Source organism: Pristis pectinata, chromosome 4 (assembly GCF_009764475.1).
Source record: "Pristis pectinata isolate sPriPec2 chromosome 4, sPriPec2.1.pri, whole genome shotgun sequence".
Taxonomy (NCBI): domain Eukaryota; kingdom Metazoa; phylum Chordata; class Chondrichthyes; order Rhinopristiformes; family Pristidae; genus Pristis; species Pristis pectinata.
Genome location: NC_067408.1, coordinates 26,613,896 through 26,758,074, shown reverse-complemented (window position 1 = coordinate 26,758,074; position 144,179 = coordinate 26,613,896). Strand labels below are relative to the sequence as shown.

General features: G+C 39.7%; 1 protein-coding gene across 1 annotated transcript; it reads right to left on the bottom strand.

Annotated features, from left to right (window-relative positions):
- Nucleotides 1–58,004: 58,004 nt before the first annotated feature.
- On the bottom strand, nt 58,005–120,004 carry tgfbi (transforming growth factor, beta-induced). The gene is made up of 17 exons (XM_052013971.1): nt 119,853–120,004; nt 119,287–119,385; nt 90,539–90,603; nt 89,618–89,775; nt 88,128–88,292; nt 84,522–84,668; nt 82,075–82,216; nt 79,995–80,207; nt 73,620–73,757; nt 66,219–66,364; nt 63,961–64,097; nt 63,475–63,605; nt 61,193–61,308; nt 61,000–61,102; nt 59,584–59,666; nt 59,007–59,031; nt 58,005–58,882 (listed from the first exon to the last, which is right to left on the bottom strand). Exons 1-17 carry the CDS (start codon nt 119,969–119,971, stop codon nt 58,848–58,850), a joined length of 2,022 nt encoding a protein of 673 aa, XP_051869931.1. The 5' UTR covers nt 119,972–120,004; the 3' UTR covers nt 58,005–58,847.
- Nucleotides 120,005–144,179: the final 24,175 nt, after the last annotated feature.

Genomic DNA, 144,179 nt, shown 5'->3' with positions numbered 1-144,179 from the left:
TAGCTTCACTCATATTCATCATGTCTGTGCTCGAGCTGCTTTGCAGAATGTTGGCAGGATGGGCACTGGTGTGCAGCTGTTCTGCTTCCTCTCATGAGAAATCTTGTTGCCAGAGGTACACTGAGACTGGACACTTGCTCCATAACAGAGACAACTCCATGATGCTACACTTACAGTTTCATCATTCCAAGACACAGTGCCACCCAGCTCTTTAGTTTAGGTACACAATAGATCTAACACTGAGTCTGATTCTAAACATGATGAATGTCATTACACCTTTCGGGAAAAGTTTTTACTTCTGGATGGCTGCCTGGTGAAAGATGCCAGCCTCCCATTTGTCAAGTGCCCAGGGAAAACTAATACCATTTGCAGCTTGCAATTCATTTAAATTTTGCTTGCATATTGCATGCATGGTCTGGACAGCCGGCTGCAGTCTGATGCTCTGGACATTTGACATTTTGCCCTCTTCCTCTTTGATTAATTTCATTGGGTAAAAATAAGGGTAGATTTAACTTTCATTAGTTTCAGAAAACTGGATCCAGTGGACCGGAGGACTGGTGTAGGTTGTAATGAATTGATGGGTTCCTGTTCTACAGGATGTAGCGAGAATCACTAGGCAATATTTAAAACAGCTAAAGCATATCCATTTTGCTTATTCCTTACTCTGGACACATCATCCATATGTCATACATATACAAACATTGTCTGCATCTGCCTGATTTTATAACTGAGGTGTTTTTCACCCACACACAAAATAAAAGAAATATACCTTAGAGGGCCTGTCAGCATGAAGAGTTTGGGAATGAGGAAAACATGAGGAAAATCAACAACTGGTCAGAATTGTTTGCTGGATATTAAAGAGAAGAAAGGAGGATTGCACTAGATTCAGTTCTGATGAAAAGTCTTCAATCTGAAATGCTAACTCTGTTTCTCTTTCTGCATATGCTGCCTGACCTGCTGGGTCTTTCCAGCATTTCCTGTTTTTATTACAAATTTCTATCATCTGCAGTTTTTAGATTTTTCACAAGCATGGTGACAATCTTTCGTTAAAAGCAAAAGCTGCATTCCAGAAACAGGACAACAAGTGGTGTAAATTCTTGCAACAGATATAATTGCAGTCATTCAACACAAGCCTGTTCTTTTAAGGAGACAAAACGCTATGCATGCCAGAAGAAAGGGCATATGACAACAGTGTTCAAAAAGAATAGCATTTGTGAGTAGTAATTATGAAGTCTATTGCCAGAAGCTTTGAATATCAGAGAGGTATGGATATAGAATTAAAAATTTTGTGTCAATGTGTATAGTTCGTCAAGAATGCAGAACGAAACCACTGAAGAATAATTACAGACAGAAAAGTCTGCAGAAAGGTCCATACTGTCCAAATGCTCACAAAAGAGACACAAACCAGAACACTAGCAGGAATATGTGATGAGCAATTTATTCCAGAAATGGATATAGAACCAATTCCTGAAGAGGAAACAACAGATCTGCAGTTGGCCGTCAGTGATCAGGAGATGCAGTAGAATCCTCACGTGTCTTGGTATTGGTATTGGTATTGGTTTATTATTGTCACTTGTACCGAGGTACAGTGAAAACCTTGTCTTACAAACCCATCGTACAGGTCAATTCTTTACACAGTGTAGTTACATTGAGTTAGTACAGAGTGCATTGATGTAGTACAGGTAAAAACAATAACAGTACAAAGTGTCACAGCTACAGAGAAAGTGCAGTGCAATAAGGTGCAAGGTCACAATAAGGTAAATCGTGAGGTCATAGTCCATCTCATTGTATAAGGGAACTGTTCAATAGTCTTATCACAGTGGGGTAGAAGCTGTCCTTAAGTCTGGTGGTACGTGCCTTCAGGCTCCTGTATCTTCTACCCGATGGAAGAGGAGAGAAGAGAGAATGCCCCAAGTGAGTGGGGTCTTTGATTATGCTGGCTGCTTCACCAAGACAAAGAGAGGTAAAGACAGAGTCCAAGGAGAGGAGGCTGGTGTCTATAATGCGCTGGTCTGTGTCAGTTAATGTCATCTGGATCAAACCTGGCTAGTTCCCAGGTATTTAGGCAGTGGCAGTCACAAGTTCAGTCCCTCATCAGTGCTGAGATTACTAGTCTTTGAGCAGGAGACTTTCAAATGGTTTCAAGTGTTTTTTTTGAGTAAAATTGGCAGGATTTTCTTTTGTGTTAAATGTTCAACAAAACCTGCTTGAAAGTATATATTTAGCCGTCAAGTAAGGACAGGATTGCATTCCAATGTGGTATTCACCCATGATCAAACAATCTCATCCTACTCACTACCTCAGATCAAATGAAGAGTGCCTGCCTTGATCTAGTAGTGTAGGTCTTTTCCATCAAACCTCAGCATGAATCAAAAGCTTGAGGTAAAGACAACTTTCCGGGATTAAGTACACTTATCAGTTCAGTGCTGAGCAATCCAACAGTGGAATTAATACCAGAATTCTGGATATGATCCCCATTCAGCGTGATGGTAACTGGTCAGAGAAACATCAACTGTGTAGGCTATTTAGGGCCATGTATTTTCCCAAGGCTACGTATTTCATGAATGATAATTTCTTTTCATCACAAAATTTCTTAAGGAATATTTTTAAAAATCTCTTTGGAGAAGTTTCTTTTGCCATAATGGCATATTCCAAGTTAAAATTAAATGTTTTGTCTGTAAGCAATGGTCAGGGGTTTCTGTTTTACTTTACCTTACAACAGAAGATGCTTTGTTTTAGACTGATGTGCCTCCACAAAAAAAGATAAAAGGTAAATTAACAAGGCTTAATGAAATAAAAGCAGAAAATGCTGATATACTCAGTTGATTAGGATCTATGTAGAGGGAAACTGCATTAATAATAAATGTAGTCCTAATGGTGCCAAGGAACCCTGTTGTTACAATGACCTTTCCTCAAAATGTTTACCGTCTTTTACTCTCCACCAATGTCGCCTGGCCTGCTGAGTTTTTACAACAGTTTTGCTCAGAAATTGGATTGAGCAGTGTCAAAATTTTGTGCACTGCATGATCTAAATTCGATGAAAAATAGAATATTGATGAATATAGTGGACTTCACAGGTAAAATGTAAAGTCAATGATTTTCATTCTCGAGTCCTTCATGCATCTGGCATGTAAAACATAGAGGACCCAGAAATACATTTTGGGGTCCAACGATATGCACGGCGTGCCTAGAGGCAGCTTTGACAATTTTTATTGGCCATGCATGGCCCTTGCTTCAGCTGTCCACTTATGTACAAATTGGAAAGTTCAGTGCCTGAAGAGCCAGGTCCTGCACAATTTAAGGGACCCGTCCATTTGGGGTTTGGGAACACAATTCAGGTTAGTCCTTTATTTCATCTTACCCACCTGTCGCTCAGGCCACCAGCCTTCCATTACCCCCACTAGTCCATCTTGTCCAACACTCCCGAAACCCCCAGTGATCTCTTGACCTGACTTTTCCACACCTACCAATCACCCAATGCCTAACATCAACTATCAATTACATGATAAAATGGGAGCAGGCTTATGGCACCTGGCCACTCAAACTTGCCCGAACATTCCACATGATCATGGTTGATCTACCCAGGGCCTCAACTTCTCTTCTGTGCCAGTTCCTTTGCCCTCAATTCACCATTCTTTTAAAAATGTATCTATCTCCACTTTAAACATGTCTGATGATCTGGCCTCCACAACCCTCTTAAGTAGAGAATTCCAAAATTCCAAATACTCGCTGCCACCCTCTGTCAGGATGGTTTTAAATGTGACTGGCCCCTCATCTTGTAACTATGTCCCCTTGTTTGAAATTCTCCCACTATTGAAAACATCTCAACATCTACTCTGTCATGCTCCCTCAGGATCTTCTGTGTTTCAATATGATGACCACTCATTCCTCTTAACTCCCAAGAATATAGACCCAACCTAGTTAACCTCTCTGAATAGGATGAACTTCTCACCCCAGGAATTATCCTGGTGAATCTCCTTTGTGTTATGGACTCAGTGAAAGTCCCTTTAAGATAGAGAGTGTGTGTGTATGTGTGTGTGGGGCGTGCTTACGTCAATAGAAGATAAAGGACGTAATGACGTTGTTGAAGAAGTCAGAAGAAGAAGAAGGAGAGAGAGAGAAGGGAGAGAGACACCAGCCTGCTTGTTTTCTCTATCGATGGATGAGAAACAATAACTGTGTTTGCCACTGAAATCCATGTATGGAAGTTGGAAGTAATCCGGTGGAGTTCACTTTGTTGCTGACCTGTAGAAGGAAACAGGTATTTGTGTGTGGACGACCACTGTTCGGATGCTTTTCGGGGTGAGGAAGTCACTACCGAGTAAACACTGGAGTGTCGTTTGGGTTCCATCGTGGAACATTTGGATTTCGTATGTACTCTCTCTATGTTTTTCTACATCTACATCTTATCTTCAGACAACGGTGGTTGTTGAAGAAGCCCTTGCTCACGTTTCACCTTATGGCTTGCGGAACTGAACTTTAAGAACCATTCAGGAACTTGGAGTTTTGGACTTTGTCACACACACACACGACGAGTTTAGTTTTGGGGTTAACGTTCAAGGTTTAACATTTTTGAATTCTAACATACTAACATTTTTACTTTTATTTTACGTATTATCATAAGTAGTGATTAATAAAATAGTTTTTAACACTAAATCATGCTCAGTGTGTTTCTTTTGTTGCTGGTTCGTGACATTTGGAATGCCACTAACACCACACTCCCTTCAACCAATGATCCCCCCTCTCCAGTAACCAGCCGTCATCTAACAAGAGACAGCCACTAGCCCCAATCCCCAGTTGACAATGACTATTCTTCCTTCTCCCTCCACTCCTCACCATGCACCATCAGACTCCAGCTGCAGACCCTCACCCTCTTACCTATACCTACAAGCCTGATCTCCAGCTATCACCTGTACACTAGAGCCACTCTCCCCTGCAACCCTCTGTTCCACCAATCTGGACCAAAATTTACCTCATTCCCTTTGCAAACTGCACAGTGGTGTTGCGTTAGCAGGAAAGATTGGATGTTGTGTAAGGTTGATTCAGCAGTGCATGTGACTTCTGGTACTATTGAATTTCTTAGTGGGAGACATGAAACAAAATGTTTACTCACACAGTGACTGGTGTGTGCACTCTCACAGGCACTGATGAACTTCAAGGCCTTTTTATCTTTATTTTAAATATCCAACAACATAGTGTTTTATCTCTGGTTAAACAAGATAAATCACAGCTTATGTTATTCATTGGATGAGATTTTCTTCTTATAGTCAAATGGATTTGGTTAATTTTGACCAACTAATTTAATTCTTGTTTGGAAGTGATTAATACCAAAACTCTGGTCCATGAAGAAATTCACATGAATCTGCGGTGTGCTGGTTTTACCTGTTAATCAAAATCTACTTTGACCTTCTAGGCCCACAGTCATTTTCTTAAGATTAGAGGAATAATTCAGATAGTTTGAGCCATCTGAAATGTTTTTATTGTTCCATTGAAAAATATGAAATCTATATTTGCATAGGGCAGTGTGACAAAAACATAGTATGTTCTATCTTGCTGGGGCTAGATGTCTTTTACTTCAAACATATCATGATACATAAGAGGGTAATTCAGTCAGTGGGTGGAGGCATTCTATTGTCCAGCTGATGGTACTATGGGCCACTTTATTGTTGGACTGCATCTCAGTATCTTTGACAAGTTACCAATTATTAAACAAGCACTGACAAGCGGCTTCCTGATCGGAGGAGATGAAGAAAACACTAATTGCTTCATAAAACTGAACTGAAATTTGACCCTTAAAGGGAGAAGTGGAATCGGGCAAAAGAATTACACAGCGGATAGCCAGATTTTGTGAAAATTGTCCCCCTTCCCCCACAAAAACAATGTTTCTGGGTCAGTCTACGGAATTTGTAACTAGTCACTTAGTTGGAAATTAACAACATTCTAAATTTTGAGTCTCAGCTAGTTATGGGGACCGGTGAAAAATTTGCTTAGTCCTTGGCCTGAATTCAAACAAAACCAGAAATGCTGAAAGAACTCAGTCAGTCAAGCAGCATCTGTGGAAAGAGAAACCACTCAGTTGTTTCAAGTCGAAGAACATCTAAATCTCTCAAAACATTATAGTGCTGAAGTATTGAATTAGACCTTTATACCAGAAGGGGGTGCAAGTAGTCTTATTTACTTATTCCCTTATTATTCTATTATGTATTAACTGATAGTCACTCTCCAATTCTTCTCTAAGTGATAATTCCTTCGTGGTTGACATCAGTTAACATCACTTTGACATCACTTGTTAGTGTGCATTGTGGTGTAGACTTAATATTGAATTTGTATTGGGATGCTTGGCTTGACATGAATTAATTGCTCAGACTTCTTTTAGTGATTGGACAATATAAAACCACGACTAAAACAGTACCAGTGCTAGTATTCTTGTGCTGCGAGCACAACCAATAATTCATTGGATGTGAAGGAAGGGAGTCACTGCTCCAAATCATCAAAATAAAACAAGATAGATAGAAACAAGAATAGGTCATTCAGCACAAAAGCAGAAAATGCAGGAAGAACTCAGCCAGTCAAGCAGCATCTGTAGGAAGAGAAACCTTATCTCAAGCCTGCTTTGCCACTCAAAACAAGTCAAAGCTCTTTTTCTATTACAACACCACTTCTCTGCCAATGTCCTTCTGACGCATGGGAATTCCAAATATTCACAACCCTCTGAGACTCAGTTCTAGTTCCAGATTTTCCAGGTGGGGGAAGCCACCTTTCAGCATCTACCTGTAACTCTCCGTCAGAATCCTGTATGTGTCAATACAATCACCTCTCATTTTTCTAAACTCCCACCTCATTCAATTTCTTTTCTTGGACAAATCAATTGTTAAAGGAACCAAGCTCAGGTAATCTCTAGATAACTGTTGGGATCACCAAAGAAGGTGATTGGATAGCCTGCCAAGTAGGTCACTTGCTTAATGCAACTGCTTTCTTTAGATACTTCTTGCAGAGGACTGACAACAGCCACTTGCAAGGAAAATAGGGAACAGTAATAGCAATGACAAACTCTTATAAAGTGTAGATTCCTGGTCTAACAGACAACAGATCTTATTGCAAGAGGCTGCAGAGATTTACAACAGTTTACTTGATAGTTCAGATAAACCCAAGAACGTGGCTATTGGCTTGGATACCTGTGTGCAAGAAGCAGCCTTTCAGAGTATCTCCATCCAATTCTGTTACCTGTTCTCTTCTAATAAGCTTGGCTGCTGCTTGTGCTTGTTCCCGTTGCTGCTTTTCCTGTTCCTCCTTTCAAATAAAATTGCAAGTCATAGAGCTTGTGCTGCATATCTAGGGTTCATTGAGTATTAGTGAGAAAATCCAAAACCTGTCTGGAAACCAAAAGAATACGAAGTTGGTAAGTGGCCATTCAAATACTGCACTGATTCTCAGAAATCAGTCCTACTAAGTTTTGACGGAGTGTTGAAAACTATTTGAAATAACAGCTTCAAGTTACAATGGTGTTGGAATCCTAATGCTGTCAAAGAACCCAACATAGACAACTTGGTGGCTCTGAAAGTTGCACAGTTAAAATGTGAGTAATGAGACCAAATCAGAGACTGTAGGTACTTTGCAGCAATGTTAACTTTCATGTTCATGACAGACAAGAAAGGTTAAAATCTCTTTACCCTCAACAGTATTTTTGCATTCTTAGTAATTTGAGTTATCATAAATGGTAAAAAATATGCACATGTGTAATCAGTATTTTCTCTCCTTCAAAGTGCTTTGTATACACATGATATAGACAGGATGCAGAGTTGGACAGATAAATAGCAGATGGAGTTCAATCCAGAAAAGTGTGAAGTGATACACTTTGGAAGATCGAACTTGAAGGCGAAGTACAAGGTTAATGGCAGGATTCTTAAAGTGTGGAGGAACAGAGGGATCTTGAGGTTCAAGTCCATAGATCCCTCAAAGGTGCCGCGCAAGTTGATAGGGTGGTTAAGAAGGTGTATGGTGTGCTGTCCTTCATTAGTCGAGGGATTGAGTTCAAGAGCCACGAGATAATGTTGCGGCTCTATAAAACTCTGGTTAGACCACACTTGGAATATTGTGTTCAGTTCTGGTTGCCTCATTATAGGAAGGATGTGGAAGCTTTGGAGAGGGTGTAGAGGAGATTTACCAGGATTCTGCCTAAATTAGGGAACATGTCTCATGCGGAAAGGTTGAGCAAGTTAGGGCTTTTCTCTTTAGAGCGACGGAGGATGAGAGGTGACTTGATAGAGGTGTATAAGATTATGAGGGGCATAGATAGAGTGGATAGCCAGCACCTTTTCCCCAGGGCAGCAATGGCCAATACCAGAGGACATCAGTTTAAGGTGAGAGGGGGAAAGTTTAGGGGAGATGTCAGAGGTAGGTTTTTCACACAGAGATTGGTGGGTACCTGAAACACACTGTTGGGGGTGGTGGTAGAGGCTGATATAACAGGAACTTTTAAATAGACACATGGATGTAAGAAAAATGGAGGGTTATGGGTTGTGTAGGAAGGAAGGGTTAGATTGATCATGGAGTAGGTTTATATAGGTCAGCACAGCATCATGGGCCGAAGGGCCTGTACTGTGTGTACTGTTCTATATCCTATGCTCTGTGATGGAAGTTAGCTTATTTACTGCTGAAGTGTTTTATGGTACTGTTCATTTCAGTACTTAGTCAGATAAGAACATAGCAAGAACAAATCCTGAATGACCTATGGTGCTGAGCTAGTTTAGTTTGTGTGCTGACTACAAAAGAAGGGTAAATTTTTAAACATTTTTGTATGAAATTTTAAAAGATCATGGTGCCAATTTTACTCTGGAGGAATTAAAATTTTTGATTTGTTTTTAAACCATGTCAGTGTCAAATCAAATGATTTGGTCTCTGGAGATAGAAGTAGGAAGCTACTGATGAAGGGACAGATTAGAACAACTGAGGCAATGCAGAGCAGATGTTGACCCAGAAACTGATTTTTCCTTTTATGAAATGGTGGTAAAGAGGAAAACAGCTGGAAGTTGACCTGTGTGATGAATCTTTAAGCATGGAATGCTGTTCCCTGGGTATCTATGTGTGTGTTTATACTGTAATCATGGTTGTACAAGAGAGTCATTTGTAGTGCCTGTTTTGTAACAATGTTGCAGACAGTTGGTATCAGCAGCCAAAAGACATAAAAAGTTGAAGTGTCTTGCCTTGCAAATAAACCAAAACTTATTTCAAAATACCTATCTATCCCTATGGTGTATAATAAATGTGCCAAGTGCATTTATGAAGATGTTGCAGCAGGACTGGAATTCAGATAGAGCGTCATCTCACTGTCACGGTAATGGATTCCTGCTGCAGTCATAATATGCATTTGACACACATTTAGATCAGAGAAACTGAAAAAAAACCTTATTGTATGTCTCCACCTTCCACTCCTGTAAAACTCTTGTTCTCGGCTGAAGTAGCCTCAAATAGATTACCACATTGGACCTCAGAGGCCAGTTATCTACAAATTCTCCAATTTGTAGTTAACCGCAGTAATGAAAATTCATAGCAACATTTGAAACAGAATACCAACCATGGAATGCCAAATCCAGATCATAGTTTTAAACAGTACATATTTTGTTAATTACATTTTTTTGTTCACTTCATTTTCATGCAGTCCTTTCAGTGGTTTATTTTAGCCATTGTGGACCAACAATGTATTTCTAACTTTGTCTTCTTTTATCAAGTCTGCACCTGGTTGTAAAGCGGATCAGGAAATCTGATGAATTCATTTAACGTGGTAGCACTGTCGTCTGAAATGCCCTATTCTCAATGTGCCTGTACAAAGGAAATATTTACCATTATTTTCATGGACTTCATTGAGTTAAAAAAAACTCAGAGGAAGTATGCTACAGTTACTAGACATCAAAATGAGTACCTGCTATTAAGTCTTGCTCTTCTTAATAAGCAAATCTTTATTTCTCCTCTTGATTAAAGTTGTTATCATCAAAGCCATTTGGGATTCATGTTTGCCACATTCTCATCTGACTGAATACAGAAATTGACTGAATACTAAAAGCAGCTGTAATCTCAAAGCTCCTGTTAGCTGGTCCCTTTTAGCATAATCTCACTCAGTGGAGACGCTAATTAGCAAAATCAACTTGTTTGATTCACTTGTTCCAATGATAGTTATACACCAAAAGTCTTACTCATTCTTCTTCAGTACAGCATTGGAAATGACCACCTTATCAGGAGACCCATCCTCTCCCTAATCGACTTTACAATGCATTACCTAATATGAGCCACAAGAGACTGAAGATGCTGGAATCTGAAGGAACAAACTGCTGGAGGAACTCAGCAGGTCAAGTAGCATCTGTGGAGGCAAAGGGATGGTCAATGTTTTGGGTCAAGAACCTGTATCAGGTACCCTGTAGCTGCAAGCACCAAGATAGGCCAGAAAAATAGACATGACAGCAAGAACATGCAAAAGGCACCTAGATATACCCATAGAGCTTTTAAGCCCTTTTCTGGGCATTTAACTGAAGAGACAACAGTGGCAGAATTTCAGGGTTGGCAAAGGGATATAAAGAATCCCTGAGCTGCCAAAAACAATGGGAAGAAATTCCTGTAGAAGTGATTCAAAAGGGTTTATCTGCCACGACCTGGGCAAAAGACTTATCAAACTAAGAGTTTGTGCTCTCAGCTCAAATATCCACTGATTATACTTGTTCTGCTTATTATCTACTACACTTTACTTGCCAATTCTCTTCACTTGCCTCCAATTATTGCCCGTATTTCACCTCACCTCCTTGCTTTCCTATTCACTCACACTGGATCACTTATTTTCAGCACCACTGGAACCCTTACTTCCCACCAACTGATACCATGTATACAATATCCATAGCAAACACATTCACAAAACACTACCACTATCACAGTGCTTTCTTTTATACAAGAAGTTGTGTGCAATGTGAAATGGCAACTGGAAGAAGCCATTTCCTTACACAACGCTTTTCCCATTAAAGGTGGCAACTTCTTTCTGTGAAGGACATTCATGAACCAATAATTTACGGTGGCAAACTAACAGCTTCATGGCCAGATTACTGATTTCAACCTTTTTTCCCAGATTTCTTGAGGTGACTAGAGTACATCAATTTGCATCCCAGTTACTTGCCTTTACTGTGGGATCTACTTGTCTAAATTCTGGCACATTAACTATAAAAGAACTATGAGTGCACTTCAAAAAGTAATTGAAGATCTGTGGGGCATTTTGCAAAATCCCAAACATATTAAAGACTTAATGTAAATGCAAGGTCTCGCAAGCCTGTTTCAGCATTCCAAGCAGACATTTAGGTTGCTTGTTTTAAGTCTAATTCAATCTTACATTAAGATATGATGAAGATTTGGCTTGTGTTCTTTAACTTATATACTATTGGTTGCAGACAATAATTGTTACTTCAAGAATTATATCAATTGACTCACTATACATTGGGCTGCTACAATGTTTTCAGAAAATTTTAGGTACAATTTGTGAAAAGCCCTGAACAACTCCATGCACTTTGTTTGAACTCCTCCTGTATCATCTGTAGAACTCTTTACGCCAGACAATGGACTTTGTTAAATGTTCACAACCTAATAAACACACATACTTTACACTTGCCATTGGTTTCAACAAATGCAATCTACCATGAAGTGAAGGATGTTATACTTGCTTTCTGACAGACTCAGATGAAGAATTCTTGGACCATTGAGGCACCAGTTACCAGACAAAGATAAATACATGTCAGCTAATGGGAATAGAGTTTTTAGAACATTTCAGCCATGAGCAGAGTTTAACATTTTTTCCTGAGCTGTTTTTTAATTTTTTCCTTGTATGTTGTTCAGAACTATATTTTCAGTTTCTGGTTTTACAGTTGAAAATGCAATTGTTCATTATCATGGGTACAATAACAGAGAGAAAAGGTGCTTCTGTTTTCTGGTTGGGCCTGAGGAACACTAAAATGCTCGAACATGTTTTGAAATTACATGTTTCTCCAAGACCCTTCTGGGAAAACACTCTTCCTGATCTCGAAGAAGAGCTACTGCTTCCTGTAAATATATTCAAGCCTGAAACTGATAGATTATTAGATACTGAGGGAATTAAAGGAAATGGGATGGTGCAGAAAGGTGTGGCTATGGTAGAGAATCAGTCTTAATCCTCTTGAATGAAGACGCAGACTTTAAGGGCTGAATAGGTTGTTTCTGCTCCTGATTTTTTAGAATTTTACATTCTGAGTTTTGTTGCACCGGTGTGGCAATGGGAGCTGCACAGTCTGCGAACCCATGACTTTCAACCATCGGTGGCCTACCTCTGAGAAAAATCCTATTATGATAGTTTTGTCAGCTGATAAAATCACTCCTAGTAATTCCCACACCCACTACATCCAATCAAAACACCTTCCCAGTGTTCCCATACACTGCTACCAACATCCCACTGATGTCACACTCTAACACACACACAGCACATACCTCCCATTGCCTCCATTTTCAAAAACCCATCCCTCACATCCAGACCATTATTCCTATACTACTGTGCTATAACAGCTTTTCCATTACATTTACCAATCTTTGGTCCACACTACCCACTCATTACAAACAACAACACTATTCTTTCCATTGTACAAGCTCCCACAAACTCTCTCACAATCCTTGACTTTGTAGCCTACCTGAGTATTTTCACACCCTGTGTTCTAGTTCTAAACTTCAGAATTACTATCCAACTTGAATAACACACAAAATCCTCTCCACACTCCGACATGCACCCACATCCCTCACCAGCTCCCAACTACTACTACATGCATTTCCGACAGTAACAACTTGTGCACTGGAGCATATTCCCCCAGCAATATCTTCCGTTTCCTCAGCTTTAAAAATTATAAGAAATTAGATAAATTAAACAGTTAAACTAACTTTTGATAGCAGACGTGATTGATTTATAACTTCCACATATACATGAACAGAAAGAGCTTGAGATAAAAAAATAAGTGATTTTATGCAATATTTAAAAGATAAATTTGACTTATTTAATAACAATAATCACCCTCATAATCTAATATATATTCTCAAATAATGTATTTTGTAATTACTGGAAGCAACACCAGTAACCAGGATTACATGAGAAATAGGGAATTTGGAATTTTCGGATGCTTTGTGTCTGTAAGAAAAATGGGGTGACTGGCTAAATGTGGATAAAGTCTTGGGCAGAAGTCTTGGGTGATGTCAAACCTGTTTTATATCCTACATGATGTTGGTATAAACTTCTGAATTTCCAAGGTATTATTATTCTTGAACAGAAAATGGGACATAGCTCTTATTCTTCAGGCTGTTTAGGCATATCACTGTGAAAATATAGTCAAACATTAGCATTCCAGAAATGTATAAAGAAATTTGGGTGTCAAAGTTTTTAATGAAAGAACTGATCTGAGATCATCAAAATAAAGCAATGGTATTATGTATAAACCTTTGGGAAATAAATATTTCAAAAATATTTTTGACAATCACTTTAAAATTTTTATACTTTGTAAACTTGCTTTTGACAATCTGGTTTGCATAAGATAACCAACATCCTTGCAAGTGGCAATATTTTTTGATAATGATGCAGAGTAGATTCAACTTATCTTAAAATTCAAATAATGTTGAAATATCTTAGCTCAATCTTTCCCTGAGACCATGCTTATTATCTGTGACTTTACAACTGCTCTATTTTGTACCACTATTGCACTTTAGCCTCCTAGCACTTGACAACCATCCAAAAGTAATGTTTCTGTTCCATTAAATCAAGCTCAAGTTTTATGGAATTGGCCATAAAACTGCAAACATTTTCTTTTCTTTACATTTTTAAATATTTTACAGTATTCCAGAAACAGAAAATGAACTGTCAAATGAACAATGCTTATTGCACAGCCATATACTATAAATCAGTCATTTATATTTTGGTGGGTCAGGCAGTAAGTGTGGAAAGAGAACTGGAGTTAACATTACAGGTTGAAGAATCTCTTAAATTTTCATTTATATTTTGATACTTCTAATAGCAATAGATAAAAGAAATTTTTTTTTCAGTTTTAAGTAATTTATCTTGCCCCACCTTCTTATTTCTTCCATCAAGGCAAATCAATAATTTCCTTTCAGGTTTGTTCACAATTTTTGAATTTACCACAGGTGTGAGGACTACTCCTGGGACTGATTTTGCAGATCATTTCTTTTAGTTTTCATGGAGGACTTTCTGGCTTCCTTTTTATGCCTCTCTACAGTTGCACATGCGAGAGGCACCACTCTGATGCAGGTGTTTGGAACTCCTTTCGAAGCTCTTGAAGGTGTTGTGCATTTGAAGTTGAGTTCAGACTCCAAAACACAATGATACAATTGCAAATTAGATTTTGTTTTCATGCACATGGAAAATGAAACCAAACTGCATTTTTCTCTGATATTGCACATTCCTTCTTTTCTCCTTTTTGTTCATCAAAGATAGCCAATATGTTCATTCCTTTCCAGCAAAGGAGATCCTCAATGAGTGAAAGGACAGATGCAATGTAAGGCAGATAAATGTGAAGTTATCCATTGAGTAGGAAAAGCAGACAGGCTGGATTTTGTTTAAATGGTGATGGATTGGGAAATGTTGATGCACAAAGTAATCTGGGTGTCCACATGCAATGGCCACTGAAAGCAAACACGGAGGTGTAGCAAACAGTTAAGAAGACAAATGGTATGTTGGTTTTCATAGCAAGAGTTGTTGCGTTCAGGGGCAACAATGTCTTACTACAATTATACAAGCTCTTGGTGAGACCACACCTCAGATATTATGTGTAGTTTTGGTCTCTACCTAAGAAAGGATATACTTACCATAGATGCAGTGCAGTGAAGGTTCAACAAACTAATTCCTGGGTTTGTAGGACAGTTGTATGAGGAGGTATTGAGTCAACTATACCTGAATTCACCAAGATTTTGAAAAATGAGTGGGGATCTCATTGAAATGTACAAAATTCTGATAGTTCTAGACAGACTGGACATGGGGAAAATGATTTCCCTGGCTGGGGTGTCTCAAATGAGCAATCATAGACTTGGAAGACCTTCAGGAATGAGGTGAAGAGAAATTTCTTCACTCAGAGGATGGTAAACCTGCGAGATTAACAATGACAGAAGGTGGTGGGGTAACTTTACAGAATATACTTAAGTAGGAGGTAAAGTCAAAGTCAAAATCAAGTTTATTGTCATCTGCACAAGTACATGTATGCACAGGTGCAATGAAAAATTTTCTTGCAGCAGCATCACAGGCACATAGCATCATATAAGCAGGATTTCCTAAGAAAAACATAAATTAGACATAAATTATGCACAATTTTTAAAAGAAAACACAATTCGAACAAAAAAACCTGTTTATTATAGTGCAAAGTGGTCAAGGTGGTCATAGTATTGCTAAATTATAGTGATTAGGGTTTTGCCAGTTGGTTCAAGAACCAAATGGTTGAAGGGACGTAGCTGCTCTTGAACCTGGTGGTGTGGTACTTCAGGCTGTGTACCTCCTGCCTGATGGTAGCTGCAAGAAGATGGCATAGCCCGGATGGTGGGGATTTTGATAATAGATGTTACCTTCTTAAGGCTGTGCCTCCAATAGATTTCTGAACATATAGGACATCAAGAGGTATGGAGAGAGAGAAAAGGAATATGGTATTGAGATAAAGAATCAACCATGACCATATAGAAATGTGGAGCAGTAATGAAGGTCAAATTGTCTACTCCTGCTCTTATTTTCTTTGTTTCTAAACATCAGTCTTTACTGTTTAATTAATAGATCATGTCTCCCATTTTGAGAACCTGAAAATGTTTAACTATAGATGAAAGGGGAAGGACAATAATTGTCCATTAAAATTCTACCTTCCAAATAAGCTTGTATCTCTCTTTTGTGTCATAGAAACCAAAAAGCCCAAATTTTCTTTTCCTGTTGTTGTTGCCTGCAAATAGGGCAACAATTGAACAAAAGTTTCAGAAAATGTATTTTAGTGTTCTCTACTAAAATAACTTTTGAATATATTTTAGTGTTCAGAAGATGTACTTTAACCACAGTTTCCTGTTAATCAGTGTTATGGCTTCTCCCTCCAGCCATTCACAATTCATGGTCAGCAGGATGCCTTCGCCTTAAAAAGATTCTCATTGACTGTAGTTCAAAACATGGCAAAGGTTTGAGAGACTATTCACTGTTTATTTTAATTTTTTACTCCAAATCAGGGAACTTTAATGAGCTTATTGTGGTTTGGCAATACAATCTTCCCAACCCATTACTAGTGCATAAGTCAGGAGGAAACTATTACAACAATATTTAAACCTAGCTGTAATCAGACAAAAATAAAAATTGAAATAAAACCAGAAGATATTGGAAATACTCAGCAAGTTAGGCATCATCTATGGAGAGAGAAGTAAGTATATTTTTCACATTGTGCCCTTTCATTAGGTTCCTTGTGGATGAACTGAGAGCTCCAGAGTTGCTGCCTGACCTGTTGAATATTTCTAGTATTTTCTGTTTATATATCAAATTTTCAGCATCTGCAGTATTTTTCTTTGGAAAGATAAGAGCTAGCATACTACTCATTTTTCTTCAAATAAAGTATCTTTAGAAAAGGGTCTCTCAAAAAAAAAATTTAGAATTTATTCTCATTGCTGCTCATAAAATCCTCTACATCTGGAGGTAGCTCCACAAGTTAGCACTCAATGCTGCCGATCCTTAATTTAGGATTTTTCTCACCCCATGATAAGCATGTGCCCCATTGAATTTCCTCCCCACTGAAGCAGCATGATTTGAGTTGATACCATTTCTGTTCATTTATATAAGACTCCTCATTATTGTTGGACAGATGCAAATTTGCCTTGTACACTTTTTGCCCAATTTACACTGCAGATCAAAATGAAACCCATGATCTCAGCCTTCATCCTGTCTCTCTGCTTTAAAATTGAAAAGCAAAATCTGCACTGGCACTTTCCCTCTTCAGATCCACACAAACCCCTTGGGATGGTATTCTTAGAGCTGGTATCTATTGCTATGTCTACTAATTAGACATATCCTTGTACTCTTTAAATCATTTTTTTTTTGTGCTCTGCAGCAAGACAAACTGATTACAATCCAACAAGGAGAGACAGGTTATCTGAGACTTGGCAAAATGCTGGGACTGCTTGTACACTTCCTTAGCCAATAAGATTGAAGGATTGAAACTAATTGTACACTTCCTTAACCAGTAAGATTTAAGGACTGAAACTAAGTGTACACTTCCTTAACAAGAAAGATTTAAAAGGGAATGAGAGGAAGAGTGAAATAGAGGAGTACAACAAAACAAAGTAAATGGACAGAAAGATTGAATTAAGAAAAATAGAAAGTAAAATTAAGTTAAAAAATCAGTGTTTAATTTAATACTTTTTAATATTTCTAGCCTAGTTTGCTACCTGAAGAAATAATTTGCCTACTTTTAATTGTTCACTTTCAGACTAATTGGCAGTCATTAACAGTTAACAAGTTGAGTAGCAGCACAAATCAGCCGTCAACTTAGTGATTCAAATGCCTTCTCCTCTTCAAAGGTTGCTGGGTATCATATACATAACTCATTATATATATATCAATCCCATACCATTACTTTTGTCTGTACAACTATAAACCTAATAATTCATAAACTGAAATACATGGTGCTGGAGGAGCATAAATATGTTTCAATCATGTATTTAGTTACATGTAAAAATGTATTTTGAGTCATATCTTCATGACCTGCAACATTCCTCTCCCTGAACTGTGGACATCAGTCCACTGGATTCTGGATAATATTTATCAATAATTACCCCTAATTGTGACCATCAGGTCATATTCAGCATTAATAACTGAGAAGACTGGAGATATTCAGCAGGTCAGGAAGTATCTGTGGAGAGAGAAGTAGAGTTAATGTTTCAGGTTGATGATGGTACAAACGATTGGACCACTGATTTAAATTTAACCCAGTGCTTTTGAAGAGAAACAAGGGACTGCAGATGCTGGAATCTAAATGAAAAACATGACAATGCTGGAAGAACTCAGCAGGACAGGATGTTGCCTGGCCTGCTGAGTTCCTGCAACATCATCATGTTTTTCATCCAGTGATTTTGAAAGCTGGCACCAAAACAGAGATAGAAATAGTTGGATCAAGCAAACAAGTGACCATGATCTTTTCCTCTCTCCCAGCTGCTGAACACTTGAACACATGCCTTGATATTTTCCTGCTGGTTTTTTTCCAATTCTGCCTTCTGGCTGTGACCTTCCAATGCTGGCTTTCCCCAGCAGAAGCTGCCCATTCTCTCAACCTGGTTAACTTCAAGGCAAGAAACAGAATGAAAGATTTTCTTTTTGGTGACCCTTCCTTCTTCCTGTGATTTACATATCTTCCTTTTCTTAACAAGCAGGGCTTTGTCATTTGCTCACTGCATCCTTGTTTGATGATGGACTTCATGGGCAAGTATTGGATCTAGCAGAACTGAGCTAAGCACTACCTTTAACATTGTCAGAACACAAATAAAACCAATCACATAGATCGACCTAATCAGAATTTAACTTGGTAAATTCAATTGGTAAATTAGTTTATTATTGTCACATGTACTGAGGTACGGTAAAAAAAATCTTGTCTTGCGTTCCATCCATACAGATCATTTCATTACAACAGTACATTGAGGTAGTACAAGGTAAAACAACAGAATGCAGAATAAAGTGTTACAGTTACAGAGAAAGTGCAGTGCAGGTAGACAATAAGGTGCAAGGTCATAACGAGGTAGATTGTGAGGTCAAGAGTCCATTTTATCATGCTAGGGGACCATACAATATTGTTTGAGATTGAGATGCCTTTCAGATTTCTTACACAAATTGTTATGTGCTGCTTTCAAATTGAATGGTCAAACATTCTCCTATATACATGAATGAATAGATATATAGACCAGCTGCACAACATAACCAGGTAAGATTCATAACCACGGCAGTTGGCTCACTGTTGAAGCAATTGAATGGACCATGATAATTTAGCACAAAATATATCTAAGCACAACTTTCCCAAAGTTGCATGCATAACACAGCTTCCATGTACTGATCTGATATTGTGTTTTTCAAAATGGAATGAGTTCAGTAAAATACCAATTACTTTCCATGCATTTTTTTCATGGAATGGAAATTTGTCAACATGTGCTCTTGGAGTGAAGGAGGCAGGACTGAAATAGGCACCAAGAAAGGAAGTGCAAGTTTATAGCAAAATTGTATCTGAAGGCGCATCTAAAGATGCTGCTGGTGTCTCTTAGATATCCAAAGACAACCCTCCTCACTGCTGGTTCAATTTCTAAGCTGTCAACAACTTGTTAACAGTGTGAGTCGGGGAGGTGTGTGTGCATTTGAGTGAGGCATGGATAGGGGAGGAAAAAATATGGCAAAAGTCAACAATGGGCCTGAAGTGGCCCTCAGGTGAGTCATGATGCTGGGAAGAGCACTCCTGTTCCCCTGGTGCACAAGAAAGTTTTTAAAAAATTTTTTAAACTACCCTTTGCTATCATTCCCTGCATAATCACCAACATCCATTTGAAGAATCCTATTCACAATAGGCCTGATTCTTGCTTGAGCAATAAAAGATAAGCATGGGCAAGGGGTTATAAAATAAGCATTACACCCTTCACTTATAAATGTACTGGAATACTGAGCTTGGGTTGGACCTTTTCGAAGTATTCTTGCGGCACTTGGCATTGATTCCCCAAACTGGAGCATATTATGGCAATTTTATCCCCATTCATGCACACTTGAGAGTATATGAGTAATGTGAACTCTGAATGGCAATTGGGAAGGCTCTGGCAAGAATGTTAATTGCCACCATTGTAACTGCTTCTAGAATCCTGTTCCCTGATTGGGATTAAACCGATCTTTTATCAATCAAGTTGTTTCTTTACCCTTCAAAATTCTCCTTTGGTGACTGAAGCGGTGTGTAAGATAAAAGCTTCAATCGATCCCAGCACAGAGGAATGGAGCAGGGACCTAATGTAAAAAGGCTTCACCCTTATTTATTCTTCATTGTGCCTGAATAACAGAAATGTCCCAGTGAAAAGAAAGAAATTCTCTATTTTGTCTTCAGTATAATAAAGGCTGTGCAGCTAAGCTAGAAGATCATTCATCACAGTACTGTATATGCAGGATTTTTTCTCACTGACATCTTACAAAACATTATACCATTTTTGGGTTTGGCTTCAAATTTGATAGAATGAGTAACTCTGTAAAACGTCTGGCAATTTTATTGCATCATCTTTTCCATTGTTATTTGACCCTATCCCTTTCCCACATCTATAAAAGAAAGACAAAGAAACATTATAGTGAAGATCTTAACAGCTAACATTAACTCTTTCAGATCTCAGTCCTCATTAACAATGAAACAGTTAACAGAAAGCTGGATAATCAGGGAAATGGCATAAATTGAACACACTGCAAATGCACATAATGATTCTCCAAGATACAGCACATGAACAGGCCCTTCCGCCCACAATGTCTGTTCTGACTGTGCAAAAAATAGAATAACAAAACAGAAGGCACAGGATCCTCAAATCTGCTCCACCATTGATTAAAAATGTGACTGATCTTGTTCCTCAAGAATTTTTCCTGTCAAGGTTTAATATACCAATGATATTCAAAAATCTACTGATATGTGCATCCATACACATCCTCAGTATGGAATTGTGAAGATTTCCAGGTCCCCATTAAGAAATTTAGCCTCATCAATACCTAATACCTAGTCAATGTCTCCTAACTAAAGTTTATAGTAGTAGAGGAAACAGCCTATTAACAGCTGCCCTATAAATTTTATACGTCCCACATTCTTCTAAATTCCAGTGAATTCCCTCTGCACTTTTATCAAGTGAGCCTCTACATAGTGAGTGTAGCGCAGTAAAAAAATGTATACCTTCCTGGTGGGGATAAGCATATTTATTCTGAGTTAGAAGTCCCAGTATCTGTATTACAACTATTGGAGCTACTAATGTATTTAAAGTGTGCCATTAGAACCTATCCAAATTAGTCATTTGCTTCCAAAGTGAGTATCACAGAAAAATAAATTCATCTAGATAATTGCACTAGTCCCTATTTTCTAAATTAAAGACATTTCAGATAACTCTAGTGGTGCAAAAAATAGCTTTTGATGTTTGTGGATTGATGGCCTTTGAATAACATTGGATGAATAAGCTGAGGCACTGGAAGACTGAAGGGTTGTGCCTTTAAGAAGAGCTGCATGAACAAGCTAGGGTACTGTAGGCCAATGAGCCTCACATCAGTGCCGGGAAAGTTACTGGAAGACATTCTAAGGGACAGGATTAATTTGCATTTGGAAAGGAAAGAACTGATTAGGGATAGTCCTCTTGGCCTTGTTCGTGGGAGATCTTTTTTTTTGAGGAGGTGACCAAGAGGACTGATGAAAGCAGAATGGTGGACATTGTCTACATAGACTTCAGCAAGGCCTTTGACAAGGTCTCATACATCAGGCTGGTCTGGAAGGTTACAATGTATGGAATCCAGGGTGAGATAGCAAACTGAATAAAAAATTGTCTGAGCAATAGGAGGTAGAGGTGGGTAGTGAAGGATTGCTATTCAGACTGGAGACCTGGAACCACTCATATGCCACAGGGATCGGTGCTGGATCCTCTATTGTTTGTCATATATATTAATGATTTGGATAAGAATGTGAGTGGCATGATTTGTAAGTTTGCAGATGACACCAAAATTGGTGATATAGGTGCATAGTGAAGAGGCTGTCTAAGGTTACGAAAGGATCTAAATCAGACTGGCAAACTTGGCAAGAGAATGGCAAATGGAACTTCACTCAGACAAGTGTGAAGTGATGCATTTTTCAAAGTTAAACCAGGACGTGCAAAGTGAACGGCAGAGCCCTGGGGAATGTTACTGAACAGCGAGACCTTGGGATACAAATATGTAGTTCTCTGAAAGTGGCGTGGGCAGACAGTGTGGTGCAGAAGGCATATGGTATGCTTGCTTTCATTGACTGAGGAATTGAGTATAGCAGTTGGGATATTATGTTACAGTTGTATAAATCATTGGTTAGGCCGCACTTGAAGTATCATGTGTAGTTCTGGTGGCCACACTATAGTAAGGATGTGATTAAGCTAGAGGGGGTGCAAGAAAGGTTCATGGCTATGTTGCCTGGACTGAAGGGCTTGAGTTACAAGGAGAGATTGGACAGGCTGGAACTATTTTCCCTGGAGTGAAAGAGACTGAGGGTTGACCTTATGGAGGTTTATAAAATTGTGTGGGGCATAGATAGTCATAGTCTATTTTTCAGGGTAAGGGAGTCTAAAACTAAAGGACACCAGTTCGTGAGAAGGGAAAGATTAAAAGAGAATCTGTGGGTCAAATTTTCACACAGAGGGTGGTGAATATATGGAATGAGTGCCAGAGGAGATGGTAGAGGCAGGTACAATTATAATGTTTAAGAGGCAGGTACAAGGATAGGAAAGGTTTATAGGGATATGAGCCAAACGCAGCAAATGGGCTTAGTGTAGATAAGCATCTTGGTTGCCATGGACGAGTTGGGACTTTTTGTATTTCTATGAATCTATGATTGAGAAGTCAGAAAAAATATTGAGCTAACTAAAATGCACCTATCTACCTCCCACACTTGCATTGCTGAGTAATTTATAAATCTTTCCACAGGTCTATAAATTGTATCAAAGCAAGAAAGATTTAATTTTCAAGTCCTCACTAATGCTTGGTTATGGCCATACTTGTGATAATTCATTCATGAATAAATTAATCTATTGAACATTATCAACTACATTAGATAGTAAGAATCAAAATATTTGCTATATTTATGAATTTTCACTCTGCTAAATGGAAAGTGCTAAATATCTAAATGAGATTATGTGCAGGCAAGTCTGATCCATTTGGCGTATAGCTTGGAATTTCAAATGTCTATGATTGATTTAACTTAGAATTATGCTTCAGATTATTCCACTGATAATTACAAGTGATACTGTTGATAAAAGTTAAGAAATATCTTAACAATCTTTTTCTTCTAGGGTAACCACCTCTGTTACAAAGGCACCATTTCGCGGTGATGGGGACATGGTTTTTCATTGGGAAAGTCTCCATGTTAAGGAAGCATTAAACTGAAGCCAGAGCTTTCCCACAGGAAACAAAGTCTACTAATTTGCCCTTGTGAACTTCCTGACAAAGATTAATAGAATAGCTTTGGCAGAGAGTGGGAAGCAATTTGCCTGGCTTCATTTCCAGTGAAGCAATGGCTTGTCTGTGTACAAATGCACTTTTCAAATTAAATGACCATTTCAAAACTTTCAAGAATAGATGAAGAGTTTTGTCAAATCCAAGTGAAGCTGAGGAAAGCTCAGACTGACTACATTTGATGAATTACTCTGAACCCACTGCGTATGTCAATTCAATTTTTTCCTCTACCTTATTCAGATGGCTCATGAATTTGCCAGCCTTGAGTAATCTGTTGCGTTACATCAGTAGTATCTGCCACCTCATCTTCAACTTGGCCATTTAGTCTGTAAGGAACTGAACTGCAGAGCAGAAAAGAGCTAATGTTACTACCCATAAGCTTTGAATTCTTTAAAAATATGTGAAATATACTGCATATGGAAACTAGTGTGGTGTCTCACAACTACAGACAGGCTACATTGGTGCTAAGTTTCAGCAAGGCTTATACAGTCTTAATGTAGTCTCAAAAGCAGTGGATAGAAGTTACTTGTTTGTCAATGCATAAATAATTTTCAGCTCATTCTTTGCCAAGACCCATAAGTGTATTCATAAAAATCTTGAGGTATTTACTTGAACTGTCAGTCTGATTTGACTTGAATTTAGCAAATGTTTCAAACCCAGTAGAATATTACAATATACTTGACTGAGTTATGCAATATCCCATTTAATTATACAAATTGGTACCTTTTGAAATCATGAGAAACGTGAAATTCACTGAAGCCGTGCAACTTCATGAATAAAAGGAAAGAGAATAAGCTTTGCAGTATTTGTTTTGTAGGTCCTTTCCTAAGTGAAGAGGATAGTGTCTGAGAGGCACTTGTACATTTCTTCTGAGGAGTACATCTGATGCCATCTCAGACCTGATAGGAATGCTGAGTGGCTGAATTATGTTGTCAATAATTTCTGCCATTTTACCCATCTTTATCTTGCACAACTTAAATAATATAAACAGTGTGAGGACAGCCTCATCAAGAGAGGAAAAGGAGGCTCATAAATAGACATCACATCTGAGATGGTCTTTAGGGAACAATTCACTCGCCTTACCTTCAGTTGGGTCTAATCCTTTGGATACTTAACTTCACTGAAGGGATTTTGACTGAAATCTGCAAATAATAGTTACATTTGCAAGTGCAAAGAAAGACAAGGATCACATTATGTAAGTGGCATCTTCCATGCTTCTACTGAAGTGTGCCGTTGTCTATGGGAGGCCATTGAGGTACATTAGGAAGTTGTGGGCATGCTATGTTGGCGCCGGAAGCATGGAGACATTTGCGGGCTGCCCCCAGAACACTCTACGCAAAAGATGCATTTCATTATGTGTTTCGATGTATGTGTGACTAATAAAGATCTGATCTGATCTGAATAGCATCTGATGCACTGATATCTGACATCAGCTCATCCCAGATCTCCTTCTTTGACTGAACATGGTCTGAGGTGAGCTGTGCTATCAGAGGCTGGCAGCTAATGTTTCTCTACAAGACTCATGCATCTACCTGTTGGTAGTTTCAGCCTTGTTCTATTTGCCATGGTTCACAGCCACTCGTTTCAAATGTACTTTTGTCATGGATTTTACCTATTGTAAAATTAGCCACCTGCTATGAGTCTTGATTCAAATTTCATTCATTGGTGGATTCAGTTATGTCAATGAACACTTCTGAGTAGAAAATTGTCTTTGGTCACTTGTGCTCAGTACATGTAGCAGCAGCAGCCATGCACTGTGTTCTACTTCTGAAATCCAGTTCCATTGACTTCAATGGAATGAAGTTTCAGAAGTGGAGTATAATGCACCTTCACCATTATATCACCCACTTGGCATGTCTGCTTTGAATGAATTTCTGCCTGATCATATTTAATATTTTGAAATCTATTCAACGAAGGTCATGGTTGCCCTTTTGAGAAGTAGAATATGTTTGGCTGTGACTGCTCGTTCATAAAATATCCTGTCAACTCTCGTTGTTTACGTTTGTTCAGGACTTGGGCAAAGTACTAGGCTGCTGTTAACATCCCTCCCACAGTACCCAGCATGAGTCACCAGCTTCAACATAAATCACAGGAAAAAGAGAAAGTGGGAAAACAAAGTATCTAATAAGGCTACCCACACGTCAGTATTTAACTTACAAATAAAACTTGTAAAATCAACTGCCTTCTCAGAGAAACAGAGCATTAATCCATGACTGTTATCTTTGAAACAGAGCCAGGCCAAGAGGTTTCCTGACAGGTCCCTGACTGTGATTTTTACACATTATTCAAGCATTTAGTGAACCAGCTGTAAAGTGCTGACATTTTATTTACAAAGGCAGAACTTTGACTTTGCAACTTGATGTGACTCCCTCTACTTTTCTCAACATTTAGATATTTTTGAAATATAATTTGGGTAACTATAGTGGAAATGATTATCTCAATATTACAGAAGGCAAGTCAATGGGGTGAGGATGGGTTTGGAGTGAATGAAAACCTTGCATGCCAGTTCCACAGGAGGCAGAATGAGATTTTGGTTCCAGACAGTTTAATAAGGAAGGTCAAAATCTTGTCTAAACATTATTTCAAAAACCAAATCTTGACTGAAGATCAGGAGTGGGACATTGAGGTGAGTAGCCAGACGATAGTTCTTGGCACTGTTAGACTGGGGATAGGAGTTAGGGGATTAATTCAGGATAAGGGATCCCAAGGATTCCTCATGTACCCTGAACATCATTCTTGCTCTTCCTACTTGCAAGGTTGCAAGTTTGGATCCTCAGTATAGTCTTTGATGCCTTTTCAATCTGTGCAGTCCCAGTAATTATTGATGCAAGATTATCAACCTGAAGTATTAAATCTGTTTCTCTTTCCACAGATGCTGCCTAACCTGCTGAGTAGCTCCAGCATTTTCTGTTTTTATTTCAGTATAGAGTCATAGAGTCATAGAGCAATACAGCCTGAATACAGGCCCTTCAGTCCAGCAAATCCATGCCGACCATGGTGCCCACCCAGCTAGTCCTAATTCCCTGCGTTCAGCCCATATCCCTCTAAGCTCCACCCCTGCATGAACCTATCCAAGTCCTACATTGTATGTAGCAGTATATAAAAACAGTATATACTGTTTTTTTTTGTTTTTCCGGAAGTCAGTCATTTGTTCTGATCAATGGTTATCCACAGGATGTTTGGAAAGAAGGGACATTATGGCATTGAGTGTCATGGACATAGTAAGATTCCCACTTAATGGAAATTGTCACTGTCAGGTGCTGATGTGGATTCATAATAACTTGCCAATTAAAGATACATCCACGTGGCCATGAGACATTGGGACACAGAACTACTGTTTGCTGGGGCACAAGTGGAGTAAAGTCCTCAAGAAACTTTTAGGATTATTAGTCATGTCCTCTTTTTTGTTTTTTCTACATACACATGTGCTGTCTAAAGCAATTACCAGCCACTTAGAGGTTGGTTAGGGGAATCTGTTGGAGCTGAGCGCACCTCATTGTATGAAACAGGTAAGTTTAATTGGCAGAGTGTAGTTTATAAGTGAGGTTGAGCTTCTTCCTCTGTGAAACAAGCAAGAACTTACCTTGTGATATCCAGATTATGCACCATGCAGCAGATGGCAATGAATCACAAGAACCCCTCTTAAAAGTACTGCAGTCTGCCCCTGGAGTGGTCCAATATAGGATTTTTTTCTTGAGAACCCTGGTGACTCTTCAATAAGCTCCCAGCGACCCTGAGTCTGCAGATACAACTGCATTCCCTAACATAATCAGGAACCCAGGCTGGAATGAGAAGCCAAGAATGAAGGGATGGTCTTTGACCTCCAAAAGCCATATGTCTGCCTGGCACAGAAATACTGGTTGTGGGCAATCGTGAATATATGCCCTTGATCATTGGGATTTTTCACTGCAGATCAATGAGTAAAGCCTTTGTTTTTCATGAAGGCCTCTGGGTTAATATGTGGAGTCCAGAACACCACCTGGGTGCAATCTTTCACTTCCTGAACCATTGGGAAGCCCATAATCCTGGCAAATCTTCATGCCAGCACCACTTGCAGCTCTCTCCTCATGGAAGAGAGATATTGAGCAGAGAGAGTCTGTGCCCATCCCATTTGTGGCACTGAGCTGCTAACTGTGAAACATGGCATGTTTCAGCTGCTGTTAACAGGAACGATACAGAAGTTAGAAAATTCAATGTGACCATGGCCTTCACCTCTACAGGCAGAGCAGTCCAGACACAGGTACATATCAGAGCACTTCTTGCAGCAGGAAGCAAACCTTCATCACCATTGATCTACAAACCCTTAGCCCCCAGATGCATTAAACCTCTGACAGCTGGAGATAGGGAGTGTGGATCCTTGAGGACTCTTGTGCAATAGACCATCCTGACCAAACTTCTTCCCCTCTTTCTTTCGGCTCCTCTAACAAGGTGTCTTTCTCTTCCAACCTTCTCCTCCTGGTCTTGGTTGAGCTGGAGGCCCAGTGGAAGTGAGAATAGTCAATCAACCTCACTTATAAACTGCACTCTGCCAATTAATTTTATCTGCTCCATACAATGAAGTGTTCTCAGCTCCAACAGGTTTCCTAAGCAAGCTGTAAGTGGCTGGTAATTACTTTAGACAGCACATGTGTGTGTTATTCCCCTGCTGTAGAAAAATATTTCCTGGTCTTGGTATACACTAAGTGTTCAATATATTTCCATGATTCAATTTCACAGACAAGTCTCCAGTAGGGGGTTGCTCGAGAATTGACAACACCTATGTGCATTCAATGTGATCTGCGCCACTGAAGCTGCTGATCCAACTCTGCACAATGCACTCTGTGTACTATTACTTGTCAACGCAGTTCCAGTGAACAATCTTACACACATATTCGATCTCACTGTGCTTAAATAATATGAATTATGGAATTGATTTTTAGACTAATGTATTCAGAACATTGAAACAATATATGCATTTTCTTTTAAAAGGGGATACGTGTTGAGAATGTACAATTTTTTCACCCACTATGGTTTACAAATTGACTGTTTATGTTGGTTTACCAAATGTTATAGCAGTAGGATTGTGACCAATGGCCAAAATCATAAAATAGTTCCTTGTTTCTGGAAGTCTGCATCAGCCATATGTTAAAATAAAGGTGTCTGTGAAGGCTAATAAGGAATGTTGGAATACAAAGTCCAGGACTGTGCTTCACATTAAGCATGGTACGTGAGAGCTGAGATGTTTTCCTCCTCCATATCGACTGAATATTTTATGGGTTCTACTGTGTGTTGAACTGGAAAGCAATTCAAGCACTCAGAATTAAAAATTATTTGCTTTCAACCTTCTGAAGGTCAGTTTATCAGAAGAAAGTTTCCTGTAATGGGGAAGGAGGGGGATGGTTGTCAGCAATTGGAATGCTTTCAAGTACTGCAGCTCAAAGCATTAAAAAGAATCAGAAATACTGCAGGAAGCTTAAAATAGAGTGTGCTTCAGCTTTCGAAAATTAGGCTGCCAAGTGGTTTCAAAGTGCTGAGTAGGATTTTTAAAATTCTCCTGATTTAAATTTGTACAAACAACAGGTTTTTTTCCCTAGAATTTAAATGGGAGAAATGACAACTGAAAAACAGTAAAATAAAAATTAATAGGCAGGCTGCAATGAATGTAGGTATTGATGCTGTGCAGTTTCACATTGCCTTGGCACCAGAAATGAAATGTAACTGTCCTGGTTAAGTTTCCAAAACTACATTCTATTCCAATTCTCTCTGGAAAAACTAGGGTCACCTTTGCAGAATGAAGTTGAGTGACCTTGAGCTTCCAATTATCTGTTAATTTAGTCCTCCATCCCATTCCCACTCTGACCTCTCTATCTTTGACCTCTTATATTTTTCCAATAAAGCATAACATAAGCTCAATGTATCTCCATTAGTTTCCTTTGTGTGTTCCAGTTTCTTCCCAATCCCCAAAGATGTGGGGGTGGGTTAACTGGTGACTGTAAATTACTCCTTATTGTTGGAAAGTAGTTGAAAGAATCAATGAGGAGTTGGTAAGAGAGAAAAAGTTGCAGGGCTATAGGGAAACAAGAAGTGGGAGAATGGGACTGATGGGACTTCTCTGCTGGGAGTCAGCATGGACCTGATGAGTCAAATGGCCTCCTTCTGTGTCATAAAAAGCATGTGATATTAAGCTCAAGTAACAGCATCTCATCTTCTGACTAGGCACTTTACAATCCTCAGCTTCCATGTTAGCTTTAACAATTTCAGAGAAACAGCATTTCCGGTTTGTAGCAGTACTGCTGATATGTCAAAAACCTGTAACACTAGTCCTTGCTTTTCCCTGTCATGGATGCTGCCTGACCTGTTGAGTATTTCCAGCATTCTTTGTTTTATTTCTGATTTCCAGCATCTGCAGTATTTTATATCTCACTGTTGCAACATTGCTTTTTCTCCTTTTCTCTGCTTTCATTTTCTCCTATTGGCATCTTCTCCAGACAGATCAGTTGCTATTAACAAGTCCTCACCAGCGTCTCTCAGTTGGCACCACCAGCACTTGTGTTATTCAGATTCTTCAGCTCCCCACCCTTACACAGACATTGCTTTTGTTCTCTTTGACTACCCTTACTACCTTCTCTGCAACTTAAAACATGTTCCTCACTTTCCCCTTGCTGATGAAGGGTCATTAATCTTAAAAGTTAACTCAATGTTTCTCTCATTCAATGCTGCCTAACCCTAACCTGCTGTTAAGGAAAGTTTCTGTTTTCGAAATAGATTCAGACATTCGATGCACTTTCGGTCTCTAGAATATTTTATTCAAGTGGTGTTGATGGGTTGAGCTTTGGGAATCAATTAATTACACAGGATACCTACAATCACATAATAGTCTGTAAAATGTTTCTTCCTTTCTAATTTTGGAAATTTCAACTACTGTTCTCCACACATGAATCAGGCAATGAGGGAAAGTTGAGATTGGTTGTTAAACTGACTTAATTCCACCCTTGAGTTGATTGAGTAGATGAGACCTGGATTCTCTAGAATTTAGTAGAATAAGAGGTGATGTCATTAAAATGTACAAAATTCTTACAGGGACTCGACAGGATCAATGCAAGGAGAATTTTTCCCTGACCGAGGAGTCTAGAACCAGCTACAGCATAAGGAATAAATCATTTAAGACAGATAAGGAGAAAGTTTTTCATTCACTGAATCTTCAGAAATCTCAACCTTGAAAGACAGTGGCTGCTCAGTCACTGTTAATTCAAAACAGAGGTTTACAAATTTCTGGACATTAAAGGAATCAAGGGATATAGAGATAGTGCAGGAAAATGGAGTAAAGTAAAAGTTCAGCCGTGATCTTGATGAACAATGGGGCAGAATTGAAGGGCCATATTGCCTACTCCTGCTCCTAATTCTCATGTTAAGGAAGCCATTCACACATTTCTATACATGACACTCAAAGTGGGGTCCACTATTAGCTTACACAGCTTTTGGATTCTATTCTAGACAATTGCTAATGAAATGTAAAATGGCCTTCCCTGCAGCTGAGCTGATCACCAAAATGATTTTCCACAAAAATACAAATGGATTACATATCTCCTCACCAATCCTTTTGCATTTATCTAAAGGTCCACACTTGCCAAAATATCAAAACCTTTTGAGAGTAGTATTGCTGTTTCCAGTTTCATGTTATCATTAAATTGAAATTTTGCTTTTGATAATCTCACCTAAGAGGTTTATTTTTATGAGCAAATGACCACAAGACTGACCTCTGAAGTACTGCAATGGCAGTCTACTTCCAGCTCAAAAAATCATGTCTCCTAACACTGACTGTGAACGCCAGGTACACGAGAAAAAAATTAAAATTTAAAAAGTCACGTTGTATTGACATTTCCCCCTTGGCCATCGACCAAGAGAAGAGAAAAACTGGAGTTCTGGCTAATGGAGACCACTTCTTCGAACGCACATGCTGTAAATGGACAAAAAACATGCTGAGCATGCTTGCAACTTGTGAAATAGGTGAAGCACTACCAGTGGTCGGTACACTCAGAAAATCAGGTAAATGTTCAAGCACTTTAGGACATTTTATTTTACCAGGTTTGACCTTTACTGGGACCCATTCAATAACAGTATTGTTGCCTTTGAAGCTCAACTTTAAAATCTGCTGAAGATTGTCATGGAAAAGAATTTCAGAAATCACCATTTCTAATATCCCAATATTTAGCAAGTAAATATCAAAATATGTTTTAAAGTTTATTTAACAATGAGCAAATTGCAGCTTTGAATGAAATTGGAAATGCAGAATTTTGTACCTTGGGCAGGATTGTGCTGGAGCCACTTCCCTGCCTAAATTGACTGCCAGTGGGACCCACATTCTGCACAATCCAAAAATTGTCCCATGAGGCAGAACAAGTCATGAGAAGCAACCAGGCTTCAGTTAGTTGATCCTCAGGCCCTGACCCTGGAATCTCTTGATGGCCTTTTGGTCCCCTCACTTCTGTCATAAGCCTTTGAAGTTATTTTTGTTTGCATCTGATAATTAGTTAGACTTGCAAAATCAATTGAAAAATCAAAATAGTATATTTACCTTTCAGCACCTCAAAGTACAAGAAAAAGGGGAATAAATCCAATCTGTCCTAATTCCAGTCCAAACAGTCTACATTCAATCATTAACAAAGTGAGGGAAAGTGCTATTGACTGTGATATCAAGCAATAGTTACCCAACATTAACTTGGTCATTGATGCCTAGTTAGGTTTCACCAGCACCACTTGGCTCCAGACCTCATCACGGCTTTGGCTCAAACCTGTATCAAAGAGCTGAACTCCAGAGGTCAAAATCAAAGTCAAAGTCAGAGCTTATTGTCATATGCACAAGTACATGTATGTCCAGGTGCAATGAAAAATTTACTTCCAGCAGTATCAGAGACACATATCATCGGATAAGCAGCATTCACAAGAAAAACATAAATTAAACACAATTTTTGTAAGAAGGAACACAACTACAACAAAAAAACAAAGTCCATTGCAGTGAAAAGTGATCAAAATGATCATAGTACTGCTATACTGAGGTAGTGATTAGGGTTGTGCAGGTTGGTTCGATAACTGAATGGTTGAAGGGAAATAGCTGTTCTTGAACCTGATGGTGTGGGACGTCAAGCTTCTGTACCTCCTGCCTGATGGCAGCTGCAAGAAAAGGGCTTGGCTCAGATGGTGGGGATCTTTGATGATAGATGGTGCTAGATTAGGTGGGAGTGGCTGTCCTGGTAAAACTGGTCAACGGGCATCAAGGAGAAAACACACCAGTGGCTGGAGTTATTTTTGCATAAAGAAAGATGATTGTGGTTGTCAGAGTTCAATCATCATAGTCCCAAGACTTCACACTGTTGCTCCTCAGAGCTGAATCTTCTATGCTTAGGCATTGCAGGTGCTTTTCTAGACACTTCAGCGAATCTGCTTCCACCACTTTCTCAGTGTAGTCCATCTACCCATCACTGAATCTCCCAACATCAACATCCTGAGGGTCACCATTAACCAGAAACTCAAATGGAGCAGCCAAATAAATACTCCGGCCTCAAGAGCAGGTCAGAGATTGGGTACCTTGTGGTGAACGACTCATTTCCTGACACTCCATAGCTCTTCCACTATTTTCAAAGCACAAGCCAGGAATGCAATGGAACAATCTCCACGTGTTTGAGTGAATGGCGCTCCAAGAACACTCAGGAAGTTTGGCACCATCTAGGTTAAAGCAGCCTGCTTAACAGCCATCCCAACAATCACCCAAAACAATCATTCCATCCAACACAGTTGCACCTTGGCTGGAATGTGTACCATCTGTCTGCAAAATGCACTGTAATTCTCACCTGGGTTGCTTTGACAACACCTCCCAAACCATGACCTCTGCCACCAAGAGAACAAGGGCAGTAAGGACATGGACATGCCATTACCTGCAGGTTTCCCTGCAAGTTGCACACAACTGTCTGGAAATGTTTTAAAGTTTATTTAACAATGAGCAAATTGTAGCAGTGAATGAAATTGGAAATGCAGAATTTTACCCAATAGACAGGATCGTGCTGGATCCACTTCACTGCCTGGGGCCCACACTCTGTAAAATATTTCCTGACTTGGAAATACATTGCTGTTCCTTATTTGTTACCAAGTCGAAGTTCTTATCAAACAACACAATGGGACTACCTTCACTGGACTGATAATTGAAGAAGGCAGCTCACCACCATATTTAGGAATGAACTTTAAAGGCAAAAATGTAATTGCTCAATCTGTGAAAGAACGTGATCAAACATATTCAGTCATCATGTCAAGGAGGGAGGTTGCCTTCCTGCCTTCACGAGGTAGCCTCATTGCCTTCCTGCACAAGGTTGCCTTCATGCCTTCACAGAGCAAGGGAAAGTATCTACTAGTCAGAGATGAAAGATGCAGTAGGATCAGAGACTGTCTACAGAAATATTAGTCCTGTAGATCACTAGAAAGGAACTAACCCAAGGAAACTTTTAATTCTCATCAAATCCCAAACAAATGTTAGTTCCTCTAGCATCCATTGACCAGAAGCTCAACAAAACCAGCCCATAAATACAATGACTGGGAGAGCATGTCAGAGGATGGGTATCTTGACATCCCAAAGCCTTTGCAACAAATGTGAGAGAACACTCATCGTTTGTCTGGATGAGTCCACCTTTAACGACACTTAAGACCCCATTGGCTTGATAATCATCCCATCCACCAACCACCAGACAGAGTAGTCATGGCATTGCATTTTCATGGAGGAGATGCTTAATTGTTTGATTAATCCCTCTGGATCTAAATAAGGGAAGGTCATAGAAACATAGAAAACCTACAGCACAATTCAGGCCCTTTGGCCCACAAAGTTGTGCCGAACATGTCCCTACCCTAGAAATTACTAGGCTTACCCATAGCCCTCTATTTTATTCAGCTTCATGTACCTATCTAACAGTCTCTTGAAAGACCCTATCATATCCGCCTCTGCCACCGTTTCCGGCAGCCCATTCCACGCACTCACCACTCTCTGAGTAAAAAAAAACCTACCCCTGACATCTCCTCTATACCTACTCCCCAGCACCTTAAAGCTGTGTCCTCTTGTGGCAACCACTTCAGCCCTGGGAAAAAGCCTCTGACTATCCACACACTCAATGCCTCTCATCATCTTATACACCTCTATCAGGTCACCTCTCATCCTCCGTCGCTCCAAGGGGAAAAGGCCAAGTTTGCTCAATCTATTTTCATAAGGCCTGCTCCCCAGTCCAGGCCACATCCTTGTAGATCTCCTCTGCACCCTTTCTATCGCTTCCACATCCTTCCTGTAGTGAGGCGACCAGAACTGAGCACAGTACTCCAAGTGGGGTCTGACCAGGGTCCTATATAGCTGCAACATTACCTCTCGGCTCCTAAAAGAGAGGTTCAAGGGAAAGAGTGATCCAAAAGTGGCAAACCAAACAGAGTAAAGTTGTGGAGACAAAAGGCAGCTGCAAAGGAGAAGTAGCCCCTGTCATTATGGTACATCAAGCTCACAATCTTTCCCCCATCGGTCACCCTAATCATTAATCAGAGATCTCCTTAACCATTCATCACCCAAAATCCCAACCCATAAATCACCCTGTAATTACCATTAACCTGACCAGTATCACCTCACACACACTGACCATCTAATTACAGGCTGCACCACCCTCTGATCACCTGATCTCCCCAACCAATAATCTGATCAGACTCCCTACCATAGATCACCTGATCTCCCTTTCCCTGCCCATTAATTACCAGACCACCTTCTTCCATCAATCATGTGAATAATGCTCCCCCAAACACCAATTTCCTGATCCTCAATCCTCACCACAACTATTAATCACCAACACCTTACAATTACCTTGTCTTCCCATTCTGATCCGTGAGCCTGCATCCTCCAAACCCTTGGGTCTCTGTTTGTGGAACCTGTCTGTAACCCTGGACCTACCCGATTCCCTTCACACTCTTTTCAGCGGCCAATTCAGTAACGCCAAGCTCCTTATGCCTTGTGCACTGATGAATTTACAAGTAGTGGGCCCAAATCCAAAACAACTGTTGGCGTGGCAACTACTTATTGTGCCTCTGCAGTCACTGAAAAAATTCAAGGCCAGTGAAATGTCAATAAAAATATTTCTATATGCTCTGCTATTAATGCAGTTTCTAAGAGGCTTAATGAGAATAAGATCGCTCATGATAAATTTCCTTTCCTGAAGCCAATCAGCTTTCTCTTGCTTTCAGCCCCTTCACTGTACACTGCCAATTCCCTAGTGCAGCTCCATAATAACTTCCTCAATTCTTTCCAATACATGAAAATCCTGTGTATTTCTGTTGCCAACTATTTTGTTTGCCACAATAAGCAATTCAAATGCATTTCTTTTAAAATATTAATGTTTCCTATTTTCCAGAAAAAAAAACTAATATTTATTTTGAGCAGCATGTGTTTCACTGCTCAAAATACAACACCAGATTGAAACCACCACCTACTGAATGGAGTTGCAGGCCACTCACTGGCTGGACTCTTGCAGACAAAGTAGATACACATCTGATTCATATTGTGCTGGAGGATTATCATTTTGTTATCTTAAAGTGGCTGAATTATGTACAAATAAATTCAATAAAACTGCATTGATACAATTATCTGTGTCCAGGTTCCAAAGCAGAAAACCTAACTAATCAACAGATGTGATAGTTGAAAATTCTGGAGGCTGAAACGATCCAGTAACAGATTGTTTTATTCAGAATATATTTGATTTCATGCTGTCTCCAATCCAATTAAACATCATTGACCTTTTATGACTAGTTAATAAAAAGCTTTGCTTCTATTTTCTCAACAGGCTAATCGGTGTCCAATGCTTTGGAGAGGTGGCATCAGCTGGAATGAAGGCATGTGTCATCTTTGCCAATCTATCTGATCCAAAGATGATGCATGTGTAGAAAATGAAGGCACACATGATGCTAACTGTATTAAAACTGAAATAAACTATTTAACTCCAGTACAGATTCTGAAATATATTGGACATCTGTACAAAGAAAAATCTGTGGTTTGTTGTAATAGTCCATGGGAAGAATCTTATCCATTCACCAGCATTATGCATATATCAATATTACATACATCTCTTCAGTTTCTTTGCCTCATTAGAAGTAAATCTATAGAGCTGAGTCCAACCCACTACTCATACATATAGGGCTGTAAAGCTAAAACTAATTTCTCCCCCAAGGCACAGAGGGAGAGATTTTGTGCATTGGTCCTGAAGTTCATTGTCCTCACCTCAAAACCACTGTGTAGTTTGGACAGCTGTTTTGTGCTATGACAATTTTGCCAGAGGCTGATTTGGTGAATGAATCCCTCAAACCCTTTAATTATTTTTTGTGTTACTGCATTGAAACTCTTTAAAGATTTGAACAGCTGGTGTTGGATGCTGTTGTGTTTGGTGCTGTAGTGTCTTGTTTGGTCCGTTGCTATGCCGTTGCTAAGCTTTGTCTCTGTCTACGTGGCTTGAGTTCAGATGTTATATATCCAATGAAGGACAATCTGATAGAGTGAAGCAGATGGTAGGAAAACAGTCCCAAAGGAGAAATTAATCAAGAGTAATCCTTGAGTGCATATTCTCATAAATAATGGAATATCATTTATCTTAACATCCAAAGGAAGGAAAACTCCATACTTTTTGCCATCACAAACTTTACATCCGATTGTTTTGTTGAACATTTAGTGACATGCATTAGTTTACAGATAGAAATGTTGATGTGAAGCCCTTATTCTTTTTCTGTTTCCACTACCTTTGCAGATAGTGCATTCTATATCATTAGTACTTTGTGCATAAAACAATTTTTCTCACACCTAACATAGTACCTAGAACAATGCAGCACAGAAACAGGCCTTGGCCCACCATGTCTTCGCTGACCACGATGCCAAATTAAATTAATCCCATCTGCCTGCATACGGTTCATATCCCTCTATTCCCTGCCTGTTCTTGTGTCTGTCTAAGTGCCTCTTAAACATTGATCTCATATCTACTTCTATTACCTCCCCTAGCAGCGCATTTGGGCGCCTGCCTATCTATGTGTAAAATAAACTTGCCTTGCAAATCTCATAGAACATGGAAAAGTACGGCACATGAACAGGCCCTTCTTTAAACTTTCATGCTCTCATCTTAAACCTATGCCCTCTAGTATTTGACATTTCTATCCTGGCTATCTACCCTATCTATGCCTCTCATAATTTTATATACTTCTATCAGGTTGTCCCTCACCCTCCGACACACCAAATAAAACAATCTAAGTTTGTCTAACCTCTCTTTATTGTTAATACACTCCAGTCTAGGTAACATCCTAGTGAACCTGTTCTGCACCCTCTCCAAAGCCTCCACATCCTTCCTGTGGAGACCAGATTTGCACACAATTCTCTAAATGTGGCCTAACCAAAATTTTACACAGTTTCAACATGACTTCTCAGCTTTTATGATTAAGTTTGTATCTTTTGTCCAATTTTTTGAATCTGTGCTGCCAACTGTCTGACAACTTTCCTTTATTTACCTTTTCTATACCAGTCCTGTTCTTGTATGCTTTTATTAAATTTCTTCTCAAATATCTTAAATACAAAGAGAATAACACCATTTTCTTCAATCTACTTTTATATATTAAATATCATATCCCTGGAACCAGACCAGTTAATCTTTTCTGAACGCTCTCTGAATTTGGAGTGGATGTTTAGGGATCAGCCTTAGAAAAGCAGTCTGGTGTCTGAAAGTAATGGTATAAGATGTAACCACAAGCCAGTATCTTATTACTGTATTTCATTATGCATATGAATTCCAGTACATCGAATCATTACAACACATTGTCACCATAATATCATTCACTGCACTTTTTTAAAAAGTAATACATTGGTAAAACACATCCCTAAAGCAAACACTATATTTTATTGTTTTTCTGAATATCTTTGAGAAAGTGGTGGTGGACCTTCTTCTTGAAATGCAGGACTCCAAGAGGTAACAGTATTTCTGTAATGCTGTTAGACAGAAATTTCGGGAATGGCTATTTCTTACATCTGTTCAATTAAAGGATGCATCACAGAGAAAAATGAAAGTTGTTTGGTGGGAGGCGGGGACTGAAGCAGTGGTAAGGATGCAACATAACTGTATATGCAGTGTTCAAAATGTATTTAAATTAATTGTTGCACCTTCTGTCTTTCAAGAGACATCCCTTTTTTGTTTTACTTTGTAATTGTAATTAAACCATATAACTAGTTTGTGCTTTCTAATCATTTTTCATCATCTATTTTCCAAGGTGTTTCTCATTTCATCTAAGAGTTTTAATTTTTTCCTAGTGTTCTGGTTTCTATGAAGTCCTTCCTTGTTTAGGCTTGCCTCAGATTTCTGGCAAAAGGTACAACAAGTATTTTAATGAAAATTCCTTCCGTCATTGAGACTCACAAAAATGCTCAGTATAAAAAAAATCATAAACACTTATGCAGTTCAAATAAAGTACAAAACATATAAATAATACTTTCCAATCTTTGAAATTATATGGAAATATAGCACTCCTTTTAATTAATTGAATTTAGCACACCTTTTTAATTTAGTTAAAATTATGAAAAATTCAAACTGTATATCTAGCCACTAGAAATCTTAAGCTATTATTTTATTTTGAAGTGATCAGTTAGTGAAAGTGTCCTCTCATCATTTCCAGATAAATACCATTCATCAAGATTACACTCGCTGGCTCACAGGAGTCACTTTTGAGAGGTCCCATGAATCTTCAATGAGTTTGAAGTATTGAAGTTAAAAGACCACTTCAACAAAAAGTAATCATTAATTTTTGCATTGTAATTTAATTCATGATGAAATTTTAGATGCAGCATTAGCAAGGCTTGAGTTCCTATACATCTTATTTATTCAATCAGCAGCTGCCATACTAGTTTTCATTGATGGAATTGCAATATTTCAAGAACAGTGACAAAGTGTTGTCACTATTTTACAAGTAACAAGTGCCCACACAAACTGCAAATAAGCAGATTGATGTAAAGATGAGTATCTTGTCCCTTTCTACTATCAAGAGACCCAAACATTCTTCCAACTGAAGCAGCATTTGTACTTCATCCGATCTTGTGTATGCATTTCAATTCTCGTGATGCAATCTCCTCCAGATTGATTGGCTGATTTGCAGAACATCCCATCTGTCTGCAATGATGACCTTGAGTTCCAATTGTCCAGCCTGTTCCCACCCTGGCCTCCTAGTCAATGGATTTTTCAATGAAACCCATGGTAAACATGAGGAAGAGCACCTTATCTTTAGCCTAGGAAGGACTTATCTTTTGCAGGACTTACCTTTTGCAGGACTTATCTTTAGCCTAGCCTTGCCTTTGGGACATCAAAATCAACAAATTCAGAATCACGTGAAGCACTGGGAAATTTGAGCCAGGCAGCATGGTGAGATGAAACATCTGGTCTATGTTGCCAGTTCTTTCAGACCTCAGTCCATGTGCAGGATTGAAAGCAACAAGAACAAATGACAGAGTTTTAGTCAAAAGTGACAGGGAAACATGACATGACAATGATCAATTTTTGAGAGGCAGCAAAGAACTGTGATTTCATCAGTTTTTCCCCAGAGTGTACCTTAAAATAGTCATCTGGTACAATGGCTTGAAATTAGCTTCTCTTGGAGTTCAAGGGGGATTTCTCATCGTTGAATGAGTATGGACTTCATTGCTTTGAAACTTTAGCCCCTCAATGCATATCCATATCCCTGACATATCAAAGTAATCAATATATTATGATATACATTAGTCTCGGATTCATTTGCTTCAATGATGATTGTATATTGTCCAAAGCTTTCAAGCACGCTGTTAATACCTGCAGAGTGGTGCTCCTCTGAGGAAAATATGATTTGTGTGGACTTCAGGATGCTTTAAGTGATGTGTTGCTCATCAGGAGTTACAGAGTTGTCGTGGTAAGCTATTGAACTAATTGGATCAGGATTTATTGATTATTGTGATATAATCAGTGAAGGTGGACCTATACAGAAAGATATGAGATGATTTTATGCATTATTTGAGAGAGAGTCATTTAGTTCGCATTGTAGATTATAATTTTGCAGGCTGCTTATGAAAATCATTTCTCCATCATGGAGTTCCTATAGCCCATCCAGACAATACCTTCCTTTTTGTTGAGGTTTTTGATGTTGGAAGAACACATCTCATGGCAACCTTTGTCTTCCTCCTGCTCCTCCTGAACTTGACTGTCTTTGTTTGGAACTGGCTGCTGTGGCATATTCCACTACAGTGGAACACTACAAAGCATATCCTGCACTCCCATGGTGTATATTGCAGAGTTCCCCAAGACTGATGAAGACAATGGAATCTCATCTTTTGAAACGCATTATTGTCCTTCATAATGACCCTGGTACCTGTGTGACTCTCCTTCCCTTAGTGCAGATTCCCTTAGAACAAAGGAGTCATCCATGCTGCCCAGGAACATGCCACTCACCATCAAGAGATTACCCACAGCCAAATGGATATTCATGAGTGGATACCCTTTCTATTGATAAAAAGATCTGAGTTATTAATCAAAGCTGCATTGATCTGCTGTGGCTGCCTGGAACAATCCAGTTTTCAGCAAGTTGAGAGTCACTGTTATCTTGACCTTCAGCAGTCTATGAGTAGGAGAGTGGCTGAAGGTTGTCCTGTAATATTTCATGTATCTCAGCAATGACAGCCTTGAAAAAATGGAGTCTCTGAATACGTTGCTCATCAGACAAGTCCAAATATGATGTGACTCTGAAGACTCTCTGGTAATGGGCCTTTGTAGACAACTATGCCAATACTTCTAGGATCCAATAACTGCTATTAGATTACTAGGTACACAGGATACAGTGTTCTGCGCTCTCTGGAGTCCACCTGTCTTGAGGTACAGCAACATATTCCAAACCTCTCATCCTTCCGCCATAAAGCAATGTGTCAATAGACCTTGAGAGGTGACAGCTGACAGTGTGGGAACAAATTGCTGGTCTTCAGAATCAAAATCAGCAGCACGCAGAATCAGGAGGAGGGTCTCAGCTGAATCAGCCCCAGGCAGATTTGCTTAAAATTAAACGATATATTTCCACTAATGACTACGGAGTTATGTCAGAATCAATTTACTTGTTGCTCTTTGATGAATGCATTTTTGTTAAATCATTGCTTCCACTTCAGTGAATGGAAGTGTCCTAGTTTTTACTGATTTAGAAGTGTTGTTCAAAATTTCCAATTTCCGTTATATTAATTTTAATCAGCAGCAAGGCTCTTGAGGCATATTCAGTTGCTTTGAAAATGAGTGTTGGCATAAATATAATGTTTCATTATTCATTTACCTTACAGTTGCCATGTTTCAGAACTGCATTTAATGCAAAAAGAAATGGAAACATTCCAGGCTGAATCTTTTACATTCTATTGTGTAAGCATTTTTATTTAAATATTAAAAACCTGGAACTTGGGACCTGCACATTAAGAGATATTTAGACGACCTGAAAAGAAAGTAAAGTACATCCTATTGTGCAAAGCATGAACCAATTTGTAAGTGAACAATATTGTTATCATTCTAAATCGAGCTTCCATTAGGATCTTCAGTTATGAGCATTGAGGAATTTTTGCTTGCACAAATTTAAAATTGAATTCACAGTTAATTTTCTTCTTTCCAAATACAACGGCACAATCAGAACAGCCATAGTAAATATTCTTTGTGTATGGTTTTCATAGTGAATTCATAGATCTTTATAATCATTACTGGTACTCTTCTATCTTGAATTTGGTTAATTTCCACTGCAATTTACCATATGATCCCTCAAAACCATCTGAACAATCCTTGCATCATGAATAACATTTATTATTCCTCCAATGCAGTCTTGTCCGGTTCTTAGATATAACTCCTAAACCCACTTTCAAGATATCTATTTGATATCCTTCTGAAAACATTCATTCTGACTCATCACTAGAACATAGGAGTAGGCCACAGTGCCTCAAGCCTGTTCCATCATTCAATAAGATCATGACCTATCTGTATTTGGCCTCCATTCTCCTGCCACAACTTCATATTCCTTAATACCCTTGGCTAGCAAAAACCAGTTGGTCTCAAATTTAAAATTATTAATGAAATAACACCTTTCTCAGAGAGATTCCCACATTTTTATCATCCTTTATGTGTACAGGTGTTTCCAGTCTTTTCTCCAAATTTGGCAAAATCTAATTTTAATTTGGCCCTTGCACTGGACTCAACGCTAATTAAAAACTTTTCTTTTAACTATTTAATTAATTCCTTTCAAACCCCTAAAACCCTAACAATATCAGATCTCAGAGCTAAGTGTCATAGGACACTTAGAAAATCATAATACAATTGGGCAGGGCAACTGTGTTGTCAAATGTATTGAAGTGACTAGTACGGTGTTTGTGTATTTGGACTTGAAAGACACTTGTTAAGGTGCCACATTAAAGGCTGTTCCTCAAGAGAGGGACACGTAATATTCAAAGTAATATATTAGAATGGATAGATGTTTGGTTCACTGACAGAAAAAAAGAGAATGGTGTAAGTAGGTCATTTACAAGTTGGCAAGCTACAACTAATGAGGTGTCACAAAGATCAGTAATGGTCCTTAAATATTTACAATATATATTAGTGACTTGAAGGGCATTGTATCCATTTGTTGGTATAAAGGCAGTTGGACTAATAAATTGTGAACAGCAGGCAAGAAGTCTTGAAATAGACGTGGACAAATTACGTGAGTGAACAAAAAGATGGTAGACAGAGTATAATGTGGAGAAATGAGGTTCATGCTTTTAGTGAGAAGAATAAAAAAGTGGAATATTAATTAGAGATATAGGAGATTCTGCAGATGCTGGAATCAACCACCTCACCTATGTCCTCTATGTCCTCACCTACCACTCCACGAGCCTCCGCTTCCAACACCTCATTCCCCGCAACCTCCACCATCTCCAACGGGATCCCACCACCAGGGACATCTTCCCTTCCCCCCCACCCCCCGGCTTTCCACAGGGATCGTTCACTCTGTGACTCCCTTGTCCACTCGTCCCTCCCCACCGATCACCCTCCCGGTACTTATCTCTGCAACCATGCAGTGTTACACCCTACACCTCTTCCCTCAGCACCATTAAGAGCCCTTCCAAGTGAGGCAGCACTTCACCTGTGAACCTGAGGGTGTCATTTATTGCATCTGGTACCCTGTTGTGGCCTCCTCTACATCGGTGAGACCTGACGCAGATTGGGTGATGGCTTCATTGAGCACCTTTTCTCTGTCCGCCGCAACAGTCAGGATCTCCTGGTGACCACCCACTTCAATTCCACTTCCCACTCCCACACTGACATGTCTGTCCACGGCCTCCTCTACTGCCACTTTGAGGCCAAATGCAGGTTGGAGGAGCAAAACCTCATATTCCGTCTTAGTAGTCTCCAACCTGACGGCATTAACATCGACTTCTCTAACTTCTTCCGAAACTCCTCCCCTTTGCTTTCCCTTCTTTTCACTTCCCCCCTCAGTTTTCCCTCATTCCCGTGGCCCACTCACCCATTCTCTTTCCCCTCCCCCACCCTCACAACCTGCCCACCACCTCCTTTGGTTCCCCACCTCCTTCCCTGCTGTCCTCTCCTATCGGACTCCTTCTTCTTCAGCCCTTTGCCTCTTCCACCTATCAACTCCCAGCTTCTCACATCACTCCCTTTCATCTCCCCTCCCCCACCCACCTACCTTCCCCCTCCACCTGAACTCACCTGTCACCTGCCAGCTTGTGTTCTGTCTGCTCCCCTGACCTTTTTATTCTGGCTTCTGCCCTCTTCCTATCCAGTCCTGATGAAGGGTCTCGATCCTAAACATCGACTGTTTGTTTCCTTCCATAGATGCTGCCTGACCTGCTGAGTTCCTCGAGAATACTAATTAGCTGGTGTGAAACCGATGAATGCTGGTCTTCAAATGATTTGGTTCCCTCATACATAAAACACAGAAAATTAGCTTGCAGGTACAACAAGTAAATAGGAAAACAGATGAAATGTTTCCTTTGTCACAAGGGTTTTGAGTGTAGAGCTGTAGAAGTGTGACACTTCAGTTTTGTTCTCCTTATTGAAGGAATACTATACTTGCCTTGCAGGTTGTGCAGAGAAGGTTTACTGGGTTAATTCCTGGGGTGAAAGGATTATCTGATGAGGAATGATTAAGCAGGTTGGACCTATAACTCTCTCGAGTTTGGAAGTTGGAAAAATGATTATGTGGAAACACATAAGGTTCTGAGGGGATTTGACAGGGTAACTGCTGTGAGGATAGTTCTCCTGGTTGACCCTTTTGAATTAAGGTGCACAGTTAAAGGATTTTGAAACCAGAATAATGAAGAAAAGTGAAATATGTTTCCATTTCAGGGTACCAAATGACCTGAGGATTATCTTTCTGAGTGGAGGAGGAATTTCTTCTCTCAGAGTGTTGTGAATCCTTGAAACTCTTAATTCTTGTGATCTGTGGATGCCGAGTAATTCAAGGCTGAAAAGAAAGATTTTTGGGATGCAGGGGAATTGAGAGTTATGAGGATCAAGCAGAACTACAGAGCTGAGGCCAACAACCAGATCAGTGGTGATCTTGTTGAATGGTGGAACAGATTGGTAAGCCCCTATGGCCTACTCACGGTTCTATAAGTTTTTCTGCAACCTGTTTTCTTGGCAAAATTGAGAAGATTTAGTAATGATCGGGAAAAATGAATCACTTCAGCTGCATTTTTCCTGAGCAGAACTTCCAAAACCTTGCAGATTAAGAGCCATTCTATTCAATTTGCTTGCTGTGACACTCCGCATTTTTGGGAGTGACAATAGTTTTCAGGTAATCAAACAGTCCCAATGACAGGTTGTTACCTGATGTAGTTCTGGGATACAGAGCTGACTGTTGCACTTTGTTTTCCTATCTCCGTGGCAAACTGAATAATAATCCTGAGCTGACTCTCTGCTGGTGGATAGGCTGCTTCCAGGTGGGTAGTCTGTTTTATCATTCAGGTTGTCAGCCAGCAAAAAAGTCTTGGCTTAGGGTTTCCTCCAGTCTGCACAATGAACTGAACTTGGCTGAACTACCGCAAAGGAATGGGGAAAACTAAGTGCAAGTTATGTTGAGCAATAAGTCAGGTAACTGTGATCTTAAACTATTTTCAACTAAATGTTTCTAAGAATTGATGAAAAAAAGTATTATTTTTGCGAAATGTGCAACTACTCAAGAAGGATTTTCAGACTGAACCCATCTCCTTAGGCTCTAGTTGGCACGTTTAAGAACTTATCAAATATTACAAAAATAATGTACTAAGAAATTAATTAGTGTACATTAAAGAAACTAATAAATAGTGTAAATTGAAGTATAGATATTTTAAAGTTACTTTTAAATTAGGTCAATTACAGGTGGCAAAGTTGGCATATTAAAAATGCTTATTTTTGTGATAAAGTCACTGTAACCACTCATACATACATAGATTATATTTTTATAATGCAAAAAGAGGAAAATAACTTGCAAATTGTTTTACCACTGATCAGTTGGGCTGGGTCATGGAAGATCTTAATCTCAAAGTGGGATTGCAATGTGCTGCAAACTTGGCTTTCCCTGGAAGAGACTGTGATTGACACCATTTCCAGGTTGTTTACCACCAATAGGGAAATGTGACTGGATGCTTCCTGCCATCAGTCACCCTGCAGCCTTGACCTGACTTTCACATCAGGGACATATGGGATGACATAATTCCCCTTGCAACATTCCCTTTGGTGTATTAGAAGGAACCTGGACCATATTGTCCTGTGGACACCTGTCATTTGGTATTTTCAGGACAACTTGGTCTGACAGTGCTGCGTCAGGCTGGAAAGCCTGTAAATAAATTACCTACTTACATATATGAAATCACACTTCCCCTCGCCCCACCATTAGCACCTCCACTGCGCTGAATTGAGCCCATACCCCCATCATTCAATGACTCCCAATCTGAGGTCCCCTAGTCCCAACAATCCCTTCTTCCCATGTTTTGTAAGATCTGGAATTCCTTTGCCCCTCAAATCCCAATTGCCCCTTCAAAAATAGCCAGACTTTTCACCACCAAACCCTTAGTGACCTGCTATTCTCCTGCTCCCAACACCACAGCCCCCAAACATGATGCCAGCCTCCCACATACAGTCAGATACAATGCCAGTACTCTCGGATTCCCCTCTGCCAAACACAGTGCTGACCTCCCTGAATCCACCCCTCCTCACTTTCCCAACAAGCACAATGCGGTCTTCCGGAATTACCCCATCTCCTAACAACAATCCCCATCCTCCTGGATTCACTTTTCACAAACACAATTGCCATACTCCCCAATTCCTTCTCTCCCACACACAATTCTGGTCCTTACCCCCCCCCCCCTCCCCAAATACTGGGCTCTGATGCCTCCACTTCAAACTTCAGCCATATCACAGTCATAATCAAAAGTGTTGCCAATTTGCTCTCGAACCCAGGCTTGGGATGAGCAGACTAGATGGCATAATGTCAGCTTTAGGCCTTGAAGATAAGAAGTTTACTGCAGGGGCGATGTGGCAATGACCAAAATAGTTAGTGGTCCTCTGTTGGACAATCTAACGTGCACACTGGAACCATTTTTCATTTATATCTATGATTATGCAAATTATATTGTGCAGAAACTTGAAACATAAAATCACTCTGGAAAATTAGCATAATTTCAAGTGCCATTTACAACCAATTTACTGATTGCACCCATTGCAGAAACCATCCTCCAAACTGTCTTAGGAGTGTATCACAATAACTTGCTTGCCATGGAGATGTGATGTCTGCCATTAACTCTTTAAGAATGTCTGAACTCCCAGTGCCTTCCCATGAACAAATGGTGCTACTCTGGAAAGAGAAGCATTTAAAAGGGACAAACTGCTTCAAGGATTGTAATGAGGGGATGGATTCAGACTCTTGGGTAAATATAAGTGCAGTAATACGAGTGCAGTATTGATTTCTCCCTTATGAAAATAATTTACCACATAACCAATGCTAAAGATGTGCAGCTGGAAGAAGAGTACTAGTACCATAAAAGGGTGTGTGTGAAAGGGGGAAGTAAGCCTCTTAAGTGGGCAAAGAGGAGATGCACTTAAATTCAGCTGCTGATCCTAATTTACCTCCCTGAAAGAAGCTGATGTGATAAGGAAATTTCTGCCACCTTTGCCCTTAAATGCATGACTAAATCTATACCAAGTTTCAGAATGAGGATTAATGATTCCCTTTTCCCTTAAGCTTATATAGATCACATAGAACAAAACAAAAGCAACACAATGATTTGTGAGAGCAAGTAAAATTCTAAATCCTTGAAAGCAAAATGAGTAAATGAAGGATGTGAACTCTGATAGGGTTATAGACCAGCTGTAACTGCTTCAGTGGCGTGTTACAGAACCCTTTAAAATGAATAGGAACTGCTAACTCAGAACAGATGGTAGAGATCAAAGCTTCAGCTCACTGAGGTGCTGTGCTACCTCCTACTGAGGAACATCTTTAACAATCTTTATAAGAATTTAAAAGACTCCTGTACAATATGGTTGGTGTATGTAGCTGAATTGTTATATTATATTTATTCACTTCAAAACCTCTTTGAGCTTCTGTAATTCTCAGCTGACAGTGCATTTGGGTCAGGTGACCCAATCCATCTCACCATTATTCTGTTAATTCAGGAGAGCTTGCGTTGCAGTAAAGTGATGTACACTGAAATTACAAATCCAGGAATAGCTCTTACTTTTTAAAAATTAATGGAATGGACTTCAAATTACTATAGAGCTTATTCTTCCAGAAACAAAACTTGAGTGAATTAAGAGTTGTTGAAATTTACAATCAGGTCCATTCTCCATGACTAATTGCTGACAAAAACTTCTTCATCTAGGTTTGGCAAATAGAGCGATAAATCATTTTTTTACATACAACTTTCAATAAATTTAATTACGTTTAATAAAAGGCAATGTAAGATGGGTGTGGAATCAAGAGCTGCGACTGTAATCCCACATTTCTCAGTGTGAACTGGGAGGTACAAAACCATGAGGGCAACCATGAAAGCTGCTCCACAACGTGCATCCAATACTAATTCAACTCACTCAATCAGCATCCTTTCCTCAGCTTTAAACATTCACCTACTTCATCACTGGTACGTCATGGCTGCATCATCCATAGGATGCACTGCAACTTATCAAACATTCTTCAAAGGCATTTCCTGGACCATAACCTCTACCACCTGGACAAAGGCAGAAAAATCACGGGAATAGCTTGTGGGGTTAATAAATGTGGGGTCAGATACGTTAGGGACATTTAAGAGACCCTTAGATAGCAATATGAAGGATAGAGAAATGGGAGGGAAGGGTTAACATTTGGGAGGGAATGGTTAGATAGATATTAGAGCAGGATAAAATGTCAGCACAACATCGTGGGCTGAAGGGCCTGTACTGTGCTGTAGTCTTCTGTGTTCGATGTTCTAATACTGCCATATTCAGATTCCCCTCAGGTCATATAATACCCTGAAGTGGAAACATAGTCCACTTTTCTTCATTCTTGTTGATTCAAAATCTTGAAACTGGCTACCAATTAACACTGTAGGTCTACCTTGTCTTTATGAGAGGCGATTAAGGATAGACAGTAAATGATGGCATTTGCCGTATATCTGCATCCCTATGGTCTTTTTTCTATCCACATCCCACAAATGAACAAACAAAAAATGAAATCGCCCAGCCACTTGACTCCATGGAGTCTAAACCAACACAAACGTTCACGTCAAAATAATAAATAAATAATGATTTAAAATGAAACATCTGCTCCATTCTTTGCAGTTGTTGTTATGAATTCAATGAACAGATGAAAGTTGTTATAGATATTTATGAATTAGTCACTAAAAACAAAACAATTACAGTGTGAGATCAGGTAGGCTTAGCAATATTTTTGCTTCTAAGGACAATGTACTCAAATTCATGTTTCACCCAGTTTACTAGAGAATGGGTGAAGAGATCTGTAATGGATAAAATCTTCAATATTCTAAAGCACAAATAGAGAATGTTACTGTTTGCAACGTGTAACAGAATCATCATTTACTAACAACTAGTTTATGATTTTACTGCACATGTCCTGCAGAGAAATTCAAATCCAGAACTTAAGAAGTACATATTCACATTCTGCACCATTTTTGGGACTAGAATAGGTTTTAACATAGAACATTACAGCACAGTACAGGCCCTTTGGCCCACAATGTTGTGCCAACATTTTATTCTGCTCTAAGATCTATCTAACCCTTCCCTCCCACATAGTCCCCCCATCCCTCTATCATTCATGTGGCTATCTTAGAGTCTCTTAAATGTCCGTAATGTATCTGCCCCCATAACCTCTGCCGGCAGTGCGTTCCATGCACCCACGACTCTCTGTGTAAAAAAAACTTAACCCATTACATCCTCCAATCTCCTTAAAATTATGCCCCCTTGTGTTAGCCATTGTCGCCCTGGGAAAAAGTCTCTGACTATCCACTCGATCTATGCCTCTTATCATCTTGTACACCTCTATCAAGTCACCTCTCATGCTCCTTCCCTCCAAAGAGAAAAGCCCTAGCTCACTCAACCTATCCTCATTAGATAATTAATAAAAGAATGTATTCAGGGACCACACAAATCTTTAAATGTATTTGTGTAAAGTGAAATCCAACACTGTTCCCTGATGTTCTACAATAATTACAGCTTGTCTGCAAGTTTATGAAAGTTTGATGTGGGTTTAGATTTTAGGAAATTTATATTTGATGTTACGGCAAGCTCACAAGAAATTAAGAAGCCATAATTACAGTTTCTCAAGCCGTTAGCTCACAGCAAGGAAGGACATTGTAGAATTCCCAGATGTGCATTCTATAAAAGTTAAACATTGATCACAAGTTGGAGAGTCTCTTGATCATTTATGTCAAGGATTTTTGGCAACCACCAGAACCCCAAATAAAATAATTTCTGCACATAAAACACAAAATAACAATGCAATTTGCCTTGCTTTTTAGATTTTTTCACATATTGATTCAACAAGGCTGTAAATTAGTTAGCTATCAGCTAAGTTTACACTGATTGTAAACTAATGAACACTTGAAGAATAGAATATTTTCCTAGATATTGTAAGACTGAAATATAGAAATGATTCTGTTAGTTATGCCCCAACATGGATGTATGATTTGCATGAACTATCCGTGCTGTTTGTTTTTCCTTCTATGCCCTCCTTTCCCGAGTCTCATTGAAGCCACTAGTATTCAACGATTTGCTCCAGTGTCCAATTTTTCAATGTGAAGGTAGACAGAATGTTACCAGTAATCCCATGACAAACAGAGGGAAGAGGGCCTGGGCTTTGAAACTACAAATATATAAGCTTTCTTTTTAATCATTTCAGAAGTTGTGACACTGGGCCTTGAAAAGAGGCTAGGTTTCACTTCTTGGGTAACCACCCATCTCTATTGAAGACTGGACACCTTCAAAGGACCAGTCTGGGTCCTGAGCATTTTTCCCAGAGCGTTGTATGGCCCAGAATTTGAGGTCAGTGTTTAAGTAATTGTATTCACTGCTGATCTTAGAAGCATGTTCAAGATGATGTCTCCTACTTGGTGCCAATGTAAGGGGTATCTCACAGTGACCAGTGAGGAATATTGGAAATGTTGGGAGTAAATTGACTTGTCATAGCCAATAGCACAGAGACTTGCAGCATGGAAGGACCCACTTCAGCCCACCAACTCCGCACTGACCATTTACGTTAATCCTACGTTAATCCCATTTTTCTTGTTCTCCCCACATTCCCATCAACTCCCACCGATTCTACCATTAAACTACACACTAGGAGAAAATTACAGTTGTCAATTAACCCACCAACCAGAACTTCTTTAGGGTGTGGGAAAAAAACAGAACACACTAAAGAAATCCATGCAGTCACAAAAAGAAAGTGCAAACTCCACACAGACAGTACCCAAGGTCAGGATATGACCTGAGTTGCTGGAACTGTGAGGCAGCTGCCCTGCTAGTTGTGTCATTGTGCTGGCCTAATGTTGGAAGTAAAGAAATAGAGTGAAGAGCAAGGCCAGTGGGAGTGGGGAACCCTGGATGATGAGGGATAGTGAGGCTCTGGATGGGAAAAAGGAGGCATGGGTCAGGTATAGGCAGCTGGGATCGAGTGAATCCCTGGAGAAGTATAGACGATGCAGGAGCATACTTACAAAGGAAATCAGAAGGGGGCATTGGATAACGTTGGAGAGAAGATTAAGGAGAATCCAAAGAGATTTTATAAGTATAATTAGAGAAAAAGAGTAACTAGGAAGAGAATAGGGCCCCGCAAAGTCCAAAGTGGACATCTATGTGTGGAGCTGCAGGAGATGGGTGAGGTCACCAATGAATATCTTTTTTTCTCCTCTGTTTTTACCATGGAGAAAGACATGAAGATTTCAGAACTTGAAATAATTGATGGGGATGTCTTAGGAAGAGTAGCATTACAGCAGAGGAAGTGCTGGATGTCTTATAACATATGAGGGTGGATAACTATCCAGGGCCCGATCATGTATATCCAAGAACACTGTAGGAGGCTAAAGAAGAAACTGCAGAAGCCCTGGCTGAGATATATGCATCATTGTTAGCCACAGGTGAGGTGCCAGAGGGTGGCTAATGTTTTGCCTTTATTTAAGAAGGGTTACAAAGAAAAACCTGGGAACTATAGCAAGTAATCCTAACATCTGTGGTAGGTAAGCTACTAGAGAAGATTCTGAGGGATATGATATACATGCATTTGGAAAGACAGGAGTTGATTAGGGATAGTCAGCATAGCTTTGCGCATGGGAGATCACGTCCCATAAATGTGATTGCATTACTTGAAGAAGTAACCAAGAAGGTCAATGAGGGCAGGGTAGTAGATGTACTCCATATAGACTTCAGAAGGCCTTTGATAAGGTTCTTCATGGTAGGCTGCTATGGAAAGTTAGATCACAAGTGATGCAGGTAGAGCTAGCTGATTGGATACACACTTGACTTGATGGTAGGGAACAGGGAGTGATGATGGCACGTTGTTTTTTGGACTGGAGGCCTGTAACTAGTGGTGTGCCTTTGGGGTTGGTGCTAGGTCTTTTGCTATTTTTCATCTATATCAACGATTTGGATGAGAATAAACAAGGCATGATTAGCGAATTTGCAGATAACACTAAAGTAGGAGGCATCGTAGACAGTGAAGATGGTTATCAAGAATTACAGAGGTATCTTAATCAGCTGGGTAAGTGGGTCAAGGAATGGCAAATGTAGTTTAATTCAGATAAGTACGAGGTGTTGCATTTTGGGAAGACAAATGAGGGTAGGACTTTCACAGTGAAAGGTGTCAAAAGAAAAGGATGTAGATATGATGAAAACCAAGTTTAATGGATGGAGAAAAGCTAACTTTGAGGGGCTGAGAATAGAACTTGAAAGGATAACTAGGCAACAATATTGGGAAGCAAAATAAAACAAGAATGGGAAACATTTAAAACTTGAAAATATATTTCACTAAAAATAAGGTCAAACTAATATTCATAAGCCCCAATGGATGAGCAAGTACTGCAACAGCTGTGATTGACCGCTACAAAATGGTTTGAAACCATCAAACTTACCAAAACTGACTGGTGTGACTCAGGCATGTGTCACAATCTCAAAAGAAGGGCTGAGAAAAGGAGAAATCTCTTCACCCAGAAGTAATAAATCTTTGGAATTCTATATCCTAGGGGGCTGCAGAAGCTCACTTAGTACATTCACAATGCAGGTTGAGAGGATTTTGGAGGTTAAGGAAGTCAAAGGATATTGGGTTAATGAAGGAAAGTGGCACTGACGTAAAAGACCAGCTATGATCTTATTGAATGGCAGAGCAGGTGGGAAGGCTGAATGGCCTACTCACTCTCTTTTATTCTCTTGTTGTTACAGATCTGTTAACCCCATTATTTAATGTAGAGATAGATTCTGCAAGGTGAAATTTCAGACCCAACCTTGGTGACAGGGCACTGGTAACGCTGAACGTTAAACCACCAACCTGTGGCTGACGTTACGGCAGCTGCAGCAGCATTCCCAGGACCTGCCTACTTCCACACCACAAACAAAGGCTGGATGAACATTTTAAAGAAATATATTTCTGATGGGCTTAAAATTAACAATGCAGTTTCAAGCAAACCTTGGGAATGAGAATAATGGTTTCAATGGAATTTATCTGGGCTGTAACTGTATTTTTTATGTGCACCTCTAAATATAGTGTACTTAATTCCTGTATAATTCTGTGAGATGAAAAACTGATTTACATTATATAATCTAAAAAACAAAAGAAAATCTGTAGAGATAAGGTATATTTGCATTTAATGTTTCCTCATCAAAAATAGAGAAAAGCAGCAGGTCCTAAAGGAGATAACTGAATAAACTGTGCTACACACATCAAAAGAACCTTTGATAAATAAGACAAATCCCAACAGTACTATACACTGAAACTATAAAACTACTGGTTATGCTCTTTTGATATTTTGTGGATTTAAGTGTCTACAGACCAGTATGTATGTGTATATATAACCTTTAATCTTGCCTTACTGTTAATATTTCCTATCCACATTCATAGGCACAGGGTCAGTTTCAGTGTCCCAGGTCAAGTACTGCACCAAATAAAGTTTTCAAAATGTTGATTGAAGGATTGCTCTGATCACTGTGGTCTCAAATATTCACACTATGAGTTGCCCCACTGTTACACCAATGGAAATGTAATTGCACTTAACAATCCTCTGGAAAGACAGTTATGGGAAACTTCCTGGATTAGCCAATAGAAATATTCATTAGGATTATACCCATGTAAAACAGGTGTAATTATCTTATTTGCATGTAAACAGTCATTAAATAGATAATCCATGCACTTTAGTTTCAAACAAGGACTATCAGATAAGGAAGAAAGAGTTCTTGGCTCAATCACATGTTCGCAAGCAACTTCATTGCATGTCTCATTAATCCTTTCATCACAGAAGAAGACACAGAACTCCACTGATTTAGACCTCCTTGGTTTTCAGTAAAGAGACTGAACACATGAGACAAAGGTTATTTGTTGTGGAAGGTCACCAAGTGTATCTAGAACATTAGTACATAAGGTACCAGCCACCAATTGTCTCATCATCAAGACCATAGTGCAATATGGGAAAACACATTGGATTCTCTCAACCCTTCCTTGGCCACCTTGGGAAGCCAGCACAATCTTCCACTTGCACAAGGAACAGTTATACAAATAACCCTTCAAAACAACACTCATTAAGTTGTCTTCAGGTTTGGCATTCATGTCCCTTAATAAAAATTACTCAAGCTTTTAGTCAGTTCCTCAACATTATCAAGTCAATACCACATCTCTTACATCAGTTCTCACTATGTATTAATTTCACACAGGACTCTTACATCCAGCAGAAAAAAAGACCTGAGCTCCAGAAAATAAAGGACAATTGTTACCACCAAATCCTCTTGATATTTGACTTTTAATGATTAAACGACTTTGTAAAATTATGTAATATTCTCCTTTAAAACAATGAACATATTTTAAAATTATATGGAGAACTGAAATACTTACTTCGAAAGAAATGACTAAATAAAAAAGTTAATTCAGAATAATATTCCTACAAAGGGATAGAGATTAGTTAAATTCCAGGAATAGTGAGTGGAGATTTGGCATGGAATGAATAGTTACTTCAAAATGGTTGAGTATTTTGGGCATGTTTCCAGGTCAGTAAGAGTTTACTGTAAATGGGCATTTAGAAAATTGGATGATATAAACATAAATTAATAACTCAGTCATACATATTGACACAGTGAGTCAAGTGTTGGCAGATACTTCAAATATAGGGGATTGCAAGGTAATACCAATCTGTGCAACCTCGAGATCTATGGAAACACATATCTGACTTTGAATTTAATAGCTCAATAACTAGTAAAACAGCTCCTCAACATCAACAAAAAGAGGAAAAGTTTGAGTTTTAAAATGGCTGGTTCTTCAGTGATCTTAGACAAATTTAAAATGGATCCTTGTGAAGCTTATTAAACCACAAAGTGTAATGAGTAAAACAACACAACTAATGGTTTAGTCACAACAGTCTGACATTCTTTCCTCTGTCTATGTTTATCTTCTGCTTTGGCAATTTTACCTTCTTGAAATTGTTGAAACGCCTTGCACGCACACAGATCGCGCAGATTCCTGCCTTTGATGGCATCCTTCCATACATATTGCTTCAGGTTCGATTTGAAACTGCTGGCTTCCGATATAGCTCTGCAATTCTCCTTTGATGAGTTCAGTTCAGAATAAGATAGCTAGATAATTATCCATGCTACAACAACTGTCTGTCCAAATTTTGAAGTGCATAAGATTAAAAGATATTGTACACAAATAAATTGACCAAAAGCAAACAAGTCTGTTATGGGTTCAGGATATTTTGTTCTCTGTTTTACATCAAATATTTTTATTTTAAACTGCTATTTTATAAAACTTATTGCCTTTAGACCCAGCTTGTAAAACTGTTGCTCAAGAAATAAGCAATGAATAATGTACAGCAATTTACAATCACTTTCACTCCAATATAACAAATGGGAAACATTCTATGAGATTGTAATTTTATTTAATAAATGTTTGTTTTAAAATGGCAGCCCTTAATATGATGTGATTGTTGCATGATATCACATAAAAAAGTCCAAAATTCCAAAAGCCTTACAGGTGTAATTGGTGCAGATATCCAGTCAGGTCATTATAAAATGGGATAGAAGTTGGTTCTGCCAGGATTCACCCCCATTTTCACCTTTACAAAAGCACAGGTGAGAAGAAAAGTGAGCAATTTCTATAATTCGTGCAAAGTGGAGACAAGTTTGGCTAGCCACAAGAGAGGTACTGGAAGACTGGAGGATAGCTAATATTGTACTTTTATTTAAGCCAGAAAACTACAGGCCAGTGAGCCTTACATCAGTGTTAGGAAAGCTATTGGAAGGGATTCTGAGAGACAAGATTTATTTTTGATTTGGAAAGACAAGGACTGATTGGGGATAGCATGGCTTTTTATTTGGGAAAACATATGTCACAAAATTTGATTGAGATTTTTGATGAGGTGACCCAGAGGATTGACAAGGTCAGGGCAGTAGACATTATCTACGTTTACTTCAGTTAGGCCTTTGACAGAGTCCCACATGATAGGCTAGTCCAGAAGGATCCAAGGTGAACTAGGCAATTGGATACAAAACTGGCTTGGTGGTAGGAGGCAGAGGGTGGTAGAGGGTGCAGAAAAGGTTCACAAGAATGTTGCCTGGATTGAAGGGCTTGAGTTATAAGGAGAGCTGGTTCTGTCTTCCCTGGAGCAAAGGAAGCTGAGAGGTAACAGGATAGAGGTATCTAAAATTATGAGAGGCATAGAGAGGGTAGATAGCCAGAGTCTGTTTCCTATGGTACCAGGGTCTAAAACTAGAGGGCATAGGTTTAAGGTGAGAAAAAAGAGGTTTAAAGGGGATCTGAGGGTAAATTTTTCACACAGAGTAGTTGGTATCTGGAATGAGCTGCAAGGGGAGGTGGTAGAGACAGGAACAGTAACAACATTTAAGAGACAGCAGGACAGGTACTTGAGTGAACAAAGCAGAGAGGGTTATGGAATTAATGCAAGCAAGTAGGATTGGTATGGATAGGCATGACGGTCAGCATAGACACAGTGAGCCAAAGTTCCTGTTTCTTTGTTGTAGAACTCTAACCCTGAAATTCCACTATAATGCTGAGAAATGGCTGGAATTCTGTAGATAGTCCAGGAAAGGTCACATATTCTTCTACAAATAAATTAACCAAGAAGGAATCGTTGCTTCACCTTTATGATGATATTACAAATTACTTTGGTTTTCAGTCCAGGGAAGTTGCTTTGACGGATGTGAGTAGCCAGGAGGGACCATGATAATGCCCATAAAAGATGGACTATCATCAGCTGTAAATCACAGGTGGCTGGATGGTGATAGCAGGAAGGGCTATTGATGCCCAATATACTCTCAGTCCAGCCTGAAAGTGGATGAGCGATTAGTTGAGTTTCAGATTTAACCAGGTGGCAAATGCGCAGTCAGTCTGGGAGTTCCTCCCCTTCAGTCTGCCATCATCATGGGAAAGGCAAGTTTATGTCTTTTTCACAACTGAAGAGCAGTAACAAGACATGAAGTAGGTATCTGGAACTCATGGGCAGGTTACAAATGAGGCTTGAACCCAAAACTCACCCTCCAGCACCTTCTTAATGTCATGCTTATTTTGAGTGGCTATAATGCCTCAGATTGTGACAGAAAATCTAACTATGATCATCAGATTTAAACCACTCTTCAATACATCTGCTCAGAGAATGAGAAAAGTGGAGTTACAGACCCAAGGGATCACACTTGGTTCAATCAAAGCTCTGCTGCAGAGCCTAAAATAATTTCTAAATATTCTAATACAGGTAAATTGCACAACAATGAACTCTATTTATAAACTGAATGATATCCTAAGCAGCTGTCTTCCATTTAGATTCATGTTGTGTAAAGGGTATTGAGTTTGTTTAAGATCTCAAATGATGAATTCAAAGAGTTTACGGCACTAGTAAAAATACCATTGCCACAAGATCTTCCATACATCCAAAACAGTGCAAAATATCCCTGTTAGTTTACAAAGGATCATTCAAGAAATCAGGCAACCCAATAAATATGGTGTCAATATCATAAGACTGCAGATCCCCAATTAATAAAGATTCAGATTTCGTAAAAAAAAAGTATGTTTATGATAGTTGCAAATTGCCTCAAAGAAATAGCATTTTAAGAACATATTACAGAAGACATTTTAAAGATAAATACATATTTTAAAATGATTTTCCAACATATTTGGAAATATATATAGTTAACCTTACCAAAGCGTAAGTGAAACAGCATAAAACCAAACTGCAGCTTGTGACATGCAAATATCTTAATACTGATATGAAACATTAAAGTCCATAAACACAACCAGCACATGTATCATAGAAAATACAAACATAAAAGTTAAAAAGAAACAATATTATGTGATACTGCAGAAAATCGTTCCTTGCAGATAAATGTTGGCTTATATTCAAACAACATTTTGGAAACCAAGACATATCCACAGAAACATTCTGCTGAATGACATGTATCTAGTAAAGTAAAAGTATTTGCTAACACATAAACACACACTGACACATACACATATAAACACACACACTCTGAAGCAAAATACAGATATGAACAATGTGCATGCACATGCACAGCAGTTACACACTTATGCACTTACGTGTACATATGCAAGTGCATGGAGATATTAAACTTTTGGTGTTTAAGTTTATCTAAGTCCCTTTTTAGGTTGACTGTAGTTTTAAACAAGACTCCACCTCATTAATAAACCAAAATGCAATCACAAGTGATGTATAAAAAGTAACAATGCAATAAAAATGTACAAACAAGCAAGCAATATGTAATCATGATGAGGCATTGAAATACTATGGCATATAAACATTCAAGAGAAAGATTGTGCCTCAGAAGTCAATGTTTCTGAAAGAGTTTGGATAATTTTACTGGCTGCTTTTCAAGTCTTACTACTTGCTTTTCTTCAGAATAGCACCTGTTGTAACTGGAAAATTAAAGATAAATACATTTTAACTTGCAATACACTCAACAATATATAATAAAAATATACAGTGAGATTTGATGTCATAAAATTTAAAATCATAAATATTCCAGAATGCTTAACATACCTTTCTGAATCCTAGGGCTAGCAACCTGCAACACAAAAAAAGTTAAGATTTTGATTTTCCTGAAGAATGTCCTTGAAAATAACGATCATTCTCAAAGGATGATGGATCCATCACTTGTGGCTTGATCACTGTCAAAGGCCAACTCTTTTCACCCCTTATATTGACATTTTCTCCACCTTTTGAATGTCTCTTCATTATACATACATTATTGGAAAAGCTCTCCTACCAACTCATTTACCTATTCTCAAATATGTGAGAAACTTACAAACCATGATCAGCAGGATATCGTCAAGCACCCATAAGAAGCAATCCTGCAAGGATGAGGTTGCTGTCTTTTATGTGGATTTATGCTGTGACCTGACAATCTGAGGTGACTATTTGGTTAAGAGTGCACCCTACTCAAGACCCAGAAAACGTTTCTTACTAAACACCCTCTGCCTTTGCTTCCTCAGCCTCTGCACTGGAGTAGTTGCTATAATTAAACTAGCCATGTCATTTGATAATACTTCTGTAATGTATTGACAAAAGTCATATTTTTTTATAGTTTTGTTAGTAAACAATTTTAACTGAATCATACCCTGGCAGGCCGGACTCCGAAACGCAGGATATCTTCACTGCTGATCTCCATGCCATTTCGACTTTCTGATGATTGTCTCACAGCTTGTAAATGAAACATAATATTCCATTAAGAGCCAGTGTCAGTGTATAACAGTGAATTCCCTGAGTTAAACCATGAGCCAAAAAACAACAGATTATGTACCAACTCTAAACTAAAAGTGCACTTTTGTAATTTCAAATTAAATCCAAACATTTGCACCCATTAACTCTATGGTTACATTTTATATTTTTTTAGATAAAACATCAAGAACCTCTCCTTGGTGCCAGTTATCTTAGAGTCATACAGCATGGAAAGAGGCTCTTTGGCCCAACTAGTCCATGACGACCAAGTACCTTATCTCTAAGTTGGTCCCATTTGTCCACATTTGGCCCATATCCCTCTAAACCTTTCCTATCCATGTGCCTTTTAAATGTTGTTAATGTATCTGCCTCAATCACTTCCTCTGGCAGCTCATTCCATAAACGAATCACCCTTTTGATGAAAAAGTTGCCCCTCAGGTTCCCATTAAATCTCCCCTTCTCACCTTAAACCTATGTCCTCTAGTTCTTGATTCCCCCACCCTGGAAAAAAGACTGAGTGCATTCACCCTATCTATGCCTGTCATGATTTTATACACCTCTATAACATTACACCTCATTCTCCTACACTCCCAACCTGTTCAACCTCTCTCCATTAACTCAGTCCCTTGAGTCCCAGCAACATCCTCATAAATCTCCTCTGCACTCTTTACAGCTTAATGATATCTTTCCTATAGCAGGATGACCAAAACTGAACACAATATTCCAAATCGGCCTCACCAACGTCTTATATAACTGCACCATAACATCTCAACTTCTATACTCAATGTCCTGACTGATGAAGGTCAGCATCCCAAAACCTTCCTCACCACCCTTTCTACCTTTGAGGCCACCTTCAGCAAACCATGTCCTTGTACTCCCAAGTTCTACAGCACTCCCAGGGCTCTGCCGTTCACTGTGAAAGTTCTACTGTGATTTGTCTTCTCAAGTGCAACCCCTCACAGGTACCTGAATTAAACTCCATTTGCCATTCCTCAGCCCACTTACCCAGCTGATCAAGATTAATGGACCCTGATCTTTAAGTTGTAAAGTTGTATCTTCTTTACAACTAGAAGCTATTAGCTGGAAAGTGTCCTAATGATCAATGACCTAAAATATTTTCACTCTTTATTGTTACACAGATGCTGTCTGGCCTGGGGAGTATTTCTAGTATTTTCTGTTTTGATTTCAGATTTCCAGTATCCATGGTATTTTGCCTTGGTTTTAGTTGAAGTTTGTTATTCACTGTAATTCACAGAACCAGTGATGTCGTTGCATAACACAATTTGCTGTCCTTTATATGTATTCTGCTGCTTACCAGAAGGTTGCAAGACCTTGTCAATAGCATGGATGACACCATTGGTTGCCATTATATCAGAATCTATAACTGGAACTTTATTTACATTGATGACGAGATTTTTCTGAAAGAGAACACATAGTAATCCCACTTACTCAGTGTGTTAACCAAAGTGAAACAATGGAAGAATTCAGTGGTAAAACCATGTACTCACTGTTCCTACTTCCAAGGTGGCACCATGTAGGGATTTCAACAACACAATCTGGCTGGCAACACCTCCACTAACCAAGATTTGTTCACTGATATGATACTTCCACAAAGTGGGATCAACTGAAGAGAAAGGAGAAGAGGTAAAGAAACCAAAACTTCAGCAAAATTAAATGTTTTGAAGGTTTTAACAACTACATTTTCTCAATGAAACATATTTATCTGAACAATATAAAAAGAGAAAATGCTGGAGATACCCAGCAGGTCAGTAAGAGTTTCTCTTCTTCACATACACTGCCTGACTTGCTAAATATCTCCAGCATTTTCTCTTTTTATTTCACATTTTCAGCAAGTACTTTTTTTCTCTCTTTTATCTTTATTACTACTAGATTAGTTGAGAAGAATTATAACTTCAAATTATGTGGCTGCTCATCTGTTTCTACATATTGTAAAACAACTTAAAAGTTTGCTTGAATTAAGATTGCGATTGATTCTCCAGTGTAAATCCATGTGTTCTGAATACAGGAATACCTGTATGTTTAGATTCTACAGAGTTTGAAATTAATTAAAAACAGCTTTGTGTATTTCATGATGTTGAAATACATAATGTTGTCTGGTGTTATGCATTGGTGCAAATTCAGATTACATGGCTACATTTGATGGCAAAGGTCATTTTGATAATCTGCTGATAGTCTGAAATGCCAAATTATACTGCCAAGACAGGGCACTGACTGACATTGGCTTGGAGAAGCCATCCATTTTATACACTGAGAGTCATGGGTTCTTCTGGTGACACCGTGCCATGCACTAGGCACCTGGAGTCTAGATCAATGTAATGAATCCGGTGTAGATCCTAGATCAGTGCAGTGAATCCACTGCAGAGCCTGGTTCAGTGCAATTAATCTGATGTAATGAACCCGGATCAGTGCAGTGATTCTGGCTCAAAGCCTGGATCAGTGCAGTGAATCCAAAGCAGAGTCTGATTCAGTACAGTAAATTAATCTATTTCAATGAGATCACTGCAGAACCATAGATGGTAAGGTGTTCCAGTGAATCCAATACAAATGGAACTCCGGGACCTTTGAGAAGTAACTTTAATGGCACTATGGAGGGGGCAGTTTGTGTTTATTAACTAGAAGAAGCCAGTACTTGCAAGTAAAGCCTGCTTAACCAACCTGAGCCTGACCATGTGTTAGGGCTGGGTTTGAGTTGGCTCAGATATCACAGAAAGGTCCATGGGTGTGTGGAGTTTCATACCCGAGCAGACCTTGGGTGCGATGGGTGTTTAGGCAAGTAGGTGAAGTGCCGATCATATGGATTTTTCTTATCTTGAATGAAGGGGAACTATTTAAATATTGTTGCAAGCAAGTGGAAACCATTTCTCATCTGTGTCTCATTGACGGGAGGAAGGCTTATGGAGTCAGGAAGGGATCTATTGTCCTTTGATCTGGTCTATGACAGTAATATGTGGCTGATTCCATTGAATTTGTGGTCAGTGATGATAGCCTGTAGGCAGTGCAGAAATACTTATCTGTTGCAATATCATTGACTATCAAGGACTGATATTTTAGCTGTCTGGGAGAACTGGTATCAGTAGATAAAGAATTTACTGTGGTCAACAGTACAATAAATAACCACACACATAAGACACTGAGGCACTGGTATAACTTCATATGATTAAGCCAATCACCAAATCAAGCAGAAATAATAATCCACATTTAAATTAGGATCATTAGGCAAAAACTGTGAGTGAAAGCCACAGCCTTGCTCAACAAAGGGCCATCACTTTGAAACTGAGAAAAAAACATCCACAAAAAAATCAACAGTGCAATGTTGGCTCACAGAAGTTATCCTCCTTAATTCAAAAAGGGTTTAGATGGAAGGAAGAAAGGCTAAAAGAGAAGAGACTAATTTTCGGCAGAGGGTTTATATCACACAAGCTACTGGTGGTAAATGCTGAGCATTGGGACTACACCACACAAACTACTGAACCCAGTCATAAATGCCAGGCAGAGAGACCACAAGCCACACACAAGCTATTGAATCTGGAGGAAAAGTTTGGGTAGAGCGACTACACATACACAAGCTACTGAATCCTGTGAGAGATTTGTGAAGCAGAAGTTTAAAAGCAATTTCTTCAGAAAATTTGGATCTGTGTTAACTTGTCCTATAGACAGCAGGTTGTAGGTTTCCATTATTTCCAGCAGATCATCATCTGTTAGTTTAACAGAGTTAGATAGTCTCCTACAATATTTAAAAGTGACATCGTGGCTGTGCTCTAGTTTTTACCCATCACCCGGTTCTGGTCCCTGCTGGGTAGAGCTAGGATAGCGTCATTGGTTGGTGCAAAGACAGTGAATGTGCCAGGCCTGTTGAGAGTTTCAGTGAGTCCTGCTGTCTGGATGGCTCCCACCAACATGCTGCAATAATGAAAAAAATTATTAATGAAACCTGAGATGTTAAAATTTTAAGTCTTTTCTTTCCCTCTGATAACCTCAGTACTTCTCAGTTCTATATATTACTTCTACTGAGAGATTGTGCAAGTGACTGATTGCCAGATATCCATCAACAGCGTTCTATGACTGACCAAGACTGATTACTGACATTTTCTGTATTTATTTCAGACTTTTGGCATCAGCAGTATTTCCTCTTGCATCACTGCAAGGCACCTTAACCCCTTATCATATTCTTATTCATTATTTTACACTTCAGAAGTAGTTCAAGTTTCTGATTCTTAGTCACATGTCAACAATTCCATTTTATATAACTGTATACCTGAAGCGATCATCAGCTTTCAGAATGTCCATGATTGTGCCTACTGGAGGAGTCAGTATGTTGTCCATTATCAGCATAGAACCATATCTCCCTCTTCTGTCATGTGCAGCGATACATATGTTTTCAATGCATAATGCCTTAAACAGAACCAAGAATATCTCAGGTCAGAAGACATTTTCTTGCAATATACCCAAAGACATGGTAAAATTTTAATTAACTTCGTACTGTTACAAGTTTTTGGAGAAGAAACTCTGATCACCAGCACTAATCAGGTGACTTCAATAGAACTGAGTGTGGGAATGGGGGTAACACAGACAACTCAAACTCTAGCATCTATTCAGCACCAAAGACCAAAGATAATTGTCTTCACATTGGCGAAAAAAAGCCTGAATGGTATTCTAAATATTAACTTAAATAATTTCATTTGTAGTCACCCATTCAATGGCTATGTAAATGTATACTGGTGATTAAATTTACAAGTGGCTATAAGCACTGGAAAGAAGATTTTTATATTCATTTATATGGTGTAGGCAGCACTGGCAACAGCAGAATTTATTGCCCATCACTAATTGCCCTTGGAGTGGTAGTGTTGAACTGTCTTCTTGAACAACAGCAGTCTTGCTTTAGTTCTCCAACAGTTGCTGCTTGTGGGGAATTTCAGGAGTTAAACTCAGTGATAATGAATGATCAATAACCTATAAGTCAGGATGGTGTGTGACTTGGAGGGGAACCTGCAAGAAATAGCATTTCCACATGTCTGGTTAATGGAGCAGATTGTGGGTCGAAGGTTGCTGACAAGTGTGGTTCATTTTATAGTTGGCAACAATTGCAGCCACATTGCACTGGTGGTGGGCTGGCAAACATTCAGGGTGATGGAGTGTGCAGTAACATGGTGGGCTAATGTACTTGGATATGTCCAGCTTCTTGAGCTTTGCTGGAACTGCATCCATTGAAACAAATGGAGAATGTTCCGTTATGCTCCTGACTTGGAGATGGTAGAAAAGTGTTCCAGAGTAAAAAGCCACAAAAGTCATTCCTTGCAGGATACCTAATGTCTGATTTGCCTTTGTAGTCAATTTTTATATGGCTTATTGAAATTTCTGACCAATGGTGATCCTAGGATGTTGATTAGTGGTGGATTTGGTGATGGTAATGTCAGTGGTAGGAAATTAGACTCCCTTTCAGTGGAGGGGGCAGCAACTAGCACTTGTACGGTATGAAGGCAACTTCCCACATATTCATTGACTGACATTCAGCCAATGACTCCAACCTATGGAAAAATTCTCCTTAGGCGGGAGTCATATCTTGATCAAGACAAGCCATCTCAACCCTCAGACAACCATTCTGGAGTTCCTCAGGATATGGTCAAATGTGGGCATAGTTTTACAATACTCACTTTCTTCCACAACTCTTCACAGAGTGAAGCGGCCATGCCTGCATGCAGTGAGACCTAGACAACATTCACTCATGGCCCAATCAGTGGGAAACTGTTGGGATGACAAGACTTCATGAGTGCAATCCTTCAGCAGGATTTGAAATGTTATCAATGCATTGATTTATGTATAACTGCTTCCAAATTTCAGATGTTGGTCTGAATTCTCATCTAGTTCAGAAATATGTGATTTGATAATTTATATACTCCTGAGTGTATATAAATGTCAATCATGATAAAAAAAACATGACACTTGTGTCACACCACAATTGCGTCTGTATTTCATTAATTCAAAATTCCAATAAAGTGGGTTACATTTTATTTTCAGTTTCAAATTGTTTCTGTCATTTACAGGAAATTCTTGGGCTCATTATCATCCCTTAATGTGTCAGACATCTGTCCTTGATATAACTACCACCAACATTTGACCTTTAGCTGTAATTAGCACTATTACTGAGGCAGAAGATTTTGGAAGAAGGGTTAAAATAAGGCTTTGTCTGCTCTGCTGCTTGGATGTAGAAGGGCTCTGTTAGGAAGAAAAGCAGGGAGATTTTTTCTAATACCTTGGCCAACATTCATCCTTTAATCAAAGTCACTAACACTGATCCTCTGATCATTATTCCAATGCTGATTGTGAGAGCTTGTTGTGTGCTGTGATTGGCTGCCATGATACCTGTATTAAAATAATGACTGCATTTCAAAAGTGTGTTGTTTGTACTAAAGTACTTTAGGCCATCATGAGATCATGAAATGTCCTCTGTAAATACGAGTCTTTATTTCCCCACAGTAATGAAAATAAAAACTGGAAAGAAAAACAAATACATACATTACGATAAACAAAGACTCTGAGTTTCTTGCCACTCAAGGTATCAAGTGTCTGCCCATGGTACAGATATTTAGAAGAGAGCTGCTCTTTCACAATGTGGTCCAGCAGAAGATTCCTCAAATCTTCATTAACAACTAGCGATTTATCTATTATAAAACACAGCAGAAAACTTTTGATGAAAGATTTCACTTAGACAATTTTCTGTGCTAAATCCATTTGAGAATCTGTTTTTGTCCCTGTTCTAGCCATATCTGCAGGAAGAGCATGACGAAATGCACCTCCATTAACAGGGCAGGGCTGCCATACAGTGTGTAGAAATGTCAATCATGATAAAAATGGCACGTGTGTCATACATGTTACTGTCTTCTGCTCAGATCCACGTCAATCCGCAAATTGATTAGCATCTGCAATCAGTCTGAGCTAGCGACAGGGATCAGAATCAACCACAGGAAGAGGGAGGCCATGCTCTTTGGCAACTGGAGAGAAGATTGCTTGAGCCTTTACAGAGATCTTTGTATCCTCTATAGTCACAGGAGAGGTCTCAGAGGACTGGAGAATACCCAGTGTTGTTCCTCTGTTTAAGAAGAGCAATAGGAACAAGACAGTAAATTATAGGCTGTGAGCCTTACATCAGTGGTAGGGAAATTAATGGAGAAGATTCTTACAGATAGGATCTACTTGCATCTGGAAAAGCATAGACTTATTAGGAATAGTCAGAATGGTTTTGTACAAGTGAGGTCATGTCTTACAAATTTGATTAAGGTTTTTGAGGAGGTGACAAAAATTATTAATGGGGGTAGGGCAGTGGATGTTGTAAACATGGACTTCAGGAGAGCTTTAGACAAGGTGTCTAATGGTAGGTTGATCTAGTAGATTAAGGCACATGGGATCCATGGAGACTTGGTAGATTAGACTCAAAATTGGCTTGGCCGTAGAAGACAAAGGAGAGTGGTGGAGGAGTGCTATACTGACTGGAGGTCCGTGACCAGTGGTGTTCCACAAGGATCAGTGCCAGGACCTCTGTTGTTTATGATATGAATTGGATAAAAACTTAGGTGGTCTGATTACTAAATTTGAAGATGACACAAAAATTGGTGGACTTGTGGATAGTGAGGATGATTGTCAAAGGATTCAGCAGGATATAGATCAGTTGGAAATATGGGCAGAGAAATGGCAGATGCAGTTCAATCTTTATAAGTGTGACGTGTTGCACTTTGGGAGGTAAACGTAAGAGGAAAGTAAACAGTACATAGCAGGACCCATAGGAATATTGATGAGTAGAGGGATCTTGGGGTGCAAGTTCATAGCTCTCTGAAAGTGGCAACACAAGTAGATAGAGTGGTAAAAAAAGGCACATGATATCTTTGCCTTCACAGGTCAGGCTGCTGAGTATAAAAGTTGGGAAGTCATGTTGCAGCTGTATAAAACTTTAGTTAGGCCACATTTGGAGTACTATGTACAATTCTGGTCGCTGCCTTACAGGAGTGATGTTGAGACTTTGGAGAGGGTGCAGAAAAGGTTTACTAGGATGATTGCCTAGATTAGAGAGTATTAGCTATAAGGAGAGGTTGGACAAACTTGGATTGTTTTCTCTGGAGCGTCGGAGGCTAAGGGGCAACCAGACTGTAGTATATAAAATTATGAGAGGCTTAGATAGGGTAGATAGTTGGAGTCTTTTTCCCAGGGTGGAAATGTCAAATACTAAAGGGCAAAGCTTTAAGGTGGGAAGGAGAAACTTTAAAGAGGATTTACAAGGCAAAGTATTTTTTTACACAGAGAGTGGCAGTTGCCTGGAACATGCTGCCAGGGAAAGTGGTGGAAGCAGATCTGAAGCAATAGTTAAGAGGCATTTAGACAGGCACACGGACAGGCAGAGAATGGAGGGACACAGACCATCTGCAGGCAGATGGAATTACTTTAAATTGGCCTCATGTTCGGCGCAGAGACCATGGGCCAAAGGCCCTGTTCCTGTGCTGCACTGTTCTATGTAACCAGCCCGACTAATCCTCTATTCTCTTCACCAGGAACTCGAACTACCAGAAGGTGCTCAGGATCTGGTACGGAGAGCTGGGGCAAGCAGCAAAAACTGGCTGGAGCCAACAGTCAAGATCCAACAAAAATGGGCAAGAACCTGGTTAACAGGTGCAGACTGCCCTCAGTATCACTGTACGTGCTGCAGACATAGCCATCTTTGTAAGTGGCTGCATCAAGCTGGGTGTAAAATCAAAGTGCACAAAGACCAAGTGTCACTACGTGCTGAGGTTCTACTTGTCCCTGGTTTTGCAAATGATGGACCTGGCCTTGTTACTGTGCAATGTTCCATTCAGTTGGATCTTGCTGCACTACCTGCCTGTCAAAGTTTCTGTGGAAAAACACCTTTGACTACAAATCTATCAGTCACAGACTGTCCTGCAGGCCCTGTGGGAATAGGACATAATGGGTCCTGTGGGATGTTTCCTGAGCAGCCTGTCAAAACCATGAGAATACCAGAATTCACCAACAAGCACCAAGATCTTGCTTGACTGGTGGTTGGAGGGGCTCTTTCTGTCAAAGCCTTCCTGTGCAGTTGGAGTCTCACTGCCAGTGCACACTGCCCTTGAGGGTCCACTTTTTTGTGAAGTGCACACTTGCAAAAAGGTCTTTGCAAAGAAGACGACACACTTTTGTCTGCCCAAAGCTCATTGATCTTCCAGTGCTAATGAGATGTCCTAAGTGAACAAGATGTCTCTTGCACATCCCAAGATGCATGAGCATGTGCTAAGGGACACACTGAAGCTTGGTGCAACCAACACAAAAGTTTTGTGGGGAAGAACTGCAATCTAAGGCCCTGCCGTAAAAGCCCCTCAGACACTTGAAAGGTGCATTGTTCAAAGAGGCCACATGAGCAGCACTGATGCTTTGTACATCAAATGTATTAACTTGATGACATTACATGTGCATAGACTTGACAACACTATGAATGTATAGATTGGACAGCACTATGAATGTAATTAAAGCCATGTACTGTTTTGTATTTCTTGTATATTTTTATGAAAAAACTTTATTTTTGAAACAAAAAATGTACAAGCTTTGAGAAGGGAAGAGGCAATAGGGGCTGATGTATATACAGTATGCTGAAATTAGGCATCTCTTTCCTTTTCTGGGCCCCTGTGGTTTTGACTGTCTACAAGATTCTGAAATTCATAAGACAGTAACAACCTCAGCTCCAAAAACTCTGGATTCATGTCCAAAGTCTTAGGAAATGATGTTGCTCAGGACCCTGATGAGATGAAATCTATTAAACAGCTCGTAAAAAACGCAGACAAACCCAGAGCTATTTCCATCTAAATGCCACTGAGTGAAAGGATTGGGTAGTTAATCGAATGGCATTTTCACATTGACATACAAAGAAAATGCAGTCAGCAGGAGGTAACCTAGTCTGTCATCAGAAGATGTTGATGCATTGATCAGCAAGCGAGATGGCAGTTAGAAAGAGTGACCAGGTCAATTACCAGAAATCATAACTCATCAGATTTACCCCTGAAATGGTAATGAGTTTGAGGCTCAGTTCATTACACTGGGGGGGGGGCGGGGGAGGGAGAGTAAGGGTATCAATGTGTCAGCCATTACATTAAAGTTAAAGTTACTGCATTCTCTTAAACTCAAGGTAGATCACCACAGAATCAGGAACTTTTTTTTCATCATTTATCCAATTTCTGGGTCAGACTCTTGTACAGCTGGGGGTAGTTCAATCCTGGCCTGTTGTAAACAGAATAGACATGGGGGAAACATTTGTCCTACACTATGCAACTAATCAGCAACTGTTGCATTACCTTGCAGCATTGAACACCTTTTCCAAATGGATAGGACCATTGGGGATTTCAGACACTAGGAGCTACAAAGAATGGATTTCTGTTGAAGTTCAAAGTGCCAGGCTGTTAAAGGCAGTGCAAATGGATTCCCCAATAGACAGAGACAGCAAAACTGCTGTGTAATAAAACCAGCAGTTACTGAAACAAGGCTACACAGTAAAGATCCCAAAAAATCTTTCTTGAATTATGCCCATTGCATACAAATCAAAGTGTATTTGGTATTTTTTTACCTTGTAACTAATATTAAAATGAGAAAAGGCAATGCCTCATTCAGTAATTGTACCCCAGTGTTAAAAATAAAATCTTCTAGTCACTAGATTATCTTAGTTACACAAGAGGACTTTTGATCTTTATGCCTTCTGACATACCAATTGTCAAATTGGGTATCTATTCAAAGCAAAAACAAGTTGCTGAAGGAACTCAATGGGGCAGGGAACATCTATGGAGGGAAATAAGACAGTCAATATTTCGGGTCGAGACCCTTCATCTGAACTAAAAAAAGTAGAGGGGAGATAGCCAGTATAAAGAGATGAGGGGGAGGGGTGAAGCAAGAGCTGGCAATCAATAGGTGGATCCAGGTGAGGAAGGGTTGATTGGCAGATGGAGTCAGATGGGGAGGGGAAGGGTGGAAGTAGCAATAGAGGCTAGGAGGTGATACATGGAAACAACAAAGGGCTGCAGAATATGGAATCTGATAAGAAAAGAAGGCAAAGAGTGGAACCAAATAAGGAAGGGAAGATGGACAAATGGGAACAGTGGGGGGAGGGGTTAAGGGACCCAGTGGGAGTGAGTGGCTGATGGTCAGGTGGAGAAGGTAGGGGAAGGGAAAGGAACTGCGTGATAGGGGCCTGCGTTTTATTGGGAAAGAAAGAGGTGTATGAGAGGACCTTGGTAGATCAGAAGTGGAAAGAAAGGGACGGGGGGGAGCAGTAACCTGAAACTGGAGAATTCAATGTTCGTGTCATTAAGTTGTAGCCCACCCAGGCGAAATATGAGTCGCTCTTCTTCTACATCATACCACAACTGTGTTCCTGCTTCCCGTTAGAGTGCATCTACAGTTGGCTCAATTTTAGTTGTGAATGTCTAGCATAAATGGGATAATAACAAATGATGTCAGGTCAGTTACTGGCAGCTAAATGTCTCTTCTCTGCCAAATGTTATTTTTGACCCCACTGTAAATCCAGCCTGAACTGGAATCAGACCCTAGACCGAAAACAAATTGGCATATAACCCCTTAGTTGGCATCTTCCACCTCAATGCAGAATCATTGGAAATCTTGTTAAGTAACTTGCATAAAAGATTTGCAAACCTGGAACTGCTAACCATTCTGTGGCAGCATTATTTGCACTGCAAATTGAAAAATATAAAATGTGCCTCATTGTGAACTTTGATATCTTGGTCAAATTAACTTGAACAATTTTTAAACAGCCTACCAGACTGATCTCAAGATGGCTGGTTTTATTCCACAAGGCATGATATTTTTGACTAATAAATAATTACTTGGCACATGAGATTACCATTAATACCTAAAACTCTCAATATCGGATATATGCAAATTTATTTTAAAAATAATCAACAATGTGATGATTTGCAAAACACATTTAACATCCCAAAAGAGTTCAAAATACTTGTCAAACAAAATCAAAACTGAGTCACATAAGAATATAGGAAATAGAGGCAGGAGTGGGCAATTTGGCCCCTCATATCTTCTCCCCCATTGATAAAGATCATAGCTGATCTTTCACCTCAGTGCCACTCATGTGCAAATCCAATATCTCTTAACATCCAAAAATTGATCAACTTCTGACTTGTATATACTTGGAAACTGCGCCTTCTCAGCCCTTCTGGGCAGAGAATTGCAAAGTTTAATTACTTTCTACATGAAGGGATGACATTGACTGGCTGATTGATTGATTGCTGATTGGCTGACTCCTTTTCTTGAGACTGTGATCTCTGGTACTATATACCCCAGCAAAGGGAAAACATGACTTCTACATCAGCCTTCTCAATCCACAGCACTCCCCCCCCCCCCACCACCACCCCAAAAAATTCTGTATATAGGAAGATATTATTGCACATGATCAAAAGGTTGGTCAAAGTGATATACTTCAGAAGAGGAAAGAGAGAATGCAAGACAAAGACACTGAGGGAGGGAATTCTAGGCTCAGGGCTCTGGCAGCTGAAGGCACAGTGCCAGTTGCCAGTGGTGGAACAATTAAAACACAGAGGTGCTCAATAGGTCAGGATGAGCGGGGGCAGCAGATACCTCAGAGTGTTGAAGGTCTTGAAAAGAGTACAGAGATGGGGAGGGATGAAGCTTTGAGTAGCTTGGAAACACATGATTCATTCTGAATGATGTACACAAGGATTAATTCTAAAAATTGAATCAGCAATTAAAATTACCAAATTATGAAAACTAAAGACTCTTAAATGATTTTAAAAGATTAATTGTGATTAATCATGTCATTAAAGAGAAAATCATGAGTTAATAATTTTAATCACATTCCTAAATATCTAATTTCCCCATTACAAAGACAATAATTTTCACATAACAAATGTGAAATATTTATAATTCCTGTTTTCATGTTTTGATCAGCTTTTTAAATAAATGTTATATTTTCATAGTTCCATTAATTTTCAATTGTTTTTGAATGTTTCAGTATGTCAGGTGAATTCAAAACACTGATTTTAGCAGGTCTGATGACAAACTAAGCTGGAGTGTGGCTTAGCTGCAAGTCAAAATTTCCTTGTGTAGTTTTGTGGGCAGGGAAGTCTCTGCACCCATACACCCCACCCTCTGACGTAATCTAAAATAATTGCTGCAAGCTTTCAAGAAAGTCTCACATGACACACTTACCAAAAAATAAGAATCCTTGGGATACAAGGGAGAATGTCAAATTGGATCCAAAATTTGCCCAGTGGAAGGAAGCAGTGGGTACTGTTTAATGGGTGTGACAGAGACTTCATTGACGTGTATAAAATTATGAGGGGCCTAGACTGAGTAAATAGAAGGATCGAGTTCTTTTAGCTGGACGGGGGTGGGGGAAGGTGGTTAGCTTCTGGTTGCATACCATTTGAACTCTTCTTCCCGCTCCCACACCCTCTCTGACCTTGGCATTCACCAATACAACATAGAGACCAAACACAAACTGGAAGAACACCATTTCATATTCTGCTTGGGTATCTTACAACCCAATAGTATGAACATTGTATTATCCAATTTCAGGTAACTCATACCCCTGGTGCTCTCCTCCTATACTCACTCACACATTCAATGTGTAGACAGTCCAGATGCAGGGAGAACTTTGTAATCAATTTGCTGCCTTTTAAGAACCACATACTAAATATCCAATTGTGTTTGAAGATTTGATTTTGATTAAATTCCTTTGCACAGTGCACAAAAACATTATACTATGCACATGGATTACTAGCACTAAGAATAGGACGGATAATCACACTGATCACACTGAAGCTATGCTTGCCTGTAGTTTTAAACATTAAAAGCCATAGTCAACTTGTTTATTTCAAAATGCAAACAGATTCCACTTACCCTTGAATGCAGCATCCAAAGGAGCAAGAAGAGTTAAAGGGTCTTTTCTTTCTAAATAGGAGGTCAGACCAGCTTGTTGGAAGAGCTCACCTATCTTGGTGACACCAGGCTTTTCCGTCAATTCCAAGATGGTCTTAGCTGTAAGGCAGTTAAGTTAAATCTTTCAAAATAACAAGTACAGTAAGTAGAGATGCTTCCATATATATATTACATAAAGACACCTTTCACAGCACTATTTTCAACAGTAGATGCATCACCAATTCTAAAACCATTCTATTAAACTGTTGAGTTGTGCTGAATCACATTTAATTAGACATAAATGTTCATATGTAATATTTTAAATGTCTGGATCAAAAATTATTCTTGACCCCAATGGTAAAGCAGTAAAAGAACATAATAGAATGACAAATCAATTTCTTAAAAACAAAAAGTGACACATAGCCAATAGAGATCAATAAAATAATTGCAAAGCTGGTTTATTATTTGAAATAAACATTTCGTAACTTAACAAGTGAAACAAATAATTGTCAGGTGGTCAAATTAACTCTACTTTGGATTGCAAGGAATTTTTGTTAACCATACAAACTAGCAAAGTCAAACAGAAAGTTAAATCTTGTGGAAATATGAGTAACTTAAAGCTACCACAGTTCAGAAAGCTGAAAGTACATTAAATAACTAAGAATTTGTTGAACAGAACTTGCAATACATCTGCAAAAAAACAGTGCCATGAACTTCATTTAAGATGCACAGAACTAAAGATGTTTGCCATAATTGGCTGGATGTTCCCTTCCTTAGTTAGGAAGGCTGAAAAATCTGCTCTTTTTAAAATATGGATTTTCCAGTTGAAAGAAAGAAGTAAGCTGATGCTTGGTACTTCAGTGTTTCCTGAAGAGAATCTAGTATAGTTGAAAATGTTCTATCATTTGAAATGTTTTAATTCCAAGGAACTTTCACTTCAGAATCTTAATGTCAAACATTGAAGCAAACAGTGGATAACTGGAAAATGATCCTAATGGAGCCTTTATTTTTAGAATGTCACAATCCTATGGATTAATTTCAGTTATACTGTAAGATTTTTAGAGTAACTTGATATTTGTTTAATGTGATCTTTATAACTTAAACATGCTTAGACGTACAGGTTTGTTTTATGAAGGAATGCAGAGCAAAGTTTTTGTTCAACAATCTTTACATGGGAGGTACGTCAATGGGAACCTTGCAGAATTTCACAATTCAGTTCCGCCTGATATTCTCTACTTATTTGGGTAGGAATTCCAAATATGCATTTCTTGACAGGGGTTTTCTGGGCCAGTTAGATGCTGGTGTTCCATGATTGTGGATGTTGATGATTAAAGAGTTTATCTGTATGTAAAAGGTAGCCAGAGATTTTATTTAAGTTTGGTTTTGCAATCACATCATAGAACGCTGTCAACTGTCCTTCATACTGCAGCTCTTGTCATTGTATCTAGATCATACATGGACTTCTATTCCTGAACCAAGTAGTTTACAGACCTTACCAGAGAAAGAGTTATCAGAGAATTTCAAAAGAGGGCTGAAAACTGAAAAAATTAGCTAATCTTTTTAAAATTTCTTTTGAAGAACCTACTGTGTTGAGACATTTAAATCAATGCATTTGGAAACAGATTTGCACAAGAAATTGATTTCATCCTAATAGCCAGAATATTACTTCTAATGACTATGATTCTGGATGGAGGTAACTTACTGAGCATCGCATTGATTGTCAATTTTGCAATTGCTCTTCATGAGTAAAATGACACAAGTTTTAGGATAATGCAAAATGTTGAGAACTGAGATGAAAGTGGGATTGCAGATCTATGTCTAGTACATGTCATTTAGAAAAGAAAATAGATAAATGCAGTGTCTGCACCAAGTATTGGCACCAAGTATATTGCATTGTGTTGAGCAAAGAAAAAACTGAGAAATTATTAGAAGTGGACTGGACTTCAGAAAATCTGATAACTACTGTCAATGGTTCCTACATGACCATGCAGCTCTGACAACTCAATGCAGAAGATTCTAATCTAAACCAATTTTGGTGCTGAGCTCCAGTTTCATTAATGTTGTTTAATTTTTATGGAGGAACTGCACCTCTACTGTTGAAAGGCTGGAGCTCATTACTCCAACTCTCAAATGAAACTGCTTGATGACATTTTTTCCCCAAGCATACATTGAAAAGAAGAATAATGGGAGCCTCTTCAGGTGTTGGAGATTGAAAAGCTAATGAAAGCTGGTGTTTGGCAGTTTATGAAGCTAGAACCTTGCTAAATGAAATGAAACTCTGTTTTGTCTCTACAGCACTGTATCTCTTCATCTGCAGTTCAATGTAACATGCTTGTGTTTTATTCATTTCAATTCAGTTACCATGTAATTTTCAGTTCTTTTATCATATATATATATATATATATATATATATATATATATATATATATATATGTGTGTGTGTGTGTGTGTGTGTGTGTGGGTGGGGGTGTGTGTGTGGGTGTGGGTGTGTATCTATATATATATATATATATATATATATATATATATATATATATATATATATATGTATAAAATAAAATCATGCATAATTCCTTCCAATTAATATATTACAGAAAAACTCCAATAATCTGTTGCCTTCAGGAAATTGGTGGTGTCGAACTGGCAGATTTTCCAGAATACTGGACATTTACTCCTATTAATAACCCCACACACTTTTTAATTCACTTTTGTCTTTAAGATGTTAAACAACAGTAATGTAATACATTTTCCAGTGAACTTAGTGAGCTTAAATGGAGCGTGGAAAATGGGGCCACTGTGTGTGTAAAGGGAACATAGCAAACAGAACCCATTGAGCCAGGTGCCAGACCATTGGGATTTCCAAATAATTAAAGGGGAGATTATTGAAGTTTTACCATAATTCCAGGGAGCCATTGTGACACTATATTGTGCCACCCATCTTTTACACCTGGTGCAAACCTTCAATTTTAATTGGGACACAAGTGATAGAAAGTTGTCGTTCCATCAAGTACCCAATTGAAATGACCTATAGGTCATTGTTTTCTGATTTCTCCTCCTCCTCACCCCTGCCCCCGCCCCCAATCAACCCATTTGGCCTCCCTAAATGCTTGCTAAAGTGCATCATCTCACATAATTATTTTAAATTATTTTATCATTAACATGCATATTCTGTAAATTTATTAATGTGTTTTCATGTTTTGTTGCAATAGTCCTCACTATTATCTCCACCAAATATCATCTGCAAATTTTAAAGCCGTTCTTCCAACAATCAAACACAAGTTTGAATGAGGCCTTTAAAATAATGAGGGCATGAGATTTTGTTGACTACTTGAACTGGACAGGTTTGGAAGACTTGAGTACATCTTACATTTGAATGGATCTAGCTTAGATGTTATGTTCTCTTCATTGACTACAGAGCAACAATTCACAGAATACTGCATGCAGTGAGTAGGATTCAGGTTAAACATTCAGAATGGGGATTATGTACTGTGGCATGCAAAAGTTTGGGTACTCCTGGTCAAAATTTCTGTTACTGTGAATGATTAAGTGAGTAGAAGATGAACTGATCTCCAAAAGGCATAAAGTTAAAGATGAAACATTCTTTTCAACATTTTAAGCAAGAATAGTGTATTATTTTTGTCTTGTACAATTTTAGAGTGAAAAAAGGAAAGGAGCACCATGCAAAAGTTTGGGCACCCAAGAGACTTGAGCTCTCAGTTAACTTTTACCAAGGTCTCAGACCTTCATTAGCTTGTGAGGGCTATGGCTTGTTCACAGTCATCGTTAGGAAAGGCCAGGTGATGCAAATTTCAAAGCTTTATAAATACTCTGACTCCTCAAACCTTGTCCCAACAATCAGCAGCATGGGCTCCTCTAAGCAGCTGCCTAGCACTCTGAAAATTACAATAAATGATGCCCACAAAGCAGAAGGCTATAAGAAGATAGCAAAGCAGTTTCAGGTAGCCGTTTCCTCAGTTCGTAATGTAGTTAAGAAATGGCAGTTAACAGGAACAGTGGAGGTCAAGTTGAGGTCTGGAAGACCAAGAAAACTTTGAGAGAACTACTCGTAGGATTGCTAGAAAGGCAAATCAAAACCACAGTTTGACTGCAAAAGACCTTCAGGAAGATTTAGCAGACTCTGGGGTGGTGGTGCACTGTTCTACTGTGCAGTGACACCTGCACAAATATGACCTTCATGGAAGAATCATCAGAAGAAAACCTTTCCTGCATCCTCACCACAAAATTCAGTGTCAGAAGTTTGCAAAGGAACATCTAAACAAGCCTGATGCATTTTGGAAACAAGTCCTGTGGACTGATGAAGTTAAAATAGAACTTTTTGGCCGCAATGAGCAAAGGTATGTTTGGAGAAAAAAGGGTGCAGAATTTCACGAAAAGAACACCTCTCCAACTGTTAAGCACGGGGGTGGATCGATCATGCTTTGGGCTTGTGTTGCAGCCAGTGGCACGGGGAACATTTCACTGGTAGAGGGAAGAATGGATTCAATTAAAAACCAGCAAATTCTGGAAGCAAACATCACACCGTCTGTAAAAAAAAAGCTGAAGATGAAAAGAGGATGGCTTCTATAACAGGATAACGATCCTAAACACACCTCAAAATCCACAATGGACTACCTCAAGAGGCACAAGCTGAAGGTTTTGCCATGGCCCTCACAGTCCCCCGACCTAAATCTGTGGATAGACCTCAAAAGAGCAGTGCATGCAAGACAGCCCAAGAATCTCAAAGAACTAGAAGCCTTTTGCAAGGAGGAATGGGTGAAAATCCGCCAAACAAGAATTGAAAGACTTTTAGCTGGCTACAGAAAGCGTTTACAAGCTGTGATACTTGCCAAAGGGGGTGTTACTAAGTACTGACCATGCAGGGTGCCCAAACTTTTGCTTCGGGCCCTTTTCCTTTTTTGTTATTTTGAAACTGTAAAAGATGGAAATAAAAAAGTAATCTTGCTTAAAATATTAAAGAAATGTATCATCTTTAACTTTACGCTTTTTGGAAATAAGGTCATCTTTTACTTGCTTAGCTATTCAGAATAACAGAAATTTTGACCAGGGGTGCCCAAACCTTTGCATGCCACTGTATGTCTGTGTCAAAACAGATGGGGGAGAGAAGGTATGTTTGGGTGTTTTTTTTGTGTGCATGTGTGTGTCCACTAAATCTGTGCAGCAGAACCTTTTCTCCAATCAATTTAGATGCCCCTGCCTCAGTAAAGACTGTTGGAATCTGGGATGTAATGACAACCCCACATTAAAAGAATTCCTGAGCTAGTCATCCTTGATCCCAAGTGAATGTCTAAGCAAAAGACATTGATACGATGAGTTGATGTGGTATCCTAAGACTTGTTTAATTAAGACTTAGACTTAGTTATTTTAAAAATGTATTAATGTAGGATCAGAGTAAATGACTGGTTGATAATCAGTGCTGATGTTGGAGGGGGTTCAGAGAAGATTTACGAGGATGATTCCCAGAATGAAAGGGCTTACATACGATGAGCGATTGTTGGCTCTTGGACTGTACTCACTGGAGTACAGAAGAATGAGAGGGGACCTCATAGAAACATTTCGAATGTTGAAAGGACTGGACAGAGTAGATGTGGCTAAGTTGTTTCCCTTGGTGGGTGAGTGCAGGACTTAGAATTAGAATTAGAGGGTACCTATTTAGAACAGAAATGAGAAGAAATTTCTTTAGCCAGAGGGTCCTGGATTTATGGAATTCGTTGCCACATACAGCTGTGGAGGCCTGATCATCGGGGGTGTTTAAGGAGGAGATTGATAGGTATCTAATTAGTTAAGGTATCAAGGGATATGGGGATAAGGCTGGGGATTGGGGCTAGATAGGAATAGTTTAGCTCATGGTGAGGTAGTGGAGCAGACTCGATGGGCCGAATGGCCTACTTCTGTTCCTTTGTCTTGTGATCTTGTTTGATCTCCTTTGAGGTAGGAATGGAAGTTATTGGAGTTCATTTTCCCTAAATTGCCATGGCATTTTCTTCTCTTGATTTTCCTTTCTCAAGAGCTTGTTTGGCAAGAGCAGATGGAAGGGCATGCTGTGCGTGACAAAATGGTCAGTCATCTTCATATGTCCAAAAATATTTGATAATATGTCCATTATCAATGATCACCTAACACTATTCCTTTCTAATAGTGGATATCTACTGATATGTATCTGTACCCTCAAACAAAGTGAAGTTAATGTGAAGGATTATTGAAATTATATTCAATTAGAGTTCTTAAAAATTTAAGAATGATATTTTCAAAGATTTCTATTTATAGATGTTACATTAGATGATCAATATGCAATATGAATAAGACCAAACAATAATAATACCTTGGACTTCTGCTTACCAGAATCAGGGATCAGAAGCTCATCAATCATATGAATGACCCCATTTGTTGTTAGTATGTCCTTGTCAGTGATGATGGTCTTGCCGTTGAGTGTAAGACTGTCAGCACTGCAGCCTACTTCCAATGATGTGCCCTCTAAGGTTTCCATTGGTGCGCCTGAGATGATGGCTTCTGCACATTGTACTTTTCTCAAAATATGGTAATTTAGCAGAGCTGTGGAAATAATGTAATTATAGAATTTTCAGTCTGTATGTAAATGACACATCATTTCTTTATCAATGTATAATAAGTACATTTTTTTAAATAGAGTTAAATAAGTGCTCCACTAATACATCTTCAAAGCTTATCTTCACTACAATATTGAGGGAGTGATGCATTGCTAATTCCTGTCCAATGACCTTTATCAGTAAATGTACAGATGAAATTGTGATTAAGAAAACAAGAACATTAGAAACAGGAGCAGGAACAAGCAAATTGGTCCTTCAAGCCTACTCCACCATTCAGTATGATCATGGCTGATTTGAACACGACCCTGACCCCAACCTTTTGTAATGTTCAACATAACCCTTACAGTCCAAAAATCTATCTCAGCTTTGAAAATATTCAGTAACTACTCCCCTTCCCCTTTCCCCACCCAGCCACAGCTCTTAGGGGCAGAGAATTTGCAACAATTACTTTTAGACCCATACATAGAATGTTGATATGAGTTATATAATAAACTCATGACTAGCAGAACAAGTAGACTTGAGAGTGGCAGAAGATTTGGGTGAGGAGGCTGAAGCTCCTTCTCACTTATAAGCACTAAATGTGAACTTTCTTTACCAAATGCATGTTGCACTCCACTTTCAAAATTCGTGAAGTCAAAATACAATATGCAAACATTATTATCTTATTTATTAAACCTGTTGAACTGAAGACAAACCTCTACTCTGTTGAGTCAAGAGACAAGCAGCAAAATGGATAGCAAACTGGTTACAAAACTGAAAACAGACAGTGTTAAAAGCTGTTGCTCAGACTTGTAAATGGTGAAGTCCACAAGGTCTATTTCCATTCATAATTTACACAAGCAGTTTGGATCTATTTGGATTTTGGAATTAAATCTGTTCAAAGTTTGTAAAAATGTGATAAATGTAGAGGATAGCTGTTATAAAATCCAACATAATACTTGTAAACTTGCAGAATTACCTCATAATGTATTAAATGGGTATATTTAACCATAGAACCATAGAACAATATGGCACAATACAGGCCCTTCAGCCCACCATGTTGTGCCGCCCTTCAAACCACACTTAAGACTATCTAACCCCTTCCTCCCACATATCCCTCTAACTTAAATTCCTCCATATAAATTCCTCCAAGAATATGATATACTCTTTGGAAAATATCAAAACGAGGTTGAAGAGCAGAGGTATGCAGATGCAGGCACTGAAATCAATTTAAGCAGTGATACCAGGAAATAAGCCTATAAAAATAGGTAAAAATAACACTGCAGTTCATTTCTAGAAAGAAAAAAATGAAAAGCAGGGAAGTTATATTAAATGGTTAGATCATATTCAGAGTTCAATTATGGTCTTTATTATAAAGAGAAGATGCAAAAATATTTACTAGAATGATACCAGAAATTAACAGACGGTTAGCGGGAAAAATTGAACAGGCTGGGACATTTTACCCAGGAGAAAATCTGCTGGCTGACCTGATGGAATTCTTTAAGAATATTAAAGGGTTTGATAAGGTAGAGAAGACATTTCTGTTTTCTAGGGAAGCCAGGACCAGGCATCTCAAGTATGGAGTAATTACTAATGAATCCAAAGGAAATACAAGGGAAGCTTCTTTATCAGAGAATGGTAGAAATGTGCAACTTGCCACCATGAAGAAGGATTCAGGTGATTAACAGCATTTAAGCTGAAGCTAGAAAAATACATGGGTGAGAAGGGAATACACTGAAGAAAAATGGTAGGAGGCTATTGTAGATCTGCTGAACTGAATAACCTGGAAAAATGCTGCAAATGCCACGTTAGTAGAATCTTAGTTACTTATTGGATTATATTAACAAACATTGAAATGTTAAATGTTAGCTTACATTTCAAAGCCTCTGGATCTCCTAAGATCCTGTTCAGAGTAGCAGGTGGTATCTTCCTGAATGCTTCATCAGTGGGAGCAAAAAGTGTGTACTCTCCTTTGCTGCTGAGCATACCCTCAAGACCTGCAGCAGCCACTGCGGCCTAGAGCACACAACACAGGCAGAAGAAACTCAGATCAGAAATCACAATGCAGAGAAAAATAATCATCCTCAAACTCAAAATTGCATATTTCTTAAAGTTTAATATATTTCTTCTGACATTGCATTTATTAAATGGATTTAACAAATGCTCTCTGCTGGTGTGAATCTCAATCATAGAAAATTGTCAGAAGGGTCCTTATAGTTTCCTTTCTGATATTTTGTCCAAACATTTAAATCTTCTCACCAGCAAAACGTGTTTATTGAATTAACCTTTAAATGACTTAATAATTGGTTAAACTATCACTAATGAAGTAATTCTTGTGTGAATATCCCAACATCATACCAATTTGTATTAACCAATGGGTAACAACCTAGCAATGGTTTCTTTTGGATCGATGGTTTCAACCACTTCTCTTTTTAATACTAGACAGGAATTGAAACTTTTCCCTGCTCATTGCAAGTACTGTTACATTATCCAAATCTGGGTACAGGAGGAGGGACAGAATTAAAAAGCAACATCATAATATTAAAGTGATCCTCCTGTCAATTTAGATGCAACTCACATTCCAGTGTAAATTGTGGAAGTGCAAATCTCTGACTTTACCATTCTATGGACTAAAGCAAATTGATCTATAACCAGAAAAAAATTCTGTTATCATATGACTGGAAATTCAAATGAATTTAATAGAGTCCCATAGTCTGCAGTCTGTACCAGTATATATCCAGTTACAATGCTTTTAATCTAACATTGACGCCATAGCCTAGCAATTGTACCTTATCCTTATTTGGTGCACTGTAAGAGTGCAGGGCTTAAAACTGACATCCAGTTGTGAGCTATAAAACAAAATCAGAAACTTGGACAAAATCATAGTAAAAAATCATTAGGATGTCTTTCATCCAGAATCATGAGTTAAGATGGTTCCTGCATGGTTCTAGACAGCTACAGGAAGAGCAGTTTGTTGCTTCAGCATGACTGCTGAACTTTGAAATGGCAGCCAAAGAAACTCTCTCCAGGGTAGCCACAGACCAGATTCAGTAAAGGTTGCCATGGAACTGAGCAAATACGCTGGGAAGGGGACAAGCAGCAGTCTCCAGAGTATGTGGCCAGTCCCCCAACTTAATCATCTGCCCTGCCTGAGTCCCGTGCCCTGAGTGATCCCACACCACTGAGGTGCATAACATGAAATTGCTGCCATCACTGAGGCAACATGCAGAAGCACATTGCATACTTAATGAGAAATAGAATGTGAGCGGCATTGCAGTGCGCAAGAGATCTGTGACGTAGTGGGTGAGTATCCCCTAATTCACATCCTTTTGTTAACTTCTCTAGACCTTGCTCTTTTTTGTGTGAGACTGATATGCAAAGGTCATGGATTGCACCAAAATCTCCAGTTCACTTTGTTGATAGGGCATGGTGCACATGATTAGGTGGGCACTTGATGCTGGATAAATGTCAGCTAAAGTGGATGTAGCTGAGCCATTTTTCCCATTGGTACAATTTTACCCAAAAACGATTGCTGGTGCAAATGTGGAAAGCTAGCAAAATGATTTGTACAAGAGGAAATAGGCAAAATTTGATCCAATTTCTAGGCAGAACAGCATAAGAAATTTACAAAGTGTACTGAAAATTTCCTTTAGATCACTTTCAAATTTACTAGTAGGAAATGGAAACTAACTATGCCCCATCAAACTCGGTTAAAAATAGCATTATTGGTTACTGCTGGAAAATTTGATGGTTCCTGGAAAATTTGATGGTTCCTGGAAAATAGTAAGACTGCTTTCTGTTTTTGGGCAGTTTTCAGCTTCCTGTCTGCCACTTTAAGACAATCTGATCTGAAGATGATCTGGTTCTCAGCTGATGATAGCTTCTTTGGGCACTCACCCAGTTCAATCTGGCAAACCTGGAGGAAATGGGGTGGAATATTCCCTGCTAGCTCATTCCCTGCCTAGCTTTAGGCTGCATTAATCACAAGAGGAGGCATGGTGTCTCTCAAGAAATCTTGAATCCTGGGCTAAGAGGAAGAAGACAATTGTTGCCTTGTGTTAAAGCATCACCCCTGAATTTGGTGTCTGTGATAAACCTTGCTGGGGTGAAACACATTGGAAAATTGCATTGCCTTTTATCCTTTATGGTGAAAATAGCATCAAACAGCATAAAACACTGGTTGTGAAACTGAACTCCAAAATGAGGGGTTGTAAAAACAGAATCCTAAAACTAACAATAGAAGCAGATAAGCGTTTAGCACATTCACATAGTAATCCTTAATCTGCTATTTCAACAAAAGTGTTATTCCTTTTATACATACTCTAAGCTGCTGAAAGTTATCATCAATTTCAAGGGTATCCTGAATTGAATTTGTAACAGCCATGAGGACTCTGTCAATAACATGCACGACTCCATTGGTTGCGAGCTGGTCAGCCTTCATTACTCGTGCACAGTTGACAGTAACAATCTGTAAAGAATATAAACGTATAATATTTAAGCAGGTCCTTAAAACAAAACAACATAGGTAGGGAAAGGAATGAGGTCCTGAAAAGAGACTATAGAGAATTAGGAAGGAAGTTGAGAAGCAGGACCTCAAAGGTAGTAATTTCCAGATCACTGCCTGTGCTAAGCGACAGTGGGTATAGGAACAGAATGAGGAGGAGGTTAAATGCGTGGTTGAGGGATTGGAGTAAGGAGCAGGGATTCAGTTTTCTGGCTCATTGGGGCCTCTTTTGGGACAGGTATGACCTGTTCAAAGAGGACGGGTTGCACTTGAATCCCAGGGGGACCAACATACTGGCGGGGAGGTTTGCTCAGACTACTGGGGAGAGTTTAAACTAGATTTGTTGGGGGGTGGGATCCGTACTGGAGAGACTGGGGAAGAGGTGTTTGGCTCTCAAATAGAGGAGGCTAGGAGTAAATACCATAGGCAGGTGATAGAGAAGGGACGTGTTCAGACAGGCTTGAGATGTGTCTATTTTAATGCAAGGAGTGTTGTGAACAAGGCAGATGAGCTTAGAGCTTGGATTGATACTTGGAGCTATGATGTGGTGGCCATTACGGAGACTTGGATGGCTCCTGGGCTGGAATAGTTGATTCAAGTGCCAGGTTTTAGATGTTTCAAGAAGGACAGGGGGGGGAGACAAGAGAGGTGGGGGAGCGGCACTGTTGATCAGGGATAGTGTCATGGCTGCGGAAAAGGTGGACGTTGTGGAGGGATTGTCTACGGAGTCTCTGTGGGTGGAGGTTAGGAACAGGAAGGGGTCGATAATAGTGCTGGTTGTTTTTTATAGGCCGCCCAATAGTGACAGGGTTATTGAGGAGCAGATAGGGAAGCAGATCCTAGAAAGGTGTGAGAATAACAGAGTTGTTGTGATGGGGGATTTTAATTTCCCAAACATTGATTGGCATCTCCAGACAGTGAGGGGTTTAGATGGGGTGGAGTTTGTTAGGTGTGTTCAGGAAGGGTTCTTGACACAGTATGTAGATAGACCTACAAGAGGAGAGGCTGTGCTTGATTTGATATTGGGTAATGAACCTGGTCAGGTGTCAGATCTCTCAGTGGGTGAACATTTTGGTGATAGTGATCATAATTCTATCTCCTTTACGTTAGCACTGGAGAGGGATAGGAACAGACAGGCTAGAAAGGTGTTAACTTGGAGTAAAGGGAATTACGAGGCTCTCAGGCAGGAAATTGGAAGATTAAATTGGGAACAGATGTTCTCTGGGAAAAGTACAGAAGATATGTGGCAAATATTCAGGGCATATTTGAGTGGAGCTCTGCATAGGCATGTTCCAATGAGACAGGGGAGTCATGACAGGACACAGGAACCGTGGTGTATGAAGGCTATAATAAATCTAGTCAAAAGAAAAAGAAAAGCATACAAAAGGTACAGAGAGCTCGGTAATGTTAGAGATCTGGAGGAGTACAAGGCTAAAAGGAAGGAACTTAAGAAAGAGATTAGGAGAGCCAGAAGGGGGCATGAGAAGGCCTTGGCGGGCAGGATTAAGGAAAACCCCAAGGTGTTCTACAAGTATGTGAAGAGTAAGAGGATGAAATGTGAAAGGATAGGGCCTGTCAAGTGCAGCAGTGGGAAAATGTGTATGGATCCAGAAGAAATAGCGGAGGTACTTAATGAATACTTTACGTCAGTATTCACCTCGGAAAAAGATCTGGGGGATTGTAGTGGGGACTTACAGTGGCCTGAAAAGCTTGAGCATGTAGATATTAGAAAAGAGGTGGTGCTGAAACTTTTGGAAAGCATCAAGTTAGATAAGTCGCCGGGACCGGATGAGGTGTACCCCAGGTTGCTGTGGGAGGCGAGGGAGGAGATTGCGGAGCCTCTGACGATGATCTCTGTGTCGTCCATGGAGACGGGAGAGGTTCCAGAAGGTTGGAGGGTTGTGGATGTTGTTCCCTTATTCAAGAAGGGGAGTAGGGATAGCCCAGGAAATTATAGACCGGTGAGTCTTACCTCAGTGGTTGGTAAGCTGATGGAGAAGATCCTGAGGGGCAGGATTTATGAACATTTGGAGAGGTATAATATGAGTAGGAATAGTCAGCATGGCTTTGTTAAGGGCAGGTCCTGCCTTACGAGCCTGATTGAATTTTTTGAGGATGTGACTAAGCACGTCGATGAAGGGAGAGCAGTAGATGTAGTGTATATGGATTTCAGCAAGGCGTATAATAAGGTACCCCATGCGAGGCTTATGGAGAAGGTGAGGAGACATGGGATCCAAGGGGACATTGCAGTGTGGATCCAGAACGGGCTGGCCCACAGAAGGCAAAGAGTGGTTGTTGAAGGGTCGTATTCTGAGTGGAGGTCGGTGACCAGTGGTGTACCTCAGGGATCTGTACTGGGACCCTTACTCTTTGTGATTTTTATAAACGACCTGGATGAGGAAGTGGAGGGGTGGGTTAGTAAGTTTGCAGATGACATAAAGGTTGGGGGTGTTGTGGATAGTTTGGAGGGCTGTCAGAGGTTACAGAGGGACATAGATAGGATGCAGAGTTGGGCTGAGAAGTGGCAGATGCAGCTCAACCCAGATAAGTGTGAAATGGTTCATTTTGGTAGGTCAAATATGTTGGCGGAATATAGTATTAATGGTAGGACTCTTGGCAGCGTGGAGGATCAGAGGGATCTTGGGGTCTGAGTCCATAGGACACTCAAAGCGGCTGCGCAGGTTGACTCTGTGGTTAAGAAGGCATATGGTGTATTGTCCTTCATCAATTGGGGAATTGAACTTAGGAGCCGTGAGGTATTGTTGCAGCTATATAGGTCCCTGGTCAGACCCCACTTGGAGTATTGTGCTCAGTTCTGGTCGCCTCACTACAGGAAAGATATGGAAGCCATAGTGAGGGTGCAGAGGAGATTTACAAGGATGCTGCCTGGAATGTGGAGCATACCTTATGAAAGCAGGTTGAGGGAACTCGGCCTTTTCTCCTTGGAGAGATGGAGGATGAGGGGGGACCTAACTGAGGTGTATAAGATGATGAGAGGTATTGATAGGGTAGATAGTCAGAGGCTTTTCCCCAGGGCTGAATTGGTGGCCACAAGAGGACATAGGTTTAAGGTGCTGGGGAGTAGATATAGAGGAGATGTCAGGGGTAAGTTTTTTACTCAGAGAGTGGTGAGTGCATGGAATGGGCTGCCAGAAATAGTGGTGGAGGCTGATACGATAGGGTCTTTCAAGAGACTGTTAGATAGGTACATGGAGCTGAGTAAAATAGAGGGCTATGGGTAAGCCTAGTAATTTCTAGGGTAGTGACATGTTCAGCACAGCTTTGTGGGCTGAAGGGCCTAAATTGTGCTGTAATTGTTCTATGTTCTATGTTCTAACAGAAGTGAATAGACACAAAGGAAGATGTTAACTAGAACGTGAAAGACAATACACTTGTGGAATAGGTACAAAGGATAAATCTTACGCCATTGGAATAGTGGTGTACAAATATATTTAAATCCTGGTACATTGAAGGCAATGTCACTCCATGCTTCAGTTCATCTGTGAGAATGCGCCTGTCAACCATGTGGTAGTGCAGGGCGTTGAGCAATTCAATGTTGACATTGCTTACGAGGGCATCAATAATTTCCTACAATTGAGGTAAAAAGACAAATAGCTTAAATTCTTTAGTCACAAAACATTCTACTAATTATTTGTCCTCTCAAATGTCTCTGACATGTTGCTGAGGCACACAAATCAAGAAATATATTTCTCATCCCATTTCAGGCAAAGTAAAATAGCACATATTTCTTTTGGACTCACATTCCTTCTTAAAATGTAAGCAATAATTATTTTTTCTGTTTGTGATGGCTGTCTGCTGGCCCTTGGCTGTCAGTGTAGCTGTGGCTGCCATGTGAGGAAATACTTGCTGTCTTAGCTAATATTTCAGAATGGTGCCAAAAAGGATCTTGAGACAGCATTATTTTTCCGGGCCCTACTAGAAAGCAAGACCTTATGTGGGAATATAAAATTAACTCAATACATATGTTAGAGTGCTCCACATACCTGAGGGCTATTAGGATCCTGCTTATACTATAGGACTTCTATTTCCACATTAATAGAGAGCTATAAACAACACAGATTCTTTTGGCACCTGGTGACAGGACATTTCTCAAATGGCACTAACTGCATCTGGGCTGTATTGACCATGCTACAGCCACACCATTGAATCCATCCATGTTAAAAATCAACCCCATTATCTCTTAGATGATGTCTGAAATATAGTACTGCCTGGAAAAGAGGTGAACTAGGAAAGAAAGTTAAAAGAAAAAGAGAAAGCATGATGTATTGGCTCATATTTTGTGATCCTCCCAAATGTTTCAATTGATTTCTATCATTTATCACAAACCATTTTATTTACAGAGTACATCTTTAGGTGTCATGTGTGTAAGTAATGTGTCAGTCCTGGCATTGTTGCACAACTCTTGACTCTGAGGGATCTAGGTACAAGTCCCACTCCAAAGATTTAAGCATATAATCTGAGCTGACTTTGAAGCAGTGCAGAGCAGAGAACTACACTGTCAGATGGTGTCAACTATTAGATTAGATGATGAAATATTTGTGAGACTTGTGTGGAAATTGCAGTTTTACAATAGCACTTCAAGAGGGCTTCACTGGCTGTATGCTGTTTGGGGCATCCTGACAAATGAAAGGAACTGTGTATATACAATCTCATTCTTTATCTAATTATTGAAGGAAGTGATTTCTGAATTCCAAGAGCTGGTCTTTAAATGCTAAACAGAGAGATCTAACCAATGATATCAATAATGATTTCACCTACAGTCACGTATTACTTTACAAAAGTGACCACATTGGCAGTACAGTGCTTTGGAATCTTCTGAAGATGTGGAAGGCAAGTCTTTCTATCTCTCACTTTAAAGAAGAGTAAATTGAAAGGATGCATTGAATTCTTACAGCAGACAGAGCTGACCAGGCTTCATCACTGGGAGCGAACATTGTGAAAGTGCCTGGTCCTTCGATCTCTGGTCTGAGGTTGGCACGGTCGGAGTACAGTTGAGTAGCACTCGATCCAACATTTCCCAGCGTTCTATAAATATTGGTAATTGGTAATGCTGTAAAAATAGGGAAGGACAAATAGCATCAGAACATGTCAATAATTATAATAATTTCTGCATGAAACAACATAAAAAGCTACATGAAAAAAATATGTTGACAGGAGAGCTATAAAATAAGCAATGATAATTTGGTTAGGAATCATCTCAACTATAAACATTTCTGAAGTAAAAGCATATAATCTTGGGTGTATGATGTTCCTTTACAGAGTAAAGATAAACTGATTTTCCAATCCTGACAATATTGGAAATAAAAACATAAAATGACGGAAACCTAGCAGGATATGCAATATTTGTCAGTGCAGGTGCCTAGAAATTCATTGGTACCTAAAATGGACCCTTAATCAAACAATATGTAAAGGTAAAATCAGGACCTTTCTGCATTAGTGGTTTTGGAAGAGATTGAGTTTGCAGTTTCAAATGTCCCAGAATCCAGAGGCTTTTGAAGGAGAGAATGCCAGATGTCTGTTAGTCTTATATGGAGAAAAATGCTTCCTAATTTCTAAATTTAATTCAAATGAAAGCTCCAATTTTAAGATAATGTACCTTATTCTGGATTTCCTCGCTATTGAAATTGTAGGACAGAACTAAATCAGATTGTGCCTGATGAATAGGCATAAAATGAACATGATGTCATCCAGAGTTTTGCCTACCACAGTTGCTCTGTTTCTGCCCTAGCAAATACTTTGAATAGTTCAACAATTTAATTAGATCAACCCATGAAATTGTATGAGATAATAATTATGTATTGAAAATATCTTACCAACAGGGCAGCCCCTCTCACCATGTACCTTGGAGTATCCTGGACAGCATTCATAGCTAATAATCCTGTAAAACAAACCAATCATGGGTTTCTAATTACAGAAAGATGACTTTTTGTTGCCTTCAGTAAAATAGAGTAAAATCTAGTAAAATTTGTTGAATGAAGTTACGTATGAATAAAAATTAAAATCATTACAATGACAACTAATACCTTACATTAATTCTTTGACATGGGACCTTTTGTGAGCGGAACAATATTGCTCTCAACCATTTACTGGGGGCTTCATTGAAATATACTGAATACATTATATACTTTTTATTTTATTTTCTTGTATCATAGAAGGAAGCTGTTCAGCCCATTGAGTCCGCCAGCTCTCAGAACAATCGCATCCTCCATTATTTCCCTGTAACCTATTCTCTTTCACATGCCCATTAAGTCCTCCCTTTTTTACAGTAGCAAATTTTGGGATGAAGGAGGTAATGGGAGCATCCTAGAGAAAGGGAGGGCATGCAAATCCCACACAGGTAATGAACATACAATGTTATTATAAACCAGGATGCAATACGTTATGGATTCTCATTATGTCCTTCTAAACCTAATGCTGCCACTGGATACAAAAACTGGAAGCACCTTCTGTACTTTTCCACTTTGGTTAAGTTTCTAACTGTCTTGCCTTTACATTAGAAGGCTGTGATCTTCAAGAAGTACATTTAATTTAGGTCAACATTTGAGTGAAATACAAAATGGTTATTGTATCCTCAAACTTTAGGATAAATTGTTAAAATTAGGTCATGTCTCTCAGTAAATATTTCAAAACAGAGTTCCACTGGTATTATGGCCAAGTATTCAATCTCAGTTTACACCACTAAAGATAAAAATGATCAATGAGAAGTTCAATCAGTATCTGTGAAGAGCAAAGAGAAGTTACTGGATCAGGTTTTGGAGTTATGGATGAAATGACAGCTCTCACAGCTGACTCCGAGAAAAAAAGTTGTCCATAAGATCTGGCTATACTTACAAAGTGGATTTCCCTAAGCCTGTTGGTATTGGTATTGGTTTATTATTATCACTTGTACCGAGGTACAGTGAAAAACTTGTCTTGCATACCGATCGTACAGGTCAATTCATCACACAGTGCAGTGCTCCGTCTACTTGAGATTTGTTTGGCAGAATGTTGTGTGGCCTTCGGCCTGTTATTGCAGGAGAGATGCTTCAGATCCTTTCCATAGCACTCATTATGAGCCTTCAGCACTTTTAAATTTACTTTGTGAAAGAAAAGTGCTGGTCATCATTAAAATGAACGTGATTCAGATTCTCACCAGGAACAGATTGTGGATGTTGTGCAACTGCTGATATCATTTCGGTAAGCTGCACAACAGAGCAACAGGCCAAGGGTACAGGAAGTACTCACACCAAAACATCTATACCTTAATATAAACTGGAGTTAACTGAGTGTGCAAACTGGAGTAACACCACATTAAAGCAGTTATTTTTCTGTGCATTGCTGTTTATTTTGTGGGATGTGCAGACAAGCTTTGTTTTCCACCTGAGTATATGTGCATACCATGATTGGTTTGTAATATTTTTGACAGAAAGAGCAAAACCATTTATAGTAGGGTTCTCCATCAGAGGACAATGTTGTTGCCTGCATTATGCTGTTGATCTGCCTTTTTCCTTTTCCTACACTCCATTCCCAGTTGTTAGTGTTTCCATTTTAATCCCCTAACTCCTCAAGTATTCATATGTTCTCAGTATCTTAAAAATGACTTGTTTTTCCTCTTTCTCAGAATGATCTCACATTAATTTCACTTCAGGCATTTACCAACCACCCACTCCACCCATCCCTCCACTGCCACCTCCCACCAGCACCACCACCAATACTCTTTGTTTTCTACTTGACCCACGTACTTCTGCTTCACATTTCTTATGAATCATTTATCCCTGAAACACTGGTCTAGAGTTTGTGGTTGTAATGACTGTGAAATTATCAATAAGTGTTACCTGAAAGCAATTTCTGCTTCTGTGTGGTTAAATGTGTAAACCCTGAAGATACTGTCAATGAAACCCTGCTGCTACATAGAATGAGCATTGAATTGCTCATAGATGGACTTTTTTTTTGAAATTGACAAAAACTGCAACTTTTTACACTATTTTTAACTGTTAAAACTTTTCCGTATTTCTTCCATACCTCCTTACAACCTAGAACGAGGCCAATCAGCCCGTTGAGTCTGTGCCCATTTACAGAGCAATCCCATTCCCCCACTATTTCCCTGTAACCTATTCTCTTTCACATGCCCATTAACTCCTCCCTATTTTACAGTTGCCAATTTGGGGATGCAAGAGGTAATGGGAGCATCCTGGAGGACATGCAAATACCACACAGATAATGAACATACAACGTTATTATAAACCAGGATGAAGTACATTATGGATTCTCATTGTCCTTTGAAAGATGACATGACTGTTGCTCTGTTGTGCAGCTTACCAAAATGATATCAGCAGTTGCACAACACCCACAATCTGTTCCTGGTGAGAATTTGAATCACGTTCATTTTAATGATGACCAGCACTTTTCTTTCACAAAGTAAATTTAAAAGTGCTGAAGGCTCAAAATGAGTGCTATTGAAAAGATCTGAAGCATCTCTCCTGCAATAACAGGCCGAAGGCCACACAACATTCTGCCAAACAAATCTCAAGTAGACGGAGCTGAATTGAGATCCTGATCACCCCCTCACCCCCACCCCCTCCTTCCTCCCAGGTGATTTCAGCAGGTTCCCTTTCAAAATGAAGACGCCAGAAATAAAACCTGCAAAGGAAGAATGGTTCCATGTTGATCAAATTAGAAATGAGTAAAAATCAACAGAAAGACATCTGATAAAAGGGGTGGCACCAAGAAACTCTCTAGATTTCCACACACATCTCCAACCTCAGGAAGAAGCCCTTGAAGGGTCACACCACCATACAACAAGTTATGTCTCTGGGAGTGAGGGTGACCCACACTTTGACTCTGAGGACAGTGCAGGCATTTGTGTGGGTTTGTCCTTGAGGTTTTCAGAGGTCACAGAAAAACCTCAAGGAGCAAACATTTCTCTCAAAGTCGAGTCAGAATCACCCTCACTCTCTGAATCTTTGCCTTTTGATCCTCGCAGACAACCTCTTTTGAGATGTTTAAACGTATGTTTTTTTTGTTGTTTATTGCTCCATTGCGGAAGTCAAAAATAGGTCCACCAGTAAACTGACCATCTTCAATTTTTGACACAAGCTATGTTTGTATTCAAACTTGGAAGAGACACTGCACTGTGAAGCTTTCTAGCATGCAGGCATTGATTGAGGGCACTCTTATTTACAGACACCTCCCTAACAAATATATCTTGAATTTTGCACGAGCAATCTGCCTCTACACGTATGCTTCTTCAGAGGCCTGTACAGGTTCCTCAGCCCTGAGAGGACTCCTCTGTCAGCTCACTCCCGTCATTCAGAATCCACTCATTCCTTCCCGACAACCCCCAGGAGCTGAAAGAGCAAGCTAAATTGTGATATGATGCTTCAATGCCTAAGAGCTATGAGGAAAACCTCTACTGACTTATTAAATTCAATCCCTAACACTAGCCAGTTATTACTGTGAACAGGCTGGGAGAGCCTACTGGCATTGTTTTGGAACTTAGGCTAATGAATTTTGCAACATTTTTAGAGTTCTTTGGAACAGCATTAGGGAGATTGCTTAACACCATTTTATTGCCAGCAAAATGTACAGCTGAATTTCTTGGCTATATATAAGAAAGAACTTCATGCCGATAGGGCTGACGATGACGGTAATATTTTTACACTTGTATAAGATTATGCTGGTAATACTTCAGATAACAAGTACAACACTTTGTAACGCCTTTACTTTTAGTAAACAGTTTTTTTAACACTGGGATCGTTGTCAGTAATTTACACAGGTAAACACTTCATAATGACTAAATGTTTTACTGATTGTCAGATAAGATATCTTTATTAGTCACACGTACATCGAAACACGCAGTGAAATACATCTTTTGCGTAGAATGTTCTGGGGGCAGCCCGCAAGTGTCGCTGTGCTTCCGGTGCCAACATAGCATGCCCACAACTTCCTAACCTGTATGTCTTTGGACTGTGGGAGGAAACCGGAGCACCCGGAGGAAACCCACACAGACACTGGGAAGACGTACAAACTTCTTACAGACAGTGGCTGGAATTGAACCCGGGTCGCTGCACTGTAATGCTAACTGCTACACGGGCTTGGACAGAATGCATCAGTGCTTTCTCTGTCAATACTTCCCCTTTAAACATTATGCCACTTTCTGTGACCACTTATTACGTACTTTGCATACTTAATTTAGGTCTTTAGTAAAAGCAGTTGAATACACAAACTTATACAAGACTCACAAGTATAAGGAATTCTTGTTCAAAACAAATGGTGGGGTTCACAATAAATTTTCATTAACTTTTCAGATAAGTGGTATATAAAGCATAGAGGGAATCATAAAGTAGCAAGCTATGCTATAATTGTTTATAAATCAAATGTTGTGATATTTATTAACATCACAAATGATTTCCTGTACATTATGATTTATATGAACAGTATAAATTGATGGGGTTGTCAAGTCATTGCACTGAATTTGAGTGTCAGGCCTATCATGTGTTAAGTTTCTTAAGTACAGCATATGATTCTCTGAAGGCTTATTGTAACTACATTATCTGTTATTTCTGTAGATTGCAAAATGATATGCATTTCCAGTGATGCTTAAACACAATAAGTGATATTTTATTGTAAGTACTTACCGGCTCTCTCATTGCATAAATGGCCACATTGTTCTCACAAATTGCTCCCTTAACATGTGTCTGAAATATTCTTCTCTCTACTTTTTTCTCGGTAACCAGAATTTCTGAGGTTGAGGTTAAGAGACTGCAGTAACCTAAGATAGCACAATATTTCATGTACCACAACAACTTAATTAAATGAGACTTTTAAATGATTGTTTATATGTTTAATGGTTTAATTAAACCTTTACCCAAAAGCTATAACTTCTACCAAAAGTCAAGGCTTAGATTTAATATTTCTAATTAGCTTCAAAGTTCAATCAGACCCAAAGGTTCTATCATCTGGTTGATGTATGCTACATGATACAATTTCATAGAAGACAATTCACCCATGGTATCCATGTTATAAATGGACTATGCAGCCAAATTCCACCTTCCAGCACTGGGTGCATAGCTCTACTGCTCACAGCTCTTTACATTTTAACAGTACTTAGATGTGCACTTGATGAGGCTTTTTGTCTCGATCTATCATGACCCCTACCATCCACAGGATGAAAAAAAATCTTCATCTTCCCTCAGATCCTTCTACCAATTACTTTAAATCTGCGCCCTCTGGTCTTCGACTCTGCTTCTAAGAGAAATAGATTCTTTCCACTCATTCAAGCCCCTCATAATTTTACGCACTTCAATGAAATTTTCCTCTAGTTTCCTCTCTTCCAAAGAAAACAACCCCACCACTTCCAACTCTTCCTCTCAGCTACGATATTCTAGTCCTGGCAAAATCCTTGTTAAAAGAGAACAGAATGATGGAAGAATTCAGCAGGTCAAGCAGCACCTATGGAAGCAAAAGGTGTACGTTGATATTTCGGGTCAAGATCCTGCATCAGGACTGAGAGGGGAGAGGAAATATTACCAGTAGATAGCAGTCTAAGGGAGGAGTGGGACAGAGGCTGGTAGTTAATAGGTGAAGCCAGATGGGGAAGGGATGATGGGCAGATGGAACTTGGTGAAGAGATGGAAACGTGAGCAAAGGGAGAAGAAAATTGGGTGGACAGGTGAGTGTGTGGGGAGAAGAACATTGGGGGTGTGAATTACCTGAAAGTGGAAAAGTCAATGTTCACAACTTTAGGTTGTAAGCTACCTAAGTGGGACATGAGATGTTGTTCTTCCAATTGTTGTTTGGCTGCTCTGTAGCAATGGAGAAGGATGAAGATTGACATGTTGGCCTGAGAATGGGAAGAAGAGTTAAAATAACATGCAAACAGAAGCTTAAGATGGCTCGGCATCATGGCTTGGTATGGCAACTGCTCTGCCGGGGACCGCAAGAAACTGCAGAGAGTTGTGGACACAGCTCAGCACATTATGGAAACCAGCCTCCCTTCCATGGACTCTGTCTATACTTCTCGCTGCCTCGGCAAAGCAGCCAGCATAATCAAAGACCCCACCCACCCTGGATATTCTCTCTTCTCCCCTCTCCCATCAGGCAGAAGATACAAAAGACTGAAAGCATGTACCACCAGGCTCAAGGACAGCTTCTATCCCACTGTTATAACACTATTGATTGGTTCCCTAGTACGATAAGGTGGACTCTTGACCTCACAATCTACTCGTAATGACCTTGCGCCTTATTGTCTACCTGCACAGCACTTTCTCTATGGCTGTGACACTTCATTCTGCATCCTGTATTGTTTTACCTTGTACTACCTCAATGCACTGTGTAATGAATTGATCTGTATGAACGATATGCAAGACAAGTTTTACTGTACGTCGGTACAAGTGACGATATTAAACCATTTCCAATTCCTTTGCCGACAGAGTGCAGTGTTCTGCAAAACCATCGCCTAGTCTACGCTTGGTTTCATCAACGTAGAGCAGCTGACATTGTGAATATCGAATGCAGTGAACCAGGTTGTAAGAGGTGCAGGTAAACATCTGCCTCACTTGGAAGGGCTGTTTAGGTCCCTGTATGGTGGTGAAGGAGGAGATGAAGGGACAGGTGTTACAGGAGAGGCAAGTTACAAGGACAGAGATGGGTGGTGTGGGATGAGAGGACCAAGGAGTCACAAAGAGTGGTCCCTGCAGAAAGCAGTAAGGGGTGGGGAGGGAAGATGCGACTGGTGATGGGATCACATTGAAGCTGTTCAAAATAGCGAAGCATGATATGTTGGATGTGGAAGCTGGTGGGGTGAAAGATGAGGATCAAGAGTACTCGTTTTCTCTTTCTCAGTTATGATGGAGGGCCTCAGGCCTGAAATGTTAACTCTGTTCTTTCCATGGATGCTGCCTGACCTGCTGAGAGTTTACAGCATTGTTTTTGTTCTTGTCTCAGATTTCTAGCATTTGCAATTTTTTTCTTCTGTTATTCTCTGCATACTGTTTTTTCAAAACGTTTATTTTCTTCAAATTTCAATGTAATTTGCTGCCTCGTGACACTGCCTTATGTAAGATTCATTTACAATATGTAAAGGAGTTTGAGCAAAAGCTCATGGGCTGGAGGTGGGGAAAGAATCAGTTTCCAAAATAGTTCTAGCTGCAATTTGGAATAGAATCCTCAATTGCCCCTCTAGCAGAAACTCTATCTGAAGAAAATTACTACAGAACTTCCTTTTGTAAAATAAGGAGAAAGGCATATTCATGCAATGAATACTTAATTACATTTTTCTCATCTATAGGAAATTTTGCCCTGAGGAACTTCCTTCGCTCCTGATGAATGCTCATTATTTCCACAAGCTGTTGTAACGTTTGTGTCTCCTCTGGGAATATGCTCCAAGCTATCCTTCTTAAAGAGGGATATCTTCCTTTTCAGCTAGTCTAATAAAGATTGAGCATTTCTGCTTAATTTAGTGAATAATTCTACTTAGAACATCATTATTTAACTACATTATTTATATCTTCTGAAACAGTTTCCAATTCAGCCATTCATATAAAAAATAACATCTATAAACAAAGCTGGAATTTTGTTCAGGTCCTTTTTCTTTTCTGCCAGAAAGACTACTTGTGCTTCAGTGAAATAGAATTTGATTTATTCATGTGTTATGATTAATTTAGCAGCACCATTTCCTGATTTCCAAATATGACCGAGATTCTACAATGTATTTTAATCCGAGTTCCACTGAAGCAGATCAGGACTTTTTCCACATTCACATTCTCAGAACATGCAAGTTAAAAAAAAAAATTCCATTCCCCAAGTTAGTGCTGGAGCTCAGAACAGTGTGCAGCACATAACTGCAGAATTTTACAGCACAGTATTGGGCTAGTCAGCCAATATGTCTCTGTAGTCTCAAGTAACCCATGAGGCAAATTATTTCACAGTCTAACAACTCCATAAAATAAATTTCTCCAAAGCACAGTCCTCATGCAATATAAATTGATCCCTCATCAGCAATCCTTACCATAATAAATGGCCTTATTCTATTTGCTAAATCAAAAGAAAGCTTTATAATTTTGAAAACTTTTATTGCTGCTTAATTAGCCTTCTCTGCTCCAATGGAAGTAGCCTCAGTAAGTTAAACATCTCTCAGAATTAGTTTCTTACACCAGTGCCCTCTTGATATATTGACCTAGATAATATACAGCACATGAAAGGGTGCACTAAATTTGTGTTGCAGTGAGGTGTCAACAACTCTTTCATGACCTCAGTATAATCAACTGGCTCTTGCACAATTTTGAGAATGATAATGTGCCATCTGGGTTCAGAGGAGTCAGCATTGACCCGGTCAGGCTTTTACAGTGGTTGGAGTTGTAGGAGGGGGTAGGTTAGAGAGTGCCTTGAGCCTGTGCTATGATCAAAGTGGAAGGTGAAGAAGAAGGAGGTGAAGGATTGGAAACTTTGCCTTGATTGGCTTGGCTATTGGGCATTGATGGAGAGTAGGGCTGCTGAGTTGTCAAGGACAAAATAAAGGGACCCAAACTCATGTCTAAGGACAAGGATCAGGTGGGACAGGTGAGGTGTACTTATCAATTAGGAGCAGAAATAGGCTACACAGCTCCTCACCAATTAATAAGATCATGGCTGATCTGATTGCAACCTCAGGTCAACCTGCGGTAATCTTTCACCTTTCTTATCAAGAATCTATCTATCTCAAGCTTAAATATATTCAAATAATTTGCTTCCACTGCCCTTTGAGGGAAAGGATTCTGCGTGTTATGGCTTTCTGAGAGGAAAAAATTGCCTCATATTTGTGTTAAATGGGGAAGAATTTATTTTCAAACAGTGACTCCTAGTTCTAGATTCTCCAAAAAGAGGAAATATCTTTTCCTTATCCATCCTGTCAAAACCCCTCGGATATTATATGTTTCAATCATCACCTCCCTCTCTTCCTCAGTGGATGCAGTTGTGATCACAAGACAACCCACCATTCCAGATATTACTCCAATAAACCTTCTATGTACATCTTCCGATCTACCTGCATCCTTTCTTAAATAAAGATACCAATACTGTATGCTGTGCTATAGAGCTTGTCTCACCAATGCCCTGAATAACAGATGCATAACTTCCCCACATTTACTTTACTGCATTTTACTCTGGGTGGAGGAAACAGGAGCAGGATGGGGGAATTGATTTTCAATGATACACACTGTTAAAATAGCATTATGGATTTGAATTACTGGGCAATTAATTCTTACTCTTGATGACCTTGATGGTTGTGGGTACGGTGTCTGATCACTAGCTGGAGGGTAGCCTTGGTAACTAAGGAAGGGGTTGCATGTTGGTGGTCAGGTGTATCCTTGGACTTTCATTGAGAAGGTCGAGAGCGAGAGTGTAGCTAGAGAGAAAAGTGGTCTCAATTGAGGGTTTGAGACAAGAAATGAAAACATGTCTCAGTATGGAGTTGGAGGTAATTAATTTTCATCAACTCTAGATATAGGACAACTAATTTGATAGCCATAACAAAGTATAACATGGAAATAAAATGAAATAAAGGTTGGTATATTCTTATGTGCTTATTTTCAAAGGCCTTCAGAAAATCCACAATCTACCCTTGCAGTCAGCAGGCAAAGGGTTTCTCTGTGCCTATCAGAAAAAAGAGTGGAATTCCTTGGTTTGTTGCCTCTTCCCATCATATTCTACTTGGAAGCTGTGAGAAACAGCAAACAAATAGATCTGAATCCCACCAGAATGCACTCTCTCCACTCTTCACCAGACCCAGGACTGCATTACATGTAATCTAAAAAGCCTCTGAGAAACACAAAGGACTCAAGTCTTAGAAATTATCTTTTGGCATGACATAATCCTATCTCTTATTTCAACAATCTGTTAAAGAAAGGGAAAACGTATGTGATGACCCACTTTTTAAACAGAGGTCCCCTCAACAGGAATGCAGCTGATGGATTAATATATAGCAAAACTGGAGAGAGGGAACAAGTAAGGAACTCTGCTGAAAAAAATCTACCAGCTCTTACAGCAGCTCAAAAAATATTTGCTGAACAGCTCATTCCTGCACATCAGGAAGGTCTCCGGATCTATAGCCAATCTGTATTTGGTTAGTTGATGATGTAACAATTAGCTCCAGGACCCCTCATTAAACAGGGGTTTAAACAGTCAGACCTCTAGTTGTGAAACCCACAAGTGCACATATCCGGAGACGGCAGAATTGGGCTCTGATGTAATCTCCTCTGTGATTAACTAGCTATTGACACAGCCAAAATTCACACAAGAAAGACTATTTGATGGAGGAAGGCTGCTGAAAATGGAATAGCAGTCTTTCAAGGAGCACGCAGGAAGTAGAGAACTGACAAGAAAAGAGTTAGCCTTGGCCAAGGATTTTACTGGCCTAAACAACCAGGCTGGGACCCATTTTCAAACTGCAATTGATCTTTTCTTGAATGAATTGTTGTTTGAATACTACACTGCTGGGGCCCACGTACAACTAGCTCTGTACGTCATAAATGCTTGCTTGCAGGCACATCCACCAATAGTGAATCTAGACAGACAAATGGCTGAAGTTACAGGAGACCACAGTGGAAAGTCTTACAATGAGTGGAAGTGTTGCAGCAGAGAAACTGTAGTGTTCTGGATGGGTGTGCCATATAATTGTGCCACTGTGTCCATGACTAGTTCATCCAAGGTCCAATGGACAGATGTTGCACCTTCTCACAAAGGAAAATACCTCTTTCCACTCCAAAATCTGATCAGGGAGTTAAGGTGAGGGAGCACCAGCAAGCAGAGATCCCTCAATTAGTGGGGGTGGGCTTAGGGAGAATGTCAGAGGCAGATCAAGTCAGCCATCAGGAGCCACACCAAGGAATAGGTTGAGTCAGCAAAGCAAGTTAGGACTGGGGTTGGGGTTTGGTGCTCAGGTTTGGGGCTGAGGTGAGGGAAGCAGGCTGTTGGAGATTGGGACTTCCCATTGCAGTCATGGGGATCAGAGAGTCAGGGACCTTGGGGGAAATGGGGAGGGGGTTCAGGGACTGTAATGTCCTGGGTGTCTGGATTGTAATCAGCAGGTGGAGTGGAGCTCGGTACTTTGACTGGGAGAGGATGTAGAAGATAGCAGGTAACTATCATACTTTTCTCAGTGGGGTCTCAGTTAGGCACCACACACTGAATTAATTTGCCAAGTAAGCAAACCAATATCAATGTTCTCTCCCAAGCCAACGTGCTAGCAAGGAAGGCTCTATTAACACTCAGCCAGCCCAATAAGGCAAGCCACATTATTCGCCTGCTTGACATCTGGATTTCACAGCAAGATGCGAAGAGAGGAAATGCTTCAATGGTGTTCTCAAAGCTTCCCTGAAAATATATAATATCCTCACTGATTTATGGGAAGCTCTGGCCCATGACTTTTCAAAATCGAGGAGCATCTGGGAGGGCACTGAGAACAAGTCTCTTTCTGGGAGCACCTGGAAGCCCAGTGAATACTGCTATACCTTCTGTAGCTCCATCACCTTCCATACCACCCTCCACCTACCCTGTCACACAGCTCCTGCCCCACCTGCGGCAGAGTCTGCTCATCCTAGACAAGCTGAGAATCCATGAAACAGGAGTGGAAACAAGTCATCCTCAATCCCAACTAACTGCCCTAAGAAGAAGAAAGCCTGTGTAAACAGTATATCCAGGGGTGGTCAGTACTGGTTGCTCAAAAGACAACATGGACTATACTCCCTGTGCAACATTCTGACTGGAGCTTTGCATGGGAAATGAAAGCATTCGGCATTTCTCTCAGGAATTGTGTCTGATGCGACTCTCACCAGGAAGTGCCTGGTTGAATTTCCTGACTGATGCAAAACCACCTGGAAATGGTTGTTATTGCTTTTCATGCTGTCCAATTTCATTTTCACTCATGTGGCACTGAAATAAATAGTCCTCTCTGATCTACTTTAATGCAACAAACTTCAGAGTCAAACCTCAGTGCGCTTGTATGGAATGTTTAGCATGACTGACTGGGGAAGAATGTTTCTGTGGTGTAACTTCTATATAAGCATAGAAGAAAAGAAAAAAAACTTGCCTTTCATTACACCACACCCCCAAAGCAATAGAATAATATTTGAAGTATATCTTACAGCTGTTCTTTAGAAAACTCACCAGGTGACGTCTGGGTTGCCTGGATGAGTAATTGCTGTGCACTTTGTAGATGGTACACACTGCAGGCACCATCCATCATTGATGGACGGGATGAATATTTGTGGGTTTTGATGGAGTGCCAGTCAACTGGGCTACTGGATGGTGTTGAGAACCTTGAGAGTTGTTGGTGCTGTACACATCTGCCAAGTGGAGTGCATACATCATGCTCTTGAATTGTGCCTTGTAGATGATGGAAAGGCGTTGTGATATCAGAAAATGAATCACTCACTAAAGGATTCCGAACCTGTGAACTGCTGTAGCCATGTAGCAATAGTGAGACCCTCCAAGACATTTATGGTGGGGGTTTGGCATTGGTAATGCCATTGACTGTTATGGGTAGGTGGTTTGACTCTCTTTAGTTTGGGGTGGGCAGCAGTTGGCACTTTAATAACATGAATGTTATTTGCTACTTATCAGGCTATGACTGTGTTGTCTTGGCCTTGCAGTATGCAGGCACTCAGAGAGTCATACAGTGTGGAAACAGGCCCTTCGGCCCAACTCGTCCATGCCGACCAAGAGGCCCATCTAAGTTAATCCCATTTGCCTGTGTTTGGCCCATATCCCTCTGAACATTTCCTATCCATGTACCTTTCCACATGTCTTTTAAATGTTGTTATTGTATCTGCCTCAACCACTTCCTCTAACCGTTCATTCCATATACACACTACCTTCTGAAGAAGTTGCCCCTTGGGTCCCTTTTAAATCTTTCCTCCATCACCTTAAACCTATGCCCTCTAGTTTTTCATTCCATTTCCCTGGGGAAAAAAAGACTGTGTGCCTTCACCCTATCAATGCCCCATATACCTTTTGCTGCCTTGGTGAAGCAGCCAGCATAATCAAAGACCCCACCCACCTGGGTCATTCTCTCTTCTCCCCTCTCCCATCAGGCAGAAGATACAGGAGCCTGAGGGCACCTACCACCAGGGTCAAGGACAGCTTCTATCCCATTCTCGCTACTACAGTTGCTCAGGAGTTGCAATTTTGTAATTATCAGTGAACATCCTCACTTCTAACCTGATGATGGAATGGAGGTCATTCACGAAGTGGTTGAAGATGGCTGGAACTCAGAAATGCCCTAACAAGCTCCTACAGTGAAACCTGCAGCTGGGATAACTGAGTTCTGACAACTACAACAACTTTTCTTTGTGCGAGGTATGACCAACCACTGGATTGTTTTCCTTTTGATGTCCAGTGACTTCAGTTTTGATGTCACATCCAGTCAAATTTTGCCTTGATGTCAAGAGAAGTCATTCTCACCTCACCTCTTGAATCAAGTTCTTTGGTCCATGAGTGGATCAAGGTAGTGCTGAGGTCTGGAGCTGTGTGGTCCTAGCAGAACCAAACTGGGCATTGTTGAACAGGTTATTGGTGACTAAGTGCCACTTGGTAGCACAGTCAATAATAACCTGCATCACTTTGAGGACTGAGAGTAGATTGACAGGACTTCAGTTTAGCTTCTCATCCAAATAGCAGTGCAATTCATTACTGCATCCCAGTTTCATCTTAGTTTTAATGCTCCTGGCGCAATGCTTGAATCCACATCTGCCAAATGGAATACAACAGCTCAATAACACTATGAGGTATAGCTCAAAGATAAACTGAGCAATTAGTTTTATTCAATTACATTTTCAAAATTCATAAGTGGCAGAAAAGTCAGAGATTTCATTTAAAGAACCAAGCTCAGAATCCTTAAAAAATACATACATTGTAGTAGCTATGATCTATGGTGGTAGAAAAAGCGATAAGGATAGAAACAAAATTCAGATGGAAGGAGAGATTCCATTCTGTGGGAAACTTTTGCCAATAGGGAGTCACGAAGAGGATATAGACCAGGTTGAGCTGAAACGAAAGTAGATAATGTTCTGACAGAAGGGAAAATGGAGTCACATAGAGCCATGTGGCATGGAAAAGGGCCCTTCAAAACATTGAATCAACCGTCAAGAACCCATTTACACTAATCCTATTTTATTCTCCTTATGATCCCATCAACTAACCCCCTCCCCCCCCACCCCCAGATTCTACCTAAACAATAAGGGCAATTTACAGTGGCCAATTAACTTACCAAGCTCCTCTGAGTGCCCTCCATTCCTACCACATTTTAGTGAATGGTAGGAAACCAGGGCACTCAGAGGAAACCCACATAGTCAGAGGGAGAAAATGCAAATTCCACACAGTCAGCACTAGAGTTTGGGAATGAATCCAGGTTGCTGGAGCTGTGAGGTAGCAGTTCTATGAGTGGTGCCAATGAGCTGCCCATAACAGAGTGGCTGTTTAAAGACTAAACTGCAAATGGGGTTGTAGAGATGGGGGTAGGGGTGATAATATGGATAGGGATCTGGTAACACGTATAAAAAAAGTACAATCAGGTGAAGTAAAGACGGGAAATATTGGAAATACTCAGCAAATCAGGCAGTACCTTCGGAGAGAGGGAAATGGAGTTAATGTTTCAGACTAGTGACCTTTCACCAGATATCATTAGAATTTTCATCAAATTCTGATGAAAGAGAATAAATGTTTCTCTCTCCATAGATGCTGCCTGACCTGCTGAATATTTCCAGTAGTTTGTTTTTCATTTCAGATTTCCAACTTCTGCAGGTTTTTATTTTGCTTTTTAAGATCAGAGGAAAGTTGATTATAAGGGCATCATGTACGGCCTCAGAGAGTTATAAAGCAAAAGTGTATAGAGGCAGTTCAAAATAAAGTAAGAGAAAATTTACTCAAGATCAATCAAACTGCCAGCTGTAACAGAATTTGAATTTGCTATCAAATATGGCTTGCAACTTAATCTCTTGTTATGTTTGGTCAAGTCTTTGACACACCCAGTGCCTCCAATACATAGACACAACAAGAGCTATGTAATATTAGCCCATTTTCCCTCTGGGAAGAGTAGTAGCCTTAATCAATCCTTTCTATCCTAATTCTCTACACATTGTGAAGCTTTAACTCTTTGTAAACGCTCATTGTGCATGCTGCCCTATTATGGCATAGCACGTGTTATCGTGAACAAGACCCTAAATAAGATAGTTTCTGCAAAACTTGCAGGTGGTCAACCCGTCACCAGTTAATATCATCTCAATCTCAATATCCTTTCCCTTAAGTCAAGATTCAATTGACTATTTCATAATGTGGTGACAGAAATAAGTCAGCAGGTATGAATTACATACTTTGTAACTCAGCAAAAAAAAAACTTCATTCTAGCTTCATTGTAAATCTGTAGGCTATCAATAAAAAGTAGTCAAATTCCTAACTGTGTGTGATAAAGCAGTTCTGAATAAATGTATAAGGTGACATTTTACATTGTACACACACAACATCTAAACAAAATGCAGACTTGTAAGCAATAGTTGATAGTGAAGAAGCATGACAGTAAGAACAGCACTGGCAACTGAACCTTGCATGGGGAGGGATGGAAGAAGTGCAAAACCTTCAACAGTGGCTTAGCAGACTAATGGAGTAAGTTACCAGACAGGTCTTTTATATTGTTGAGTTCAAAAGGAATCAAATTCCATCCTGTAAGGATAGGATTGATTAAGTAAAAATGGATGGCTTTCTACTGTCTCTTGACAAAGTGTTATTTCTACAAAATTTCTTGCATTCTTTGGATATTAAATTTCCATCTTGAAATTACGTAATATTGAAGTCAATGGAAGTGAGGGAAACGGTCTCCACTGGTTGGAATCATACCAGGCACAAAGAATGATGGTTCTTGTCAGCCAATTAACTCCTTTTGGAGTTCTTCAGGGTTGTGTATTGGGTCTGGCCATCAGCTTCATCATCAATGACCTCCATTACCAGGTCAGAACACAGGATATTCACTGATAATTACATGTTTAATTCTATTCATAACTGTTCAGATAATAAAACAGTTTGTGCCTGCCGGCAGCAAGACCTAAATGTACATTCATGTGTGAGTTCGAAAGAAGCAGGTAACATACATGTCTCAGAAGTATCAGACAGTTATCTCCAACAGGAAAGTTGGAGAGTACTTCTTCCGAATGAAAATTTAAAAAAACTGCAGATGCTGGAAATCTGAAATACAAACAGATAACGATGGAAACACTCAGTAGATCAGATTGCCTCCATGGAAAGAGAAGTATTTCAAGTTCAAGTTTCAAATGGGATCAAATCTATATCAAAGGATGCAGTAGTTTCAACTTGAAGCTGACTCTGGCTGTTAAACTTGCACTGTTGAACAGAAGGACAAGGGGTTGAGCACTCATGTTGCACGATGTCTTGTCTCCTGGTTTGGTTAGAGCCAAGAAGGATTTTATCAGCTCATACTCCTTAGCAACTACAGATGAGAGTAAAATGAACTTCTTCCCTTCTACCATGCCACTTGCAGTGAAAAACTGTGCAATCCTTTCTTATGATTTCAATCTATGATTCAATTGAAAACAATCTAAAGTACCAATCAAAGTCACCTTAATCTGATCATCCCAAGACATAACTGTTGCAAGACAAAAAGACTAACTCAATGAAATTTAACTCAATCTCAGTAAAACATGCTGCACTTCAGTGCAGAGAAAAAATCCAAAATTTCAAGAAAGGCAACCAAACTTACTCCTGACATAGTCCTGTTCAGCCCCTGTTCCCAGTGATCACAACTGCATCTTTCAATTGATCGAAGTATCAAGAAGAAAATCAGAATCAGGTTTATTATCACTGACTTATATGATGTGAAATTTGTTGTTTTGTGGCAGCAGTACAGTGCAAAGACATAAAATTACTATAAATTACAAAATAAATAAATAGTGCATAAAAAGGAATAAAGAGGTAGTGTTCATGGGTTCATGGAGCATTCAGAAATCTGATGCCGGAGGGGAAGAAGCTGTTCCTAAATCATTGAGTGTGGGTCTTCAGGCTTCTGTACCTCCTCCCCAATGGTAGTAACGAGAAGAGGGCATGTCCTGAGTGTCCTTAATGATGGATGCCGCCTTCTTGAGGCGCCGCCTCTTGAAGATGTCCTCGATGGTGGGGAGAATTGTGCCCATGATGGAGCTGGCTGAGTCTACAGCCCTCTGCAGCCTCTTGTGATCCTGTGCATGGGAGCCTCCATACCAGGTTGTGATGCAGCCAGTCAGAATGCTCTCCACCGTATATCTATAAAAATTTGCAAGAGCCTTCGATGACATACCAAATATCCTCAAATTCCTAACTAAGTTGAGCCACTGGCACGCCTTCTTCAGGATTGCATTAATGTGTTGGGCCCAGACTAGATCCTCCGAGATGTTGATGCCCAGGAACTTGAAGTTGTTCACCCTTTCCACCACTGATCCCTCAATGAGGACAGGTGTGTGTTCTCCCAAATTTCCACAATCAATTCCTTGGTCTTGCTGAGGTTGAGTGCGAGGTTGTTGTTGCAACACCACTTAACCAGCCGATCTATCTCCTCGTCACCATCTGAGATTTTACCGACAACAGTGGTGTCATCTGCGAATTTGTAGATGCCATTTGAGCTGTGCTTAGCCATACAGTCATGAGCGTAAAGAGAGTAGAGCAGTGGGAAATGACATATATCATCATTTTAGCACCCACAGTAATGTGCTTGTCATGAAGTGCAGCCATCTTTATTTTTTCTATTCATCTACTAGTGGTTGTTGATAATAGAAATCCCTAGTGCCCTCAGCTTATCATAAGTACTAACTCTCTCCATCACTGGAACCTCATTTTTACAGAGTGTATACCATCTTCAAAATGCATTGCAGCAATTAACCAAGGTTTCTTTGACAGCACCTCAGCCATCCATAAGGGTAAGGGCAGCAGGGACTTGAAAACATCACCACCTCCAAGTTCCTCTCAAAGCACATGCCATCCCGATTTAGATTTATTTTGCCAGTTTTACATGCTGGAAGTCCCTATCCACTGGCAGAGGTTTCGTATTGCTGTCCTTCATATGCCCTTCACCAGGAACATAACTGTTTCAGTTATACCTCATAATCCTTAGCCAATTGAAAAGTCCTTAAACAATGCTAACAGTGATGCTTACACATTGCTTTTCAAGGAGATCAATTTGTAGACACAAAAGGTATCAAGGTTTATGGGGAGAAAGTAAGGATATGGTGTTCAGACAGAGGATCAACTGTGGCTGAACTTAACAATGAAGTAGGTTCAAAGGGCCTACCCCTGCTCCTATTTATCTATGTTCCTTTTTCCTATTGCATTGGGCAAGCATAGCAGTGTAGCGGTTAGCGTAATGCTATTACAGCACCAATGACCTGGGTTCACTTCCAGCCACTGTCTGTAAGGAGTTTGTACGTTCTCCCTGTGTCTGCATGGATTTCCTCCAGGTGCTTAGTGGTTTTAAGCATCCAACAAAGTAACATTAGTTTCCTCCTACAATCCAAAGACGTATGGGTTAAGAAGTTGCGGGCATGCTATGTTGGCACCGGAAGCGTGGCGACACTTGCGGGCTGCCCCCAGAACACTCTACACAAAAGATGCATTTCACTGTGTGTTTCGATGTGCATGTGACTTATAAAGATATTTTATCTTTCTCCTGAACAGTGTGAGTGAAATTTATCTTAATGAAGCAAAACAGTGCGAGCAAATTGTCAGCATTTTTGCCCTCTGATAATCTTCTTTTCCAATGGAAATGCGCACTTTAACCACTTCTAGCCATGTTTGCAGAAAGGTCTGGATATGATTGCAGAGGGATTATTCCAACCTAGAAAGTTCATTTTTGGTGGTGTCATCACCAAAATAGGAGTTCTGCCAAATTTAGCATCAGCCCATGTCTGTGTGTAAATAGAGCCTTTGCTTTGCAAGATCTGTGGAGGCAGCAATATTGAATTTTTATGCTGAATCACTTCCCATGGTTTTCTCACCCAGAAATCAAAAACCTTATGTAGATAAATTTAAATTTGGAATAAAAATACTTCCTTAACTAAGGCTGCTGAAAACAAACATTGGTTGATAGAACACCTTTTTATATCTTAAATGATTTCTTTAAGCATCCAACAAAGTAACATTAGTTCTATTCACACCTGGCTATTTGCCATTTAAAACAGCACACTGGGAGGGAATTTCACAACTTTGTCTACAGTAAAGCACTCAGGAGTACCCATCTTCTGAGAACCATATGTAAATGTCTCCAAGCACCAGGGAATAAAGCTACTTCCTAAATGAGAATGTTCTGACTCAATGATCATGCAGCTGTTGTTGTATCATTGGTTTCTCTGTGCTGATTACTGTCTCCTTTTGCAGGATTTATGAAATCTTGCTTTCTTGGCAGATCTGACTTCCTGTAACAAAAGTTCATTCCTGTGGCCTGTACAGACTTTCCATCTCGAGCCAATGTTTCCTCAGTCCTTTTGTTTAAGAACTATATATTTTATCCAGTGTTGTTATGTTTTGTAAATGCATTGTTAATATTTTAAATGGTCCTATGATAAATGAAAAAGTTTAATATTTTTGTTATCTCTCTCTTACCATGTTGTATTGTTTAGAATTATTATTTGATGGGATATTATCACAATGCCATTAATAGAATGGAAAATCCATTGGTTAAAAGATTGAAACACAGAATCCATGTTAGAGAAGATGGGATGTGACATATACTTAAGTGGACCCAGCTATTCAGGTAACTGTAAAACCCCAGTCCTCACTGCCAGTTATCAGCAAGATCAGGCACACTGTTTTTTGCTTGCTGTAAAATCTCTTATTCCATTGAAGAGAACTAAAAAAATATTTACTTGAGAATAAGTAAGATTAGCTATTAGCAGACTGCTAATCTCTAGTACAACAATCAGCCTCAGTGTGGAAATTGACTGCTATTAGAAACATTGAATATATTGAGACTTTCCTTTCCTGGGATTCATACATTTATTATTAATGGGTTGAAAAGGTCAAGGCAGTGAGGCAATGATAGGCCTCATGCTCCATTTTCCTGCCATTTCTATGATTGAGCTGCCTGATTTTAAACAAGATAGTCCAATGAATTTGCTTCCCTCATCTCGGGAAGACCATGTCCTCTTTGTGACATTCCACTAACACTAACATGCCTTCTCTGCCTGATTACATTTTAATCTAAGTCACTTAGCAAGCATTGTGTTGAACACGTCACCTCCATCATACATTCCCACTGTACCATCATCACAAATTCACACTGCACTTCATTGTACATGAGCACATCACCACCACTGCACAAAGTCACTGTACCCCCATCATGCATTCCCACTGCACCCTTATTATACATGACTATCGTACCCCAATCGTACATTCCCACTACACACTTTCTTGTACATGGCCATTGTACCCCAATCGTACATTCCCACTGCACCCCTATTATAGATGACTATTGTACCCAAATCGTACATTCCCACTGCACCCTTATTATAAATGACCATTGTACCCCAATCATACATTCCGACTACACCCCTATTATACATGACCATTGCAGCCTCACCATACATTCCCACTGCAGCCCTATTGTACATGACCATTGTACCCCAATCGTACATTCCCATTGCACCCCATTATACACGACCATTGTACCCCAATCATACATTCTCACTGCACCCTTATTATACCATAACCATTGTACCCCAATTGTATATTCTCACTGCACTCCTATTATACATGACCATTATACCCCAATCGTACATTCCCACTACACCCTTATTATATATGACCATTGTACCCCCATTGTATTAACCACTGCATCGCCATTGCACTAAGCACCACACTACCATTGTATATTCCCACTGCATTCCCATCATAAATTCCCACTGCACCAGCATCATGCATTCCCACTGCACCAATATTGTACACGACCACTGCACCACAGAGGCTCTCTGCTCTGAAACTCAATACTGTTCAAAACCAAGGTATTGGGGATTATGCAGATTCAACCTTATTTGACAGAAGGTTATTCCATCACATGCTGTGCCAGAGGAGATAGCACAAAGGAAACTAGGCAAGTGTGGGACCATGGCCAGATTCAGACCAGAGAGTTTCAAGAGGTGGGAAATGCAAAGGATTGTGGATGGAACGTTAAGGGACAGGCGATGGTCCATTGCAAGCAATTGGTGGTGTGATGCCGGCAGTCTTCAATCACTGGTCAGTAAGGTTGGGGGAAGGTGAGATCAGGTGATTGGTAGATTTTAAGAAATCAGAAGATTAGTAAATTGAGGGTGGGGAAGTGATTGCTTGATCTGTGGACGGGTGGATGGGTGATCATTGGACTGGGAGGGGTTTGGAAATTGGTGAATGGAAGGAGTCAAGTAATCACTGGCTGGGGGTGAGTGAGTTGGGCAAGACTCACTCTTGAAGGTGTAGGTGCAAGTAACTACTGTTGGGAGGAGGGTATTGGGGCTCAAAGAAAATCTGGTATGTAATATAAAGGAAACCCTCCTTTGTCCTGTTCACAGCACCAGACTGGTAACTGTCCTCGGAGGTCCCCTTTAAGTCACACAGAAGCTGGCTTCACAGGATCTGTGATAACCCATTTTTACAAGGGTGACTTCCGGACTGCACATGGGACTTTAATGTAACTCTTTTACTCTTAGCAGTGTGGAGGAACAGAGAGATCTTGGGGTTCTAGTACACAGATCCCTCAAAGTTGCCATGCAGGTTGATAGGGTGGTTAAAAAGACATATGGTGTGCTGGCCTCCATTAGCCGGGAGATTGAGTTCAAGAGCAGAGAGGTAATATTGCAGCTCAATAAGACCCTGGTTAGACCACATCTGGAATAATGTGTTCAGTTCTGGTCACCACACTGCAGGGAGGATGTGGAAGCTTTGGAGAGGGTGCAGGAGAGATTTACAAGAATGCTGCCTGGATTGGAGAACACATCTTATGAGGGGAGGCTGAGCAAGTTATGGCTTTTCTCCTTGGAGAGACAGAGGATGAGAGGAGACTTGATAGAGGTATATAAGATTATGAGAGGAATGGACAGAGTGGACAGCCACCATCTTTTCCCCAGGGCAGTAATCGTCAATACTGGAGGTCACTTGTTTAAGTTGTGTGGAGAAAAGTTCAGGGGGATGTAAGAGGTAGGATTTTTTTTTACACAGAGAGTTGTGGGTGCCTGGAATGCACTGCCGGGTTGGGGGGGTGGGGGGGGTTGGTGGTGGTGGTGGTGGTGGTAGGGTCTGGTACGATAGGGTCATTTAAGAGACTCCTAGGTAGGCACATGGATAAAAGAAAAATAGAGGGTTATGGGAGGTGAAGTAGAGAGGGGGAGAGATAGAATGTGGATAAGGTTTATATAGGTCGGCACAAAATAGTGGGCCAAAGGGCCCGTACTGTGCTGTACTGTTTCATATTCTATGAAAATCCCAGAAGTAGCTTCTGGAGAGGCACTGCACATTATTGGAGGCCACAGAGCTTGTTGCTTCCTTTATGCTTTCAGTGACAGTAGTACCAAGGATCCTAGAATAAAAATCACAGACTGCGAACAATCATAAGTTTCATTCATGATTTATCTTTACAGAAATTTGATTACCTAGCACACAGAAATAATCTACTTTCTTAGCAATCAAGTCCTATTGACTGCAATGGTGAATACTGGTAGATAATAACCACCTGATGCCATAATGCACATTTTGCATTACTGACGAGTTCATACATGTGCAATGCAGACAAGACATCCTTACTTCTGAGTCAAGTCTTAACTTAAAAGCATTATTTAAGCATGACATAGGGAATCATTAAACTATACAGCAAAAGGCTGCACTGGAAATCTGGCAGTATTTATTGTGTGATCAGTGTGAATTATGGTTATAATATATAATTACTTGGGAATAAATTTCCAACCACTACTACTTTCTGACTCATGGAACCAATCCGCAGACATATACCAGTCATATCAGTCATAACCAGCTAAGATTTCTGTACAAATGAATGGTCATACAGGAAATAACAATTAGAACTCTTAAGTCTTTGTTTTGAACCTCAATGCAATATGTTTCCCATTAAAAAAGAAAGGCTTGCATTTATATAGCAACTTCATAACCTCAGGACATCCCAAAGGACTTCATAGTCAATGTGTTTTCTTTTTAAAAGGTGCAGTTTCTTTTGAATGTGGAGAACTCTGAAGTCAGTTTGTCCACTGCAACTCCCACTCCTACATAATAAAAAGATAATCGATTTTTAGCTGTCTTTTTTAAAGAATAAATACTGGGCAGGACAAAAGAGAGAAAACCTCTTTTCCTCCATGGCAAAATATATGGAAGCTGGTTTATTTATAAATTTAACTTCCTTTTATGAATGAAGCAATATCAACAATGACTATTATGGTGATGGTGGTGATGCAGTGGTTAAGTAACCCAATTAGTAATCCAGAGGCCTGCACTAACTATCCAGAGAGCTGATTTCAAATCTCACTTCAGCACCTGTGGAATTTAAATTCAGATAATAACCTAGAATTTTTGAAGACAACAATTACTAGGCTTTATAATAATGACCACAGAAAACACTGTATTGTTATAAAAAATGGTTATCTGGTTCATGGATGACACCAAGGGAGGTCTTGATACACATAAAAGTGGATAAATCCCCAGGGCCTGACCAGGTGTATCCTAGGACATTGTGGGAACCAAGAGAGGAAATTGCTGGGGCCTTGGCAGATATCTTCATAACTTTTTGTTAGCCTTGGGTTTGGTACCAGAAGACTGGAGGATGACTAATGCTGCTGCAAGGACAAGCCAGGAAACTACTGGCTAGTGAGCCTTATATCAGTGGTGGGAAAATTATTGGAAGGGATTCTGAGAGACAAGAGTTATTTGCATTTGGAAAGGCAAGGACTGATTAGGATAGTCAGCATGGCTTTGTGCGTGGCAAATCAAGTCTCAGGAATTTGGTTTGATATTTTGAAGAAGTGACTAAGAGGGTTGACAAGGGCAGGGTGATAAACATTGTCTACATGGACTTTAGCAAGGCTTTTGACAAGGTCCCACATGGTAGGAATGTCCAGAAGGTTAGAACACATGGGATCCAGGGTGAGTTAGCCAATTGGAAACAAAACTAGCTTGGTGGTAGGAGATAGGGGATGGTAGTAGAGGGTTGCTTTCTCAGATTGGATGCCTGTGACCAGTGGTGTGCCACTGGGATCGGTGCTGGGTCCTCTGTTGTTTGTCATATATATTAATGATTTGGATGAGAATGTAGGTGGCATGACTGGTAAGTTTACAGATAACACCAAAATTGGTGGTATAGTATATAGTGAAGAAGATTGTCTAAGATTATAACAGGACATAGGTCAACTGGGAAAGTGGCAAGGGAAATAGCAGATGAAGATTAACTCAGATAGGTGTAAAGTGGTGCATTTTGGAAAGTTAAACCAGGACAGGACACACACAGTCAAATGGCAGAGCCCTGGGGAGTGTTGTTGAACAGAAAGACCTTAGGGTACAAGTACATAGCTCTCTGAAAATGGGCACATAGGTAGACGGGTGGTGAAAAAGGTACTGTATATGTCATGCTTGCCCTCATCAACAAAGGCACTGAGTACAAGAATTGGGGCACCATGTTACAGTTGCACAAACCATTGGTTAAGCCACATTCGGAGTATTGTGTTCAGTTGCCACATGGTAGGTAGGACGTGATTAGGCTAGAGAGGGTGCAGATAAGTTTCATAAGGATGTTGCTTGGACAGGAGGGCTTGAGTTATCAGGAGAGAATGGATAGGCAAGCTCTGTTTTCCCTGTGTTGAAGGAGACTGAGAGGAGACACAACAGAGGTATATAAAATTAGGAGAGACATAGAGAGAGTAGTGTCTGCTTCCCATGGCAAGGGTATTTAAAACTGGAGGGCATGGGTTTAATGTGAAAGGGGGCAGGTTTAAAAGGGATATAAGGGTAAATATTTCATACAAAGTGTAGCTTTTTATCAGGAATGAGCAGCCAGATGTGGCAGAAGCAGGAATAATAACAATATTTAAGAGCTATCTGTATGGGTACTTAAATGAGCAGAGCATAGAGGGATATGGAATTAATGCAGGAAAGTGGATAGGCACGATGGTCGGTATAGATGCAATGGGCTGAAGGGCCTGTTTCAATGCTCTATGACTCTGCCATCCTTACTCAGTCTGGCTTATCTCATGTGGTTGACTCTTCCCCACTGAAAAGGCTTAACAAGCCACTCACTACCACTTTCTCATGTGAAGTACGGATGTGGAATAAATACTGAGTTTGCAAGCAGTGGCCAGATCCCAAAAATGAATAATTTTAAATAAAACAGATTTTTTTTAAAGTTCCTTCCTTTTTTAAATTGTTACGATGGATTGCCACAAATAATCTATAGTTTAATAACAAAGTATTATCTTCACATCATTTAAAGCCCAATACAACTGACAAGAAGGAGCTCTTTCAAACATTTCCATTCATTCTGTTGTTTCTAATCTAAGTTCCTTGTTTAACCACAAAAGACCCTATCATTAAACTTAAAAGTTAACTCCAATTTAGTTAAGCAGTGCCTCACACTAGATAATAAGCTCATAGAGACATTTATAATTTTACAGAGCAGACATATTATGCAGAGCATATGCAAGTGCGGAGCAGTTATAGCCATACCTACTCAGGCAGAAATGACTTCTGAGATCAGAACATCAAAGAAAATTATCAAGCTGTTTGTACCAACCATGGAAACCTTGACATTATATGCCAGTTCAAATAAGAAGGGAATGGAATTATGAGTAATGCTATTAGACAACTAAATATACCAACATTAAGTCAGCTTCCTTCAAAAGACACCCCAGATTGTTTAAATGAGCAATCAATACTACTGACCTGAGGTGGAAATTATATATGAAGGCAAGATCAGCCTTGGCAATGTCGGTTTCAATGTTCCAATCAATCGCCAACATTCATAGTTTAGACTTGTAAGAAGATTGCGTACTTTGCCGAATTCCCATATAGATATTGACACCCAGTTTTCCCAGAAAAATTGCCTCATTTCAATAAATATTTTAGAAGTGCTAAATAAAGTTAAAACAGAAAGATAAAAGAAGGGCATTTAAAAAGAAGGAAGTGAAGGGCTTAAAACTTGGACACTGAACCATAGAGAGATAAAGGTGCTATAATTTTCATTGCCTTGAACATGACCACCAAGCTGGTTCAAGGCTCAGAACATTCTTACTCCTGCTGATAAACTGAAGATGGGAGATCAGAGAAGAAAGGAGCAAAGCTTGCCTCAAAGCTTGAGCGATCGGGGTTCAATCCTGATCTCCAGTGCTGTTTATGTGGAATCTGCACATTCTCTCCGCAACTGCATGGATTTCCTCTGGATGCTCTGATTTCCTGCCACATCCCAAAGACATGCAGGCTGGTAGGTTCATTGGCCACTGTAAATTGTCCATAGTGTGCAGATGAGTGGTTGAATCTGAGAGGATTTGATAGGAATGTGGAGAGAATAAAATGGGATTAGTGTTGGATTAGTGTAAATGATGGCTTGATGGATTTAGTTTAAATGTGGAATTCTGAAAGACATTAGAGAGGGTGCAGAGGAAGTTCACCAGGATATTGCCAGGGATGGATTGCTTCAGTTTTGAGGAGACAGTGGATAGGCTTGATTTGTTTTCTTTAGAGCAGAGGCAGCTCAGGAGGAACCTGTTAGAGGGGTACAACATTCTGAGAATGTAGAACAGGTTAATAGTAAGAAATTTTTCTCTACGGCAAAGGTTTATAAGACCAGAGGACTTAGGTTAAGGTTAGGAGGAAGCTTAGAGGGAAAGAGAAGAAGAATTTTTCACCCAGTAGGTGGTTACTATCTGGAACACACAACCTAAGAAGATGATGGAGGCAGAGATTCTCACAACATTTCACAACATGACATGCATTTAAGTTGCCAAGGAATAGTAGGCTATGGACCTATGGGATGAGTATTGATTGGACTTGATGGTCAGCATGCACAAAGCAGGCTGAAGGGCCTGTTTCCATTTTGTACATCTCTATGGATGATACTGTATTTTGTTAAGAGAAAAACTCACTAAATGTTAGTCATTTAAAAATTGTAATTGGTGTGAATGGTAAAAAAAAGAAAACTGAAACATATACTCTTTTTTTACTTGTCTCAGTGCCACATTATAGTTAACTACTCCAATCTGATTGGTGTACTGGCTGCTGTTTCCTTCTAGTTTTTGAAGTTTGCAAGGTTTGGAGTCCTTGTTATTTCTGAAGTACTCCATATATAATGTACACAGCCTTGTCTTGATGCAAAGGCTTTGCTTTATCCTTCAACTGATTGTTAACTTAATAGATTGACAGATTTTTTTTATATTCAGCAGATTTAATCATTTCACATGCTTCCTCCATACATTGTAGTCACACTACGTTACTAATTTACTGATCAGTATGTAGGAGTAACATCACCATGAAACATTTTCTCATGCCAGTTGTTCTTAATTATGATGCTATTACACACGTATAAACATTAGGCTTAAACATTTCTGTAGAGAATTAGAATCAAACTGATTTATAGATCTGCATCTTAAATTCCAAAAGATGATGAAGAATCAGGAACATTTGTCTTTTTTCCACCTAAATACTGTGGAGCAACCCTATAAGATTTCTTTTACAATGTCTAGACATATTGATCCAATTTAGACTTCAATATTCCACAAACTCAGGTTTCTGTCATTGTTTTCCTTCTCCATTACTTGCTGATGTGAAATGGCACCATGTGCCTGTGTGGTATCCAGAGCCAGGTTTAACTTGAAAACTTCCAGCTCCAGCAACAAAGGGAGATTTGTCAAACTTTTACACAACAGGTCACTTACCACAGACTCCCATGCATGTCCCAAGTGCACTACCTTATTAGGTGTTGAGATATTTCACCTAAAAGCTTAACATCCCAGAATCATTTCCTCTGCAGAAATTCCACTTTGTTACTCAATGCATCTTTATTACAACTGTATTGAGTATATCCAGACAAAGTAGAATTGAAACCTTTTTTAAATTATCTATCTGAGGGAATCAGATCTGGCAATTCAAAAAACATTTCAGAGTCAAATGTCTTTTGTAACTTATTTCCACTGGTATTGTTCTGATTAGGGACTTTTGCTCATAATTTAAAAATAAATCTCAAGGATGTTTGGTGAAATGAAATATTATTAATTATATTTTGGACAGATCAGTGGCCAATGCATGCATGTTTGTTTACAGGTTAAAACAATATCATTTCTTTTAAATCTTATATTATAATAGGTCCTAATCAGGTACTAATCAGAACAGTACCTGTAGAAGTAAATTACTAAATTATAAAGGAATGACTGTGAATATTTATATATAAAGAGATTTTACTTGCACATATTCACAGTAAAATACTTCAACAGGATAATCAGCATAATGAATTCTGAACAATTTAGAACCGTCACTAACATGGTTAAGAATCAACAATATTCTGATGCACATTTTCTGTATCATGTTGAAACCTAAGATTAACATTAAATTCTGTGTTGCTTACGTTGGTTTGCCACAGATTTTCCGATGGTACCACTGTTTGCAGTTGGTGAAGTACTTCTTGTTGGATCCTGTTACTTGCTGCAGAGCACATACGTTGGGGCTGAGGGGAACACACATATTTTTCTTTTTAAGTAGAGAAAGCTGAACAGGATTTGTTCAGGAATGAGCAAGAGCTTAGTCCATCTGCCACACAAACCATTCAATGAAACTATTGTTTCAAATTAAGATTAACCTAAAACATCTTTCATCAAATGCAATTTTTATTTTAAAAGCTGTGAAGTCAGTTAGCCAACACTAGCTCAGGTACTGTAACTTCCTATTGTAATCAACAGGAATATTCTAACAATCTTGTCTGTATAAAGTACATGAGTTTGAATGAACAATTCATCCTTAATTTATTTTTAAATCAAGCTATGAGCTTTCTCATTCACACTTCAGTATGTCCGTACATATGTGTACTGCTTGGCACTTTTAAACACTATATGGCACCCAGTTTCCAAAAATCTGATTTTAAAGTTAGGAATTCCATGCAAGACTTTTGTTAAAATTGCTTTTAAAGTTACTTACCCATGCTGCCTGCCTCTGATCCTGCTGTGCTGTAATACTTGTTTGTAGGGTGAAAGAGCATTGGTCAGAGTAATGCAAAAGAAAACTAAAGCAAAAGTACAGAGAACAAGGTACTTCATTCTGACTGTTTCCTCTGCAAAATCTAAAGCAGTCTGCTAGGTAAAAGGCTGGCTTTTACAAAGTTGCAATTTATAGAGCCTTGCGCTGAAGGGGCGGAGAGGAACAGTTAGCATGCAAAATCTAACTGATGTAACTTGTGGGCAGGTCAGGACCCTGCAGCCCTGGGGGAGTAACACACAGTTTTGTCAACTAAACTTTAAAGAAACCTCTCTCCTTCTCTCTTGTTTACTTTGGCAGGATATTTGCATAACTTCTAGGCTTTTGAGACTGAAACAAAAGAAATGGAGGTGAATATGATAGGATTACATAGAATGAACAAACTCCAGACCAGTTAAAAAATGGAAAGAGGCGGAAAGGTTCTGAAATATATGAATAGAAACAGACCATTCAGCCCGTCAATCTGTTCTACTATTGAGAAGGTATTGCAATGTACAGGCCATTCCTGGAAAATGAATAGGTTCCATTTTTACAGAAGTCCATGTTGATTTTGTCCGCCAGTTGGAAAATACACAAAATCACTTGATATAGTAACCCCATCTCCCCAGCATTGTAATGAATGGCATCAAAGCACATAAGATTGATAAGAAAGAACAATTACTAAAAGTAGAAAGAGGAAACTAGTTTTAATCTTAGTTCTGTTGTTCGTAAGAATAAATATAAGTACATGCATTGGACTTCTTAGTTTAAGAATATTATGGGAGCTCGTTTGCATGTAGGGGTATTCATAAGGCAGGCACTCATAACCCAGGGATGGCCTGCAACATTTTTATTATGATCTGTTATTGGTTCAACAGATCCATGCATCAAGTAGTTAGGAGTCACAGAGTCATACAGCTTGGAAACAGGACTGTATGCCCACCACATCTATGTCAGCCAGTGGGCACCCATTCATATTAATCACATCTTCCAGCAATTGACCCGTAAGCCTTCACTGTCCGGGCAATTCAAGTGTTCATCTAGACAGCTCTTTAGTTAGCAACTCATCTCCACCACTCTCTCTGGCAGTGTATTCAAAGTTACTCATCACTTTCTGGGTGATAAAGGTCCTCCTCAAGATCCTCTCTAAATCTCTCACCACTTTCCCAAAATCTATGTCCTCTGGTTTAATCTAGTCTGATATTGAGAAAAGTTTATTGCGGTCTACACTATGTGCACATCTCATAATTTTAAATACCTCATGGCTCCTCTCAACCTCCTCCACTCCAGGTAAAACAGATATAGCCTCTCCGGTCTCTCTTCATAACTAAGACACTCCATCCCAGGCAACATCCTGGTGAACCTCCTCTGCATTCTCTCCACTGCTATCACATTCTTACCTCTCTTGTAGTGACCAGAACTGCATGCATACTCCAGCTGAGGTCAGACCAATCTTTTATAAAGTTGGAGCATAACATCCATGCTCTTGTATTCAATGCCCAGACGAATGAAGGCCGATTTTCAATATGTCTTCTTAACAATGTTATCTACTTGTGCTGCCACCTTCACAAATCTTTGGACTAACACACCAAGATCCCTCTATTCCTCAATACTCCCTAGGTTCTTACCATTCATGGTGTATCTGTTGGCCTCATTAGTACGTCCAAAACACATCACTTCACATTTATCATCAGGATTAAACTGCATGTGCCGTTTCTCAGCCTATTTCCCAGTCACATCAATATCACCCTGTAGCCTAAGGCTACCCTTCACACTATCAACAACACCAATCTTTGTGTCATCTGCAAACTTACTGATCATGCCACCTATATTCAGGTGGGTCCCTGCAAGGGTCCCAACCCCAATCCTTATGGAACATCAGTGGTTACAGCAATCCAATCACAAAACAACACTCTACCATCTCCCTCTCTCTGTACTATTGCCAATTCAATTCTGGATCCAATTTGCCAACTTGCCCTGGATGCCTTTTGGACCAACCTCCCATGTGGGAACTTGTCAAAGATCTTACTGAAGTTCACGTAAACCACACCTATTGCACCTGCCCTTGACAAAGCCATGCTGGCTATCTCTAATTGGTCCCTGCCTTTCCAAGTAACCATAATCTAGTACCTCAGAATTTTTCGAATAATTTCCCTACTATTGATGTTAGGCTCACAGGTCTATAATTGAAAGGTTTTTCCCTGCTGCTCTTTTTGAAAAGGGGCACATCTGCTGTCCTCCAGTCATCTAGTACCTCACTGTCCAGACGAGCAAGTACCTAAGTTTGATCCTTGGTCTGTGCTGAAATGTGGTTTTCAACTCAGAAGGTGGTGAAACACTACCAATAGCATATCTGCCCTGAATCAGGAAGAGAATCAAAAGCCCAGATTTCTGACACTGCTCATTATAACAAATCTTGCCAGAAGTCAATGATGTCAAACCTGTGGCATTGAATACAGTAGCACGTGGTCATTTTGCTATGCTAGTAATCTAGAAACCTGGATACGTGATCCACAGATAGGAGTTCAAAATCCAATAAGCAGGTGGGAAATTTAAAAGCAATTAAATGTCTTGAATGAAAGTCTAGTGCAAGCAACAGTGGTGTCATAAACTACTCAATTGTTTCAAACTGCTATGAAGAGATGCAATAAGAATAAAACTAGTTGCACTCCCCAGTATTGGCCAAAGACAATCCTACTGTGCACGGTCCTCCTCACAACAATCATATGTCAGAACTAGGAATCTAGTGTCTATGGGCCCTATTGTGTTGCTGCTTGCATACTAGAGGAATTGAAAATTAGAAAGACTTTGGAAAATATAAATTGAAGTAGACTATTTACGTAGCTCCCTAAACCTGTTTCACTATTGTACCTTTTGAATTCACACAGTCACCTCCTCTAGCTTTCCTCTTTTGGAATGTCTCCAAGGCTTTCCAGTCTGACATGAGTGTTTTCAGTCTGTCTTGTTGCATTCTGACTACACTGTGTTAGTAGGTCCATGCCTACTGTGATATTTCTCATAGGATCTTGCATTCTCATCATCTCTGTCTTTATCCTTTTTTGCAATTCTCAATTGATATTACCTCCCTGCAATATCACTCGCTGAGCTTTTTACTTTTCACTTTGTAGTGACACAGTTGTTCTCCCCAAACTCCTGTGTATCTGCTTTGGCATGCAGTTCATGGATTGCATACTCTTTCTCTGAAATGCCTCTGAATAGTCTCATTGATTTGAGATTTCCAAGTCATTGTCGAAGCAATGCCTTGACTCATGCTACTCATGATGACTGCAGACTCAGAATGTCTTCTGGATCACTTCCAGAAGCTGCAGAGAGTTGTGGACACAGCCCAGCGCATCACGGACACCAGCCTCCCCTCCTTGGACTCTGTCTTTATTGGCTTGTTGTAGCAGCCAGCATAATCAAAGACCCCACCCACCCGGGACATTCTCTCTTCTCTTCTCTTCCATCGGGTAGAAGATACAGGAGCCTGAGGGCACGTACCACCAGACTTAAGGACAGCTTCTACCCCACTGTGATAAGACTATTGAACAGTTCCCTTATACAATGAGATAGACTATGACCTCATGATCTACCTTGTTGTGACCTTGCACCTTATTGCACTGCACTTTCTCTGTAGCTGTGATACTTTACTCTGTACTGTTATTGTTTTTACCTGTACTACATCAATGCACTCTGTACTAACTCAATGTAACTTCACTGTGTAATGAATTGACCTGTACAATCAGTTTGTAAGACAAGCTTTTCACTGTACCTCGGTACAAGTGACAATAATAAACCAATACCAATACCAATACCAACAAGCAGGCAGAGCCAAGCAGGCTCTCTCTCACTCCCTAGTTTCACACATTTTGTTACACTACATGTTCCACAAATGCGCTTAATGTATGTTTATTTACTCCTCTAAGCAATGTTGGAGTCTATCTGGCCGCTGCCTGACAAATCCAATCATCCTATTCATTTGGGCAGGCACGGTAGTGTAGCAGTTAGCATAACGCTATTACAGCACCAGCGACCCGGGTTCAATTCTGGCTGCTGTCTGTAAGGAGTTTGTACGTTCTCCCCGTGTCTGCGTGGGTTTCCTCCGGGTGCTCCGGTTTCCTCCCACATTCCAAAGACGTACAGGTTGGGAAGTTGTGGGCATGCTATGTTGGCGCCGGAAGCGTGGCGACACTTGCGGACTGCCCCAGAACACTCTACGCAAAAGATGCATTTCACTGTGTGTTTCAATGTAGATGTGACTAATACAGAAATCTCTCATCTCTCACTTCACCCTGGTTTAATTCTCTGAAATGTCTGCTCCTTTTTGTTGCAGATCTGTTTCTCAGATGCCTTCAGGATGCAACTCTTTCTGTCTTAGTACTCACTGCATTTAGAATGCAATAACAACTTCACTTGTTGACCCATAATGAAATAGATATATAGCCAGACCTTACTGGCAGCTACCTAACCACTACAGTCATTCCTCTCAAAGAATGTCCTCAATATACTCAGCATGTCAGTCACATTTGTGGAAAGAGAAACAGAGTCAACAATGAAGGGTCTGACAAAGTGTCTCCGACCTGAAGCGTTGACTCTGTTTCTCTTCCCCCAGATGCAGTCTGACCTGCTGAACATTTCCGGCATTTTCTGCTTTGTTTTAGATTTCCACCTTCTGCAGATTGTTTGATTTTTAATGCCTTTGATGATATACTCTTTGCTTTTCTTAGTGCACAATTTATCAGGCTTTGGCCAAATCACTGTCCTAACTCCACCCAGGAAGAGTTCAAAAACTAACCACTTGGCTCTCTCTTCAGCCAAGTTTTATGTTCATCATCAGTTCAACATTCGGCATCTGTCTGCAAAGGTGCTGGTGCATCACCACCTGTGCCTTGGGTGAAAACACCTGCCTTTGTAGAATGAGCTGCCCATATTCACTGCATCTCAGGCTGGATTGTAGCTTCTCTCATTCTTCCAAGTTGTTGCATTGTAGCCATTGAACTACCAATTTCTGCAGCTATCTCTGAGGAGCTGCAGCCTGTAGTCATGGTCTTCCAGTGCCTGCTAGCTGTAGACTCCTTAGTGCTGCCCAATCCCATCTGATCAGAGCATCTCAAACACTGAGTACTTCTGGACTTCCTCAATGCCTATTAGTTTGGTTCATTCAAAAACCCAATCCTTCACCGAGTGACTCAAAACAATCTGCTCCCATGATCAGTAGTGCAGCTCCGTTGGCTATAATAACTATAATACTCAATCAATCTCTGTCATTTAGTTACCCACTAGTTCCCCTTCCCCATAACCTGGAGAGTCCATCCTGCAAATGTGCTGGACACTGGTTAGACTGTGTGCTTCATACCTCAGCAGGACCATTGCCATAAACTTGCCCCACACATTTGAGCTGCATTGAGATTACATCTTTATTGGCTGTTATCTCCTTCATGGACTTGTACCTCTTGTGCAATATGTGTAATCTCATCTCTGGTTGCCTGACAATTACTTGCACCAAACAATCTTCATGATTGTACGATTATTAGTTCTATCTGCTGTACAGTAGTACTTCCAAGTACTACAATGAAATCTGCATGATAGCTCCCCTGATTCTTTGGGATTCTATCAACTTCCCCTCCCCCACACCCCGCCCCACCACCCTTCAGAGAGTGTCTTCCAGACAGTTTTAGTATAAGCCTCATTCACTCTAACAAACAATGGTACTTTACTTATAAAAAGTATTTACATTGTGTAAAGCAAGATTTCTTACAGTAACTTTCTCTACAGAATCAGACAGCCTCTTGAAGATTCTTCTCTCAAACATCCTATCAACCAAATAAAGGGCAATTGGTCACTTCTTAAAGTGCATCAACCAATATTGTGCATACAACACTAATTATCTTCAGCTACTTCATCAATGACCACCTTTCCATTATATGTTCAAAAATATATGGATGCTTGCTAATGATAGCATGGTGCTGAATTTCATATGCATCTGCTTAGGAAACAAAGCAGTCTGCACTCTCAGGTGGAAAGAAAATATGGGCTTTACATTCATGTCTCACAAGTGCCTATCAAAGGCCATCGCCTATAGGAGAGTATGATCGTCTTGCCTTAACACTTAATGGTATAATGACTGCTGAATCTTCTATCATCAAAACCCTGAATCAACATTGATAAACCAACTGGATCAGACACGAAAACACTGTAGCTGCAAGGACAAGTGAGAGTGTCCATATCCTCACATCCCGAGTCCCTAAAACCTTTCCATCATCAACAAGGCACACATCAGAAATGATGTGGAATGTTCCCCACTTGTTGGGCATTCACAACAGTCAGAAATAATAATATCACCAACCAAGGTGCACAACAAATAAGATCAAATTCTTCATAGAAAGTAAATTGTATTTATTTTGTTGTACCTTTCTAAACATTTTAAGGAAAGTAAATTAACGATTAAGACATTCAGACAGGATCAAATAGAATCTGAGGAATAGTAAATATAACTGTTCTTAAAATATTTTAATTTCTGTGTTTTTTTTCCCTGGAATAGAAGAATTAATACTCCACACCTCAAAAAGTAGTTTCTTCAGACCAGAGAGGTTATTCATCAGGAATCATATTTGAACACTTATTAAAACATTCAACAAGGCTTAACATTCTCATTTTTTTAAAGTTGAAATTCACTTTAAATCAATGATGGTAACAGTGAAGGTTTCAACATCACACTCTGCGAAAGAATACAAAATCACAGAGGTTGTAATCAGATCAGCCATGGTCTTATTAAATGCCAGAACAGAATTGAGGAGCTATGATGCCTGCTCCTGCTCTGCACATGTGTTTGTATGTTTGTAAATTGGAATTCCTAGATTTTTATGTTTATCTGCATTGGTGCAGACATTAGACCATGACCACAAATTCCAGGCTCATGCCTCTTGTGGTCAGCAGAGATATAAAACTTCAGTAACAAATTTGTGTAAGACTGTTCAAAGTCTAGTGGCATCCTAACATGCCAGTAAAAAGTCAGTCAGTATGATAAATTCCACTGCATTTAATTAGATTAAACTGAGCCAAAGCAACAGAACCAAAAAGTTCAAAACATCCAGGATTGTATCTTAGAATAAGGAATGGAGTATTGTGCAGGAGAAGTACATGGGACTGGACCAAGAGGGAGAGAGAGGTACTGCCAGCAAATGGCCAGAGTCCAGGCACTGAGCAGCCAAATACTTCTCACATCCCATTAGTAAATTGAGTGTTAAAATAGTACAACTTACCTCTGACATCTCACAATAATTGGAACCCAGGGATAAAAATTCAACCTTAGAATCTTGGCCACTCATGCTCAATGTGCGATATAGCAGAACTTCTAAAATTTGATTTCTTTATCTTTATTGGGAGCACCACTACTTGTAAGTTCTACTTTGTGTCATATACAAAGGGTGATTAATTTAAATGTGTACAAATACATTGGCATTTCTTCACTGTTGAGTGAAGTCCGGAACTTCCTACATAATAATAGCATGGGGATAGCTTCACCGTCTGGATTATAGGTATTCAAGAAAGCAATTCACCAGCAACTCTTAAGGACAATTAGGAACAAGCAATAGATGCTGACCTTGTCAGCAATGCCCCCATCCTATGTATGAATACTACAAATTCTGTCAGAGTGGACGATTTTGATGCAGGCACCATCGGACTCTATTCAGCTCATTTTATTCCTTGAAATTCCAAGTTGACAATGGGGTATGAAGGCATCTGGAACCTCAAAGTAATAATATTATGGAAACCTAATAAGTTCTGCAGTATGATCTTCTCTGTAACCTTCTGAAAATCCTTCCTTGATAAAAACTTTATATTCTGTTGCATTCAGGTAATTTTCTTTGTAGCATCTCTGACCAGTCAGTTACTGAGCCCAATTACTTGAGGCTTTATAAATGGGTTGACCATTAGGCAAAGTTCTGTCCAAGAAATTGCAGTCCCGGTGAAATCAAATCACCCCTAATTTGTACAATCTATTGGGCACCCGTTTGTTTTGGCAAGTTTTCATGCTGCAGCTAAAATGACCATCATCAATTCCAGACAGGAAGAGACCAATGCCAGGCTTCTGTTGCAATTTTAATCCGTTATCCATCCCACATCCTTTGAGTGAATTCCACTGCATTGCTTACTTGCCCGAAATTTCCATCTGTTAAACAAAGCCAAGTTGTATAAATGTTTGTTTTTATATGTTATTTTGTTAATAAACTCACAAGGCAGTGGATTTAACCCATTAGGGATTACTTTTATAGAGCATCCTGAACATTAATGTCAAGTTGAAAGGAGTGGGACAACTTAAACAGAGATATGTCTAATAACAAAATAATAGATTGGTGAAATAAAACTTATTTACTAAAGCAGCATTGTGAGAGATCAGGTGATTTTTATTTACTTAATGAAAACACAGAAGTGATTTAAAACCAATAATTTCAGGAATATTCATTTAAAATCTCTATTGTGTTTTCATCATCCCATTATTTTCAAACTTTATCTTTAGCTACATTCTTTTGACTTGAAACATCCTCTGACTAATAAAAAAATTTTGTGGTCTTCCAATAGAGCATTCATGCTCAAGAAAAATTGCAGGTGATAACTTACTCTCAATTGAGATCTTGTAGGTAGCACAGACTCCAGCCACTGTACACTCCAGGCAGAGAGAAAGAACATTTAGGATGTTAGATAGGTACCAATCAAGTGGGTTGCTTTGTTTTGGATGGTGCCGAGCTTCATGAGTGTTCTGCTTCATTCATCCAAGGCAAATGTAGAGCATTTCATCAAATTCCTGACATGTGCCTTGTGGATGATGCAAAGGCTTTGGGATGTCAAAGGTGCTGCAGGCTTCCTTATTGAGAAGACATACATTGCATTGCAAGCTCCTCATATGAACGAAACCTTTTTCATCAACTGAAGGGAAGCCTGAAAAATAAATAAATTAAATATCCACTACTGAACCTGAACATGGAATCTTCCCAGTGTCACAGGTAAGACCTTTCTACTCAAGGGAGGCCTCTGATCATCCAATGATTCCCCCAGATGTCCACCTTTGTGTAAGACGTCCAATCGTCTACTGAAAAATTGGAATGCCTACAACAATGTCAGTTCTACAACTCTCAGCATAAAGTAATCTTAATCAGGCCCACTACTTAAAGTGGGAACCAGTGTTTTAAACAATTCTGCCTATCATTAGATGTGTACGCGTGTGTTTGTGCTTCTCATAAGGTTTTTAACATTGCACAGAGTTACTATGCATAACTATACTGAAAGCTTTGGTTTTATGATGCTCATGTATGCAACTTTTTGCATGACATGTATGGATAGAATTGTTGACAGGGTCGCTGCCACAGAACATACTCAGCAGCTGGCTTCAGTGAAGCAGAGGGTCTGAGATATCATTTCCAAAGAGCTTCCCATCTAGTGAGTTATCTTTAAAATGTGGAGCCTGGGAACTACTTTCATTCCTAAACTGCTATGTAATATTGACCAGATATCAGATATTTTGTGGCACATTGTGGACAAACCTGTTGCCTTCAAAATATTACCATTGTACATTCTATCTCCATTTGGGTCTAACACTCCTGTACCGCACTCTTGCAAGCCAAGCATGTTTCCATTAAATATCACGAGAGATTGAATCTATATGTTGTTATGCACTGAATGAGGTCGGCATCTGTTGTGTGAAGCATCAGGTCATTACTATGGGATCCATTTGGATACGATAATGGCCTCTGTGTTCTTAGTGAGGGAGTGGCGCCACACAGTGATGCAGCAGGTAGTGTTCCTTTCTCACAGCTCCAGCGACCAGCATTCGATCTTATCTTCCTTTGGTTTCTATCTGGGCTTTGTACTTACACCCTGTGCCTGTGTGGGTTTCCTCTGGGTGTTCCAGTTTCCTTCCATATCCGAAAGACCTGCTGGTCGGTGGGATAACACACAAAGGAGCTGGAGGAACTCAGTGGATCAGGCAGCATCAATGGAGGGAAATGGACAATCAGTGTTTCAGGTCGAGACCCTTCATCGGGAAGGGAGATGGCTAGTATAAAAAGGTGGGGGAAAGGGGTGGAGCAAGAGCTGGCGGGTGATGGATGGATCCGGGTGAGGTGGGTGACAGACAGGTGAGGGAGGGAGGAGAGTGGGAATGATGTAAGAAGCTGGGAGGTGATAGGTGGAAGTGACAAAGGACTGAAGAAGATGGAATCTGATTGGAGAGGACAGTGAACCATGGAATAAAATGAAGGAGGTGAGGAGGAGAACCAGAGGAAAGAATGTGTGGGTGATGGGCAGATCGAGAGGGTGGGGGAGGGGAAAGAAAGAGATGGGGTGATGGGGCCTGTGGGATCAGGAGAGAAAAGAAGGGAGAGAAACAGAGAGGAAAAGTTAGAGGATCCAATGTTCATGCCATCAAATTGGAGACTACCAAGGAGAATACCAAGCTTTTCCTCTAATTTGCATCTAGCCTCAGCTTGGCAATAGGGAGGCCGTGGACAGACATTTTGGTGTGGGAATGGGAAGTGGAATTAAAACACCTGGAAGGACTGTTTGGGGCTCTGGGTAGTGGTGAAGGCAGAGTTGTAGGGGCAGGTGTAACGCTTAGTGCAGTTGTCGGGATAAGTGCCTGGAGGGGGATCGGTGGGGAGGGACAATTGGACAAGGGAGTAACGGAGTGAGTGATCCCTGGGGAAAGTGGAGAGGGGAGGGGTAGATATGCATTGGAAATGGTGGAAGTTACAGAGATTGATATGTTGGATGTGTAGGCTAGTGGGGTGGTAGGTGAGGACTTGGGGAACTCTATCCCTGTTAATGCTGGGGGGGGGGTGATGGGGTGAGGGCAGACATACGGGATACAGAAGAGATTGCAGGTGAGGGCTCCATTGATAGCAGTGGTGGGGGGAAAGCCCTGTTTTCTGAAAAGGAGGACATCTCAAATTTCCAGCCACTGTTAATTATAACGTACGTAGCTGATCAGAGAGTCAGAGGGACATTGATGGACACGTAAGGGAAAATAGGTTGCAAGGAAATGTGTAGAGGAATAGGAATGATGGGATCACACTCAGAGTTGGCATAGACTCAATGAGCCTCCTTTGTTGCAAGAAAATATAAGTGTTTGGTGCTTTTGAAGTTGTTTAAAGTTCCAGAAGTCCACATTCCCTTTTTGCATTGTCTTTATTGAGCCTTTGGCTATTCCAGTGCTCCTCTGTAGTGTTTCCCCAGTGACTGCAGCATAGCTTGAGAAAGACTACTGACTTTCAATAGAAAAGTCTAGGGATGAAAAATGAACTCAGCCCATTTTCAGTATGTAACTATTGGCAGGCTGCTGTAACCTATTTAAGATGTTGCATCTGTTTAAGTGAAGTTGTGTCCTCTGATATCTAATTTCATCATTATGCAGTTGGAAGAAGGTTGATTAGTATACACAAACTACCTGAGTATTTGCTTCCATGGGCAAAGTCAACACAATGTTTCCCAGTACCTCAGGAAGATCAGTAGTCTGGATGGAAGTGTTGACAGGGTCACTGCTACAGATCACATTCAGCATCTGGCTTCAGTGAGGAAGGGGGTTCATATTATGATTTTTTTCTGAGATATCACTTTTCAGGACCAAAGGATTTCCCAAAGAGCTTCCCAGTGAATGAGTTATTTTTGAAATGTAGATGCTGCTGTAATGTTGGAGCCTGGCAACTTCTTTCATCCCTAAACAGCTACGTAATATTGACCAGATGTTGAATATTTTGTGGGATACTGTGGATAACTCTGCTGCCTTCAATATGTTACCACTGGACATTTTACCTCAGTTTGCGCCAACACTCCTGTACTGCACTGGAGTGCAAGCTTCGGATGGTCCCTTTAACTGTTACCAGAGAGTGAACCTTCATAGAACATAGAACAGTACAGCACAGGAACAGGCACTTTGACCCAAAATGCCTCTATGAACATGATGCTGAATTACACTGAATCTCTTCTGCCTGTACATGATCCATAGCTCTTCATTCCCTGCATCTTCATGTGTCTATCTAACTGCCTCTTAAACACCATTATCAGATCTGCTTCCACCTCTACCCCTGGCAGCTCGTTCCAGGCACCTACCACTCTCTGTGTAAAAAACTTGCCCCGCACATCTCTCCTTTAAACTTCCCCCCTCACCTTAAATGCATGTCCTCTAGTACTTAACATTTCTACCCTGGGAAAAAGATTCTGACTGTCTACCCTATTTATGCCTCTCATAATATTATAAACTTCTATCTGCTCCTTCATACTGAGGGAAGTCAGCATCTGGTTTGTGAAATATCAGATCATTACAAAAGACATGCAGTGCATTTGCTTCCTTTGTGGTAGCAGGAGATGCTCCTCCTGACTTAGAAAACTCAATTAGCCAATGTAGTGGGTGTTACATTTCTAGCTGGAAGTATCCTAACTCCACATTAGGGTGTAAGTATTCCGTGAAGCTTTTAAAGAAGAATGCTACTCTCAAGAAACAGAAGCACACCTAAAACAGTGTAACGTGTATAAAGAGTTTTGTCCATATTACATAAGCTCCAGTTGGTTGCCATATGTTATAAAGACAATGATTCATCTTCAGCTGTGGTGGTTTTTCTTTTCTCGTTGCTATCCAATTCCAAATGAACTTCAGTCACTTTCTAAATGTGGGTGGCTGCAACTTGAAGTAAGCCCATCCATCATATTTAACTTCCCTCTACACACTAATTCCAATGGAGTGGGAGGCTGCTGGCAACTCTGTTCTGCAGCTGTTTTCTAGAACACTAGTCATGGCAGATAAGAGGTTTCTCCTCCACCTGTGATGAAGAAGCTTTTCCCTTTAGCTATGCTCTGCCTAGAAATAAATAAATGGGAATCAATGCTCTCACTTAGTTGGATAGATCTTGATTTTTTTTTGCGATAGTGTAAATTGGATGTTGTTAAATCAACTGTCTGATTCACCTCTTAAGATTTCTACTGACCATTAGAGGTAAGAATTGAGTGCTGTGTAGGCTGAAATTTTCTTTTCTTTTGTATTATCACACAAAGTCTATAGTGTCCCAATTACTTTTCTAGAGGAGCTCTAAATTATTATCAGAAATATAATTTCATTGCATACCTACACTGATTCTTATTCATGTTTCTGTTTGTTACTATCCTGCCTCAAAGTCTCCTCCCAAGATAAATGAAATATTTACAGTTATTTGATTGGAGGGAAGGGAGCAACTTTGCTGCTGACTGGTTTGCTCTTTTGAGACCTTTTTTTGGAGGAACATGGTACTGACACTGAACTAAACTGAGAGAAAGACAGCATGATATGTCAAAAGATATTGATCAAATAATTTTCTGGAGAAATTAATAGTTACTAGATCAATTTCAGAGGATGTTTGAACAAAAATGCTTACTTCTGGAGAAGCTAGGTCCAAAAATTGATCTTTAATTCTCAATCTATAATTCACTGCATTTCTCAATTTCATTAATATATTTTGTGAAGGTTATAACAGCTTCCAGATGGTGCTGTCATTGATATAAATTTTAAAAACCTGTCTCAGCTACCTGTCAAACTCAGAGCAATAAAAATTCATTCAAGAGCCTTGTCACAGCTTCCTCTGAAGAATTGTTGCTGATGCTCTCAGGCTGTCTTATGATGTAAAATATGTGCTAAAGTGACTGAATGTTTTTATATTTGGCTTTAATTCTACAAATTATATTTGACATTAGGGAAAATTCATGTAATAATTTTTTCTAATATGTGGCTGAACATTTGTTGCTGTTTGTTATGAGAATTCTACTAAGAGAATAATAGAGCCAAGATTTGGATATTTCAAATACTAAGACCCCCTTACAATCCTGATGAAGGGTCTCAGCCTGAAACGTCGACTGTTTATTTCCCTCCATGGATGCTGCCTGACCTGCTGAGTTCCTCCAGCACTTCTTGTGTTTCGACCCCTTTTACAAATTTGTTCAGTGGCCAATACCTCTCCCATGGAGGTGAGACACAAATAAAGTTAAATAGTCATACTTCATGACCTACCAGACAGAGGTATTGGATCCTGGAACCAAGCCATGTTCAGCAGTAGCTGAACTGACTTAAAAACAGGAAGTGCTGTGAATACTCAGGAGGCCAGGCAACATCTTTGGAGAGTGAAACAGAGTTAATATTTCAGGTTTGCAACCTTTTTAACAGAACAAAAAAATCAGACTTGATTTCCAGTAACTACAGCATTTTGTATCTCACTGTGTTTTGTTTACCTCTTTCTCCTCTGTCTTCATTTATTTCCTTCTATTTACATCTCCTCTATAACTGTGATTAACAAGCCCTCACCACCTTCTTTCAGCTGGCACCATTGTTTGTGTCTTCCAGCCTCCCATTGTCTTCACCCTCTTGCAGACATTATTCACTCTACCCTTCCCCCTTCAGATTAATTTAAAACATCTTTGATTTCTAAATTTCCTAGTTTTGATGAAAGGTCATGAAATGGAAATGTTAAATTGGTGGCACTCTCAAGACTCCCTTCTAGACCTACTGAGTATTTTCAGCATTTTCTGTTTTATTTCAGATTTCCTGCCACTGCAGTCTTTTTAGGAGTTATGGAGTAATGCAGCACAGAAACAGGCCCCTGGCCCAACTTATCCTTGCTGACCAAGTTGTCCATCTAAGCTAGCCCATTTGCCCACATTTGGCCCATATCCCTCTGAATCTTTCCTATCCAAGTACATGTCCAAGTGTCTTTTAAATGTTGTTATTGTACCTGCCTCTATCATTTCCTCTGGCAGCTCATTCCATATACACACCACCCTCTGCATGAAGAAGTTACCCCTTAGATCCCTTTTAAATCTTTCCCCTCTCACCTTAAGCCTGTCCCCTCTAGTTTTTGATTCCCTTTCCTAGGGAGAAAGACAGTGTGCATTCACCCTATCTATTCCCCTCATGATATTATATTGCTCTATAAGGTCTCATACTCTCCAAGGAATAAGTTCCTAAGCCTGCCCAATCTCTCCCTGTAACTCAGGACCTCGAGTCCTGGCAATATTTGCACTCTTTCCAGTTTAATGATGTCTTTGTTTTTCAAGCTGAGATTAAGAAATGCCCTACTCTCCAAATCACTCACTTTTCCCAGCTGAGAGGGAAGACTGCAGTCCTACTCCTCGTAATGTGTTCCAATTTCTAGCAATGTGATGAAGGCCTTATTTTTCTCTCATATAATCATTCCTTCTATGATTAACATTGCAAAGTCTTTTGGAATACAACACAAAAGCATCTTGTTAGGATCTTCAAAACAGGATGTGTTGGTGTTGATTTCTAACACAGTAAAATTGGTTATATTGACACTAGTTCTGTGTGATTTATTGTCATAATAACAGCTCTCACCATACTGACTTGGTACCAAATAAGAGTTAATTTTTTTTACAGTAAAACAAATTGTATATTTTTTCACCTGTTAAAGTTAAAATAACAAAGAATAATTATCAAAAAGTACAAAGTACCAGAAATAAGCAAATGTTTTTAATGCAAAATGTTTCTAACCCTTCTGTGAATCATTAAGTGTTGAAAAGCCAAAATTTAGAATCGGGTATTTCACTACAAAATTCATCTGATTTTATTTGATTTGTGAAGCATAAAGGAAGTCAATAAGAATTATCTCAAGAACACCAATTATTATTCTTAAAGTAATCTCTGCATGGGCTTTCTGAGATCTCATTCCAAGCAATCAGCAGCATTAAGCATGGTTTGTATTCTTGCTGTATGTCTTTTCAGGTTTCCCCATGGATCCAGACAGTTTTCATTCTTAGCCAGGAAGCAAACATTTGATATGAATTTTAACTGCTTTTCTTGTATTAAATCTGATCTCACTGTGTACAGTTCCTGATGGGCTTTCTGTAAAAAATAGGCAAATGGCAAGGGCTTGGAGGTACAGTATATGCTGTCAGCCTTGTGAAGTCAGAACCTGAGAGCAAACATAGAAACTGCGTTGTGGCATTAGTGGGCTGCACCACTGAGAAATCAAAGGATAATCATTTCCAAAGAGATTTCATTCTGGGACAGCAAGTTTTGGATCAAAAGAGAAATTCCAAGATTTCCCTTCTCTCATCGACTTAAGTTGGCCTCTGGATTCCAGAATCAGAGCAGCAGGATGCTAATGCAAATTAGGTAGAACTAACAATCAGACACTGCCACAATATTGAGGATATGATGCCAAACTCTACTACACAGGAAAACAGGAAGTGAAATTATCACAAAGATGTTGATTTGACATGGTTTTTATTCATTGCGCTAATAATCTGCCTTTCTGTTACCTGGCGGGTAATACTGCAACAATATGACAGGAATGATTAGCTTCTACTGCCTCCACTTTTTATCCTTTCATATAGTAAAACTTTGTATTCACATTATCCATCTTGGTGCATTGAAAAGCAGAGCAAACCCTGGCAGTCTAAACCTTATGATCCCAAGTCCAATATTTAATCAACTTTTTAACCCAAACATGATCACTACACTACCAACTTTCAAGAGTAATGAAATTTCATATCCTCAGAAAAATAACCTTTCCATAGCACTGTTCTGATGCACCTTTTTTTGTAATATATTTTGTGTCATATTCATGGATATGCCTACATTAAGATGGTATTTAATAATTAACTGATGGGGAGATTTTCTTGAAATGATTTATTCTCAGCCTATCAATTTTAAACAAAGCTAAATACTTAATGGAACAGAAGGTAAAGAGAAAGAGAAGCACAACACAATCTATTGCTCTTAGTTTGAACTTGGTTGTGATCTGAACTGTTTATAGTGCTAATGTTTCTCAGTTTTATATAAGTCAAATCATGCAACTTATCAGATATATCTTTGAAAAGCTACCCAATTACTTCCATGCCCTACTCCTTCTCATTTGAATGTTTTTTTTTCCATGCATAAATTTATTGAATTTATCCTTGAAAACTTCTGTAAATTTGCTTTATCACCTAACTTCCTCATCTCAGTTCTAAATCCTTTGCCAATCACCTCAAATCTGTGAGTCTGATTCTCCTGCCAGCTGAAATCATTTCTCATTATTAATTCTGCCAAAAATCATCCAAGATTATGAGTAATCCTAATAATGTTTCCTTTACCTTTTCTGGCCTGAGAAGAACAATCCCAACTTCTCTAGTAACTTAAACCTTCCGAGCATTTTATTCAATCTTTCTGTGCCCTCTACCTACTGCTTTGGCATCTTTACTAAATTATGGTACTCAATATTTTACCTAATATCTCAGCTGATCTTAGCCAGTGATTTACAAAGATTTACCATTGCTTTCCTTTTTCATCCCCTATGACTGTATTTTTAAAAAGGATCACACATTTTCTCTTGCAAGAGCCTTATTTCCTGCTCTGTCACATTCAGCGAAAGTGTCGGATGTAAATGTTGGATTCTAAAGATATAGTGATTCTTAACAAGCCTCCAATGGCAAGGTAAATCAATAATTCCTTTTCAACTGATCTCCAACAAGGACATTCTGATTAATATTAAATTAGTAGAATTGATAAAGACAATTCAACTGATGTAGTGAATTTGGATTTTCAGAAGCCTTCACTCTGGTACCACACAGGAGATTATTAAAAGAAATTAGACAACATGATATTGGGATAATACTCTGAAGCAGACTGAGGGCTGGTGAATGAACAAGTAAGACAGAACAGGAATAACTGGGTCATTTTCACAGCTGTGATTAGTGCACTGTTGCAGAAATCAGTGATGGGGCCCTAATTGTACCTAATTTATACTAGTGATTTGGATGGGAATTCATGTAATAAAGTTTGCTGATAGTGTAATATTGGGTGGCAGGATTGGGTTGAGGAGGATGAAAGAGGTGACAGGAGAATGTAGATTGGTTGAGTGAATGGGCGACATGGCAGATGGAATATAATGCGGAAAGATGTGAAGTTATTCAACTTTGCTAGAAGAAATAGAAATTTGAAGCATTTTTTTAAACGGTGAGAGATTGAAATATGTTGATCTTCCGTGTCCTTGCGCATGAATCACTGAAGATCTACTTGCAGCAAGAGCAAAATATTTAGGTATACAAAAGCAGAGATTTCATCCTCCATCCTGAGACCACTTCTGGAAGAACGCATAGAAGTCTCATCTTTCTACAATACTGAAGGATATACTTGGAATAGAGGGAGTACAGCAGAAGGCCACCAGATTGATTCCTGCATTGGCAAGTTTATTATTTGAGAGGAATTAAAAAGATTGGGACTTCTATCAAGTTAGATGCAGGGCTGATGTCGCCCTGGTTGGGGAAATAAGGGGTCAAGTTATTTCAGACAGAAATCAGGAGACATTTCATCAGGAGACAATTCAAGACAGACATCAATAACCTTTTGATATTAATGGGTTCAAGGGACAGAGGGTTAGTGTTGAAAAAAACACTATGATGCTGGAGGAACTCAACAGGCTAGGAAGCATCTGTGGAGAAAAGCAGGAGGTCAATGTTTCAAGTCAGGATCCTTCTTCAGGACTGAAGATAAGAAAAGGGGAAGCCCAAATATAGGATGGAAAAGCAAAGCAGTGATAGGTGGACAAAAGAGGGGAGGTGGGGTGGGCACAAGGTTGTGATAGGTAGATGCAGGTAAGAGATAGTGATAGACAGGTGCAGGGGAGGGGGGGGAGCAGATCCACCAGGGGATGGGTCAAAAGTAAGGAGAAAAAAATATAAAGTGGGGTATAAAAAAGAAATATAGGCTAGGAAAGGGAAGAAAGAAGAAGCATGGTTGGGTGGGGGATGTGTGGGGAAGGGGTGTGGGGATCACTTAAAGTGGGAGAATTCAGTGCTCATGCCATTAGGCTGCAAGGTTCCAAGACAGAAAATGAGGTGCTGTTCCTTCAGTTTGCGCTTGGAATTCTCCTGGCAGTGGAGGAGGCCAAGGACTGACATATCTGTGATAGTGTGGGAGGGGGAGTTAAAGTGACTAGCAATGGAGAAATGCAGATCGTGGTTAAGGAAATATGGCAATGATGATTACACTGAGTAGTGGAGCAGGCTGAGGAGTTGAAAGACCTTCTTCTACCATTTGACAAGGTTCATCAAGGTAGACTGATCCAGAAGATTAAGATACCTGGGATCCATGGTGACTTGGTAGTTTGGATTCAGAATTGGTTTGCCCATAGAAGACAGAGAGTAGTGGTGGAAGGGTGTTATTCTTGCTGGAGGTCTGTGACCAGTGCTGTTCTGCAGGGATCAGTCCTGGGACCTCTGTTTGTAACATGGATGACTTGGATGAAAATGTAGGTGGGTGGGTTAGTAAGTTTGCAGATGACACAAAGGTAGGTGGAGTTGTGGACTGTGAAGGAGGCTGTCAAAGGATACAGCAGGATATAGATCAGATACAGTTATGGGCAGAGAAATGACAAATAGAGTTTAATCCAGTCAAGTGTGTGGTGTGGCAATTTGGGAGGTCAAATGTAAGGGGAAAATATACAGTTAATGGCAGGATTTTTAACAGCATTGATGTACAGAGGGATCTTGGGGTCCAAGTCCATAGCACCCTGAAAGTGGCCAGGCAAGTAGATAGGTGGTAAAGAAGGCATATGGCATGCTTGCCTTCATTGGCAAGAGTGAGGAAGTTGTGTTGCAGCCATATAAAACTTTGGTTAGGCCGCACTTTGTGTGCAATTCTTGTCGTCCCATTACAGGAAGGTTATGGAGGCTTTGGAAAGGTCACAGAAGAGGTTTACCAGGATGTTTCCTGGATTAGAGGGTATGAGCTACCAGGAGAGGTTGGACAAACTTGGGTTGTTTTGTCTGGAATTTTGGAGGCTGAGGCGAGACCTGATGGAAGTTTATAAAATTATGAGAAGCATAGATAGGGTCAACTATCAAAATCTTTTTCCCAGGATACAAATGTCAAATACTAGAGGACATGCATTTAAAGTGAAAGGGGGAAAGTTTAAAGGAGATGTGTGGGACAAGTTTTTTTACACAAAGAGTGGTGGGTGCCTGGAGTGGGCTACCAGGGATAGAGGTGAAAGCAGATCTGATAGTGGCGTTTAAGAGACTGTTAGACACATGAATAAGCAGAGACTGGAAGGATATCGATCATGCAGAAGCATTAAACATTTAGTTTAAATTGGCATAGACCTTGTGGGCCAAAGGGCCCATTCCTGTGCTATACTTTCTATGTTCTGCTCCTATTTCTTAAGTTCATATATTCTTGAATTCTTAGAATCAATAATTAATGAAGTTAACTTTTTTCAGAGTACCATTTCATGCTGATAGATGCCAGATGGTAAAATAACACACCAATATCTAAGACAATCAGTTACAGTTTGGTTTTCATATAAAGATTTGGCAATAATGAGTCACTAAGAGGTCTTAAATGCATCTTGGAATTCTGACTTAGGGTGTAATTAATAAGATAAGTACCTGAAGCAATGTGGGATTTGCTAAAGCTACATAATCAGAAAGTACGCCAGTCCAAAGTACACAGACACTGAAGGAATTCAAGGCAGGTTGCTAGACTAAACAACCTCAAACTCATCACTATTATACCAAGAGCAAACGTTACTTGTTGTTTCATCAATACGTGACATGACATACTATATATGTCTGAACGATCAAAATTTAGTGTGGAATAGTGGATAATTTCAGATGTAGGTAATAACACTCCCTCTTTCCAAAATAAACTTATGAATCCATTTATTTCCTGGTTATGTCTTTTCCTTTTTGCTGTGTTGAGGATCTGTCGCCAAGCCTCTGTCAATGGTGTGATGAACTAGCCTCTGAGAAGTATACAAGAGTAGGTAAGTGAAATTTTCCCTTCAACATTCCCTTCTATGAAGATATATGTGACTTCCATACTTAAGCTCTCAACAGGGATGGCACTGAACCTGGATGTGCTGTGAAATTATATGGCAGCCTTCTCAGCAGCTGTGCAGTACATCAAATTATGCAAATTGACATTGGAGGGAATGAAACCAATGTACAAGATCAGAAAACAAGAGGCTGAAGGTCACATTTTACAGTCGGCAAGCTCATTCGATGTTGCCATGGGTTTCCCAAGATTTCCCCTGAGGGTAGAGTGCGATCCTGCAGTAGGTATATAAAGGGAACGGAAATCCAAGCCACCAAACATCAATAATCTTCCTTCCATCAGAAGGTCAGAAGTGAGTTGTTGGTATTGGTATTGGTTTATTATTGTCACTTGTACTGAGGTGCAGTGAAAAACTTGTCTTGCATACCGATCGTACAGGTCCATTCATTACACAGTGCAGTTACATTGAGTTAGTACAGAGTGCATTGATGTAGTACAGGTAAAAAACAATAACAGTACAGAGTAAAGTGTCACAGCTACAGAGTTCATTGCTGGTTGCTCAATATTCAATTTCATTCACAACTCATCAGAAAATTAACCAGTCCATTCTGAATTGTAAGTAAACCTTGATAACATTCAGGCATGGATTAATAAATGGCAATAAACATTCAGAGAAGTGCCAGGCAATGGCTGTCTCCAGCAAGGGAGGAGTCCAATTACTGATCCTTGACACTTAATAACATTACCATTACTGGGTCCCTACCATCGACATTTTGGAGGGAATCTTCATTGACCAGCCACATAAGCACCATGATTACTAGATTAGGTCAGAATCTGGGTGTCCTCTGATGAGTGACTCACCTCCTGATACCCAAATTCCATTCCACTCTCTGAAACTCAGGAGAATGATGAATACTCACCACTTGCCCAGATAGGTGCAGCCCCCAACAATATTCAAGAAGCTCAGTGTCACCCAGGACAACCAGCCCAGATGATTGACACTCCTTCCACCATCCTAAATATTTATTCCCTTTAGCAACAGTGCACTGTGGCTACAGAGTGTCCCATCTACAAAATATACTGCATGTACCCCTCTGGGCTGTGTTGACAGCACCTGCCAAACATGCAACCTCGAGCACCAACTAGGCCAAGGGCAACAGGCACATGGGAGGTCCACCGCCAGAGATTCCCCTCTAATTCACACGCCATATTGACTTGGAAATATATGGTCAGTCCTTGTCTGTCACTGAGTCTAATTTGTGGAACTGCAACAACACCGTAAGAGTACTTCACCAGAGGACTGCAGTAGTTCAAGAAGGCAACTCACCATCACATTCTGAAGATCAAGTACTGATGTGTTAGCTCATATGTTATAATTGAATAAAAATAAGAAGCTGCCAATTGATCACCTCTTGTTTTGATGTCCTTATGTGGTCTGTTGGGTATTTTAACTGGTCTGAATTATCTGCAGCATAATTAAATCAACAGAAATGTGACAGTGTGGAAATTTAATTAGAATCAAAACTTATTTTCTACTTTAAAGAAAAACCTGACCAATGAACAGGAAGTTAACATCTCAGTATATGGCACATTGAGATGAAATCTAACATCTTAACACTCTAATGTGTATTAAAATACAAGATATTTTCTATACATTAGGATCAGGCAGAGCTCTTCAGTATTGCCAGTGAAAACAACTCTTCTCCAGAGTGGTTTTCTCAAAAGCAGATCCTGTCATGTGACAACTTCTTCATTCTCCATTAATCATGAAACAAGATGTAATGATTGTCAAACGTATAGGAAGTAAATGAATTTGTTAACTTAAAGAAAAAAAACATTGATTATTTTGCAGTGAATGTTTATTTCATTCTCCCCAGAGTCAGAGAAAATATTTACACAAGAGATCCTGAATCAGACATTTTTCAGGAAAACATTCATAGGAATTAAACATTACAGCTGGGATTTTCCATTGGCCAATAATGCTGCTGTCATTGTTTACAGAAATATTTGTGCAAACTCCACAGAGTGAGTAAAGATTTACCGTTTGTATGAAAAAAAATGGGAATCCCCCCTAATTGTAGGAGGGTGGTAGACGTTGTTTAAATGGACCTTGACTAGGATCCACATGGTAGGCTAGTCTGGAAGGTTAGGTCCGGGGTAAGCTAGCCAAATTGGATACAAAATTGACTTAGTGGAAGGAATCAGACAGGAGGAGGCGTGTCACCAGTGGTGTGCTGCAGGGGTGGGTCCACTATTGTTCATCATCTATATTAACGATTTGGATGGTGAGTAAGTTTGCAGATGACACCAAAATTGGTGGTATAATAGAAACATAGAAAAACTACAGCACAATTCAGGCCCTTTGGCCCACAAAGCTGTGCCAAACATGTCCCTACCCTAGAAATTACTAGGCTTACCCATAGCCCTCCATTTTACTCAGCTCTATGTACCTATCTAACAGTCTCTTGACAGACCCTATCGTATCCGCCTCCACTACTGTTTCCAGCAGCCCATTCCACACACTCACCACTCTCTGAGTAAAAAACTTACCCCTGACATCTCCTCTATATCTACTCCCCAGCACCTTAAACCTATGTCCTCTTGTAGCCACCAATTCAGCCCTGGGGAAAAGCCTCTGACTATCTACCCTATCAATACCTCTCATCATCTTATACACCTCTATCAGGTCCCCCCTCATCCTCCGTCTCTCCAAGGAGAAAAGGCCGAGTTCCCTCAACCTGCTTTCATAAGGCAGTGAAGATCAAGTACTGATGTGTTAGCTCATATGTCCATTTCATAATGGAAAGTGAAGAAGTTTATCTAAGATTACAGCAGGAACTAGATCAAATGGGAAAGTGGGCCAAGGAATAGCAGATGGAATTTAACTCAACAAATGTGAAGTATTGCATTTTGGTAAGTTAAACCAGGGCAGGAGTTACACAGTAAATGGCAGGGTCATGGGGATCGTCGTAGAACAGAGAGACATCGTGGTATAAGTACATGGTTCCTTGAAAGTGGCAACATAGGTAGATAGGGTGCTGAATTAGGTGTTTGGCATGCTTGCCTTCATCAGTCAGGACATTGAGTACAAGAGTTGGAATGTCATGTTACAACTGTAAAGATGTCAGTGAGACCACACTTGGAGCATAGTGTGCACGCTGCTCACCCAGCTAATAGGAAGGAGGTCATTAAGCTGGAAAGGGTGCGGAAAAAATTAACAAGGATGTTACCACAATTGGAGGACTTAAGCTATAAGGAGAGACTGGGTAGGCTGGGGCATTTTTCCCTGAAGCGTAGGAGGTTGAGGGGTGACCTTGTAGAGATTAATGGAAACATGAGGGACATAGACAAGGTGCATGGTCACAGTCTTCTTCCCAGGGTAGGAGAAGCTAAACCTAGAAGGCATAGATTTAAAGTGAGAGAGGAAAAATTTAAAAGGGACCTGAGGGGAAAGTTTTTCTCACAGAGGGTGGTGGGTATATGGAACGAGCTGCCAGAGG

Excerpts from the sequence above, each read along its gene's own strand:
- tgfbi (XM_052013971.1), bottom strand. The coding sequence starts at position 119,971 with ATGAAGTACCTTGTTCTCTGTACTTTTGCTTTAGTTTTCTTTTGCATT. Across the intron at positions 88,293-89,617 it reads CCTGGTCAGCTCTGTCTGCT|GAAATTATTGATGCCCTCGT; the intron begins GTAAGAATTCAA and ends CCTCAATTGTAG. Across the intron at positions 64,098-66,218 it reads GAGTCTTTGTTTATCGTAAT|GCATTATGCATTGAAAACAT; the intron begins GTATGTATTTGT and ends GTTCTGTTTAAG.